Source organism: Anolis sagrei, chromosome 3, assembly GCF_037176765.1.
Source record: "Anolis sagrei isolate rAnoSag1 chromosome 3, rAnoSag1.mat, whole genome shotgun sequence".
Classification (NCBI taxonomy): domain Eukaryota; kingdom Metazoa; phylum Chordata; class Lepidosauria; order Squamata; family Dactyloidae; genus Anolis; species Anolis sagrei.
The window spans coordinates 35784597-35928775 of record NC_090023.1 but is presented as its reverse complement, the minus strand read 5'-3'; the positions used below and the strand labels follow the sequence as shown (position 1 = coordinate 35928775).

The following is a 144179-nucleotide window of genomic DNA, read 5'->3' as shown; positions in this document are numbered from 1 at the left end:
TCTTCCCCCATCATATGGTGGGGACAGGACAAGGTACATTGCCAAGTTACCCTTTCCTATATCATATGGATAAAGGGCATAAAAATTGGGTAGCTCAATCAGAGCCACCCAAAACACACTTTCCTCTCCATTGCGATGCTTCCCCTCCACTTCAGGAGGAATGGAGGTGGGGACAAGCCAGCATCATTTGATGGGGCTCAGCAGGCCCCACCCAGAAGAAGGAAAGGGGGCCATAAAACCCCCCAATGTGATCACAAGTCTAAACACTAAATTATATGTCACATATCCCTTAGACACATCGTTTTTACAATATTTTACATAATTTTGTGCTTGACACACATACTAGTTAATGTGCTTCCATACTGAAGCTGATTGTTGTCTGAATTTGCTTTAAGTGGCTTCCTTGCTTCACTGTGAAATTTTTCAGCTGCTTTTAAAAAACTGCTAACCCAATGCACAAGACTAAGTGCAATTTTGATTACCAAAAGTTCTTAGGCAGGCTGACAAGTCAAAGGAAACATTTTCATTTCATTTCATTTCCCCAGCCTTCCTATAGCCAACTCACTGAAACCACATGAATCATTAGTAGTAAAGTAGATGTATGTTTTCTTAATTTTCTTTTTTGCATTAGAGGGAAAAGAGACTGGACTGCAGTACTCAATATATAACATGAGCAGCATGTGTCCCTCATCTTAAAAAAGTCAAATGCCACAAATATTTATCATTAGCCAAGATCAAGCTTAGTGCTATCTGGATATGTTATACGCTTCTGAAAATTTCCCTTGGGTGCATCTACACTGTAGAATTAATGCAGTTTGACATCATTTTAATTGTCAGGGCCCAGTGGTATAGACTCATGGGAGTTTTCATTTTACAACATCTTTAGCCATCCCTGGCAAAGAGTACTGGTATTATTTATTTATTTATCTATTCTCTCTCTCTCTCTCTCTCTCTCTCTCTCTCTCTCTCTATATATATATATATATATATATATATATATATAATTTCTCTCACCCCTGAGGGGACTCAAAACAGTTCACAAAAATAATGGCAAAATTCAATGTGTAACATACATAAACCCAATAATTAATCAAACAACATATAACTAAGCATAAATTCAATAGGACAATTCACCCTAAGATAAGAGCGCATTTAAATGTGAAAAATAAAAATTAGAAACACCTAATAAGAACATTAAAATCACGTGATCCAAAACTCGTAGACTGACCATTCCAAATGTCGATAGCACATATTCCATATTTACTTCTTGTACTCCATATTTACTCTTGTACTACGTTACTGGTATCTCAACTCCCAGAATGCCATAGCATTGAACTATATCAATTGAAATGGTGTCAAACTGCATTAATTCTACAGCATATATACACCCTTGAACAATAATTGATTTTCTTTTACCATGGGCAACTAGACAGTACATATCATGGCACCTTGAAGATTGAGCAGCAAATTACATGTCTTGTCTACACATGTGGTGGTGCTCAAAGCTGGGCAGTCTTGACACATCAAGCATGGAATTCTTGGCACTAAAAATACAATAATACAAAATTACCAATGCGTGCTTTTTAATAACATTCAAAATCTCCTGCCTGGGGCAGCCACTTCACCTTTTCTAATAGAATTGTATTTACTGTGATGTGAGCTTTTGAGGGCTAAAACTTGTTTGTATCTGATTAAATTTGCCTTAGACCAGGAAATGTTATGATATTATAAAAATGTTCAATGTTCCCCAAGATGCTGTGTGTGTGTGTGTTAGTTGTTGCAGGTATTGCTTGAGCTTTCCAAAGGACTGAGCCAGCCAATACTCTAATCGCATTTATTAGTTGGGTTGTTGTAGGTTTTTTCAGGCTGTATGGCCATGTCCTAGAAGCATTCTCTCCTGACATCTCGCCGGCATCTATGGCAGGCATCCTCAGAGGTTGTGAGGTCTCTTATTGGTTGTAAAAAAATATTATTCATTCTGTCTGTCTGTTCATATGTCTTGTTTGCCACAGATTTATTGGACACTTTGATTTGGGATCTCTTTTTTTCCCCAGAAAAAAAAATCAACAGCAAGATACATTCTTGATGGTCCCAGTTGCTACAAATGGTTTAGGGGATACTCAGTGCAAAATATATTATTCTTCTTAGGTTTACTGATGGGAGTATATCTCTAAGACTTGCAGAAATAATAATTTTCTAATTGTCATGTCACTATGTATCTATCAAGATAACTTTCATAGAATAATAGAATTGGAAGAAGCCACAAGAATAATCCTGTTGAACCACATTTTGTAATGCAGAAATAAACAATCAAAGCACTCCTGACAGATGGCTATCCAGCATCTATTTAAAAACCTCCAAAGAAGGAGACTTTACCACACTCTGAGGATTCCAGGTGAGATCTGACCAAAACAGAATAGATTGGTACTATTACTTCCTTTGATCTAGACACTATATGCCTATTGATGGAGCCTCAAATTACATTGGCTTTTTAAGCTGCCTTATCACTTTAAACCAGTGGTTCCCAACCCTTTTTTGACCATGAACCACTTGACCAGGGACCACTTTGACCAGGGACCACTCTCCAACATTAGTAGAAAAAGGGTTACAAAGCAGTTTTTGGTCAACTTTAGATTCGATTTGGTTATTTGGGGTGGTGATTCAGAAAACTGCATTGAATAGACCACATCAGCTCTAGTTTCTGATACAGAACATCCAGTAGTTGCCATCTGCTCACCCACAGGAAACCATATTTAATAATTTAGAGCTGATGTGGTAGTAGTAATCTTTTTCGAGTAATCAGCCTCTCACCTCACAACATTCCCATTGCCTCAGCATTATAAGAGGGTTTCACGAGACCAGTCACTCTAGTTTCTGCATGGTTTCGAGGCAACAGTGTAGTAATGGTGAGACCACAAACCATATTTTTGTTCTTGCAGACCACTGGTGATCCATGGACCACATGTTGGGAACCACTGCTTTAAACTGACCACTTAAAAGATCCAGTGTGTAAACATCTCTGCTCATCTACCAGTTCAGCAGGATCAAACACTAGCACAGCTAATACCAGTATAATTGATGTTTCTCTTTTCAGAATATTATGCTGCACTATATTGGGTAACTTGAGTGAGAACCTTCAGTTGAGAAATGTGTTGGCTTCAAGGGTTTGATTGCTTTCCAGCATAACAGAAAAGAGCCCCGTCATTTGGATCTCTCCAGGCAACATAGATTTTTCAAAAATGCCTGTGGTGGTTTGAAGCTGCTGCCCCATTTTTTATTTTGGGACTGAAATGGAGAACCTAAAAGTAGTTTGCGCCCACAGCTTGTTTCCAGGTTTGGGCTGCCAATCAAGAAGTGAAGTCCTTTATAGTGTCTTTCCTCTGAGTCAGGTGAATAAATCTGTTGCTTCGTTTTCCTTCATTTCTGAATGTATCCATATATTCCTTGGACTTGAAGATGCACAACAACCACAATTATCCATTTGAGTAAGAACTTAGTGACAAAAATCACACTTTTAGTTCAAGGTTCGTATAGATGCATGTTGTTTGTTACATTACTTGTGCATGTGTGTGGACAGGAATGCATGATAGTACTTTCCACTCATGTGAATTTTCATTGTAATTCCTTAGTTTTTCTGTTAATTTGTATGCAAAATAGCTTTTCTTGGTGAGGGTCCCCCCCCCCCCCTGTTTTGTGTTGCCAATTGGTCTCTTCTTCCTAGTGAGAAGATGTAAGAGGTTGATGTGAGGACAGGGAATTGTCCAATATTCATATATTTGCTGAAACATGTGAGAGAGCTGCTTTGAATCCAGATGTGAACCTGGCAAAGAACTCCTATCCATGCCTTGAATACAGAAGAGAAATCCACTTTACAATTAAATTTGACAATTGCACTTCTTAAAGGTGATCAGATTGGATAGAAACCTAGAGTCTGATTACAACGCATAAAAATTAGGACTGAGGTCACATGAAGCAAGGATGCTTTTAGGTCATATTTTAGCAGAAGCTTACTTGCTCATCCTTTGCCAAAGCGACAGACCGCAGAAACGGCTGCCAACATCTACCACAGACTGTCTCCCCCGGAGGCAATATCATTTGATGCATTTAGTTCATTTACTGCAAAGCCTCATTGCATGGGAATGTGAGCCCAATTCATATCCATGAGGCTTTGGAAAAGTACAAGGGTCCCCTCCCCAAGCCAGAAAAGTGTTGGCTGATTCTTTGTGCTGCATTCCAGATGTGAGAGGCTGTTCTTAAAATCACCAATGCCACGTTCTCCACTGTTTGTTCCAATTGCTGTGGATTGCTAGCAAAAGATCCATTTATTTATTTATATAGGTTATTTTGAGCATTTGTACCTTCAGTCAGAAAAAAGGCTTTTAAGAACAGATTACGTAAGATAATGAAACAATACAACCCCTCACTGTCAATCTAAAAGATGCAGTATAAAAGGAAGGGGGAGAGTTGACGATGACATGCAAGGGCAGACGCTAAAGTGACATAAGAGCCAGACTATCATTAGACAGACAGAAGGAACTGCCTGAGGCAGCCGATGCTAGGGAGGGGCAGCAATGTCAGTCCATTAGCCATTCCTCCATATTCACTTGGTAAATTCCCTCGGCAGAGGTCAAAGCTGTGTGTGCCACATAACCTTCCCTTCACCCTTCAAACTAGCCTACTGCCCTCAAAGGCATATTACAAGTCATTGATATCAGACTAGATCAGGTGAGAGGCCACAATGTACAGTATAGAGAAAAAATGGCAATGGTTCAGGACCCTGGACAATACCGTGGATATTGGTGTTGAGACTTTTCTTGATTTGGGGTCCCCTTTACATTACCCAGTTATAACACTAGGATTCCCCTTTAACAACCATGGGATCATGGGATTTGCAGTCTAGGGGTTGCATTCCTCGACCAGAGAGACTTAGTGCCTCACCAACCCTAGAATTCTAACTACAAACCTCAGGATTCGATAGGATGTTGCCATGGCAATTAAAGTGTGGTCGTAATGCTATAGCTTTGCAGTGTGAAAGGATCATTGAATTCAGGAGGGTAACTAGCAATCTCTAGTGAGGATTGGAAGGAGGGCACAGCCCTGTCTCACAAGTCTGAACTGGGCTCAGAGAAGAGTTGCTTGGCTTGAAATGCATTTTTAGTAGCCAGAAGAATACGCTCTGCACACACTCAGAAGCATTTTCAATGGTCGCTTCAGACAGTCTGTATATAATTTCCAAGGAAGCCCAATTCCAGTTAAGCCCTGGTCCCTCTACTGCAAACTGTCTGCCAGTTCCTGTCCTTCCACCACCTCCAATTTGCATTTTCCTGCCTTCCAGCCCAGTTATCTTTGTTGTGTACTGAGCTTGTAATTTGGCATGTCAAACACATCCTCCTTTCAGACAAACCAATCTGATGGCTAATTGCAAGTCTGGTAATTGAGGTTTTTACTGTTTTAGTGGTTTTATTTAAAGCAGAGCAAGAGGTTCTTCATGGCTCATTGCCAGGTCACTCATCTTTGTACTCAGAATGGAGTCAAGTCACCATGAGCAGAAACCTCTTCCCTGTAACTTTGGAGAGGCAGGGGCACTTCAAGGAAATAGTTACCCACATGCAACTCTTCCCTCCTACACAGCTGGTCCACTCCCTTCCACAGATGTGATGGACTGCAACACCTAGAGTCCCTAGTGAGTTGTCTGGGAGATGTAGTTTGAGGGTACAACCCAGTTGGACTACTAGTTAAAAATAAAGCTCTACCAGTATGCTTACATTTTGGTCCTGAAAGCCAAAGGTGAACCTTTTTCATTCTGCAGTCCTATCTGCACCTCTTTCTGAGAAACTAAGGAGCCAAGGGGATAAGGTGAACATCGTCTGGGCTCTGAGGTGAGGGGAGAAGAGGACAGTTTGAATCCCTTTACATGTGGAATGGCTGTGTCTCATTCCCCAGATGTGCAACCAGCTCAATGCAGTCTGAATTCAGCGAAACAGTAGGGGAGGCAAGGTGCATCTGGAAATATGAGGATACAATTGCACAACCAGGGCAAATGCATTGTTCAGGCGGGTTCAAAAGTACCCAGAATTACAATAATAATAATAATAATAATAATAATAATAATACCCCGCTTTATCTCCCCAAAGGGGACTCAAAGTGCCTAACATAAATCACCAACAGGATTCTGGTCCAAAACATCTGGAAAGCCTCAGTTTTGTGAAGGCTGTTTACATGTGTGACATCCTTTTCCCAGCTTCATCCCAAGCTGAATGTCAGCCATGCAGAAAGAACCTGCTTTGTATCAAGGAGGAAACAGAGGCTTCATTCAGAATTGTTATTGAGGATTGTGTCATGATGAGATGTCGCAAAGCATACATAACCAGACTGCAAGATTACTCTTGTGCTCTCATGCTAGGATTTTGAGAGGCAGCAAAACAACCCCAGCTATGATTACAATGGAAAAGGGGGGAAGCAAGACAAGACTCTGTAATTCAGAGGGGAAAGGCAACCAGGAGAGGTTTCATCCACCTGCGCAGCTGTGGAAGAAAACCCTTTGAAGGAGGGCTTTTTCGCCACATAATAGTTGCACCCCCCTTTTAAAACAAAAAAAGTGGGGGAAAGTGTGACTATTATGTGATAGAATACACTATTCACAAATATATATGGTACAACTATTTCTTTCTTTCCTGGAAATACTAGTTGGAACATCAACCATTAGTTTGTGGAACAAGACTAGTCCAGAGACCAGTATTTTTAGTAGTTCTGGGTTAAAGCACTGGGCAGGGATTTGCCAAACAGATTATTCCGTTTGCATTCCACAGTCCTTCTCTTGCTGTTTCATTTAGCCCTGTAAATGATAACAATCTTCTGATGGATGGCATCTCATATTTATTATTGCACAGGAAGGGTGACACCTCCCCCACCATTTGAACCAACTGTAATACAAAGATGTGTCGGCCTTTTATTGCAGTAGTCTTCCCTTTCCCATTCCCTTCTGGCAAAAAAAATGAGAAGAAAGTGGGAAATACAATTATGTGTACAGTCAGCAAATCACATCCACCACCCTCCACTAGGAGTCCCTGAACTTGCACAATAGCAGCTTTTTCACCAGGCTTGTGTGGGGAAGATCCTTAATCCTGGAGAGGTCCAGTGAGAGCTGAATTGTAAATTTCAACAGCCTACATACAGTGGCTTTTTTGGTCCCGAGAAGAGGTCATTGGCAGGACAGCCTCAGAAGATGAAGACTGCGAGTCAGGAACTAAGATGATTGAGCCACCCTGTGGTTTTGGTCAGATTTTCTTATTTCAGCTGCTAAGAAACAACACAGGGCATAATAAATGGGAAAGGAAGGGAAGGGGGAGAAGTGGTTGCTGGTGGAGAATAGCCTCCTTAAAGCAATTTTCTCAAATGACTGATAGCCAGTGCATGAGATATGCTGTGAGTTGACCTGATCCCTAAGAACACATTCATGGCGGCACACATCAGAAGTTCTTAGTGGTTCTTAGTTTGCCTGCCTTTGTAAAATTTAGGATATATAGCAGGCATGGGCAAACTTTGGCCCTCCAGGTGTTTTGGACTTCAACTCCCACAATTCCTAACAACTGGTGAGATAGCTGAGAGTTGAAGTCCAAAACACCTGGAGGGCAAGCATTGGCCCTCCAGGTGTTTTGGACTTCAACTCTCAGCTATCTCACCAGTTGTTAGGAATTGTGGGAGTTGAAGTCCAAAACACCTGATATATAATGTTTTTGTGCCATTTCCTCTTTGTGCTTCATCCTCTCTGTTTCAGATACTCCACAGTTAGTCTGAATTTGTCCTTTCTCCATCTTGTAGTTTGTAGTCTTTTCTCTGTTTGAAGGCATGTTACACAGCCTCTCACCAAGAGATTTCATTAAACCTATAGTACAGTATTTTTAAGTAAATTTAAGCCTGCTCTATTTCTGTGTTATATAGGACTGTTTGTTGTTCACCTTCTGTTTTCAAACATTAATTATTCTGTTTGCAATATACTAATATCTCACATATTTTTCAAACATACTGTCCACAAATCAGTGGAAAGAGAAGGGCATAGTCATGCTGCACTCATAATACCTTAAATATTATGCCACTTCTTGGTGAAATATAAGATGTCAGGAGTAACAACTTGCAGAATCACCCAGCTATTATAGCAAAGGACATATTGTCATTCCAAAGCATAATTTCCTTACTCTTATTGAAATTTGCTCTGGTTCACTACTTGTGAATTGAGAGGAACCTTGCTGATCACTGAAAATGACTCAGAAATCTACTGATAGTTGCTGATTTATCTTCCTCCCACTCTCAATAGGGCAAGTACTAGAGGTAGGAACAAATGCACTTTCTCACTTTACTTCTTTAGTTGAAATTCTTTATGCTGGAGTTTCCAAAATGTACTTCAGTATATATGTACTTATCTAACAACAAATTAATGTAATAGCCAAACTGCAATAAAACATGTATGCTGTTCCTCTGAAGGCATTGTCTGGAAACTGGTAAATTTATAACTGTATCACTGATAGATCCTTCATTATAAAACATTCTCCATTGTCTTTGGCGTTAGCAACTATTGATGCAGCAGCAGTACAGCTGGAACAGCTAGACTGTTCTTTAACTTAGCTTTCCTAGTAACCCCTTCACTGAGGCCCCATCTAAACTGCCATTGTAATACAGATTGAAGTGCATTACATAGTCAGTGTAGACTCATATAATCCAGTTCAATGCAGTTGAACTGCAATATTTGAGTCTACACTTACCATATAATACAGTTGAATGTGCATTATATGTAATGCCGGTTAGATGGCCCTGTCAGTGCTATGCTGGCTGGTTGTTTCCAAAGTTTCAGCTACACTGTAGAATTAATGCAGTTTGAACCACTTTAACTACCATTGCTCAGTGCTATAGAATCATGAGAATTGTAGTTTTACAAGAGCTTTAGCCTTCTCTGCCAAACAGTGTTGGTGCCTCACCCCACCCATGATTCTATAGCAATTGAAGTCAAAGTGGTGTCAAACTGCATTGATTACACTCAAAGTCAGTGAATCCATTTCAAGCTTTATTCAGTGTTAAAGGCACTATTTAAAGTACTGAACCCTGTCTCCAAATAGACTTGGATGAGCCCTTTCAAGTTTATACAAAAACATGGAGCAGATTCACTATGGGAGTCACTTGCGACCACTGTAATGGACTAATAAATTGAGTGTGACAAACGTCAAAATGATCTCCTGCAACATCCCAAACAACTAGAGTACAAATTCCAAAAGCCAACATAATTTGGGGCTTGTTAAAATGTCTATCCGATGGTTGCATTTAATTCCTGCTATATGCTTCATCTATAATAATTAGTGACATTTATTTTCCACCTTTTCTCTGATGATGTTAAAGCTGTGTGCATAGCTCTTCATTTTCCCATAATGTCAAGTTTCATGGCTTGAACCACTTTTGAATGTGTTTCTGTTAATAACCTTTTTATGCTGTCAAGAGTCTCTGATGTAAAGATGTATGGAGCATAATGACTTGCAAGATCCAATTAAATCAGTGGTTCTTAACCTGTGGGCCACAAACCTGGTCCGCAAGCCTCCTTCCTCTTTATTTGTTTTATTTTATTTTATTTCTGCTCCTTTTGCATCACCTGCCAGTCCTTCCCTGTTGCTGATCATGGCATATGTTGTATATTAGAAACGAGAGCTGATGTGGTCTATCCAATGCAATTTTCTGAGTCAGCACCCCAAATCAATTCTAAAGTTGACCACAAACTGATTCGTAACCTTTTTGGTACTAATGTTGGAAAGTGGTCCCTGGTCAAAGTGGTCCCTGGTCAAAAAAAGGTTGGGAATCACTGATTTAAATGTAAAGTACCACTCACAGAACTTAAGAAGTAAGAAGACAGTGAGTCTCCAGAAGATCTTGGAAAATGTACAATGTGGGACTACACCTCCCAGAATGCCAACAGGGTGATTCTGAAAAGTAATTTTCCTGAACTGCAAGAATCACAGAAAAACAGAAAAGATGTGAGAGGGTTTTCATTTTGGACTCCAAAACATTCATTCCCACCACTTCCAATTACCAACTTTCATGGCTTCAGGCATCAGAGAAATAAGAATCACATGCACACTCTCTGGGACAGACAAAGTGCAACTTTTGTGACCCCAATTTATGGCACTTGAAATCCCAAAACCCCTAGAAGATTTTTTAAAATGTTTGAATGATTTTTTGTACCCCGAAAGATCATCCAAAAGCACCAGAATTGACTTAAAACTGCTGCAAAACACAGCATTCCCCTTCCTCACAATTTTCTAATTCCCCTACCTACCCTGAAATCATTATGGCCCCTTCCTCTCTGAAAAAAAAGCTGAAAATTGGCCAAAAATAAAAATAGGAATGATGTGATATAATATTCCATCTGAATAAACTGGATGTTTGAGATGCACCCAGTTTGTTTATTTATCTCAATTCCCTTTTCTTTTTATGCGGTGCCTTTTAGATTGCAATGATCTTTTCCCTTTCTAATGTTTCAGAGGATTGTAAAAGTGGGAAGTGGGCTGAAAGTATGTGTAATAACACATATCAATCAAGAAACTCCATCACAATTATTAGATGGATAACCAAGAATTGTATTAATTCAACCATTGGCTGTGACCTTTCCATGGAATGCCCCACCACCCAGATCCAAATGGAAACGAAGAGACCTCTGAGTCTACATGAATCATGGATGGAGATTTTGTTTCCAATACACAGCAGTGCTGTATAATGGCAGTTTCGGCCTTTGCATGCACATCCATTTGACCCTTCAGTCTATTCATTTCCAGCACACAAAAAGCAGTCTTGTTTAAATTCATTTTGATGAAAGTCAGTGAGCAGAAAGGAGCTGGGGAATACAAGCTACTTTCTCAAATCTCAGTGTAGCCGGGTGACAAGTGCCCTCTGTTTGGATCCTTCCCCTTCTCACCTCCCCTTCTGAGCTACACAAAGAATGCAGCCTTTTTTTTTTCCTTTTTGAATTGGTGCGAGAGAAAAATCTGGTGTCTGTGTATGCAAAATTATGCATGAAAAGCAGCTTAGTTCCCAAAATTGCATATATCAAATTAATATTTCCTTTAATAGTTGCTGTGACAGCAATCTGCATAGATTTGATCTGTCAGCAGCTAACATGACCTACAGCGAGGGAATAGATGAATCTGTCAAAGTTTGGTTCCTCTCAATTTCTCCCATCTTAGATCTGTTTCATTTCACAATAGTTTGTGATTTTAAAAAGATCTGCACAAACATTTGTGTGCCTTTTGTTCAAGATTTTTCCTGCATACTCATGTTAAAAACTGTTCTTTTCCCTAATAAGCACTTTTTTTGCAAGCAGTTTCTCTGAGTACAATACCTTTTAACATTTAATTTTTAATAAGCATATCTATGGTCCACTAACATACATGTTGTGATACATTTTTTGTGAAGAATTGCTTTGAAAAATTCAGAACCATGAGTTTTGCTCCTTGATTGTTTGGGAGAATGATGAACTGAAGTCCATGTCACTATTTCTGTAATTGACCTACTTCCATCTGGTTAGGAGGCATACCTCCCAAAATTTTACAGATTGAAATGGGAATGTATGTAGTCAAGCAACATGAGAATGGAATCCAAATGGCAAATTTTACTAATGAATTTATTTATTTTTCGTATCAGAAGTGAACCAATGGTACAGTTGTAATGTGTTTTAAAAAAACACAAAATTTTAAAACTTGGCATTTTATTAAATGTCATTTGACCAGTAGCTGGCCACTTGGAGTGCCTCTGGTGTTGCTATAAGGAGGCCCTCCATTGTGCATGTGGCACGGCTCAGGCTGCATTGTAAAAGATGGTCTGTGGTTTGCTCTTCTCCACACTCGCATGTCATGGACTCCACTTTGTGGTCTGATTTCTTAAGGTTGACTTTGTATCTTGTGGCACCAGAGTACAGTCTGTTCAGCACCTTCCGAGTCACCCAGTCTTTTGTGTGCCCAGGGGGAGTCTTTCATTCAGTTTATTTATTTTATTTATTTGGTACACTTGTATACCGCTAATATCTCAGCCTATGCGGCGACTCATTGCAGTTTCAGCCATGGCTTGAGGTTCCAGGCTTTTGCCTGACACTTTTGGACCCTCACTTGCTGAGGTGTTCCTGCAAGTATCTCTGTAGACCTTAGAAAACTATTTCTTGATTTAACACATTGGCATGCTGGTTGATATCCAAACAGAGGATAGGCCGGAGATGTCACTGCCTTGGTCCTTTCATTATTGGCTGCTACTTCCCGGTGGGTGTCAGGTGGTGCAATACCACTAAACAGTATAATTTCTCCAGTGGTGTAGGGCATAGACATCCTGTGATAGTGCGGCATGTCTCATTAAGAGCCATATCCTCTGTTTTAGCATGATGAAATGTGTTCCGCATTGGGTATGCATTAGTTAGATGTGCTGTCTTGGTGGTGGGTCAGTAGGTGGCTGTGGGGCCCTATTCTTGATCCACATGTTCTTCTGCAGTGAGGACATCAGTTTCCAGATGGAAGGCAGTCCCGGTCAGGGTTGGCTTGACGTGCCTTCCTCTTGGCACGTTTCTCCCTTTCGCCCTCCATTCATGCCTCTTATTTCTCTTGGAAGACGCTTGTGCATGAGTTTTTTTAATGTGTGGACATCAGTGCACAGCTGATTAAGACACAGTCTTCACAGAGTGAGGTCCCATCTAGTGGCATGGCTAACACAACAACCGTGGCTTCTCATTCTGTTGCAGCCTTCTTCCGCTTTCACAGCCGTTGTACCGTGTTGTCCTCTGCTTGCTCTGCTGTTGAGGTCTTTGGGTCTTCAGATTATGCTTGGTCTGGAACCTCCCCTGTGGCCACTCCTGGGAGTGTATGACTCCAGTGGTTGTGCTTCCTCACCACAACAAGGTGATAATCTATCGAGGGGGTATGCGCACTCAACAGCAAAATAGCAAAGTGTAAGGGCAGATGTCTTCATTGTATCAGGTTGTGATCCTCAGGTTGTGCCAGTCAGCTTTTGTATAATATTGTTTCTAGCAGTGCTTCTTGTAGGCCAGAGCACAGTCCAGGGTAACTCCCAGATATCTGGCCATGCTGCACTGCTCCAGTGGGATTCCTTCCATGATATTAAGAATAACACAGTGACCGGGAGAGGTTGCAGCAGTTTGCTTTTGCCTAAGTCTACTGAGAAGGAAAAGATTATGCATCTCCTTTTTTCTTCCATTACTGCTTAGCTAATTAAGTACAAATTACATTTGTACTTTGAAATATTTTTTTCAGCAGCTGAAGTAAGCTGTTGCCCTGTTCTACAGCCTGAAGAGTTGGGGTATTGTAAGGCAGAGAGTTGTCAGATAGTCAATCAAGTCCAAGGGTGTATGTACACTGTAGAATTAATGCACCCTAACTACCATGGCTCAATGCTATGGGGTCCTGAGAGTTGTAGTTTTACAAGGTCTTTAACCTCTGTCAAAGAGTGCTAGTGCCTCACCAAACTACAACTCCCAGAATTCCATAGCATTCAGCCATAGCAGTTAAAGTGCCGTCAAAATGCATCGATTTTACAGTGCAAACACACCTCAAGTCAATCACAGCAAGATGAAGGAAAGAACAAAAGCAAAGTCTAATAGTCCTCACATCAAGCCGGTAATCCAAACAAATGAAACCAACAGAGAATAAGATAGAGTCATCAATCATATCTAGTCCAAAGTCAAGAGCACCCAACCATCAAGAGGATTGGCAATCACCAAGAAAGAATAGCTACAAGCAATAAAGCCACTATGGAGCTGCTGAGAGATTTATAGCCAGCTGTCTGTGGACATCTGGGGCTTCATGAGTCAACATGTTCTATTTAACAGATGCTGGGACCTATAAAGTCTCTCCTTATCAGTTCTGCAATCTTCAAAGGAAGGTGATGTGTCCTCAGTAGACCCCCAAACTGCATCAATCCTCATCTCCTCAGACTCAAAAAGAACACCATTGTGTGGAATTATAAACTCTTGGCACTCCGTGTCCAAGTCTTCCGAATCCAGAGGGTCAGCTATGACAGACAAGGGCAATAAGGGAATATAAGAGAAGAGGAAAATTGTATATGTGAAAATAATCTGAAAAAGTTGGATTAGAAAGTATTTAGTTCAACTGTCCTACCAAATCAGGATCGTTCAAGGGTATGCAGAAGGGTGAGGTTCTAGTTGACCCAAACTCCAAAAAGGCAGCACTTACCACTGAATGCTATCTAGCAATGAAGCTTGCTAGAATGGGACCTTATGCCATTGTCTGGCCCACTCCCTCCTAGGTCCATGAAAGCAGAGTCTTGACTGATTCTGGCTACAAAGATGACTTCTGCTTCAGCTGAAGATACCTATAGATATCATGGAGCAATACCTAGCTTTGTACAAAGTATATTGGCTTTCATCTTACTTCTAGTCCCCTTTTATAGATCCACTGCATTAGTGAGATTTACATAGTTGTTTACTCATCTTTCAATAACCAATTCAATGGGACTAACTCCAAAATCAACCTCTGTACATGGCATTCATTGACCTTGCCAAGGCATTTGACACAGTGAATCATAGCGCTCTCTGGACCATCCTCCAAAAAATCAGATGCCCTGACAAATTTATGAACATCCTGTACCTCCTCCAGGATGATATGACAGCAACAGTCTTGGACAGCAATGGCTCCCAAAGTGACCCATTTAAGGTGGAAGCAGGTGTCAAACAGGGATGTGTTATTGTTCCAACCTTATTTTCCATCTTCATTGCCATGATACTTCATCTTGTTGATGGGAAGCTTCCCACCAGGGTGGAAATCATCTATTGGACAGATGGCAAGTTACTTAACTTCAGCAGACTGAAAGCGAAAACAAAGGTCACAACAACATCTGTTATAGAATTCCAATATGCTGATGATAACGTGGTCTGTGTGCATGCAGAAGAAGACCCACAAGCCACTCTAAACACCTTTGCAGAAGTATATGAGAAGCTCAGCCTCTCATTGAACATCAAGAAAACCTAAGTGCTCTTCCAGCAGGCACCAGTCAATCTCTCTGCAATGCTAGAAATTCAGCTCAATTGTACAATGTTAGAAAACCTTGACCGTTTCCACTATCTTGGCAGCCACCTCTCCGCAAAACTCAATATTGTGAAATACAACACTACCTGAGCTCTGTGAATGCAGCATTTTTCCAAACAAAGCAGAGAGTGTTTTAGGGTTGGCACATCTGTTGAGGTAACAAGGTGCTTGGTTTATAAAACCATTGTCCTCCCAACCCTGTTATATGGCTGCAAAACTGGACTGTCTACAGACATCACACTCCTGGAATGATTCCATCAACATTGCCTCCAGAAAATCCTGCAAATCTCTTGGGAAGACAGGTGGACCAATGTCAGCATGCTAGAAGAAGCAAAGACCACTAGCATTGAAGCGATGCTCCTATGCCATCAACTCTGCTGGACTGCCACATTGTCCAAATGCTAGATTACTCTGCCAAAGCAGTTACTATACTTTCAACTCAAGAATGGAAAACAGATGGCCATCCAACCTCTTCTTAAAATCCTCAAGAGACAGAGATTCCACCATACTCATAGACAGTATATTTTACTGTATTTTGAATCCATTGCTCCATGTCCTAGTCTCCAGAGCAGCAGTAAACAAGCTTGCCCCCTCCTCATCCTTCCTAATGCCGCAACCCCTTAATACAGTTCCTCATGTTGTGGTGACCTCCAACCATAAAATTATTTTTGTTGCTACTCCACAACTACAATTTTGCTACTATTATGAATCATAATGTAAATATCTGATATGCAGGATGTATTTTCATTCACTGGACACAAATACCCAATACACCCAAATTTGAATACTGGTGGGGATGGGGGGGGATTGATGTTGTAATTTGGTGATTGTAGTTGCTGGGATTTATAGTTAACTTACAATCAAAAACATTCTGAACTCTACCAATGATGGAATTGAATCAAACTTGGCACACAGAACTCCCATGACCAACAGAAAATACTGGAAGGTTTTGGTGGGCATTGACCTTGAGTTTTGGACTTGTAGTTCAACTACACCCAGAAAGCACCATGGACTACAACAATGATGGATGAGAACCAAACTTGGCACAAATACTCAGTATGACTAAATGTTAACACTAATAGAGTTTGGGAAGATAGACCTTGACATTTGGGAGTTGTAGTTGCTAGGATGTATAGTTTATCTACAATCAGCAAGCATTTTGAACCCACCAATGAAAGAATTGGGCCAAACTTCCCACACAGAATCCCCATGACCAACAGAAAATTCTGTGTTTTCTGATGGTCTTTGGCAACCCCTCTAAAAAACCCTCACACCGCCCAAGGGTCCTGATCCCTAGATTGAGAAACACTGTTCTAAGTCATCTCCCTATTTCCCAAACCAACACATGAAATAAAATGCCGACATTTTTGAAACTCAAAAAGCTTGTAGCAACTATTGGTAGAAGTAGTATTGAGTACAAAAACAATTACCAGTTACTGTACTTCAATATCATATACAGGTCAAGATTTAAATCATTACACAAACAAAGCAAACACCTCTCAGCAATTAATATGCACTCATGTTAGTCTTGTTAATGTATTACAATGGTGCAAATACACCAGAGTATGTGGTGAGGGCAAAGTGAAGGTGGTACAGTTATGTAGGAATAAAGGCATTGGAAAAATAGGCTGCTTGGAGTCAGCAGAACTGTTGCTGCCTTCCATCATCAAAGTTGTGTGATTCTGAGAGCATAATGCATAGGGTTCCCAGATCAAAAAGCCTTTTGTCTCAGGACTTGGCTCCTCCAGTCCTTAGCAATGAAATGGAGGAAACAGAGTGTATACATGTTTTCCTAATTTGTTAGGTTTGTGATTTTTGTTGTTGTTTTTGTTTGAATTGCACGCCCTGTGCAAATGTGAGTGATGCTGAATATGTCCAATGGTTCTCCAGGGGTTGCTCTTTGTCACTTCACCAGTGTCTGCCTCCAGCATCATCATAAGGAATCACCCCTAAGTTTTGGTGGAAGGCGGCTCTGGTCAGTGTTGGCTTGACACACCTTCCTCTTGGCACGTTTTCCCCTTTCACCCTCCATTTGTGCTTCTTAAGATTCCACAGCATTGCTGGTCACAACTGACCTCCAGGTAGAGCACTCAGGGGCCAGGGCTTCCCAGTTTTCAGTGTCTTGATTCTATGTTCTTTCATGGCAGAGGGTTGGAATAGATGACCCTTGTGGTCTCTTTCAGCTCTATGATTCTACAGCTTGTTATTTTTTCTGATAAACAAGACTCAGAATCCTTGGCATAGGTGTAAATTGTGGTATCAATGTAGAGTGATTTTTTTGGTGGAACTGATGGTGGTGGGAGCAGAGCTCCATTGCACATGTGTAATAATACAGCTAATGTACTGTGTCTATGCTCATTGTGTATTTGCACTTCTCCTCAGCACATTGTACAGTGAGGTGTCAGCTATTCACATCCAACTTTTCTCACATGTTGGTCGATGGTGATAATAACAACCCCATTGTCAGGTATTTATACTATGCTGTGTGAATATAGGTTCTTGGTCAAGGATATCCTATAATGTGGGATGAAAGACAACAGTGCTATCACAACAATGCATTTCCAAAGTCACTCCAGAAACATTCAGGAAGTCTTTTCATCCTAAAAGAAATTGAAGTACGGCATTTCCTGACGTCCTCTTGGAATGTGTAGGACTGCCAGGAACAGAAGGGGGACCAGTGCAGAGACTGTGCCTCCATTTATGGTGCCTGCCTAAGTCTGGAAATGCATCAAAATGCACATTCCAAAGCTTTTGAAAACTTCCATTGAACAGCTGGTTGTGTGTGTTTTTTAAAAAAAACAGCGCCTAGTAATGATTCTCTGTATTGAAAAGTTCTTTAGGATTTAATAGGGATGAATCTGGCAGAGGCGGTGACAGATGCTATCATCTCCTGAAAATTATTTTAAACATCCATTGTTTTAAAATTTTTATTCCTGAAGATTCTATGCTGAGATATAATTCTCTGCTGAACGTAGATATATGCCAGGTTTCTAGCCTAAGGAAAGGAATATTAATAAGACCCCATCACTGCTTTTCGTCAACCACCTACTCTGAAGAAGCTACTTATGAGAGCTGTAATACACATACTAACGGAAAATCTTGGATCACACCACTGTGCATCCATGCATTGAATCACTGGTGCACATCTCCATGAAACTATACATTTTACAAGAAGAAGTCCTGACTAATTCTATCACATTAAGCAAAACAAGATTTGATGCAATTCCAGCAACGTAATACCAACCTCCTGGATGCAACATGCAATAGGAAGGGGAAACTATCACCAATCGGCATACAAAATTTAGTCACCACTACAAAATGCAACAAGCTGTTACTAAATCTTCTAAATCGGAAGGACAGTTTTTTCCAAAATGGCTTTATTTCCATTAGCAAAATTCCATGATCAAACCATGCTTGAGAAAAGAAAAAATGTCTAATCTATAGACATCTTCATGCTGTAGAGTACCTCTAGGGCAGTGGTTCCCAACCTGTGGTCCATGTCCACAAAAACAAAAATATGGTCCGCAACCTTACCATTACTACACCGGGTGCTTCGAAACCACACAGCAACAAAAGTGACTAGTCTCACAACACCCTCTTATAGTGCTGAGGCAACAGGCATGTCAGGAGAGGAGAGGCTGACAACCCACAAAAAGAGAACTACTTCCACATCAACTGTAGATTATTAAATATGGTTTTATGGGGGGGGAACAGATAGCGACTACTGGATGGCATATGTTCTGCATCAGAAACTAGAGCTGATGTGGTCTACCCAATGCAATTTTCTGAATCAGAACCCCAATAACCAAACCAAAGCTAAAGTTGATCAAAACCCGATTTGTAACCCTTTCGGTACTAATGTTGGAGAGTGGTCCCTGGTCAAAGTGGTCCCTGGTCAAAAAAAGGTTGGAAACCACTGCTCTAGGGCAATATTACTCTTATCTCCTCTGAATCCCATGCCTCAACCCTAAAAAAAATCTAAAATTGCCACAGCATCCTTGTTTTTCTCCCATTCCCATGGACATCACCAAGAAAAAATGAAACTTCTGATGCTTGTTATTAATATCTGTTTTTATTATATAAACTTGAGTGTTATTGTCTCCTTCTGCCCAGGGCATCATCCTCACACTTCTCAATTATGGATGGTTTCAACTTGTCATTACATTGATTCTTCTACAGGTTAACTTCCTAAGTTTTACTTGTTTGAAGCAATGTAAAATAATCTGTGAGGCACTTCGTTTAGTACCCTTCCCCCTATTTTAAAGTGTGATGAAGCTCTTGTCATCCTTCCAGTACCCCGCTATATATCTAGTTCTTTAACAGCAGAGCAGAACAGGAACTTGGCAATAGATGACTAGGAATGGCAACTCCTGCCCCTGTCAGGGGGAGAGGAAGAGAGAAACATGATTTGCAGGGTGCTATATAGTAGCTTGAAGAATCCTGTGGAATAGCAGACAGATGCTGTGGTGCTAAAGGCCAGGTGCAAAGATAGCTCAGCAGAGAAACAAACTATGGGTGAAAATACACACACATATGTATACAGAGCTGAAGGGGGGTGGGGAGAAAGTTTTCTCACACTTCTTCTATCTCAGCTTCATATTTTTTTTCCATTAAATAGCAATAGCTTGAAATATAGTAGCACCAGAAAAAGAATAAGGACATTTTTTAAAAAAATCATTATTATATGGAGTTGACCCAAGCAAAGGGCAAAATTTCCCTTCCTCTGCTGCATATGTATATATATATAGAAGACTGGATGGGCAGATGAAACTTCCATCAGCCCTAGTAATGTCAACAAGATTATTTAGGGGCACCAAGCAGGTAAATAAGAATATATAAAGGAAAATTAGAATGGCTTGGAGAATGGCTGTAGGGTGCCACAATAGAACTCATCTTTTTACATTTCTGTCTGGGATGATTGCCTCATTCTGCCCAAAAGCAGGTCTGTCCCTCATAGCATCCAACAATTGTATTCAATAAATGGGAAGCTTTCCTGTCATGAAGCACTCACCATAATAATTCAATAACATCAGTCCCCCACATTTGTAGATTTAGCTTTTAAGGATTTGATTAATATATTCTCTCTAGGGATCTCTGGGTCTTAGGCATGGGCAATCCATGGTTCAAAAGTACTTACAAAACTAGAGGGAGCTGGTGCTTTGCTTCTACAGTGTTGCTAAAGTTCTTGTGAAAATTTCAGAACTTTAATTTTGAAAACTTTCAAAATTTTGTTATAAATGTCAGTTCCCAGTTGGTTCTGTCATAAAAATCACCAATAATGAAATAATAATGGAATTTTGAAAGTTTTGTTAAAGTTCTGAAATTTTCACCACCAGAACTTTAGCAACACTCTAGAAGCAAAGAACCAGCACCCTCTAGTTTTGTATGTACTTTAGAACCATTTAGAACCATGGATTGCCCATGCCTACTGGGTCATCCTGAATTACTCTATGATCTATCAAGATTCAAAAAACAAACATTTTTATAGGTGTGTGTAGCTCCTCCAGAAGAAAATACAGGATCTGGCATTCTTTAACATGTCCCTATCTGAGGTGACACACTTACCTTTCCCCATGTCTAAAAGTGTAAGCACAACACAGTTTTATCAGTTTCACATCACTTTAATCAGTGCAGTTCCATCCTAATGATACCAGAGATTTGTAATTTTGGTGAGACCATTTCAATTATCTGATAGAGCACCAGTGCATTCCAATGAACTACAGTTTCCACGGTGCTGTGACTGTCTGTCTACACTTACAAAATCTGTATAGCTTTAATGATAATACCTTCTTGTCAGGATATTTATTTATTTACACCATGTATATCCTGCCCTTCTCAACCCTGAAGGGGACTCAGAACGGCCTTACAACTTAGGCAACAAGTTGATGCCAGAAGAAAACATGTAATAAAACAAACATTTACATTAGAACCAACCATTAAAACATCACAATTTAAAACTAATTATTAAAATCACGCCATCTAAAATCATAATCCAAAGCCATTCCATTTGTCAGTACACTATTCATTATTATCTTACTGCATTAAAACTTGTTATCTGAAAGCTTGGTTACATAACCACGTTTTTACTTTCTTCCTGAAAGTAGGAGGAAGTGGGGCTGCTCTAATTTCACTAGGGAGGGAGTTCCACAGATGAGGGGCCACCACTAACAAGGCCCTGTCTCTTGTCCCCACCAGCCACACTTGCGAAAGAGGTGAGACCGAGAGCAGGGCCACCCCAGACAATCTTATTCTCTGGGTGGATCATAGAGGGAGATACTTTCAGACATGTAAGCTGGGCCAGAATCATTTAAGATTTTATAGGCTAAAGCTACCAATTTGAATTGTGCTTGGTAGCAGACTGGCAGCCAGTGGAGACATAGCAAAAGGGTTGTATGCTTCCTATATGCTGCCCCAGTGAGGAATATGGCTGCCACCCGTTGGACCACTTGAAGCTTCCAAACAGACTTCAAAGGCAACCCCACGTAGACCATGTTGTAGTAATCTATCCTTGATGTAACAAGAGTGTGGACCACTGTGGCCAAATCTGACTTCTCAGATATGAGTGCAACTGGTGCACAAGTTTTAATTGTGCAAAAGCTCCCATGGCCACCACCATGACCTGGGATTCTAGGCTCAACAATGAATCCAGGATCACTTCCAAGCTGCGAACCTGCATTTCAGAGGGAGTGTAACCCCAAGGTACCTCTGCCTTGGGTACCTTGGTATCTTCTAAATGTGGCATCAAACTAGAAAAATCAGGATTCTTTGGGCTGAGGCGTGATAATTAAAATAATATGAAACTTATATAACTGTGCAATGCAGATACATATTTCAACTTAGAGATAAATTATTTGTTTTTCTATCTGTTGATGAATTTCAAAACACATAAATACAAGTCCCCACCACTGGCAGTATTTATAGAATATACTGAAGCAGTAATTGCTACTCTTCCTAAACTTGTAAACACAAAATTAAGTGAAAACCTTGATTTCTTACTTCTGCTCCTGTAGCTAGGTCTATATGAGCTAAATAATTCCTTTATTTAGTCCTGCTGCAAAGGGATAACTAACTTCCAAAAGGATGACAGTGTAGGCCTAAATCTAATTGCTGTTCCTAAACAACTTTATTGAGTCAATGGATCTTACATAAATGTTGACTTACCAAGTCCCCATTGATTAAATAAGGCTACTCCAATTTGAACTAGCAACTTGATTTCTCTTGCTCTGCATTTTCAAAGGGCATCTTGGAGTTCTAGTGAACTATCTGTTACTGCAAATAACCAGACTCAAATAATCCTGTGTTACTATTACAGCTAACAAATTTATTGTGGCATAATGCTGTGTAGGCAAGAGTCTCCTTCACTGAATATATAGCAAATCTCCATGTCTTTAGCTGAAGTAGGAGCCCAAGGTTTAATGACTTACAAGTCACCATTGGCTTGATTTGTGCCAGAAGTGAATTGGTTTGAACAAATTATAAAGTACAAGCCCAACTAGTAGCATGCCATCTCAGATGAGTATCATTGTTGGATAGTGTATGTACTACACAGTTTTAACAGTTTCACATCACTTTAATCAGTGCAGTTCCCTCTGAAGACACAGGTTCACAGTTTGGGAGGGATCCTGTATTCATCACTGAGCCTGGAATCCCAGGTTTCGGGGGTGGCTTGGGGAGCTTTTGCACAATTAAAACGTATGTGCCAGTTGTGTCTGTACCTTCAGAAGCCGGACTTGGTCACAATGGTCTACACTCTTGTTACATACCGAGTAGACTACTGCAGTGTGTGCTACATGACGTTGCCTTTGAAGACTGTTCAGAAGTTTCAAATAGTCCAACAGGTGGCAGATTACTCACCAGAGTGGGGTACAGGGAGCACACAACCCCCCCATTGCGCCAGCTCCACAGGCAGCTAGTTGGCTACTGAGAAGAATTCAAAGTGCTGGCTTTAGCCTATAAAGCCCTAAACCGTTACACCCCACCTTACCTGTCCAAACACATCTCCCTCTATGATCTATAGCAAAGGTTAAGATCTGCTCTCAGTCCTACCTCCTTTGCAGGTGTGGTTGCTGGGGACGAGAGATGGGGCCTTCTCAGTGGTGGCCTCTTGACTATGGAACTCCCTCCCCAGAGAAATCAGACCAGCTCCCTCCCTCCTGAACTTCAGGAAGAAAGTAAAAATGTGGTTATGGAACCAAGCCTTTGGACAATAATCTTTTGGTGCAATAAGTAAATACGGAATAGTGCAATGATGACTGGAATTGCCTTGGATTATGAGTTTGGACTGCGTGGTTTTAACAATTGTTTTTAATATTGATATGTTTTAAATTTTTATTTTAATGTATATGTTTATTTTATTATATGTATGGTTACAGCTTCAAATTGCTGCCTATCTGTGAGGTTGCTCCGAGTCTCCTTTGGGGTGAGAAGGTTAGGATACAAATGTAGTAATTAATTAATTAATTAATTAATTAATTAACTTGGCTCTCTTTGGTACTTTTTACAGTCACTAATAGCTATAGTTTTAAAAACCTTTAGCTTTCTCTGCCTACAGCGTGCTTATGCCTCACCAAACTACAACTGCCAGGATTCCATAGCTTTGAGCCATGGCAATTAAAGTGGTGTCAGACTGCATTAATTCTATAATGTAGATGCACAGTTTGTGATTTTTGTAGTTAAGCATATTTGGCTTCAGCACCTATTTTTCAAGATCCTCCTGCCTTTTGTCCCTCTGACAGCCACTTTTTGGCTGGTAGCAACCGTCTGAGTATGGGAAGAATGCCTTTAATTCCAAGAATCTGAGCTCCGCATTCTTCCTCAGATGTTTGTCTTCTGCCAAAACACCAAGGGGCATCCCAAGGTTTGTAAGCAGAGGTTGTTCAAAACAGGATATCCTGTGTAAGTCATAATAAACCCAAACAATACATCCCATTTTCCCCCAGCATGTTTATATGGTGGGGAGAAAGATGATGGATAAAAATGATAGAGAGACAGTGTTTTTTCAGAAAGCAGCAGCTTTGCATCTTTATTCTCACCCTGACTTGATAACTTCAATTTCAGATTTCAGATGAGCACAATTGGTTTTGTAGACAAATGGGGGGAAAGCCATGCAGAAGAGGGGCCCATCAACAAGATCAAAAAAAAAAAAAAAAAACCAAGGCCCCTTCTACACTGCCATAAAATCCAAATAATCAAAGCAGATAATCCACATTATCTACTTTGGATTATATGAGTCTACACTGCCATATAATCCAGTTCAAAGCAGATAATCTGGATTTTATATGGCAATGTATAAGAGGCCCAAGAGCCTTGCGGTGGCACAGAAAGAGAATACCTCCATTTGCAAAATGAAAACCCTAAGACTTAATGAGAACTAAGCATCTCAAAGACTCTAGGATGCTGACTGGCCATAGAATTGTAGGTTCTCCAGTCCAACTCTCTGGCATGCAGGTTTTGAAATGCTGCTATTTGTTGTTTTGTGAGGTGTTTCCTTGTAATCCAATATAATATTTCTGTGACCAAGAGAAAACATTAACATAATCAACTCCCAAACATTCCACACTCCTGGGAAAACTAATCTCATCAGTGAATTTCCTAGCTGGTTTTGGACTGAAACCACATATTTTTATAACTATATATGTCCCTGAAATTATGGATTGGGTATCCTTTATCCAAAATGTTTTGGGCCAGATGTGCTTTAGATATTGGGTTTTTAATTGTTATTTTGGAATTTGCATATTTATACATAATTAAACATCTTGGCAATAGGAACCAAGTCTAAACACAAAATTCATTTATGTTTCACATATCTCTTATTTATGTAGTTTGAAAGTAATTTTACACACAATGTTTTTTAAAATAATTTTGTGAATGAAATCATGTTTGTATACAGTACAGTGAAAGCAACCATGTGGCAATCACAGTCACTGATCTAGACATTTTGGATTCTAGAGTATTTCAGATTTCAAAATTCCATATAAGGAAGGCTCAACTAGTGTTACATATTTTCTTACAGTACTGCCTATGGGTGGTTGTGTAGTACATACTGGTTGAGAGTATATTACCATTTGCTTATTTGTTGTTTGTAATATCTATATAATTGTCATGTATTCCTAAATTGTGACACACAGTATTTCTGGAATATGTAAAACTATTACAACAGCAAGACAAACATTTAACAAAGTTTTAAAAAATAAAACACACAGAGGTGCTTTAATGATGGATTCCCATTGTGAATATGGAGGGGACTAGTTGGCCTTTTGTGTCCCAACCGTATGATTCTAATTTCACCTCAAAACCTACAAGCAGTAAAACCAGCCAGAAGAGCCAATCCTGACTTTAAGGAGAAAAGGCCATAGTCTTCACAAGCCATAAAAATGCATGCCCTCAGACCCTTTCTACAGTGCTATATAATCCAGATTATCAAAGTAGTTAATCACATTATCTGCTTTGAACTGGATTATATGAGTTTACATTGCTATATAAAGTGAAGAAGTGCCAGAGTGAAGAAGGGAAGCCAGGAAGACATAGTTCCACATGTCTCCTGGGTCATCAGTTGGGAGCCCTTCCCCCAGCAACAATATACTAATATATAATACTAATATTGTGCTGTGCTAATATTATATATTGTATATACATATAATAGTGATAATAAAATTATAATGTAATACAACATAATACTGATAGTAATTCAATATAATAATTATATATATATATATATATATATATTACATGTAATATTACTAATAATATTACAGTATAGTAGCATAGTACAATATAGTAATATAGAATACTAATATTGTGCTGTGCTAATATTATATATTGTATATATTGTATACACATATAATATTGATAATAATATTATAATGTAATACAATATAATAGTAATACTAATACAATATAATAATTATATATTTATATTACATGTAATATTACTAATACTATTATAGTATAGTGGCATAGTACAATATAGTAATATATAATACAAATATTGTGCTGTGCTAATAATATAATATATTGTATACATAATTGATAATATTATATGTAATACAATATAATACTAATATTAATGCATTATAATAATTGTATATCACATGTAATATTACTAATAATATTACAGTATAGTGGTATAGTACAATATAGTAATATATAATACAAATATTGTGCTATACTAATAATATAATATGTTGTCTATACATTTAGCCTGTAAGCCTCTCTGAGTCCTCTTTGGGGTGAGAAGGGTGGCATATAAATGTCATAAATAAATAAATAAAATCCCGTTCAAAGCAGATAATTTGGATTTTATATGGCAGTGCAGAAAGGACCCCAGGAAGGAGGAAATCCACTTTTGCTAAAGATCTAGTCCACACATTTCATCTAAATATCACTAAGCAGCCTGTATTAAGTGGGAACTTGGTGCTTGTTCCCCTTTGGAAGCTTATTTATTTATTTCATATCAAAAGCATTGCATAAATTAGTATAAAACTGATAAAAATAGAAGGAGCGCAGTTGGCTAAATATCTTTTGACCAGTGGCGCAGTGAGTTAAACCCCTGTGCCAGCAGGACTGAAGACCAACAGGTCACAGGTTCAAATCTGGGAGAGGCAGATGAGCTCCCTCTATCAGCTTCAGCTCCTTATACGGGGACATGAGAGAAGCTTCCCACAAGGATGATAAAAACATAAAATCATCTGGCCGTCCCCATGGCAACGTCCTTGAAGATGGCCAATTCTCTCACATCAGAAGCGTCTTGCAGTTTCTCAAGTCGCAGCTGACACACAAAAAAAAAATCTTTTGACCAAAAACGGGCAACAGCAATGGCATTGTCTGTAGCCTCCAACAATTCTTCCTCTGTACATGAGGCAGGACATAGTGGACAAGCATACAGATGCAGAATTGTCTGTTCTGCTCCACAGTCACACAAGATGTGGGATTCTTTGTTTGGAATCTTTGGAAGCTTAACTATAACCTGTTTCATCTTTTAGACATTGTTTAGTTAATTTAGTTTATTTTAAATGTTTTCTGTACAACCTTGTATTCTAATATTACTTGAAGTTATTTGCAGAAAATAAAAGGGTTTCTAGTCCTGGAATTCTTAGGGGCTCACATATTGTCAAGCGATTTCTAGGGGTCCAGATTTAAGAGCCATTGTTTCTGTCTGCCCTAACTTCGTAATTCTGAAGGCTATTCTGCTCACTACAATCTTGTACGATGTGATCTTTTGGAGCTGTGAGGTTTTAAGGTTTTTACTCACAGGAAGTTCCTTCTCTCTTCTTTTAAACAAACCATGGAAGGTTAATTTAACACCCACCATTCTGGAAATATTGCGCACACTGTCAAAAATATAAAAGTGGATTTTATAGGCAAAATGACATTTATGAAGCTGTAACATATAGGGATAACGAGAAATTGGCAAAGCAAAAAAAAGTGATTCAGTTTTCCATCGACTGCTGATGCACACAGGTTACTTGGCATGTTAGGGCCGTCTTTCACATCCCACATCGACATTTTCAGACTTCCTTCCACATATTTACTCAATCCAAAACCCCAGTCATCCTGGTTCTCTGACAAATGCATCTGTATGATTAATTTTATCATTATTTCCTTTCTAAGTTGGCTTTGACTTATAGTCATCTATCCCTTTGCAGTACTTTTGCTTCTTCGACTGAGTCAATCCACCTGTAAAATTGACTTCCTCTTTTCCGACTGTCTTCCATTTTACTGAGCAATGTTGTTGTTTTCAGTGAGTCATTTCATCTCACACTGTGTCCAAAGTACAATAGCCTCTGAGTATTTATATATTTATTGATTTTGGGCATTTATACCTTGTCCTTCTCACCCGGGAGGGGGACTCAGGGCAGCTTACAACAGGCAACCGTTAGATGCCAACAAATATGCAATTAAAATATTACAATTAAAACAGAAATTAAACAATTATGAACATTCAATTTAAAAACAATCCACCAGTTCAGAATCATGGTCCAGGTCAGTCCATTGCCGGTCACTTAAAAACAATCTCTTCCTAGTTGCTACATCTAGTGCTCAAATGCTTGATCCCATAGTCAGGTTTTGAGTTTTTTACGAAAGTCCAGGAGGGAGGGGGCAGATCTAATTTCACTGGGGAGGGTATTCTACAGCTGAGGGGCCACTACAGAGAAGGCCCTGTCTCTCATCCCCACCGGTTGTGCCTGTGAAGAAGGTGAGACTGAGAGCAGGGCCTCCCCAGATGATCTTGACGTCATTGGTGGTTCTCAACCTGTAGAGTTCTGGTATTATAAGGTCCCATCTACACTGCCATATAATAATCCAATTTCTGAATCCAGATTATCTGCTTTGAACTGGATTTCATGGTAGTGTAGACTCACATAATCCAGTTAAAAGCAGACAATCTGGATTCAGAAACTGGATTATTATATGACAGTGTAAATCCAACCTGAGAAAGAGGGAGAATAATTGACTTTCTACATCCATGCTGTCGTGGTCAGGTTTTCTCACTTCATGCTTTTTTGTGGGATTGGAAGAGTTATTATGCAAGGATGTTATATCATACAGTTGAGAACTGCAGCAAAGTGTTACTCTGTGAAAACAAACAGAAAATGTTAAGTAACTCTTACACCCAGACCATTCTTTTAAGAAGAGTTTGACTAAACATTATGAAGAATATCTTGGCAGAAAAAGAGTTGTTCAAAAAAACTCCATGCAATTGTCAAAAATATTGGGGTACAAAATAACAGAAGCCTGTGAGTAATAATAATAATAATACACTTTATTTACATTCCGCTTTATCTCCCCAGAAGGACTCAGAGTGGTTTATAGCACACATGTAAGGCAAACATTCAATCCCTTTTTTTACACAACAAACAACGACATACAATACACAGATAAGGTGAGGGCCTTCTTCTTTTCATCTCTGGCATCTGGAGGCGATGCTCAATTCTGGCCATGGGGGGAGGGAGCTCTTGTCCCATTTTCCATGCCAAGAAGTCTGATGTCTGTAGACATTTCCAGTCTTTTTGCCAGCATGTCTGCTTGGGGCACCCTTTTATCTTCCTGCTGAGGCGGTACCTACTGATCTACTTGCATTGAATGCTTTCGAACTGCTAGGTTGGCAGTATTTCTGACAAAGAGTGCTGGTGCCACACCAGTCTAAAAATCTCAAAGTTCTGTAACATTGAGTCATGGTAGTTAAAGCAGTATTCAGTGTTATTTTACTCATCATTTCAGAAGCAAATTGAAAATACAGTTATAATTTAAACAAAATTAAAAACTTGGCATTGCACTAATTTTCCTTTGACCAGAAGCTGGCCATTTGGAGTGCCTCTAGTGTGGCTGTAAGGAGGTCCTCCATTGTGCATGTGGCAGTTATCAGACTGCATTGTAGTAAGTGGTCTGTGGTTTGCTCTTCTCCACATTCACATGCCGTGGACTCCACTTTGTAGCCCCATTTCTTAAGGTTGGCTTTGCATCTCATGGTGCCAGAGTGCGGTCCGTTCAGCACCTTCCAAGTTGCCAAGTCTTCTGTGTGTCCAGGAGGGAGTTTCTCATCTGGTATCAGCCACTGATTGAGGTTCCGGGTTTTAACCTGCCACTTTTGTTCTCTTGCTTGCTGAGGTGATCCTGTGAGTATCTTTGTAGATCTATTTCTGGATTTAAGGCATTGGCTCCAAGCTGAGGATGGACCAGGGATGTCAATGCCTTGGTCCTTTCATTACAGGCTGCTACTTCCTGAAGGATGTCAGGTGGTGCAATACCAGCTAAACAATATAATTTTTCTAGTGGTATAGGATGTAGACATCCTGTGATAATGTTGCATGTCTCATTAAGAGCCACATCCACTGTGTTAACATGGTGAGATGTATCCACACTGGGCATATGTATTCAGCAGCAGAGTAGCAAAGTGCAAGGGCAGATGTCTTCACTCTGTCTGGTTGTGATCCTCAGGATCACTCACAGTCTTGCAGCATTCTACAGTGTTTATGCATCAATTTGTCTTTTAGGGAGAGTTCAGGATTAATTTGCTCTGGGACCTATTTCATTTTTTGTCATTCCTTGGTACATGTTGAATTATGTGACATCACATTTCAAATATGCCCATTTTCTTGTCAGCTTTCTTCACTCTCCATCTTTCACATTCATACAAAGAGATCATACAACAATGCATGGATTATTTTGATTTTAGACACATACACATATGATGGGACATTTCCCTTTTGTGTTGCTGAAGCTGGACAGTGTTCCTCACACTGTCAATCAACAGAACAAGGCCAGAGGTTTGAGACGGGACCCTGCCTTTCATTATACCATACAGCTGCGGCTTGGGAGAGGATGGATGAGGATGTCTAAAATGTTTGGCCTGTGATCCATTTTAGAGCTGCTTTCTCCATGCAGCTTCACCCAAGTAAAAACGAAGAAGGCAAAGGGAAAAGACATGCTTCAATTCTAAGAACCCAACCACAAAAATATCAGAAGGGGGGCAGGACAGAGCTAAACCAAGCAGCTTTTCCTCTGTGCATCCTTTGTGCCGAGAGAAATGCCAGCACGTAAGACAGATGCTTTGAAAAGGATCAATTTCTGCAGGTGTTCTTCTGCAACTGGGATTTCATATCAATTAACCGCTCACAATTGCAGCAGGATGCAAAGTCTTAAGGAACTGATTAAACCCAGGGACCAACGAAACCAGAACTGATAAGTGTGTTATCTCGTTGCAAGAGCTGTAATGTTTAACCTATTTCGGATATTCAACAATTGGAAAGCAGAATAAAAATGGAAATAAATGATAAATAATTCAGTGATCAGATTGGCCAAACTCACCATTTATTTGAGGCAATGTGTGTATATTTGTGTGCATGTTTACTTCAAAGGGAAAATATTTATATTCATTCCATATTCAAAAGAAGTGAAGGAACGATAAATGCTCAATTTGTTGATAAGCAAAGAATATGCTCATGTTAAAATGGTTGTCAAATATGTGCAAGTTCTTGACATCCTCCAAGGTAACATGAACTGAAGATTAATTTACAAACAGATGGTTCTCAACAGGGTTTTCTTTCCCCCAAAATCTCTTTCTTTCTATCTGCCTTTCTCTTTCTTTCCTCCTCCTACTTCTCTTTTCTTTCTTTCTTTTTGCAAACACAACAAAGAAAAAAGAGTGAAGAAGAGGAGTAAAAATAAAAAAGAAACAAATAAATTCCACTGATGAGCATCAAACAACCATCAGTTAAATACAGTTTAATGGAGGCATTCCACATGCCTAAAATACCCAGATGGAAAAGTCTATAAGATATGTATTTAGATTCAGACACAGCACTGGGATCATTCAGACCAGTGAGTGATAGATGGCGAATGTTTATCTTTCCTACCAAAGACAGCAATTTTAAAAATGAAATAAATCACTATCTTTCTTTTAATGGCATACTTTTCAAGCTCTCACAATGAGCTTTTGCTTCATTTAAAAGCTAACAGAGTGTCACAAAGAGAGTGTTAAAAATGGTCTCAGCTGGAAAGGACCCCAAATGTAGTAGAAAAGGCTGGGCAAAAATGCCAAATCTTTGCCCTGTCCAGAATGACTGGGAGATACATCTTAAAAAATTGTGGTACCATGTTATTCTTTTTATAGGGATAAGGATTTTGTGAATTTTCTAAGTACATGACATGCCTTTTGCTTCCAGAGTATTTAGTTAATGATGGGCAAATGCATTCCAGTTTCATCAATCAATAATTTAAGATCTTTCATTAGGAAGCATTTTTTGCTCTTGCATGTCTTTTGTGTTTCCAAAGAAGTATTCCCCTCTAGCACTACTGGCCAGAAAATGGGGACAGTGGAATACTTGTGAAGAGATACTGCCTAGCACGCTAGTACTGTGCAATTTAAGTTCAGTTAGTAATCTCTTTGGACTACAACATCTTGTATTTATGTATTTCAATGACTTTCTGTTGCTCCATGTGAATACTTGCAGATGTAGGGAACTTATACAATAACCTTACCTACAATTTCATATATACTGAAAGTACAGTATAGTCCCTGTTTCTGTGGGACTGAGATCTGCAGTTTCATTTATTGCTGGGTGCATCTACTGTTGGAAATGGCAACCTTCTCAAGCCTCCACTGGTTATTAGTTATGTATATAATTACTTACTGTATTTATACATGTGTATATTGGTTTGCAGTTTTCTTTAACTTCATTGTTGTGGGAGGGGCTGCAAACCATATGATCAGATCTGGGCATGTTCAGGACTCAGACTCCATTTTAGAAATACTTTTGCTTTGGGAAGCTAGTAGGAACAGTATGCTGTGCATGAGCCATTAGACTCCATTGTACTTTCAAACTAGGCAGAGGCCCTATTAAACTCTCAAAACAAAGAGATGCTTTGGACTATGGACTATTGATTCTAATAATGATGCCCAGTGATTCATAAGCAAAGTACCTGTATGCTGAATACATGAAGTTTATGAGTAAACCAACTATGTTATTTTTTAAAGAAGTCTGCTTATTTTTGTCTCTTGAGAACATTATTTAAAAGAAAATATATTTTAAGAGAGAGTAGATGTAGATGGGCTGCAGTGGTGAAGTGGGTCAAACCACTGAGATGCAGAACTTGCTGACCAAAAGGTCAGTGATTCAAATCCAGGGAGCGGGGGGGTAAGCTCCCATCATAAGTCCCAGCTTCCACCAACCTAGCAGTTTGAAAACATGGAAATGTGAGTAGATCAATAAGTACCTCTTCAGCAGGAAGGTAATGGCAATCCATGCAGTCATGCTGGCCTTGGAGGTGTCCATGGACAATGCTGGCTCTTCTGCTTAGAAATGGAAATGAGCAACAATCCCAAGAGTTGGACTTGACTAGACTTAAAGGCAAGGAGAAACCTTTATATTTAGTTTACCTAGATGTTTTTAGGGCAACTAAAAGGAACACTTCTGAAACTCTGCTGCATATATTTTCAAAGATCCTAAAATCTCCGAAACATTAATGCAGTTTGATATCACTCTAATGATCATGCTTCGATGTTATAGTTATTGTTTTATGAGGCCTCAAGCCTTTTCTGCCAAAGAGTGATGGTGCTTCACCAAAGTACAACTCCAGTATTCTATAACATAGAGCCATGGCAGTTAAAGTGGTATCGAGCTGCATTAATTCTACAGTGCAGATGTGCCATCTGACAAAATATATCATCTCTAAGCATTTTCAAGGTCTAACACAGTGGTTCTCAACCTGTGGGTCCCCAGATGTTTCAGCCTTCAACTCCCAGAAATCCTAACAGCTGGTAAACTGGCTGGGATTTCTGGGAGTTGTAGGCCAAAACACCTGGGGACCCACAGGTTGAGAACCACTGCTCTAGCACAATTCCAGTATTCTCAATCAGAAGTCGGGTTCACCATTATCCGTAGTTTCACATATCCACGCAAAGTTTAGGACTGCATCTCCCACAAATATGGAGGTCATACAGAACAAACCTTTTGTCTACACATCTTAGTAGCAAGCTGATGCCTCTGTTGCATGTAAAATAACACTACATCAGGTGCATACTGAGTGAGCATCACTTAGTGAGGATGAATGGAGTGTGGATTCACAGGCAGCTGTGGGCATTTGTACATGTCTCCCTCCCTCCTCCCAGTGTAGCTGTGCACACGCAAATGGCTTCTCACTGCAGTTTGGAAAGCTCAAGTAATGCAGTTGATTTGACTGAGGACTATCAAAAAGATAGTATGAACTCTGTTCCATTAATTGATTCAATGGCATGCATTTGCATATGAATCGGCAATACAGGGGGAAAGCAACATGCCATGGTTTTCTAGATGAGGCAAAGGCTAGGGCAGGCATGGGCAAACTTGGGCCCTCCGGGTGTTTTGGACTCCAATTTCCCACCATTCCTAACAGCATCAGGCCCTCTCCTTAGGCAGCTGAGGGGGGAAAGGAAGGGGCCCGAGGCTGTTAGGAATGGTGGGAGTTGGAGTCCAAAACATCTAGAGAGCCCAAGTTTGCCCATGTCTGCTGTAAAACCACAGCTCCTGGGATCCCATGCTATTGAGCAATGGCAGTTAAAACAGGGTTAATCTCCCTTCATAGTTTAATGTGTTGTCGAAGGCTTTCATGGCCGGAATCACTGGGTTGCTGTGAGTTTTCTGAGCTGTATGGCCATGTTCCAGAAGCATTCTCTCCTGATGTTCCGCTCACATCTATAGCAGGCATCCTCAGAGTTTGTGAGGTCTGTTGGAAAACAAAAATGGGGTTTATATATCTGTGGAGTATCCAGACTGGGAGAAAGAACTCTTGTCTGCTGGAGCTAGGTGTGAATGTTTCAACTGGCCAACTTTCTTAGCACTAAATGGCCTAGCAGTTTCAAGGTCTGGCTTCTTACTGCCTGGGGGAATCCTTTGTTTGGAGGTGATTAGCTGACCTGGATTGTGTCTGGAATTTCCCTGTTTTTGAGTGTTGTTCTTTACTTACTGTTATGATTTTAGAGTTTTTTTTAATACTGGTAGCCAGATTTGGTTCATTTTCATGGTTGCATTGTTCCTTTCAGTCGGTTTTTGCAACGCATCTCATGAGAATAGAAGAAGGATGGACAGGAGGATAATAAAGGGGAAGATTTCCAAACTCTCCCTGCGATGTCCCAACCAAACATTAAGAGGAACTTCCTGACAGTGAGAGATGTTGGGCAGTGGAAGATGCGACATGCCTTGCCTGGGAGCCTGGTGGAGTCTTTCTCTAAGACGGCAGAGGCTGGATGAAGGGTGAGAGGCATGATCATCAAGTTTGCAGATGACACCAAATTGGGAGGGATAGCCAATACTCCAGAAGACAGGAGCAGAATTCAAAACGATCTTGACAGATTAGAGAGATGGGCCAAAACTAACAAAATGAAATTCAACAGTGACAAATGCAAGATACTCCACTTAGGCAGCAAAAACGAAATGCAAAGATACAGAATGGGGGACAATGCCTGGCTCGAGAGCAGTACCTGTGAAAAAGATCTTGGAGTCCTCGTGGACAACAAGTTAAACATGAGCCAACAATGTGATGCGGTGACAAAAAAAGCCAATGGGATTTTGGCCTGCATCAATAGGAGCATAGTGTCTAGATTTAGGGAAGTCATGCTACCCCTCTATTCTGCCTTGGTCAAACCACCCCTGGAATATTGTATCAAATTCTGGACACCACAATTGAAGAGAGATATCGACAAGCTGGAATGTGTCTAGAGGAGGGTGACTAAAATGATCAGGGGTCTGGAGAACAAGCCCTATGAGGAATGGCTTAAAGAGCTGGGTATGTTTAGCCTGAAGAAGAGAAGGCTGAGAGGGGACATGATAGCCATGTATAAATATGTGAGAGGAAGTCATAGGGAGGAGGGAGCAAGCTTGTTTTCTGCTTCCCTGGAGACTAGGATGTGGAACAATGGCTTCAAACTACAGCAAAGGAGATTCCACCTGAACATGAGGAAGAACTTCCTGACTGTGAGAGCAGTTCAGCAGTGGAACTCTCTGCCCAGGTGCGTGGTGAGGCTCCTTCTTTGGAGGCTTTTAAACAGAGGCTGGTTGGGCATCTGTCAGGGTTGCTTTGAATGCAATATTCCTCCTTCTTGGCAGGAGGTTGGACTGGATGGCCCATGAGGTCTCTTCCAACTCTTTGATTCTATGATTCTATGATAGGGAGGAGGGAGCAAGCTTGTTTCTGCTGCCCTGGAGACTAGGATGTGGAACAATGGCTTCAAACTACAAGAGAGGAGATTCCATCTGAACATTAGGAAGAACTTCCTGACTGTGCGGGGGGGGGGGGGGGGGCTAGGGGTTCAGCAGTGGAACTCTCCGCCCCGGAGTGTGGTGGAGGCTCCTTCTTTGGGAGCTTTTAAACAGAGGCTGGTTGGGCATCTGTCGGGGTTGCTTTGAATGCAATATTCCTCCTTCTTGGCAGGAGGTTGGACTGGATGGCCCATGAGGTCTCTTCCAACTCTTTGGTTCTATGAATCTATGGATGGCCTTGCAACTTCAAAGCCTGGCTGGTTGCTGCCTAGGGGAATCCTTTGTTGGGAGGTGTTAGCTGGCCCTGACTGATTCCTGTCTGGAATTCCCCTGTTTTCTGAGTGTTCTTTATTTACTGTCCTGATTTTAGAGTTTCTTAACGCTGATCTCTAGGAGTCTAAGATGCTATGAAAGGAGGGAGGGAGGGGTGGGCATCCTTCCTTGCCCGCATCCTGCACCAGAAAAGCGAGGGCTCCTCTCACTCTCTCCCTCCCTCCTTCCCTCCCTCCTTTCTCCCGCCTCTTCCCCTCTTAAGGTGGCGCGGCGGGATGCGGCATGGCCTGGGCCGTTCCTCCCGCGGGGTGGCCTTAAACCCAAGCCCCCCCCCCCTTAGCCCCCTTTGGCCAGAGGCGGCGCGGCTCCTTTAAGGAGGCTCCCGCAGCCCGAGCCCAGCCGGAGCGCGCGCGTCCCGCAGCCGGCCGAAAGCCCGAGCCGCTCCTCCTTCCCTTCCTCCGGCTGCCTGGGTGGACTTTCCCCGCGCGCGCGGCGTGGATGCTCCGCAGGTGAAGATCCAAGCATCCCCGCCAAGCCCTCCGCTCTTCTGGATGGAGGTGAGACCCCTTTCTCTGGCCCAAGAAGAGGCGACCTTGGGCATTGGCTCTCTCCTCTTTGGAGACTGTCAGGTCTCGTTTTAATTCCTCACCCATCAAGGGCGAGCTTTGTTTTCTCCTCTTTCCAGAGAGAGACCAAATGGGTTTCAAACTGCAGGGAAAGAAAGAGGGTCCACCTCCAAACTTGCCGGTGCGCGAGACAGGGAGATGGAGTGTGATATCCACTCTCTGGAGGCTGCGTGGCTATCTGTCGGGAGGGCTTCACTTTGGCGTTTTAGTCTAGCAGAATGGGGTTGGACTGGATGGCTCTTGGGATCTGTTCCAACTCTAGGGACCCTTCCACACAGCCAGAATATCAAGGCAGAAAATCCCGCATGATCTGAGTGTGGACTCAGATAACCCAGTTCAAAGCAGATATTATCGGATTTTCTGCCTATCGAGGGCTGTGTGGATTCTGTGAACTCTTCCAGGTTCTGTCATGCCGTCATTTCAGCATTTTAGGGATCAGAAGAAGTCATACTTGGTTGCAGGCTGTGTTCCAGAAGCATTCTCTCCTGACGTTTCACCCAACCCAGTTATGGGATTTTCTGCTTATTGAGGGCTGTGTGGATTCTGTGAACTCTTCCAGGTTCTGTCATGCCGTCATTTTAGGGATCAGAAGAAGTCATACTTGGTTGCGGTGAGTTTTCCAGGCTGTGTTCCAGAAGCATTCTCTCCTGACGTTTCACCCACATCTATGGCAGGCATCCTCAGAGGTTGAAAGGTCTGTTGGAAACTAGGCAAGTGAGGTTTATATATCCGTGGAATGTCCAGGGTGGTGGAAAGAACTCTTCTCTGTTTGAGGCAGGTGTGAATGCTGCAATGGGCCACCTTGATTAGCATTGGATAGCCTTGCAGCTTCAAAGCCTGGTTGCTTCCGTTCTGGGGGGAATCCTTTGTTGGGATGTGTTAACTGGACCCGATTGTTTTATACTTGTATTGCCCTCATTTCTGCCTTAAGAAGAGACGGGATATCATTACAATATGACAGCCAGTGTGGGGTAGGTTGCTTGACTCTGGGGACCAGGGCTCAGTTTTGCATTGTGTGACAACAGTTATGTGCATACTGCATACATCTTTTTCATCACACTGAGACTGGGTGGCCCTTGGAGTCTTTTCCAACTTTATGATTCAATGACCATTTTTTCCCATGTCAGGAATGACTTGAGAAACTGCAAGTCGCTTCTGTTGTGAGAGAATTGGCAGTCTGCAAGGATGTGTTACCATCCTGTGGAAGGATTCTCTCATGTCCCTACATTGGAAGCTGGAGCTAACAGACAGAAGCTCACCCTCCTATTCAAATTTGAACCACCGACCTTTGGGTCAGCAGTCTTGCCAGTGGTTAATGCTGAGATGTTTTACCATCCTGTGAGAGGCTTATCTCATGTCCCCACATGAGAAGCTGGAGCTGACAGATGGGAGCTCACCCTGCTCCCCGGATGTGAACTGCCGGCCTTTTGGTCAGCAGTTCTGCTGGTGGTTAATGCCAAGATGTTTCACCATCCTGTGGGAGACTTCTCTCATGTCCCTGCATGAGAAGCTGGAGCTGACAGACGGGAGCTCACTCCACTCCCTGGATGTCAGCTGCCAGCCTTTCAATCAGCAGTCCTGTCGATGGTTAATGCCTGGATGTTTTCCCACACTGTGGGAAGCTTCTCTCATTTCCTCACAGGAGAAGCTGGAGCTGACAGATAGGAGCTCACCCTGGATTCGAACTGCCAACCTTTCGGTTAATAGTCCTGCCAGCACTAGGGTTTAACCTATTGCACTATTGAAGGCTCTCATTCTTATGACCATAATGACCCTTTTCACTCACCCACCCTAGACCCTCTTTCTTTCTTTCTTTCTTTCTTTCTTTCGTTCTTTGGCCAAATCTTCATGCACTGTCAACTTGAAAAGGTGTTAGGCTTTGGGGATTGTGAGTTTTCCCCTTGTTTAGTTTGGAACTGTTAGAGCAGAATGCCCTCCTCTTCTTCCTCTCATTTCCTCTTCTTCCTCAACCAAACATCCCTCCTCCAGCCAGGTAGGAGTTCTCTCCCTTCCTCAGCAAGACTGTGCCAACACAGAGCTGTGGAAGTCTCTTGGCAGCGGTGGAATGTGTTCCTTTTGTTGTCTGCATAGCGCTCCAGTGGCAGAATATTATCTAATGATCCATTGTTTAACCATCTTTTTTTTTTCAAAAACGAAATGTCACCTGTCTGCAACACAAAAGGGGAAGAGGGGATGGAGGGGAAGAAGAAGGAGAAGATGCAAGAGGCATATTAGCTGGGCAGCCTCCTTGCATTGATAACGAGAAAGGAGGACTCACACGTCAATAATTCCAATTTGGTGTTGATTAACCAAAAGGAATCACAACCAAGGTGGGGAGAGATGTCACAGTCTTTACAAAGAGAGGATCCCAAGAGTCACGTCAACAAAAAAGTCTCATTATGACAACTTGACAAAATGTAATTACCTGAAATTCTGGAAAAGTACACAAGAGGGGATGTTTTGAATGTGTTGCCAAGCAAAGGAAGCATTCTTGATTCCCTTTGCCCATATCATGCTTATGTTGTTATATATTTCTTAAAGACAGCATATTTCTCTCAGTTTTGTTTGGAGATGAATTTGACGAAGGCAATAAGAGCTTCACTTCTCTTGCTATTCTACACCACTGAAATCAGAACTGTGCGATAAGGTGGGGAGGGGGATGCTATCAGCAATCGCAAATGGGTTTTAATTTCCAAAATGAGAGGGTTAGAGGCAGTCTCACTTGCCGTTTTCATTTTCTGATCTGAAAGACCTTATCCGATGCAACCAATCCAATGGGAGAAGTCAAGGTCCGGTCGTAGTTGCATGTTAGCGAGGGGAAAGTGCTCAAGACGTGTCTCAAGGCATCTGCATGTTCCTGGGGCTGAATCATTGAAGACAGATTCCAGAGCAAAGTCCCTGCAGACCTGCAGCTCAATTAAATCTCTGTGCAAATCAGGCTATGGCACTGAAAATCTACAATGTTTAAGCTCAATACAGGTTCAGTGTAGCAGCAAGAAAAAGGTTGAATTGATGCTCCGAATGTAAGCATCCTGGATCTGCATGCAGCTCAGATATAACATCGGGGGATAAATATTGGCCTGCCACCTCCAGATTCACTTGAATGGTCCCTCTGTGTTTTGAAAACCTGCCTGAAGTTCTGCAGATTCAAGTTCAGGGTTGCAGTCATACCTAAGAAGCCATATCTGCTGGAGATCTCCCTGCTCCCACACAGTTCTTCAAAGCAGAGACCATGTTTGATCCAGATGTGGTTATCTATCTGATAATTGGGATCTTGCACGGCAAGTGAAAGATCACAAATGACAGTTTCAGATCCTTTTTTTCTTTAGTAACAAATAGGGGAGATTTCCTCGTGCACAAAGTGCGAGAAGCATGCAGGGTTGAGTACCTTTTTGCATAGTTTGTGTCTGATCTATTTCAGCCAAAAAAGATTTAGCAATGTAGCATTGCTAGATCCTCTCAGTCATGCATCCCATCAAAAGAGGGCCTAGATCAGTGTTTCTCAACCTGGGAGTTGAGACCCCCCTGGTGGGGTGGTGGGGTGGTGAGGGAGTGTCAGAAGGGTCACCAAAGACCATCAGAAAGCACAGTATTTTCTGTTGGTCATGGGGGTTCTGTGTGAGAAGTTAAGCCCAATTCAAACATTGGTGGGGTTTAGGATGCTCTTGCATTGTAGGTGAACTATAAATCCCGGAAACAAAAACTCCCAAATGTCAAGGTCTATTTTCCCAAACCCCATCACTATTCAAATTTGGGCATATTTGTTCCAAATTTGGTCCAGTGAATGAAAATACATCCTGCATATCAGATATTTACATTACGATTCATAACAGTAGCAAAATTACAGTTATGAAGTAGCAACGAAAATAATTTTATGGTTGGGAGTCACCACAGCATCAGGAACGATATGAAGGGGTCACAGCATTGGGAAGGTTGAGAACCACTGGCCCAGATTAACCTATTCAAGAGGACAAGTGCCTTTTGCAGGTTGTATTGGTCGAAAAATCAAATGCCAACCAATCACATCTTATGTGGCTGTTGAAATTCAGAACTGAGGCATGTTCAGCAGAAGCTGCGGGTTGCTAGCCTGTATTCTCTGAGCTGTTAAAGAAGCAACTGGCAGTTCACTTGAGAATTATCCTGACCTCCGGCACTTTAGTTGACCCCTTTCCTGTACTTATTACACTTTAATGGCCAAGGGCATTACCCTGTCAACCCAGCCTTTTGACTATTGCCCTTTCTCTCAGCTCTCCCAAGGAATCATTGCACTTACTCTGAGCCCAAACCCAGTTTCAAATTGACCAGCCAGGGTATTGGTTTTATGATGTTAATTGATTTTAATGTTTTTTATTATTTGTTGTTATTGGTTGTTTTTACTGTATCTGTTTTATTTGTAATCCTTGGGCTTGTCCCTCTGTAAGCCACCCAGAGTCCCTTCGGGGAGATGGAGGCGGGGTATAAAAATAAATACTATGGGAATGCTGTGCAGGCTGGAACCAACAGAACGGGAAATGACCAGTCAGACCGAAGGGGAAAGAGACAGAACTGAGATAGGGAACTAAGGACAAGAGATAATAAATAGCTGAAAACTAATGGACATGGGATAATCTCTTTAAATGGAGCCCCCAAAATATGGCTACCAGGTCACCAAGGGCACCTGTTCATTTGATTTAGGTGACCAGCAGGGCAAGTTTCCGGCACACTCTGACAAAGGGATAACACATTAAAAAACCTGCCAGAAATACATGGAGACACAGAAAATGTCCTTTGAAACCATGCCTTTCAGAAGGGTGCCAGACTGTCTCATGCTGGAAGCCTAAGTACTATCGGTTGGAAGCACTTTCTATACATGCCAATTACCACTCTTACTCTATGAAGTTCCCTTGCCAGGTAAGGAATATAGAAGGGACATATTTCACTTCCCCAGAGCAGGAAATGAAAAACCAAGCATCTCCGACTGCTAAAGAAAAGGTTGCTCAGTCTAAGATAGTCAGAATTCATCAGTTCTGTGCCTGTTTTTATATGTGATGTCTGTAAAAGGCACCCATAAACATTTAAAGATGATGGTGCCATGCAAAGGTTTTGAAATGCCAGCATTATCAGAGGATTATGAGATCTGTGCCGGGCATGCAAACCCATAACTGTTACTATATGATGTGTGAATTGGCTCAAAGGCAAGGCACATTGGAGGGTAATAGTTTAATGAAGTTGTTTCCAGAAAACTCCCAAAGTACGTGACAGAAATCAGTACCATTGGTAAAGCACAGCAAGGGTGAAACAGGTCTTAAATGATAAAAAATAACATTTGTATAATCTTTTATTGGTTCCCAACTGTTTACATAATATGCCTCTACTATGTAGGAGACTCCTGGCTCTTGCACAGATGTGTTACTTCACAAACAGTTGCTTCAAATTTTGGTGCTAAAGTGGGGAACCTTTCTGGGGATTCAAACCCAACTAGACATCATACCAAAATTAGACAGCTCTGTAATAATTTTTTTACAAAAATACCGTAGCTGATTTTAATGTGTTTTGAGGTTTCCAAGTTTGAAAAAGGAAATAAAAATGTTATGCCCCTCACAGTTCTTTCACAAATTCAATATTTTATCCATTCAGCTGTTGCTCCATTTTGGATAAGTGCAGATTTTTCCATCAGCAAATTAAAGAGTTTTGAGCATCTCTTATAAAATGTTAACTCCTTTCTTACAGTTTACTCCCCAAAGAATACTTAGTCACGTATTACAAAATAAAATATTAAAGAAAGATTTTTCAAAACCCTTCACTTGATGGAGCAAATCTAATAACATTTTTGGATTTAGAATCGCAAATTTCTATAAAACAAGAATTTTGTTGTTTATTTGTTCAGTCGCTTCCAACTCTTTGTGACCTCATGGACCATCCCACACCAGAGCACCGTGTCAGCTGTCAACACCCTCAGATCCTTCAGAGTCAAGCCAACAAGAATACATTTTTTAAAAAGTGTTTATGCCCCCCCCCCCCATTTTGTAAGTCTGTAACCTGGTGTTAAAGTGGGTTAAACTGCTGAGCTGCTGAACTTGCTGACAAAAAGGTTGGCAGCTAGAATCTGGAGAGCGGGTGAGCTTCTGCTATTAGCACCAGCTTCTGCCAATTTAGCAGTTCAAAAGCATGCAAATGTGAGTAGATCAATAGGTATCGCTTCTGCAGGAAGGTAATGGTGCTCCATGCCATGCTGACCACATGATTTTGGAGGTGTGTACAGACAACGCCAGCTCTTTGGCTTAGAAATTGAGATGAGCACCAACCTCCAGAGTCGGACACAAATACAATGTCAGGGGAAACCTTTATCTTTACCTTTTATTAGTTAATACCTAGGGGATCAGAATTGAAATAGCCATTTCCTAGCAAGGCCAGGGTTGATAATTTTGAGGAGAATTACTGAGTTGGTGTGGAGAAGGATTTTAATCCATTCCTGGTCTGCTGCAGTCTTGACAAAAATAGCTTTCCAGAAGTTGCTTTTTATATTGGCAGGAGAGATTCCCTCATTAGCATTTTAGCTTCAGTGAAGGTGGGATTTCCTTCTAGTGAAAATAGCCAATTCTGTGGGATGGTTTGCTGTAGAATTTAGAAAAAAAAATACATTCTGTCCTCTTTCCCCATCTTTACCAAGTCGCCACATCTTATTGATTTATTCATTTATTTAAATATGTATATCCCACGCTATATCCAAAGAGCTCAGGGAAGCATGCAATAAAATAACATCTTTAAAATATTAGATTAGTAAAAGAGAATGCATGACAAAACATGTTAAACAACATAACAGTTTGAAACAGGAGCCATGGTGGGACAATGGGTTAAACCCGTGTCCTGGCTGAACTGCTGACCTGAAGGTCAGTGGTTCAAATCCGTAACACAGAGTAAACTCCCATCTGTCAACTCCAGCTTCCCTTGTGGGGACATAAGAGAAGTCTCCCACAGAATGGTAACACATCTGGGCATCCCCTGATTAATGTCTCTGCAGACGGCCAGTTCTCTCACACCAGAAGCGACTTGCATTTTCTCAACAAAAAAAAAAGTTTGAAACACATCCAAACTCGTAATTAAATTGTGCTAACTTCGTAAATTTTTGATTGGAAAATACTGAATTGATTATGATTAACACTGCAGATTTGTGAAGAGAATACCCAAGGCATTTGTAAAGGATTCTGAATAGTTGACCAAGGATTCTAACCCTCAAGACAATATAGTAGGCCTTCGATACCCACAGGCTCTGCATCTACAGATTCAACCAACTATGGCTCAAAATATTCTGAAAAAAAGCAAATATTTATTTTGCCATTCACCAAGTACTACACTGATGTGTAAGAACATCCTGTTGTTGCCACCTGCCTATTTACAGATCCTCAGGTTCCCTCTGGCACATTGAGTTGTTCATGGTTTTATATACAGGATGTTATTTTACAAGGCTATTGTATATAACATGCTATAAGTGTCCACAGGTGTTGATATCCATGGGAGGGTCCTGGAATCACACTCTGGGACCTAGCATAGATTGCACCTTATGTGTACCCAAATAAGTGGAAGAGCAATTTGTGTGGAGAGAGAGGAGAGATGGAAGGGAGCCTTTACAGAAATTTTTACTGCATCTCCAGGAGAAGAATAGTAAATAAATAAGCCTTGTGGTGCATGTTTTGTAAAGGTTTGCTTTAGATTTTCAAATTTTCATGGTTTACCTCCATTTAATCTTTGTGCACATCAGACAATGGTATTGAAAATGAACAGTGTTTAAGCTTCTTCTTTTTTTGTGTGTTGGGCGACTTCAGAAAGTGGAGGTCGCTTCTGGTGTGACAGAATTGGCCTTCTGCAAGGATGTTGCCCAGGAGACACCCAGATGTTTTACCATCCTATAAGATCAATACAAGTTCGGGGTTATAGTCATATGTAAGAAGCCATATCTGCTGGAGATCTCCCTGCTCCCACATGGTTCTTCAAAACAGAGACCATGTTTGATCTAGATGTGACTATCTGATCATTGGAATCTTGCACAGCAAGTGAAAGATCACAATTGACAATTTCAGAACATTTTTCCTTTGATAGTAGATGGGGGAGATTTCTCTGCGCACAAAGTATGAGAAGCCTGCAGGGTTGACTGCCTCATAGCATAATTTGCATCTATTTCAGCCAGAAGAGATTTAGCAATGAAGCATTTCCTCTCAATCGTGTATCTCATCAAAAGACGGCCAAAAAAATCAAATGCCAAACAATTACATCTGCAATCGTACCTCGTGAAGTCAGATTTGGAGATGGTGGTCCATGCCTTAGTTACCTCTAGATTGGACTATTGCAATGCGTTCTATGTAGTGCTGCCCTTGAAGACGGCCCGGAAATTCCAGCTGGTCCAATGAGCAGCAGCCAGACTACTAACTGGTGCAAGTTACAGGGAGTGGTCAACCCCCCTGGCTGCCATTTATTTTCTGGTCCCAATTCAAGGTGCAGGTTCTGACCTACAAAGCCCTGAATGGTTTGGGACCAACCTACTTGCACGATCGCATTTCCGTCTACGAACCCACGCGACCTCTTCGATCCTCCAGAGAAGCCCTTCTCTCACTCCCGCCTTCTGCGCAAGTGTGACTTGCGGGGACAAGAGAAAGGGCCTTCTCTGTGGTGGCCCCCTGGCTCTGGAATTCGCTCCCCAGAGATATTAGGCAAGCCCCCACCCTGGCAATCTTCAGGAGGAGCCTGAAAACTTGGCTGTTCCAATGTGCCTTCAATGATTGAATGTATGACGATCCCTGACCAAACTGTGCACAAAAATGCCCTCAGAAGCACTTTATTTCCTGGTTTGTGCAATTGAATCCTACCTTATCCCCCGGATACCCTTCCTGATATATAACACTGCCTTATCTCCCAGTGTTTTAAAATTTTAATATTGAATCTGGCCCTACCCATTGTGATCATTTTAGTGTTTAATGTTTTGATTTTACATTGCTGTGTTGTTTATTTATATTGGTTTTGTATTTTATGTTATTTTATTTTCTGATTTTCTGTATTGTTTCTTGTGTTATATTGTGTAATTGTATTGATGGGCGTGGCCTCATGTAAGCCGCCCCGAGTCCTCTTGGGGAGATGGTGGCAGGCTATAAATAAAGATTATTATTATTATTATTATTATTATTATTATTATTATTATTATCTTATGTAGCTGTTGAAATTCAGGACTGAGGCATGCTCCATGGAAGTTGGGGGTTACTAGCCTGTTTTCTCTGAGCTGTTAAAGAAGCAACTGGAAATACTATAGGAATGCTGTGCTGGCTGGAACCAACAGTACGAGGAATAACCAATCAGACAGAAGGGAAAAGAGACAGAGTTGAGGTAGGGAGCTGAGGACAAGGAGATAATGAATAGCTGAAAACTAGTGGACATGGGATAATCTCTTTAAATGGGACCCCCCAAAATATGACTACCAGGTCATCAAGGGCACCTGTTCATTTGATTTAGGTGACCAACAGGGCAAGTTTCCAGCATACTCTGGCAAAGGGATAACACATTAAAAAACCTGCCAGAAATACACGGAAACACAGACAATGCCCTTTGAAACCATGCCTTTCGGAAGGGTGCCAGACTGTCTCATGCTGAAAACCTCAGTAGTATCGGTTGGAAGCACTTTCTACACATGCCACTTACCACTCCTATTCTGTAAAGTTCCCTTGCTAGGCAGGGGATATAGAAGGGACATATTTCACTTCCTCAGAGCAGGAAATGAAAAATCAAGCAGCTCTGACTGCAACAGAAAAGGATATTTTTCATCAGTTCTGAGGATATTTTTATATGTGATGCCTGTAAAGATACACTCAAACATTTAAGGTTGATGGTGCCATACAAAGGTTTGGAAATGCCAGTATTATCAGAGGATTATGAGATCTGTGCTGGGCATGCTAACTCATAACTGTTGCTATATGATGTGTGAATTAGCTCAAAGGTAAGGCACACTGAAGAGTAATAGATTCATGTAATTGTTTTCAGAAAACTCCCAAAGTATGTGACAGAAGTAACTACTATTGCTAAAGCACAGCAAGGGAGAAACAGATCTTAAATTACAAATAACATTTGTATAAACTTTTATTGATATGCGCTTGTTTGCACAATATCTCTATACTATGTAGGAGACTCTTGGCTCATGCGCAGGTGTGCTCTTTCCCCTGAGACAGAATATAAAACAAGTGTTACTTCACAAACAGTTGCCTCAATTTTTGGTGCTCAAGGGCTTTCCAGCACTTCAAACCCAACTATATGTTACTAAAATTAGTCAATGAAAAAATGGGAAAAAAACATTTTTCAATACTATACTTGATTTTAATGTTTAGAGTAGCTTCACTGATATGTCCAAAGAAAGTTAAATGGTGGCTGGTTTCTGGGATGGCTTTCAAGATTTGCAAACTAGCGACTATGCAAAAAGGGCTTTTTTTCTTGCAGATTATGAAGTCCATTTTTCTGGTTACTACATGACATCTAGTCACTCCCATATCAGTGAGGTGATGGACCTGCTTTGCAGATAGGGTTCAGCACCTTGGATAGCGCCTTTCAATTCTCATGAATTCTTCTGCCCTCTGAGATGAGAGCCATCAACACTCCAGGGTCTACAAAGGATCTTAGAGGTCACTGCAGATCAGTGGAGGCTCTTCACACTTAGCACTGAATTATAAAATATACCTAAATGGCAACATGCAGATGTTTTCAGAACATCTGCCTCATTCAGATGCTCTTCTTGGAGCTCTGAACACTACTTGAAACTTGCAGTTTGAAGTTGAATGTCAAACTTTTTTGTTTACTATGTAGGTAGGGAAGAAAAGGCGTCTGAAGGATCATAAATAGAATACTTTAAAAAGCAGTTCTTAAAACCCCAGAGCTTCATAAGGCAGGCAGTTCCTATGTTTTTGCTGTTCTGGTATTACATAGTCATGATCCAGCATAATTGTATAAAAGACAAATGCACAGCAAGTGCAGTTATTGCAAGAATCAAAGAACCAATGCACACTGCCATAATGCCTGCCATTTCTCTTGCTACCCATGGTGAAGTTTGCTGACAATGCCCTCATTTGAGCCATGCATGGAAGGCATGCATCAATGATGATCAATAGGTGCATGATGAGGATGTCTCCTCACAACCCCAAGAAATTAGGATTCTGCCAAATGCCTCTCTTATCAGAGCCTTCTATATCTCTAGGTTGGCCAGCTGTAGGCAATGTAGGGCTAGTGGCAATCAAGGTGTCCTGTAATGTAATGTAATGACTCTGCTTGGTTTGCTTCTGACTGTCTTTCCTTTTGCCCAGCTCACATCTTCCTATTTTTTTAAAAAATGTTCAGTGTATTACCGTATGTTACTAGACATAATCCAAGTATTTGAAGAATGTTATTGTAAGATTCCTTACATAGAGTGGCTGTCTATTTTTGTCTATTCAAAGTTAGCATGCCTGAACATCTGTCTCACTGTCTACTTGTTTGTCCCATTGAAGAGGCATTACTGTAATTACAGTCTTGTTTAAAGATTTAGATATGTAATTTGATAAATTGATTGGGTGTTTGATCAGTTTTCTCCTAGTAGGCAAACTTCCCAATATTTCTGGCCAGTTTTGCTGGTCGATCAGCACTGCTAAATAGGAGATATTGCTGTGATGACAAATGAAATTGCTTAGAAGAACAATCTTCCACCTATTGAATGTTTAGCCTTACTTGTTATTTGAACTGTGTTATTGTTTTAGTTTGTTTCTCTTGTAGTTCACTTTGTAATGTCATTTAGCTATACAAAAATAATGTATGTTGGCATGGTCTTCGCAACCTGTCCTATCTCCTTCATGTTATTGTTTCAAATATCTTCCATGCTTAGACATTGACCATAATGGTTATGTTATCAACTCAACTCTGAGTTGTTGGATTAAGAGATTGAAATATTGCTTGTCGAACTACAACTCCCAGAATCACCCAGTCAGCATGGTGTAAAATATAACTGAAGTGAAAACATAACCTTGCATTGGTCAGTGAAATCTTCTGAAAGCCACTTGCAAGGTGCCTGGGGCTCTGTAAAGAGAGAGGAAATAAGATTCAAATAAATCTACTTTGAGAATATCCGTAACATGCTGGTAGAACCAGAATTTGGAAATGATGATCCAGAAACAACAAATATAGACAGCACTGACAGAAAACATTAATTTTATGTTTTCTAACAACATCTATTTTCTAAAATATTTCCACACCTCACCTCTCAGCATGAGTAGTTTCTGTAAGGAATCTTCAAAAAGAGTAACTGAAAAGGATGTGAAATCATGCTATTATCCATTTGTTTTTAGCCTTGCCTGTTAAATGACTTAAATGCTCTTCCATCAAATTCCATGTTGCCTGAGCAGAGCTCTGAAAAAATGACTTTTTGGATGACAGCTCATAGAAGCTCCAGTCATTATTACCTGTAATAATAATAATAATAATAATAATAATAATAATAATGTATTTCCAGACCACCCCCTCTCCCCTGAAGGACTCTAGAGTGATTTACACATAAAAAGGCAAACATTCAATGCCTCAAAATAGATACAGACACATCAAATAATACAGAATAATGAAGAGTAACAACAGAAAACTTACAACAAAGAAATTAAGCATCAACATAAAATAAAAGCAAAAACAATCCATTAAGACATAGATATGATCACTGGAAGAACTGTTGTCCAAAAAAGAATGTTTCCAAATGTTGTACATTTCCCCTCATTGGACCACACATTTTTAGACATGAGCATGGAGTGGCATACCATTGTGTCTTAATAGATGGCATCTATGATGCTGTATTGTTGTCTACATAGAGAAACTAGATGGATCATTTTGTTACTTGTCACATTAATTTCCACATAATCTGCACTTGGAGAAGAAAAAAGTTATAATGTTTCACCTTGCATTTTTGTGTGTATTTGTGTATGAATTTTAATCTAGAATAGAACTTTCTACACAGATTTGGGTACATTTTTTGAAATAAGAGCAATTTTGCAACTTGCAGAGGTTTGCAGAAACTGCAAGTTATTGCATTCTAAACTCCATATTAGAAGTAAGGAAAAAAATTGGATTACTTTGATGAAAAATGAATATTGAATTAAAAACGTAAAACATTTTTAGGTTTGTTGTGCCCATGGTATTCCACTTTGTTCCCTTAAGTAAGGACGACTCTAATCTTCTTGGCAGGGGGTTGGACTGGACGGCCCACAAGGTCTCTTCCAACTCTAGGATTCTATGTAGCTGGGGCAGTGAAAAGAGAAGATGGGGAGGCATTTATGTTACATTTATGGTAATTAAAATGCAGTCTTTGGGTTTGGTTAAGTCAATGCAAAATGCTGTGCCTTTTATAAACTGGCAAAGTCAATCTTTGCTTGTTGGATTAAAAATAAATTCAAGCCATGTATAGTTGAATCCATGAATGTGGAATCTGTACATATAGAGAGCCAAACATACTCCAATACAAGTGCTTTTACTTGTTCCGCTTCTTGCCACAATGCAGAGTTTGAAAAGTTACTTCTTTTGACTGCAGTTTCTGGTAGCCCCAGCTATGCAGTAGCAATTCTAGCTGTGGTATCCTGAAAGCAGTGATCTAAGAAAGTAACTTCTCTATGCTCTAGTGTAATGTTATATCTGTCAGATAGGATTAAGGGTAACGCTATGTCAGCATAAATGCATTTTGCCAGTAGACTGTACCCCCCTGTAAGTGCAAAGGGAATTTATTCATGATCCCGCATTCAGATAACTGTTACGGCTCAAAGACAGCATTTTGCACTATTAAAGTTGATGCTCTCCACTTAAATGCTGCTTTTTGAGTGAAGGCTCTGGTCCCTCTGGAAAGGGTTGTGTGTGTGTGTGTAGCAGCAGCCGCAGCGACTGTGATTGCCATCCGTTTCTTGTGTTCACAGCAGCTGCCACTTAGCATCACTTTCAATGCACTTAACTCTGCGCTGAATAAAGGGCTAGTGGGAGTAGCGGGAGGGAAACCTGCGGCAATTAAAACTCGATATTGCGTGTTTTGAAAGTCTATTGATATTGAATTAGAGCATGCTGTATGCCAAAGCCAATCAAAAGTACCAACAAGCGGAATATCCATTAATGAATCATTTCCACTTTTTGAACAGACGCTGGACTGAAAGTATGATTCAAAGGGTTGGTAGAGGGGGAAGAGGAGAGCCCAGCTGGAACAAAATACAGCCCCCTCTGCTATGAAGGGAATTAGGTGTCCGTGTAGTGTGTGTGAACCTAAATGGCACCTTAGGTAGTCAGTAATGACTCTGGTATAAATGCACAAGAGAGGAGGCGGGCAATAAAAAGATATTTTATATTGAAACGAAGCAGGAATGCAATGCATTATGCAGAAGTATTGTTTGAAAAGCTGAGGTCCCCTAAGTCTGATTATTATTCCTGGTTTCACTGTCTTTCAGCTGCTACTCCTGGAATTTTGAACCATCAGTGATTGACATTCAGTCAAGCATCTAGGAATCAGTTGTTGTTGTTGTTGTTAAATTCCCTTCAGTTTGGTGATATGCACATTCTTTTCCATGTAGCTGATACAAACAATCCCCCACATGCATACTCACTAAAATAGAAAAGAAAGTCATAGTTTGAAATTCAGAAACTCTAGTGTTCCTGGTAAGGTAAATGGTAGCCAGCAAAGAATAAATGCACTCTACATCCTATAAGCATTTGAATGCTACTAGAACATGGCCATACAACCCGAAAAACTTACAACAACCCAGTGATTCTGCCCATGAAAGCATTTGACAATACTTTTGAATGCTGTTTTCCCCTGGGAAAGTTTTCACTGCGGGTTACATGTGTCCCCTTGGAGCAATGCTTTTTGACCTCTGAAGCTCCCCAAGGTGAGCCAGTGCTCTCAGTGGCTCTCTTTCTACTTTATTTAACTTGAAAAATTAGCCATAATAATTGCAAATGCCACATGACTTGGCATTCCCCAGCTCTCTATTATTATTTCAAGCTCTACAAAAACCACTACCACCCCACCACCCAGCCGTATTCAAATTGTCCCTGGAATTGGCACCTGACTGTCCTACTTTGGCAGGTACAGCCTTCCCACTTCTCTAGCTATTTCCAATGTGTTCCAGTTGCTATCTTCTTCTTTCATTCTCTCTCATTGCTCTCAGCTTACTGCAGTTGCTGCAAACTGAATTTAAAATGCAAAACTAATTTGCACTTACTTAATTAAGCCAAGAGGAGAATATCATTGGGAGAATCTTTTATTTTCCTTTAAAGGTGAAGGTAAAGTTTTCCCCTTGACATTAAGTCTAGTTGTGTCCAGCTCTGGGGGGGGGGGGGGGGGGGCATCTCCATTTCTAGGCTGAAGAACTGGCGTTGTCTGTAGATGTCTCCAAGGTCATGTGGCCAGCATGACTGCATAGAACACCGTTACCTTCCCATAGAAGTGGGACCTATTGATTTACTCACATTTGCATGTTTTCAAGCTGCTAGTTTGGCAGAAACTGGGGCTAACAGCAGGAGTTCACCCTGCTTCCCGGATTCAAACCACCGACCTTTCAATCAGCAAGTTCAGCACCTCAGTGGTTTAACCCATATTGACGCCCACTTCCCTTTAAGCTCAGGCAAAAACAAATTGGTGTAACCTCTCCTAGCTTGACTGTACTTTCTCATTATGAACCTTTGCAATCTTGACCATACTTTGAGGTTTCTGGACCAAAAATATCCCAGTTTTCATCACTGAAATATGGGGGGATATGTCATATCACTTTCAATCTCTCCAGGAGCAGCCATGTAGTCATCAGATAGTCCATGGAAAAAAATGGTCCCTTTGCCCTTGTTGAATGCAGATCAGGATTCCATTTCCAGAGAACTTGATATCCATATTAGGTTCTTAGTTGCTGTGCCAAAAAATATTTCTGTCAGTCTTTGAGATCCCCAATGCTGATGTGTCAGTTGCATAAGGGAGGCAGAAGGAAATGGAACCTCACTTGTAGTCGATTCTGGTGGAAGGGCTCCTTCTTTGGAGGCTTTTAAACAGAGCCTGGATGGCCATCTGTTGGGGATGCTTTTAATGCGATTTCCCTGCTTCTTGGTAGGGGGTTGGACAGGATGGTCCATGAGGTCTCTTCCAACTCTCTGAGTCTATGATTCTGTGAGTGTGGAAAGAGAAGGCAAATTACACTGAAGTTGATTGGGGGTTGGGCTTCACTTGTAATATGGTGGGAGGGAGTCTTTTAGTGCAGTGTTAGAAAAAAACCCAATTCTGAGCATCAGCACAGTCTCTAATTATGACTGAAACATAGTTGTGTTTTTATGAGGAACACAACGTCACTATAGGCAGCCTTCTAAATTGTTCCTTTCTCTGGCTGAATGACACGGTATTGTAATTTATAATGGGCACAGTCAACCAAAAATGTCTCTGGTGCAGGTGCCCCTAAACTAAATGGGAATAAACAAGAGCACAACTGTGCTCTCATCCAACACCCCTCAGCTCCCCATAGTCTGTGTGGGAGATATTCTCTGGGGATTCTGCCCAACTACTGCTTAATAACAGCAATTACCCTGTGGGCTTAGTGGGAAAGTGGGTACTTTCTGTACTCATAGCTGATCTTGTTTATAATTATTTATTTTTTACCAATATGGAAAGAAATGTCCTTTTTCTCCTCCCCTTCCCATGAATCTTTATTGGGATTCCAGATTCTAGGTATATTTGCATTTGTGGCTGTCTACAAATGGATCTCCCTCATGCATTCATTTTTCATAGCTGTTTTATATCTGTTTGCTTTGTAACAGAGTCCACCGCGAGTTTCTGTGTGTGTGTGTGCGCACGCGCGTGTGTGCGTGTGTGCTTTTATGCCCCCCCCCCCCCCCCCCCCCCGCTTTAGAATGATTGCATGGAAACAAAACAGACATCATGTTGCATATTTAGTTTAAAAGTACGGACTGAAGAAGATTCTCTCTGCATGGCAGCTTTTCGTGTTTATTAAAATACAGAGGTGGTGGTAATGTTGTTATTGTTGACGATCATAGAATGAGAGTTGTAAGAAACCTCATGAAGCAGGAAAATCTCATTCAAAGCACCCCCAACAGATGGCCATCTGTTTAAAAGCCTCCAAGGAAGGAGCTTCCACCACACTCCAGGGCAAAGAGTTCCACTGCTGAACAGCTCTCACAGTTAAGAAGTTCTTCCTCACGTTCAGGTGGAATTTCCTTTCCTGTAGTTTGAAGCCATTGTTGCATTGAAGCCAGGGCAGCAGAAAACAAGCTTGCTCCCTCCTCCCTATGAATTCCCCTCACATATTTATACATGGCCATCATGTCTCTTCTCAGCCTTCTCTTCTGCAGGCTAAACATGTCCAGCTCTTTAAGCCGCTCCTCATAGGGCTTGTTATCCAGACCCTTGATCATTTTAGTCACCCTTCTCTGGATACATTCCAGCTTGTCAACATCTCCCTTCAATTGCGGTGCCCAGAATTTGACACATTATTCCAGGTGTGGTGTGATCAAGGCAGAATAGAGGGGTAGCATGACTTCCCTGGATCTAGACACTATGCTCCTATTTATGCAGGCCAAAATCCCATTATTATTTTTTTGCCACTGCATGACATTGATGATGAATACATGTTCTTTATAATTCGTGCAATCAACCAAGACAGTGGAAGGGATACACCAAACCTTTCACCTGAACTTTAACATCTCTGTTCTCCTATTCTACTATTTTACTCTGTATATAAATTGGTAATAACAAATTTACTGTAGTAAAATTGGAACTCAAAATATTTCTTTACCATCATGTGAATCTTCAGACCAGTTAGATTACACACAACGTATTTATTTGATAAAAATTTTAAAATACATATAAAATGATATATTTACCAAATATTTTATAATATAGGGTGTTTCTAATTGATGGACCCAATTTTAAAGCAGTATATTTCACTATGGCAATATGTTACAAAAAGTTACAAACAGTTTTAAAAGTTATCAAGTTTTACTAACCATTTTGATCCAGAAACAGCTCTTTAGAAAGTTCCACAAATGGAGAATATCTCAATAGGCCTCATGTTGTTGGGTCCACCATCTTGCAAGTTAGGGAGACTAGGGACTGTTTGTGTGCTGGAAGAAGCATTAAACGGTAGTCATTTCAAACTCTATGCCCCACCCTTTCAAGTGGTAAGAGTTTCATTCATGAGTGGTTTGTGGTTGCAGAGATCTAACAATTTTGAATCAAGTCCATCTTTTTGATAGACCCTGTATTATGTATTATTTTGAAGCCAGGTTTGGAATCGGTACATTTCTACTGGCTCCAACTCCTACTCTACTCAAATTTGCTTCCAATTCCACAACTCTAGTTCCAAATCCTTAGTTAACATCATATGAAAAGTGGATCATATCTTCCTGGAATCCTCCACAAAATTCCTGTCTGAGTTGTGAAAAAAGCCACAGGAGAGCCCAGGGGCAAAGGCTAAGAATTACCTTCTTCCTTATCAAACCCTTGTAAATGCACACATATTCGATCCATTACATCCGTGCAGTGAATACCATGTTTAGTTTGACTTAATGGCCAATGCATTTGGAGACTTTCTTAAGATACTTTTTCAATTGCCAGACTTCCTTACCAATAATAGACACAAATTGTACGATATGGGGGAAGGGTGCTCTTTCTTATGAAAGGAATGTATAAGCAAATGTTTCAGCAATGAGACTAAATGTGATTTTTCTGATCATCAGGTAAAAATATGGTTATGTGATGCAGTCTTAAATCATACAGTTATTGCAATTGCCTTAGGGAAAGATGCTTGTCTGAAAGAAAAGATTGTCAAGTTCAAAATTAAATACAAATCATAGCTGAATAATAATAGGGCTATTTATTAGAATAAGAAATGGGATGATTACAAAATGACTAAATTATAATGATGTGACTGTGCCTTTTTTTGGCTGCACACAACTGGAGCGACCGCAAAGAGCCATTCTTTATAAAGCATGTACTAGAATGCCCAGGAGAGGGGCGGCTTTTTTCTGTGTCTGCACATGCTCACGGGAAACCCCATGTACATTAAATATAGGGATGTACAGGGAAATGAATCTAGGGCAGTGTTTCTCAACCTGTAGGCTGGGACCCTAGGGGGATCATGAGGAGGTTTCAGAGGGGTCACCAAAGACCATCAGAAAACACATATTTCTTCAGCCTTTTGCAGAGAAGGCTGAAGATCTCTCTACCTGTCTTTCTCTTCATTTTTGGAAACAGACGGCAAATCCTTCCGCCAAAAGCACTCCACCTTCTGTGATTGGCCTGTCTCTCAGCTGGCCTCTCAGCCAAGAGAAGGGTTGCTTCTGAGACTCCAAGGAGAGCAGGCATGCTCAGTGCATGGCAGCCTGATGCGCATGCGAGGGAGAGAGTGCAAGGATGGAGGGAGACTCATGCCAGCAAGGCCTTTCAAGGCAGGGAGAAAAGCGTCTGTTTAACATGGGTCTGACATCATTGATGCGGTTCAAGGAGCTCTCCAATTGTGGCTGAATTATAAATCCCAGCAACTACAACTCCCAAATGTCAAGGTCTATTTTTCCCAAACTCTACCAGTCTTCACATTTGGGCATTTTGAATATTTCTGTCAAGTTTGGTCCAGATACATCATTGTTTGAGTCCACAGTGCTCTCTGCATGTAGGTGAACTACAACTCCAAAAACTCAATTCTATCATTGGTGGAGTTCAGAATGCTCTTTGATTGTAGGTTAACTATAAATCCTAGCAACTATAACTCCCAAATGACAAATCAGTCCCCCCCCCCCCCAACCCCGCCAGTATCCAACTTTGGGCGTATTGGGTATTTGTGTCAAATTTGGTCCAGTGAATGAAAATAATTCCTGCATATCAGCTATTTACATTACAGTTCATACATAATTACAGTTTTGAAGTAGCAATGAAAATAATTCTATGGCTAGGAGTCACCACAACATGAGGAACTGTATTGAAGGGTTGCAGCATTACGAAGGTTCATATCCACTGATCTAGTGAATGTTTAATAGATTACCATAGCCTCTTTCTCTCCACCACCTGTGGCAATGACTACAACCATTTCTTTAATCCATTTTTCTTAACTTCCAAGGCATTCAGGGGAGCATTTCAGTCTCATCCTTCTGTTCCGTCTTTCAAACAACTCTATCAGAACCATGAGCCATAGTCCCTTAATGTGCCATAGTCGTGTCCATTGCTTGCAATTGTATCTTTCATTCCTGCAAATGTGCCAGGAAACAGTAATCAAAGACTCATGGACCATCACCAGTTTATGAACCTCACTTTGAATAGTATTGCTGTAAAGTAATAGCATTGCTGTAAAGTATTGCTGAGGGTGGTGACTGGGTCAATGTGACCTTCGTGGAATTGCTTGGGTTTCAGGTAGAATCGTGAGGGTGTCAGTCCAAGAAATGCTCTACAGTTTGGCACTGGGACTTTTTGTCATTTCATTAATCATTGAGCCTGTTTCTTTAAGTGAAATGTGGGGTCAGTCCAGTCTAGTGGTTGGAGGACTTGGATTAATGGCCGGCTATTGCAGTGCGGTGAATTGTGTTAGTGGGAAAAATTAAAACACCCTCTCCCTTTCCTTTCCTTGCTTATAAAATATGATGGGTCTTTAGCTAACATTTCCTACAAATTTATAACTGCTTTCCCCAGCTGAATAGTCTAGCTCTATCATATGTATGCTGATCATCATCTTATATCAAGTGGCATTTTCAGTGTCTATCATTTTGCACTAGATACAGTTTCACTGAAGTCCTATCCCATTTCTAAAATGTCAAGAAGTACTTTCCTTCCAGATTATTTGATGAGTTCATATTGAATGCTTCCATTCATTTGTGAAAATCTTTCTGTCTTATTTCTTCAACTTATGTTCCAATTTGTTTTTGATTGCCATCTGAATACTTAAGGACTGATAAGATATACTCACAATAGAAATGACCATGAAGGATCACCTAAAGCAGTGGTACTCAACCTCCCCAATGCTGTGACCCCTTAATATAGTTCCTCATGTTGTGGTGACCCCCAACCATAAAGTTATTTTTGTTGCTACTTTCATAACTGTAATTTTGCTACTGTTTTGAATCATAATGTAAATATATGATATGCAGGATGCATTTTCATTCACTGGACCAAATTAGGCACAAATTTGAATACTGGTGGGGTTGGGGGGGGGGGCGGACTGATTTTGTCATTTGGGAGGTGTAGTTGCTGGGATTTATAGTTAACCTTTAATCAAAAAGCATTCTGAATTACACTAACAATGGAATTGAACCAAATTTGGCACACACAACTCCCAAGACTAACAGAAAATACTGGAACGGTTTGGTGGGCATTGACTTTGAGTTTTGGAGTTGTACTACACTTACATCCAGAGAGCACTGTGGACTCAAACAATGATGGATCTGGACCAAACTTGGCACAAATACTCAATATACCCAAATGTGAAATTTGGGCATATGGTGGAGTTTGGGGAAAATAGATTTGACATTTGGGAGTTGTAGTTGTTGGGATTTATAGTTCACCTACCATCAAAGAGTTTTCTGAACTCCACCAACAATAGAATTGGGCCAAACTTCCCACACAGAACCCCCACGACCAACAGAAAATACTGTGTTTTCAGATGCCCTTGGGCAACCCATTTGACGCCCCCTTGCGGCCCCCAGGGGTCCCGACTCCCAGGTTGGGAAATGCTGATCTAAATGCAGAGTGCTCATTCATTGTAGTTCTTTCTAGTAGTTGTCAGCTTGGACAATATCTCAGTGGCTTACCACATCCACCTTAGACATGCATCAATGGTATTGTGTGCTTTCTGGTGGTTACCTAAGGCAACCCTAACCTATGGCAACCCTAAGTTGATCCTGCAATTGGTTTTTCTTGGCAGGATTTGCTCAGAGGGGGTTTCCTGTTGCCTTCTCTGAGGCTAAGAGCATGTGATTTATTTAAGGTCAATCAGTGGGTCTTCATGGCTGAGCAGGGATTCAGCCCTGGTCTTGAAGAGTCTTGGTCCAACCACTAGATCAATTTGTTTCTCATACATCAATGGTTAGCTCCATATTGTGCACAGGTTTCCATACTGTATCTCAATTTCATTTTGAAACAAATGGAATTTAAAAGTTATAGGAAGGAAAAAATCACATGTTGTGTTCTTTATTGTAATTGAGAATAGATACTTTAGGTATATCTAGAACCAGTGTTGTGTAGTGCTTTGAGCATTGGACTACAATCCTGGAGACCAGGCTTTGAATTCTCACTAAGCCATGGTGATCATGGACAAATCACATTCTCTCAGCCTCAGAGGGAAGCAAAGCAATCCTTCTGAACTAATCTTGCCAAGAAAACTATGTGATAGGTTTACTTTAGGGTCCCCATAAGTTGGAAACAACTTAAAGGAACACACAACACACACACAAATATGTGCCTAGGACACAATGAGGAATATTTGCAAGATGATTGCTGAAAAAAGACCTATTAATTTATGAGAGTGTGATTTTATGAATATGCTGCATCCAATGTGTATACTAGAGCCCAGAATCCAAAGAGAAAACATGGTTTATGAGAGGATGATTGAAAGTGGAAGGACACTATGATACTTAATCCTCTGTCCACCAACCTTTCTTACTATTTTCCTCACTCTAAATTTCACTTCCTCCCCAATGGCTAAGTCTCATCCAACTGCTATTTCCCCTCATGCTAAATTGCACCCCCCCCCACACACACACACACACACTTAATGGTGCTTTGCTGAGCTCAGAATCCATTTGCACACCTTTGAAACCTTGCGAGAGGAAAAGATGTTTGTGAGGCACTTTGGCACAGGGAAATGGCAGGCAGACAAAGGGCCATGTCTACGTGTTCCCTCTTCTCCACTCTTAATCTTATCCTTAGGGTTTAATACATGGATTTTCATTACCGTATGCATTTACTTCCCTACTGTCATGAACCATCAAGCATCTTTGTGGAGCTACACTATAAACAGTTCTCTCATTCCAAAGTGCAGACAGTGCAGAAAGCTGATTGTGAGAATTGACCCCAGCAGTGCAATCCTCTATGTGTCTTAGTGCTTGTCAGCAGTAAGTCTGATTGAGTTCACTAAAAACAATCTCCCAGGTATAAATGTATATGAAAAGGAACCAAAATGCATCAAGAGGTTTCTTTAAAATGATTAGGACAATTAGCCCCCCACATGCATGGATTCTGTAGCCATAGATTCCACCACCCACAACTTCAAAAATAATTAATTCTTAAAAGCGAAAACAGTTTTACCATTTTCTATAAGGATATCATTTTACTGGGTTGCTGTGAGTTTTCCGAGCTGTATGTTCATGTTCCAGAAGCATTCATAGACTCATAGAGTTGAAAGAGACCTCGTGGGCCATCCAGTCCAACCTCCCCCCCCCCCACCCGCCAAGAAGCAGGAAAACATTCAAATCATCCCTGACAGATGCCCATCCAGCCTTTGCTTAAAGCTTCCAAAGAAGGAGCTTCCACCACACTCTGGGGCAGAGAGTTCCACTGCTGAACTGCTCTCACAGTCAGGACTGGAAAACACTGAACAGACTGCTCTCTGGCACCACGAGATGCAGAGCCAACTTTAAGAAGTGGGGCTACAAAGTGGAATCCGTGACATGCGAGTGTGGAGAAGAGCAAACCACAGACCACCTGCTGCAATGCAACCTGAGCCCTGCCACATGCACAATGGAGGACCTTCTTGCAGCAACACCAGAGGCACTCCAAGTGGCCAGCTACTGGTCAAAGGACATTTAATCAACTACCAAGCTTGCAAACTTTGTGTTTTGTTTGTCTGTTTGTCTGTTTGGTTAAAAAATGCAATGCAATTGTTTGGTCTGCCCCAGACACGATAAATAAATACTCACATCTATGGCAGGCATCCTCAGAGGCTGTGAGGCATTTTACTCTGCAATTGGATTCAATCAGGCTTGAGTCTCCTTGGGTGTTAGTATTCACATGGGTCCTGAAACTTGACCCTGGCCGATACCAAGAGTGCACTGTATAATAACTCTTCAGATTGTATCTCACTGATTTAGAATAGATTACTAAAATCTGCTGATTTAATTGGCTTAGCAAGCAATAAAATCAGTAAAAGGAAGCTTTTACAATTATTTTTAAAGAAAAATATCAGTTTTGTATATATATATATGTGGAACCATGTCATTTGAAAAACAAGTGTTACAATTAGATGTAATTTATTCAGGAAGGCAAATCCCGTTGTAGCATTGACTGGACTGGATGGACTTTGTGGTCTTTTCCACCCCTATGATTCTATGAAAGGGAATAAAAATCAGCAGGACCATGAAATTGATGCAGGTTAAAATATTTTGTGTGGCCCCTTGTTGATTCCATGCAGAAATGAAGCACAATTTATTTAAAATGTTGTTCTCCAAACACTAAGAATCAGAATAGGGTTTTTTGGCGGGGTTTTTTGTTGCTCGAGATTCAGCTGAAACTGGTCACAAAGCAAAAGAGGCAATTTACGCTGGCCATTGCCTATTTGAAAGCAGACTGTAATCAGCTGTGAACCCTATTTGAGGCACTGTTTCATAAACCACACTGGAATACAAAGGCCAGCCACATGTTTTCAAATTGATTTTTTGAAAAGTTATCCAGATATTTTCTCCCATGGCTGTTCCAATTGCTCCCCATGCTCAGTGAATAAATTTAATGGAAAGGGGCAAATGCACATTCATAACATTTAAATACTTGGTGCAGATCCAAAATGTCACAATGACCGAGAGCTCTTGAAGCTTTATATTACCAGAATATAAAGAAAGCAAAATCAGTTTTGTTTGGAAGTGAGAAGTACTGGAAATCAAACATATTAGAATACAACTGTGGAGTGAGCAAACAATGAGACATATCTTCTTTATGGTGTCAAATATGTACATAGTTTATTACTATAATTAAGAGATCCTGAAAGTCACTTTCACATTAAACCTCCTAAAATTTCCAGCCAGCATGTAGAGGATACTATACAGTGGGCACTTGGTATGTGTTGGGGTTTGCTTCCTGCATGCCCCGCGGATAGTATGCAGTGACCTAGTAAATAGGTGCCCCTTATATAAAATGGCAAGAATCGTCCGGGGGGGCCCTTCTCTCGGTCCCGCCTGCCTCACAGGCACGTCTGGCGGGGACGAGAGAGCGGGCCTTCTCGGTGGTGGCCCCCCGGCTGTGGAACACCCTCCCTGTTGAAGTTAGACAGGCGCCCTCCTTGATGGCCTTTCGTAGGGGCCTGAAGACATGGCTCTTCGAGCAGGCCTTCAACTGAGTGTATCTTGAACGACACTGGAACGAACTAGGACTATGAATTTTGGCTATGACCCCAGGACTTGACGAAGCGGATTTTTAGTATAAGTATATGTTATGTGTGTATTGTCTGGTTTGTATTGTCTTGTTTTATTGTACACTGTCCTTTTTTGTTGTTGTTCACCGCCCCGAGTCGCCCTCGGGCTGAGAGGGGCGGTCAATAAATGCAAAAAATAAATAAATAAATAAATAAATAAGAATCGAGGTTTTGTTCTGTAAATTTATTTTTTAAAATATTTTCAAGCCATCAGCACTGGAATCCATGAATGTAGAATATCTGGATATGGGGGGCTGACTATATTAACACAACGGCAGGGGAGAGGGGGAGAAATAAAAGCAACAAAAATAACTGGGGGGGGGGGGAGAAAGTAAATAGCAAAGAAGAGGAAAAGAATATTTTACATTTAACTTCTGACTTCCCTAACAATTTATTTATTTAATTTATATACCACTTTTCTCCCCCTCAGGGAACTCAAAGCAGTTTCTAACATTATAAAGGCAAAATTCAGTGCCATACATACATGTGAATCCTAAAGATAATAGCAAGACAATAATATATAATTATAAATTAACATAACCAAATTAAAACATAACATGTAGACATAAAGCATAAACAATTAAACAGCAAAAATACAATGACATTTTTATTAAAACCCACTGATAAACATGATTTAAAAACAGTTCTTAAAATCGTGCCATCCAAAATCAAGTCCGTAGCTGTTCCATTGGTTTGTTGACTATTCCTTATTATCTTATTGCACTACGAGCTTTGCTGTCCAGAAGCTTGGGCACATAACCACATCTTTACTTTCTTCCTGAATGTTAGGATGGAGGAAGCTGCTCTAATTTCACTGGGGAGGAGTTCCGTAGTCAAGGGGCCACCACTGAGAAGGCCCTGTCTCTTGTCCCTACCAGTCGCGCTTGTGAGGAAGGTGGGATCGAGAGCAGGGTCTCCCCAGCAGATGTTAACAATGGTTGTATATATCTTACTACATATAATATACTCTCCAATTTTGATTATTATTTCTCCAATGTCACAACAATTGGAAAATATCTTAACGTAACTAATTTACAGTTAATATATTATACTTTTTTCACTACATAAAGATAACCAAGAGTTCCCAGTTTAACAACAAAGGAAAAAGCTCAGGGTCTTTCCATACAGCCAAGTAACCCAGAATATCAAGGCAGATAATCCACAATATCTGCTTTGAACTGGATTATCTGAGTCCACACTGCCATATAATTCAATTCAATGTGGATTTTATACAGCTGTGTGGAAGGGGCCTCAGATAATAATAAGTCTTTATTTCTTTATAATGATACCATATTTTCCAGAACATATCACGAGCTATATCTTGTCTACTTATTGGCTCTCCAACCTAGATATGAACTAAATATCTATATAAAAACCAGTTTCAACCACATGCACATATATATGCCTAACTCATGTAGTTTATGTGAAGATATTATCTATATCTACTGTATATACCTTATCATTTATAACATGTATCCAACCTTCTCTTTAAATATGGTGCAACCCACAATTATCCTTATATGAACCAGACGTCCCACTTCAAATGATATGTCTAAGGGCCAATGATATCTTTAAGGGGCTTTCCACACAGCCGTATAATCCAGAATATCAAGGCAAATAATCCACAATATTTGCTTTGAACTGGATTATCTGAGTCCACAGTGCCATATAATCCAGTTCAATGTGGATTTTATACAGCTGTGTGGAAGGGGCCTAAGCCAAATGATTCCAGTTTTTTTTATTACCTAAAACATTTCTATTTAACGTGTGGTGTTCTGTGAATTTTCAACTGTGGTAAAAATTGGCAGAACTAATGCAAAGTAAATAAACCCATAATTAGTACACCATTGTGAAACACTTGTAAAATTTCCGCTTCTGTTCTCTGAGCGGAACAACCTCTGCCACAATTTCATTTATTCTTTTACAGTTTTGTCCTTCACACCTTTATTGTCAATAAAACCAACCACATCCACCATTTGTTCTCTGCTATGAAATTCCTTCCTCATAACAAGTTTCTCCCAATCAATCTTACTCTGTCTTTCACCATTTTCTTTCCAACTTGAGCTTCCCTATTTGCCTCAATAGAGGGAGGAAAGCTGCATTCTCCATCATGTTGTGTAGGCCCCTTGGCTATATGAACTTCCATTCCACTCAGGATTCTTTCCCAAACTTTACTCAACCTTCTTATTTCAGCCCAAATATCTTGCTCCTCTGGGCATTGCATATCTCCTTTGGTTCATGGAATCATAGATTCCTAAAATCTTAGAATCCTTGAGTTGGAAGAGACCTTGTGGGCCATCCAGTCCAACCCCATTCTGCCAAGAAGCAGGAAAAACACATTCAAAGCACCCCTGACAGATGGCCATCCAGCATATGTTTAAAAGCCTCCAAAGAAGGAGTCTCCACCACACTCCGGGAGAGAGAATTCCACTGATGAACAGCTCTCACAGTCAGGAAGCTCTTCCTCATGTTCAGGTGGGATCTCCTTTCCTGTAGTTTGAAGCCATTGTTTCACATCCTAGTCTCCAGGACAGCAGAAAACAAGCTTGCTCCCTCCTCCCTATGACTTCTCCTCACATATTTAAACATGACCATCATGTCTCCTCTCGGCCTTATCTTCTTCAGGCTAAACATGCCCAGCTCTTTAAGACACTCCTCATAAGGCTTGTTCTTCAGACCTTTAAACATTTTAGTCATCCTCCTCTGGAAACATTCCAGCTTGTCAACAATTCAGTTGGGTGTCCAGAATTGGACACAGTATTCCAGGTCTGGTCTGACCAAGGCAGAATAGAGGGATAGCATGACTTATTTTTTCTATCACTAGATGATATAAAGCCCTTTGTAGAGAGGCATTATTCATCAGCCTAGGCCTGTCCCTCAAGGATATTCAACTCTAAAGTACAGTTGCAGGCAGGCATGTAGCCCGGGGGGGGGGGGGGGGCTGAAGGGCTTCACCCCCCCCTCCCAAATTTTCAGGGTGGTCCATGAGAAAGCCTTGCTGGTACATTATTCAAACTGTTATGTTTATTCAAACTCAGCACATCCTGGCTACAGGCCTGGTTGCATAGGAATACCAATACAAAAAAACAAACAAACACACAACTGGTTTTTGGCAATGATTGCCAAATTCCAAAGTGCCACCATTTTGGTAGGGAATATCCTGCTGCCACTACTGAGTCTAGATAATTGTCGCTACAAGACTTTATGCATCACTTAAGTACAGCTTTCCATAAGTGTTCATTAGTAATACTCCTCAAAGAAAGCTTTCTCATTCCGCCTGCTCAAGTCCTAGTTTCATGGGTTGCAGACACTGTTAGTGATGTTCCAAGCATATTTAAATGTGGTCCTGTATCTATTAATGATATATTACTAAATGGAGGCCTTAGCAAATCTGGCTTCATTTATTTATTTATATTATCTGTTTATTATTTATTCATTTTATTCATGCCCTTCCTTTCCCCTGATTAACTCAAGGCAGTGTGCATTTTTGTAATGAAGAGCTTGGAAAGGTTACCTTTTTGGAGCCAGCCTTCTCCAAATTCTCCTACAACTATGTGGAGAATTCTTCTCTTCTTTGTTGATATCCTGTAAGATAGATGAGACACTATGCCTGGGTCATGGCTTAGAGGAGGCATCATGTGTATCTTACAGGTCTCAGTTCAACATTTCTACCAATATTTATTTACTTACTTACTTACTCATTTAAAGTACTTCTGCACTGCCTCTGAGCTCACAAGGGCTCCTAATGCATTAAACAAACCAATTAAGATAACACAAAAATAGAACATGTTAAAAACACATTAAGATCTCCTAAAAGCAGTCTAAACATAATCACATACCTCACTGGATCTCTCTGTGTGTGTATGTGTGTGTGTGTATGTGTTTGTGTGTATTTCTTCCATGGGAGAACAGTAGTCTATTATTAAAACAGTATTACTCTCACTGGTACTGTTGCCGTTGACATTTCCTACATGTAAGCCCCTTGAGGTCAGTGGACGTGTGCAACAGCCTGTCTAAATATGTACATGCAAATTACGAGGGTTCAGCAAAAGTTTGATCTGGGCTCCAATGATAGGTATCCCTTTCTTGCTTCAAACACTTTCTCCATATTTATTTTCACAGAGCATAAGGCAGAAAGGATTCCTGTTCCTGATATACTGTTCTGCATGCTCTCCCCTATCGCGCTTTGGACGAGGTCCCAACTACAGACTCCCCCAGCTTGGCAGTCTTCCTAGGATGAAACTTCACAATTGCTGGCTACTTCAAGCCAGAAATCAATCAGCCAGGAAATTCCTTCTGTCTGGCACTCAGAGAATCAGAAGCCTGTTTCTAACAGACTTCAAGGCAGCAGCATGATGAGTTTGGGGGCTGTGCAGAAATTGGGGAAGAACCTCAGTTAAAGCAAGTGATAATTCAGAAATGTCACTGGGAAACAAATGTTCTTGTACTCTGAGTATAATTCCTGCCTTCTCCCACATACCTTGCCTTTCAATGAGTATCCAAACATACAGCAGTTCTTTACAGTGATAGGCCTTGGATTACATCATAGGTAAACATAATGTTCCTCTTTGGAGCCAGCCAACCTTACCCATGAAACTAAGTGGGGCACCTCAGGACTAGGAGGGCAGCAGTAGCAGTTTCCCAGCAGTTGTTAATGAGCTCTGGACTGTCATTTTTGAACGACAACTTCCAAAATCCCCCAGCCAGCTGTAACCATGCTGAGTGGGGAAGATCAGCATACTGACCAATCCCAAAAAGCAACTTTGCCAAGCTCTGACTTTTCCAGAACTTCATAGTTTTCACTCTTGAAGAGAGAGAGAGCTATGTATGCCCCATTTCTACACACCATACACTAACTCTCTAATCTTTGGTGTGATGGAGCATTCTGTTCCAGAATTTCTATCTGAAGTAAATTCTAGCAAACAGTCCAGTCAGCTTCTGTATGTAGAATGAAAAAAGGTAGAAAGGTTATGGTTTTATTCTTTGCCTTGGGCTGCAAAATGCCTTGGGCCAGCTTTGACGTTGTTGTGCTCGTGGTCTTCATTATACAGCTTTCTCCTCTCAGACACAATCCTTGTAAATTCCATGCAATGTTTAAAAAAGGAAAAGAAAACTTCACATATGGGAGAAGAATTTGGGTTTACAGGAGTCACATCTAGGCATCTCTCTGCCTGGCTATAGGGAAATTCCATGTGTTTTGCTGAGACAAACCATCAAGTATCAAAGGATCATCAATGCAAAAATAATTAGAACAGCAAGCAAACCCAATCACGTTTGCAGCAAAAGTTGCACTAAAATCAGCAGAAAGGGGAGAAACTCACATGGAAGGCTCTTGTATACACGAGGCTACAGTAGACTTTGTTGACAGCACAAACTTTGCCATTATAAATGCACCTGTCTGGTTTTTTGAACCAAGTAAGCAGTGTCCAGTTTGATTATCACTTGGATGGCAGACCACCAAGGTATCAAATCTTTGCCAGATAAAGCTTGAGTCATATGTTCCTTGAAACCATGGAGATCTGTTTCACAAATAGTGTGACTCAATAGGAGGCAGTTGCCTTTGCTCCAATAACTGTGGTTGAAAAGTCAACCATGAAATGGCTACTGTCCCAGGTGTTAGCTGTAAAACTTAGGTACCACTGAATAAAATCTATCCTGGTGAAACCATGCACAGGTGAAAGGGAAATATTTATTTTATTTTATTTTACTTTATTTGCAGCATTTAAATTCTGCCTTTCTCACCCTGAAGGAGACTCAGGGCAGTTCACAATGCACACATATATGGCAAAAATTCAGTGCCATTTTCTAGACATACAGACAGATAAAGGTATTTTTGGCATTTCCACTTCAGTACCTGGAGGGTATGCTTGATTCTGGCCATAGGGGGAGCTGTCTCTTCATCCACTATTATGCCAGGTCATTTTGATCATATTTCCTCCTTGCTCTTTGACTACTGGCATTTTTATGGTGTCGTAGAATACCTCCCCACTTTAAGCAGTCCCTAATTTCTCTACTCACAGCTCAGCTGTTTTCAAACTGCTTAGGTAGACAGTAAGCTAGGCTTAACAGTTGAGTGCTCAATCTGACTCAGGCTTTGAACCTGTCACCTTCCAGTCAGCAGTGATCTATTGCAGTGATCTATTGATCTGGTGATTAACCAGCTGTGCTACAGCCCAGCCCTATGATGGCCCTCAAGCTACACCCAAGAAAGGAGGGCCATGGAGTATAGAACCAGGACTAATAGTTTGAAGTTACATGAGACTAGATTTCAATTGAACTTTAGAAGGAACATATTGCCAGTAAGAATGGATCAGCAATAGAACCAATTGTGTAAGATAGTAGTTGAGTCTCATTGTCTGGACCTTTACAAAAATATGCTGGACAGCTACCTGCTGGGCAGGCATTAACTGGAGATCCTGCATTGACCAGGGGACCATGAAATCTCTTCCAATTCTATGATTTCATGAAGGTATCTGAGAAAGATCTTATGTGGGATTCCCTGCTCAGCCATGGAAACCTACTGGCTGACCTTGTGCAAGTTATACACCCTCAGCCCTAGAAAAACCTGTAATGTTTGAGTGCCGTCGCACGCTGGGCCTGAAATAATGTCTGTTTACAGGACGTGCCTTCTGTATGCCCAACGGGATGCCAGGGTGCCTCAGCTGAAGGGCCCCTTAGATTTCCCAACACAAAGTTCTATTGAGGCTCAAAATAAGTTCCACAAAGTTCTTTATTTGGGCTTAAATTTTCAAACAAGTGAATTAAATGCTTTATAACCTTGGAAACCGGTAGCTTCCTCAATCTGCTATCAAGGGCAGGCAACTGGTGGTAAACTGTTTCTTTCTTCCTTAAGGAAATCTTCTTACCCCTCCCTGGACAATCTTTCTTTACCTTGCTGGTACCTTATGGATAGCCCGAGTGGTCCCTTACCAGACAATGGTCGCTGCCAAGCCGAAAGGTGTCCTTTAGTTTTACTCCACGAAGGCTGTAGGAACTGCTCTGTTGCCCCAGCAAAGGCTGGTTGTATTCCCCCAGCAAAAGCTGTGGGACTATCCCTTTACTCCCTCTGGCAGAGCTGTGAGAAGTGAAGCCTTTGTGCAGGTGGGATAGAGAAACCCACACATCCTGCTGTTAGGCTTCAAACAGTGAGACTGAACAAAAGTCCTCCTTTGCCTCCAAAACCCCGGGAAAAGGAGTGGATCTAAAGACTCTAACGATGATTGCCAGGTTGCTGACCCTATGACTGCAATCTGGGGAAGCTACCTGATTGCAAAATGTGTGGCTAAATAAATTCATGCAAACTAGCAGTGCAAGAAAAAGAAATTCAAATCTCCTGGCATTACCGTGCCAGCACAGTTTGTCTTAGGATTACTATAAGTCAGAAATGACTTGAAGACACAAAGCAACCACAACACTTAATAGAGTCTAGCAATCTGTAGTATTTTGCTCACTTGATGAGAAAAATGGTCATCTTCTCTTTTTCTTTGCCAGTGGTCAAAGGAGCAAAAAGGTCATACAATAGTGACACTGATTAATAGGGATGCCGGAACTCTCTGGGTCACTGAAAATGTTGACTCCAGCATTTCATGGTGTACGTGTTGTTGATTCAGATTAATGGAAGATTTGGCCTCAGGAAAAGAATATTAGCTATCTAAAAGAGAACCAAAGGAACTCGCTATACCAATTCTTACACATATGGATTTTTTTTCCAGAGTAAAGGACTTAAGTGCCAACATTCTTCCTCAAACAGCTTGTCTTGACATTTTGAGGTCTGACTGATCTTGTTTTCCTCTGTGCCCCTTCTTGTTGCTTTTTATCTCCATGGGTTTTTTTAAAAATAAAATAAATAAATAATGCATTCTCTCTCTCTCTTTCTGTCTTTGTCTCAATCCCACCCTTCTCTCCAATCTACACAAAGGTGAAAAGAAGCCAGGAATGTGGCACAGGATGGTTCTCCTGTATCTGCTGTTTCTTTCCCCACCTCTGACATGAATAGGGCCCTTCATACACAGCTCGAAACAGAAACACAGATGCTTTTGTTTGGAGGGCTTGTAGGATAGGATGGAATTAATAAATCAAAGAGCTGAGATTGTGCTGCTACATTCTTGCAATTTAAGGCAAGATCATGAAAGGCAAGCAAGGCAGGGGTTGCACTCGGTTTTTTTTAGGAAACTGCAAGTGGTTCCCCTTGTTAGATATTCTGAGTTGTTCATCTTTATTTGTTTGTTTTTGTTTTGTCTCCCTTATGCGGCTATGCCATGTTATGTTTCAAGTCTTTTGCCAACGTCTTCTGTTTTCTTCTTCATGCCACTTTTTGATTCTCTTTCCTCAACAGCCAAAAATTACCTCAAAGCAATGTAATGCATATCAGAGCAGCAATGGGAAAAGCAATGTTTGGGGAAATGGGTAAATATGGATATAGATGGGGAATCGTGTCTGTTTTTATCTTCTCAGAAGCCGTTCTGATAATCATGGAGCAATTTGGCACTGCTGTGTCTGATTTACAAGTTGCTTGTCAATCAAGCCAGGAACAAGGTTTGACACTACAAATGCTATCAACCTGGGATCATGGTTAGGGAGGCTTTTGAGCTAGACGCAGCAGAAGTATACAGAAGGCAGCCTGGGATCTCTGAGTGATTGACAGGAGATCGGCAAGATTTTTTGACTGTTCATTATTTGACAACAATGATGAATGAATGTGCGTATGCATAAACATAATCTACGCATGTATCCAAGAGTGATTATTGTGTTATGTAGAAAGAGTGTGTTGTGCAAACATGTAGCGGAGCACAATGAAAGTGAAATGAACTCAAGATGGGAGAAAGATAACAGCATTTTCTTGAATCAGTTGTCCCCATACAGAATATTCATGGAAAAGAACTAGAGAATGAGACTTCAAAGGCTAGGAATGCCACCCCAACCCTTTGAACTCATGCATTGGTTTCTGTGTATAGGGCTGTATTTTTAAAGGTATCATTTGTAACATGTACAGTACTTGCAACTCACATCCAAGCTCCCCAGAATGACCCAGCTGAGGGATACTGTCTGTGGGAATCACAATTCAAAAAGTAACAAAAAGACCAATGGGATTTTGACCAGCATAAATAGGAGTATCATGTCTAGACCCAGGGAAGTCGTGCTCCCCTTCTATTCTGCCTTGGTCAGACCACACCTGGAATAATGTGTCCAATTCTGAGCACTGCAATTGAAGGGAGATGTTGACAAGCTGGAATGTGTCCAGAGGAGGACGACTAAAATGATCAAGGGTCTGGAGAACAAGCCCTATGAGGAGTGGCTTAAAGAGCTGGGCTTGTTTAGTCTGCAGAAGAGAAGACTGAGAGGAGACATGATGGCCATGTATAAATATGTGAGAAGAAGTCATAGGGAAGAAGGAGCAAGCTTGTTTTCTACTACCCTGGAGAGAAGTATGTGGAACAATGGCTTCAAACTACAGGATAGGAGATGCCACCTGAACATGAGGAAGAACTTCCTAACTCTGAGAGCAGTGGAACTCACTGCCCCGGAGTGTGGTGGAGGCTCCTTCTTTGGAGGGGGTGCTTTGAATGCGATTTTTCCTGCTTCTTGGCAGGGGGTTAGACTGGATCTCCCATGTGGTCTCTTCTAACTCTATGATTCTATGATTCCACCTTTTCCAATCCTGCAATATGATAACTGTCACAAAAGATTTCCTCCCTTAATGGCATCAGCAAAGAACTGTATTTTCCCAGGCACTGAAAGTCTCTGTGTACTACTTTTAATCTTTGTGGCTGTTCCTGTGAACTGGTTTTATGCTACTCTTTTCAATTGGGCTGAGTTAATGGTTTGTTTGTTTTTTTCATTTTAAATAATTTACAATGCAATTTCAATTTTTCATAGAGCTGGCCTGGGAATATAGTTAAAGTTAAAGCTTCCTAGTAAATCTGAAAGGCAGAAAAGTCTCTGTAATACCTATTTTACCGATGGGGAAAAATGAGAATTAGCGAATCGTCCAGAGAAGAGCTGTTCAGAAGCTTTTTCAGAAAAGTTCATTGTAGGGCTGGAGTTTGAATCAAGGTTATAACACCCATAACATATTTGGGGGGGGGGGGGAGAGGTTTGATATTCCCTAAGTGCATTTGCAGTAAATGCTCTTCACTGTGCTATTAAGTTTTCCCAATCACAATTCCTACATTATCTTTTGGTGCTGAACTGTGGGAGCTTTTTGATGCAAGGCAGTTTAGTAAATCTGTTTTGAAACTGGAAAAAAAGCTGGGGAACGTTCTGGCTGTTCCCTTCCTCCATGTATGCCATTTCTCTCTGTTCTTGTTAGCGGAATAGGGTCCTGCCACCTTCAGTTTCCAGACTGGCAGAGGTCCTACTACTTGAGAATAACAACAAAAAAATATATTCAGGCTTTCCCTTAAGCCTGATTTTGTTCAAACAGAAGAGTAGCAAATAACACCATATGTTTGCACGGCTGTGATGCAGAGCTGGGATAAGGGTTTGAAAAGAATTGGCTCCATTTCAGCACCAAATTAAGAAGCAGTTTGACTTTTGTGCCTTTGACGGTTTTAGCAACTTAACTTATTTTAATTTGTTAGTGACTTTAATATCTTGTGAGATTGCACCTAATTATCTTTTACCGTTTCACATTTTCAATTGTTTGAATTGTTTACAGTGATTTTATTGCATGCCACCCTGAGTTCTCTGGCTTTCTTTCTATTATGCATCTTCAAGTCAATTCCAATTTACAGCAATTCTAAGGCAAACCTATATGGGATTTTCTTGGCAAGGATTTGTTTAGAGGAGAGATGCTCTCAGAGGTTGAGAGAATGTGACTTGGCCAAGGTCACCCAGTGAGTTTGCATGGCTGAGAAGGGATTCAAACTTCTTCTCCCAGAATCTTAGTTCAATACCCAAACCACTACATTGGGCTTCATGAGCTTTGGCTAGGGAATGGGATATAATTATTCCAGTTAAAATACCAATGTGTCCCCTTGTGGTGCAGCGGGTTAAACCAATGAGCTGCTGAACTGAAAGGCCGGTCATTCGAATCCAGGGAGTGGAGTGAGCTCCCACTGTTAGCCCCATCTTCTGCCAACCTAGCAGTTCGAAAACATACAAATGTAAGTAGATCAATAGGTACCACTTCTGCAAGAAGATAATGCCATTCCATGCAGTCATGCTGGCCACATGACCTAGGAGGTGTCTACGGATAACGCTGGCTGCTCGGCTTAAAAATGGAGATGAGCACCACCCCCCAGAGACGGACAAACTATACTTAATGTTGAGGGGAAACCTTTACCTTTACTTTATGTACTTTCTAATATAGTCTTCCCTAAACTAGCATCTCTATTATGTCAGGTTATGGTTCCCATCATGCCCAACCATCATAGCCATGGTATGATGTAGTAAAAATCAAAGAGCAGCAGACCAGCAAAGGCTGCTTTATGGGATACTGTTCAAAGAAAAAGACTTGCTATATCCTCTCTTATTGATTTTTTAAAAAAATGGCTTTCAGTTCAATTTTGCTCTAATATTACCCTGTGTCATGTTTTTAATATTAAATTGCTATATTCTTGAATATGTCCTTTTAAAAAAATATCTTGTTCCGATCCATCTTGAGCTCTAGGTTGTGAGAAAAGGTGTGATATAAACCAAAACTAATTTAGAAAAACGAAAAGAGGCCTGCAATTATTTTCAAAATTGTAGCTCTTTTTAATGTATTTCTTGGTGCCATATTAAAAAAAAACACAATAGGAATATCATAACCCACAGTTGTTTCACGATTTTCAGTACTAATTTCAATACTAATTTAACCCAGTCACATGTTACAACACACAATGTCAGAGCAACTTGTGAAAAGTCAGTACATGATTGGTTCAAATCTGAGGTCATTTTTGAAGTTAGATCAGGAAATTCCCATCAAACCAGCATCAGGGTTTTTTATTACCCTTAGCCAGCATGACCACTGAGAGGTGTAATCTTAAAAGGTAACTTTCTGTCCTGTAAGCATAGGTGGGTATGGCCTTTCCACTAGATGGCTGCATAGGACAGCTCTTTTATTGGGTGCAACACTAAACCATCTCAATGGTGCAAAGAAATGGTAGTAAGAAGGCACAAAATGAATGAACATCATAGAAGGCTATGACTGTTTCCTGGAAAGTTCCACTGAAACCCAGGAAGGTGACTCCTAGAGAAGTGTGCATATTTATTATAAATGTGTTTTTTTAAGGGTATAAAGATTTCACCTAGTATAAGACAAGAGCCCTAGCAGAACTTAAAATTTTGAGAGTTCCATTAAAAATAAAGGTGCTAAGTTAAACATTTATAAGATGCCTTGACAACTAGAATAAGAAAAGAGCGTTTAGCTTTCTCCTCCAGCATTGGAGGCTGTCGCTTTTGCAAGTTATGGTCATGGTACAATAAAAAAATCAAGCCAATTCATTAGTGCTCACTTCTGAGAACTAATGTACAGTAGCAAAGCTGATGGCAAGTTTTTTATCATGTAGATATTACATACACATCCAGTCTACTACTGAGGCTTGACACCATGCACTAAACCACCAGGAAAGAAATTTCTCAGGAAAGTGTAGCAATAAATTGGAATGGCTCTTATAGTTCACCTTTCTGAAAGCATTGTTTAGGATTTCCACACAAAGAAGAAAAAGCCCTGCAGTTAAGTAGAGTTGAGAGAATCTTGTTAGGTAGTGAGATGCAGAATTGTTGTCATTGTTGTTATTGTGTGCCTTCAAATTTATAGCATCCCTTAGAGGACTATGTCATGTGGTTTTCTAGCACTTACTGTGTGTGAGTAATCTAAGGTCATCTCTAGGTTTCCTGAATTGAATCCTGGTCTCCAAAATCATGGTCCAACTACACCACACTGGTTGTCTCATTGTCTCATTACAAGGGGACAAACTTAATGTGAACGAGTCTTTGATTATGACAATGATAACAATGATTTACTGTGGTGTTTCTAATGCACGATTATACTTCAATTCTGTATCAAGATGGCAAGGACAGTGATAGGTAGTCATCTGAAGGTGGGATTTTGTGCTTCACTTCAGACTTTAGATTCCTATCCCATGCTGCTTACTTGCCAGGAACCCTTTTCAAACCTTACAAATTTTTGAAATTTCAAGAATATGTCCACATGTATTACTCAGTTCACATGTATTATAAAAGTTTCTGCTACTGATGGATGCTTACTGGTTGTAATCCATGTAAGTATTTGTATTTGTGTAGGGTTTCTAACATTTTGGGATGCATGTCACCATGGACACTGTGTCAAGGTAGGGTTTAAATATGCAAATCACCCACCATTCCCTTTGTTCTCAAACCTGTACAAGTTCTAGGAGTATGATAGTCTTCTGTTTTTTTTTTTTTTAAATTTTTTGTAACTTTTTTTTTATTGATTTATCACAATTATTACATACTGTTGCATTTTATACATCAACCTCTTTAACATATTGTTTTGTTGTTTTGCTTTGACATTTCCTCCCCTTTTCTCTTTTTTTTCCCCTTTTTTCACCTCTGTGCTCCCCTCCACCCGTCTCAAGCCACATTTTTTACATTTCATCTGTCCAAAATTTCATTTCTTCTTGTGACGGTAATTTTCCTTCCTTATTTTTTAATCCATTTACCACAAATTTACCCCATATAGCATCAAAATCACTTTGTTTCCATATACCTTTTTTAACCTTTAATATACATGTCAGTTTATCATTTAATGCCATTTTCCATGCTTCCTTGTACCACTCCTCTATTCGTATATTCATTTCTTTTTTCCAATTCCTTGCTATGAGCAGTCTTGCTATAGTTAGTAAGTTTGTTATCGCTTCTTTATCCTCCTTTTTCAGTTGCTTATTGGTATATAATGATAATAAGGCTATACTAGGACTTTTGTCTATTTTCATATTCATTATGCTTTCTATTTCTCTAAATACTTTCTCCCAAAAATTATTTACATATTTACATTGCCACCACATATGTATATATGTTCCTGGTTCTTTACATCCTCTCCAACAATTTGTTGAATTGTTTTTATTCATATATGCTATTCTTACCGGTGTTAAGTACCACTTCCATATTAACTTGTAATAATTTTCTTTAACACGTATCGATAGGTTTTTTAAATGTCTTTGTCCCCATAACTGTTGCCACTCTATTTCACTTATTTTTATCCCTAAATCCTCTTCCCAAATCTCCTTAAGGGTACTCTTTTTCGTTTTCCCATCCTTCATTTCAATTAGTATCTTATAGATTTTGCTAATTATACCTCTCAAGTTTTCGTGCTCTTCTACTGCCCTTCCCTTCTGTATTATTTGTTCAAATTGATTGAGTTGGTTTCCGTTTCTATTATTTTTTTTCCAGTTTATTAACCATTGTTCTAGTTGTATACAATGAAACCATGATAATTTTATTTCTTTAAACTCTTCCAACATCCTTTCCCTCTTTATTTCCACCTTCATCCAATCCCCTATTCTATCTATTCTCTATTGATAGAGAATATGATAGTCTTCTCTATGCACTTCACTACTGTTTTAAATATGAAGGTTTTGTTTTCTCCCATTAGCATACCAATAACATATTGGAGAGTTGTGGCGCCGTATAGATAATGCAGGTCAAGTGTGCATTCATGCAAAGTTGTGTTTGACCTATTCCTAACACACCAGAAGGTGTCAAAATCAGCATGCTAAAATTGATAGTCCAAGTGAAAATATCATGGTCAAGAGTCCCTCACATAACAATGGAAGTACCAAAAAAGCTATGCTGTGGTTTATACAAGTGATGTTCTTCTTGGTTCTTTGTTGTTCTGGTGCTTAAAATCATGTGTGCCTGATGACCAACTATTGTAGCATACACCGTTGTAGTCATCACATCACAAAAATACATACTTGGAACTGGAAAGCTGGAGAAAAATGGATCACAAATCTGTAGGAAAATTACAACATTGGTGATTGCTTACCTTAGAAAAAAGCAAAGAAGAGGGCCTTGGTGTGATGTATAAAATTATGCATGGTATGGCAGAATAGGGATTTTATTACTATTCGTTGTATGACTAGAGACTTTTATCACATGACGGAGGGGGGCGGCCATCTTTGCAGCTGGTCTCTATAAAATGATACCATGTACATTCTGCTATTGGCTTGCGTTCTCCTTCAGTGATTCTCCTAAACCTGGCTATTGATCAGTAAAACCTGTCCATTGCTCTCCATTCCCACTACCTTCCATAGTGCAGTTAGTCCCTTCCATTTCTGTGCTGCAATATTTTATAGATATCTTTTCCCTTTTTTTGTTTTTAAACTACAATTACACTAACAAATAAAAATAATGGAGCTGTAGCACACAAAGGCAAGGTTATGAGGATGTGCAGAAATATTATTGCAGATCCATAGATTGGCAAGTCAGTGCAAATGCGCTACCGAAGAAAGGTGAAATATTGAAAGTGCCCAACACAGTATGCATCCGTATGCTAATGTGACTAGCAGAATAACGGGTTGTTGTGATAAATTCCTAGAACACCTAGTTCTCGTTCAGTGATACTTTATGTTGGAAAATTTAGGGGAGATAAAAATATGTACTTCTTCACTAAGGTTTGGAATTCATTACTACAAGATGTAGCGATGAGTGTCAAGTTAAATAAGTAACACCATCATGAGTATTTCGCATTGCACATATCACTGACTTGTTACATTAATCTTTCTCATCATGTGATTAATATTTCTGCCCCTGTCTATCTCAATGGCATTTACTAGTGGAGGAAAGAAATTCACTAAATGGTGTGTGGGGTTCTTATGAATTTTGTTTAATTGTATGGCTAGTGTTCCCAGGGTGATGTACATAGAATTATGGAAACAAACAAAGTATGATGTTTCATATTTATTATACCAAAGAGACATAAAGATCACCAAACCAGTAAATTGAAAGAAAGCACTTTACATCAGCCTGATATCTCTGACAAACTGTGTCAAACTGGAATATCTTTAACAGAAAGTGGTGGATTATAAATACCTCTGTGCACTTGGTAGGTGAGAAACTGATTTGCCTGAGGCCAAAAATGGACTTGTGATAGTCCAATCTTATATAAACAGACAGTTATAGCTCTACAAGTATGTTACTTTACACACAAAAAAATTTTTTTTACTTGTATAAGAAATACCTGAGCTAGTCACGGGAAATGAGTATGCCTCTTGTTTCAGGTTTGGAAAAGTTACTTTTTTGAATTATAGCTTCTAGCATCCGCCATGCTGGGTGGGGGATTCTGTGAGCTCTGGTGCAAAGAAATAACCTTTCTTGAGCACTTCTTTCAGTACACAAAGAAACATCCTCTTATTTACCTCGGTATTTGCAGCAGGGACATGAGGTGGGAAAGGATTCTGCTGAACATTTCTGTGGAGCCCACTATTTGACACCACATCGCAGCACCGGACGCAGTTCTGAGGGAAATGAGGGGGAGGCTCAAGCAACAGAAACTTGCTACCAATTTCAGGGAGCAGTGAAAACAGCTGCTGAGAACACTGCAGACACCAGAGTTGTCATGATTTATGCATTGCTTGTTTAAAGAGAGGTCAGCCTCATCAATAATGGAAGGAAGGCTCCCTGCTCTGCCTTCTGCTTGCATCTTCCAACACCAGCAGCGACTCATCAAATCTGCATGGACTTCCTCAAGGTGTTTGAAGGGCTGCAGAATGGGAGGCAGGCTGAGCTGAGCTGCGGCAAATTCCAGTGCATAGTTTTTACCGGCGCTGAAAGAGCGAAAGGTTGATTTGCACTCATCTGATTAGAGATACTGCTGGGCTCAAGGCCACATGTACATATCTAGTCTCCGGACCTAAATTTGTGTATCAATTGCTAAGTTTCTCACTGGTGCAAATTTTAAAATCAGAACCATCTTTGTAAATCAGGAGATGGGGTGGAATTGGAAGTATTTTTTCTAAACTGTCCAGTGGTTTCATTTTTCCTAATTAAGGATGAAGTAGAACAGAGAAGGACATTCATCCACCATTGTTGTTTTGTTAATTAACATAGAGACCGTATGCAGAATATTTCCACACTGAAACATATCAAGAGAATGGCATCCAAAATGGTAAAAGATCTGGAAACCAAGCACTATCAGAAACAGTTTGCAGAGTTGGGTATCTTAGATTGAGAGACAACAGAGAGGTAAATGATATTCATATTAAAAATAAGAAGGGATATCATATAAAAGATGGAGTCAGCTTGCTTTCTGTTGCCCCAGAAACTAGGGTATGAACCAATGGATTCAAGCAGCAAGAAAAGAGATCCTTGCTAAGCATTAGGAAGAATGTCCTGGCAGTAAGAGCTGTTTGACAGTGGAACAGACTAGATTGCCTTGGCATGTGGTGGAGTCCTTTTCTCTGGAGGCTTTTGAACAGAGGTTACATGGCCATTTTCAGGAGTGCTTTACCAATTTATTCCTGCATGGTAGTGGGTTGGGCTAGATGACTCTTGGGGTCCATTTAAATTCCATGATTCTGTGGCTGGGCTGCATAGGTGGTTGGCTAGGGTAAAATTTAGTCCCGAATGACTTCTTGTTCAGTAGTAAACCTGAGAGTCAGTGCTGGATTTCATAGATAGATAGATAGATAGATAGATAGATAGATAGATAGATAGATAGATAGATAGATCAAAGAGCAATTGATCAAAATCAGAATCTGGATAGGTTCCTTTTTTGAACTCTAAAGTCCAATGGCCATCCTGCCAGGGAGATTCTGAGAGTTTTAGTCCCCAGAAGTAACTTTTTCAAACTCTAATCAGGACGAGACAGAAGACTATGATATTGATATCCACAGCCTTAACCAATTCTGACTTTATGTTGTGTCCCAGTCACAAAGGTTGCATCGTTCTGACACCGTAACAATCCTAAACCTCAGCTTGGCTAAATTCTAGTCTGGTTCAGTTTCGAGAGCGCTTCACATAGTGGTGCATTTCTCACCTGCTGAAAATAGTTTTGCCTCAGTGGCCCAATTGTGTAAAGGTTTCTACAGTTGTAAAAAAGAGAGAGAGATGTTGTACACCAGAGCAGGAATACCTCTGACCTTAAACACCACACCATCTTGGTAAAATCCGCAAGTGGTTTATTGAAGAATCTATGTAGGCAAAGCAGTAAAGAGTAGCAAAAACTGTAAAGGTCCAATGCAAGTAAAATAGTCCATAAACCTCAAAGGAAAACAAGATCTAAAAGTACATACACATTCATAAAACTAGGCACTTGAATCCATGAAACTAAACAGCAGAAGCTTGGCAAGAACTTGGTACATAAAACTAAGAACACTTGAAAACAAGACTATGGTCAATTTCCAACATTGACCCAAATGAGGCAACTCTTTCCCATGCATCAATACAAGGCTTTTCCAGGTTCCAAAACTGAAAGGAAAGCATTTCTCTGGACCTTGCTACCAGGTAACAGTTTGTTATCTTTCTTTTGCTGTAAGCGAACTGACCATCTGAGTCTTTGCAGACTCTATCTCTGTTTACAGAAACTTTGTTTTCTGTCTAAGCTCTCATTATAAGCTTTCTCTGAGCTCTTAGTTTCTGCACCTGACAAATCATCTTTAGACAGTTGTTCTGAGAAAGGCTGAGAAGGGCCCCTCTCAAGAATGCGGCTTTGGGACTCTTCCTCTTCCTGAAATAGCTCAGGCCTCTTGTCTGAGCTTAACTCAGGCCCAAGCAAACTCTCATCCCCAAAGCCACCGTCAGGAACATCATCCCCATCCCCACCATTAACATGAACCTCAGACACAATCACAGTCTGACAACAGGAGGGGGAAGATGAGCAAATTTCTTTCAAGTAAATTTGGAGGCAGCAAAGTTTATTCAGTTGCTATGTGTTCATTTTCGGCAATCTGCCAGGTAGATTGGACAAAAGTATATCAATAATGGAGGATAACATCAACATACATAACAACTCAGTAAGTGTATGCCAATGATGGTCAACTCAATATGTATCAGCACTTGAAAAATCCAGATTCTGGAATGTACAATTCCCAAAGCCAACATTTCCAAATTTCTTTGAAAGTAAAAAACGAACATAAATAGCACCATAGCCATATGCAGCAATAATAATAACATTCCTTTTTTTAAAAAAAATCTCATCCTTGTATAACTGAAGTATTTCTGAACATTTTCATGCATGTAATGTAAAGTCACCTCTGAGCTCTACTATTTATATGAGTGTTCGTTAAGTATGAATGCAGAGCCCAAAGCAGAAGAGATTTGTAAACAACAAATACATTCAACATGCAAACAATTTTAAAGTGAAAATAACTTGAAATGCTTCACCTTTTGAAAAACGAATGGAAGCAGCCCTTATGCTATTGAAAGGTCTCTGGGGGAGTACAGTTTCACTGTTCGCTAATGGTATTTGTACCACTTTTGTTGGTGTTCTTCATGAAAATGATAAAACTTCCTGATGCATTTATCAAAACACTTCTTTGTCTTTCTCTTTTTTTATGTCCACTAGTTTATAGGGATATAAGAAAATAAGAAAGGCTGGCCTTGAACATATTCCTGGATAGCAGTTCCATTCCTGTTAAAGGTAATCTAAGGATGCCTTATATCAGTGTTCCTCAACCTGGGGGGGGGGGGGGGGCAGTGCCAAAGACCATCAGAAAACACATATTCTGGTGTTCTTAGAAGCCCCTTTGGTAGAGAAGTCTGAAGATCTCTCCACCTATCCTTCTCTTCCCTTGTGTAAGGAGACGGTGAATTTTCCACTTCCTCTTCCTGCTGTGATTGGCTGGCTTCTCAGCCAAGGAGAGGGCTGTTTGTGAGACTCAACGCAGGGAGGGGAGAGCAGGCATGTTCTCTCCTAAATCACTGTCAGTTCCTGCCAAATCCCTCAGTATTTTCTATTGATCATGGGGGTATCTGTGTGGGAAGTTTGGCTCACTTCTATCACTGGTGGGGTTCAGAATGCTCTTTGATTGTAGGTGAACTATAAATCCCAGCAACTACAACTCCCAAATGTCATAGTCTATTTTCCACAAACTACACTGGGTATCTTGAGTACTCTTGCCAAGTTTAGTCCAGGTCCATCATTGTCTGAGTCCACAGTGCTCTCTGGATGTAGGTGAACAGCAACTCCAAAATTCAAGGTCAGTGCCCACTAAATCTTCCAGTATTTTCTGTTGGTCATGGGAGTTCTGTGTGCCAAGTTTGGTTCAATTCCATTGTTGGTGGAGTTCGGAATGCTCTTTGATTGTAGATGAACTGTAAATCCCATCAACTACAACTCCCAAAAGACAAAATCAATCTCCCCTCCCCCCCCCCCCCGCTCTGAAATTGTGCCAAATTTGGTCCAGTGAGTGAAGATACATCCTGCATGTCAGATATTCACATTACAGTTCCTAACAGTAGCAACATCACAGTTATGAAGTAACAATGAAAATAATTTTATGACTGGGGGGTCACCACAAGATGTAGAACTGTATTAAGGCGTTGCGCCATTAGGAAGGTTGAGAACCACTGCTTTATATGCATCCAAGCACCTGCTAATTTTGATTTTCCCTCATCATGCTCATTGACTATGTCAGGTGTAGCCAACAGCAGAGAGGTCATGGGTCTCCATCTCTCTGCCCCACCTACACTTGCCTGACAGTTTTTAGTGGTACATCTCAATATACTGGAATTCTCATGACATAATGTTACTTCTGGTCACCAGAAGTAAGAATTCAGCTGTTTTGGATGGCAATTAAAGACATTAGGGTGTTTTGTGGAGCCAAGGGAAGCAATTCATTGCATTTGTGGATAAGTTGGTGGGTTTTAAGCTACTTTTGGATAGTGTTGGCTAGTTATGGCATGAAATAATGAGCAAAATACAGCCCAACTGGTATTTGGCATCTTGAGAGATCTTCATGAAAGAGCTTCACGGGCCACATCTAAGGGCCAGATGTGACCCACAGACTACACTTTGCCCATCCCAGGCTATATCAAAAGAGCGTTCTGGAGCTTTAGTTTATTTATTTATTTATTTACTTTACTTTACTTGTATACCGCAGTTTCTCAGCCCAACAGGCGACTCAACGCGGTTTACAGCAAGGATAAGAATCAATCAACGATATACAATTTAAAACCATAAAAGCATAATATACAATATTGACACAACAATAGACAACACAATGCATCTCATAACTAGAGTCGTGATCCAATCCGTCGTCCAATTTCCATTCCTGTAATCATCACATTCATTGCACTGTTTAACCGAATGCCCGTTCAAACATCCAAGTTTTTAATCTTCTTCAGAACAACATTAGCGAGGGGGCTGATCTTACTTCCATAGGAAGGGCGTTCCACAGCCGGGGGGCCACCACAGAAAAGGCCCTGTCTCTCATCCCCGCCAGCCGCACCTGTGAAGCAGGCGGGATAGAGAGCAGGGCCTCCCCAGAAGATCTTAGGGTCCTGGCGGGCTGATAGGCAGAGATATGTTCGGATAGGTAACTTGGGCCAGAACCGTTTAGGGCTTTATAGGCCAACGCCAGCACTTTGAATTGAGCCCAGTAGCAAATCGGCAGCCAGTGGAGCTGGTGCAGCAGAGGAGTTGTATGCTCCCTGCGCTCCGCTCCTGTTAGTATCATGGCTGCCGAGCGTTGGACTAGCTGGAGCTTCCGAGCCGTCTTCAAAGGCAACCCCACGTAGAGAAGGTTGCAGTAGTCTAGACGGGATGTAACCAGAGTGTGGACTACCGTGGCCAAGTCAGACTTCCCAAGGTACGGGCGCAGTTGGCGCACAAGTTTTAACTGTGCAAATGCTCCCCTGGTCACCGCCGAAACCTGAGGTTCCAGGCTCAGCGATGAGTCCAGGATCACACCCAAACTGCAAACCTGCGTCTTCAGGGGGAGTGCGACCCCATCCAACACAGGCTGTAACCCTATACCATGTTCGGCCTTACGACTAACCAGGAGTACCTCTGTCTTGTCTGGATTCAATTTCAATTTGTTCGCCCTCATCCAGACCATCACAGCGGCCAAGCACCGGTTCAGGACCTCGACAGCCTTCTTAGTAGCAGGTGGGAAGGAGTGACAGAGTTGGACATCATCCGCGTACAGATGAGGCAACATGGAGGCAGCAGCAGAACTCTGAGCTCCAAGCTCAGGGGACTGATTCTTCCCCCAATAAGGGGTCTGGAGAGTATAGAAATCTCCCCAACCGCGGCAGAAGTAGTCGGGTTGGCAACCCACCTTCAGTCGCACTCCGAAACTCTGGATGATCTCTCCCAGCGGCTTCATGTAGATGTTAAACAACATAGTTTAAAAGTGTAACTTTTACTAAATCTGCTTTGCTGGTAAATATCTTTGATCCAGAAGCAGAGATGGGATCTTATTTAAGATTCAAATCTGATGTAACCACAAACTTAAAGTAACAAACTAAAAGCAATTAGTCACTGCTTTTAAATAGGAATATTAAAGTAAAAGGCAGATGCCAAAGAGCTATTGAGATTGGACTTGGAGGAAGCAATAGAAGGATGTAATCCTCTGCCTGTCCCAGTGGCCCCAACTTGGATTGTATTGCCTGCACCTGTTATTTTGTAATTTGCACTGAAAGGAAAATTTTCCAGCGGAACTTCTCCTGAAGCAAAATGCCGATAGGGCCTCCATCTCTAACTGATGCATCTGGTTGTGTTGGCCACAAGAGCACTTAAGTTAAAATGAGGTTTCTGTTATAAGGCTGAAGCCCAAACTTTTAATTATGAGCCTCTGCTTTAGATAGATCTCTATAAAAGGAAAACGCAAGATGGATGGTTGAAATTAAATAGAGACGTGTATAATTGGAAATCAGCCCAAGAATCTTACAGGCAGCATATTGAAGGCATCCATCATGTGGCCAGTGAATGTTATTATAAGTGTTTAGCAGTGAAGTCTGAAGCTAGAAGTAGCGAATTACGGGAGTGGAAGAGAATAAAACTCAAAAGAAAAGAAAGGCATTGACAAGGAACCAAAATAAAAGATTATTCCATTCTAATTCTACCTTTAGGGGTATCTCCCTGTATTTAGCCTCTGCCACCTCTTCTCCCTGGTGCTACTTCAATCCACCTTCTGCGTTTCTTGGTAAAAACTTTTTTGGTCACACTCACTAAGTTTATTTTGGAGAATGGCTATTTAGCTCATTCCTGAAATTTTGGTATTAAGGCACCTTTTTGAAGCACATGTCCTGGTTGGTGACAAGTGCAAAGCACTTCTGACTAACACACTAGAGCAAACCCATTTTCACCAATGACCACATCAGCTTTATGTTTGCCTTCAAAGGGCCAGTTGTAACTGTAAGACTTTGGTTGAGGTGCCATAAAGTTGCCAGTATTCAGCTCTTTTTCTTCTTTTCATCTGAAACATGTATTTTATTTATTTATCATGTCAGAAGTGAACCAAAAATACTTAGGATATTTAAAAACACAAACAAAGTTTTAAAACTTGGCATTATATTAAATGTCCTTTGACCAGTAGCTGGCCAATTGGAGTGCCTCTGGTGTTGCTATAAGAAGATCTTCCATTGTGCATGTGGCAAAGCTCAGACTACATTGTAATAGGCGGTCTGTGGTTTGCTCTTCTCCACATTCGCTTGTCATGGACACCACTTTGTGGTCCCATTTCTTAAGGCTGGCTCTGCATCTTGTGGTGCCAGAGTGCAGTCTGTTCAGTGGCTTCCAAGTCATCCAGTCTACTGTGTGCCAAGGAGGGAGTCTCCGATTTGGTATCGGCCATGAGGTTCCAGGTTTTAGCCTGCCACTTTTGGACTCTCACTTACTGAGGTGTTCCTGTGAGTATCTCTGTAGATATCAGAAAACTATTTCTTCATTTAAAGCATTGGCATGCTGACTGATATCCAAAGAGAGGATGGGCCAGAGATGTCACTGTCTTGGTCCTTTCATTGTTGGCGGCTACTTCCTGGCAGATGTCAGGTGGTGCAATATTGACTAAACAGTATAATTTCTCCAGTGGTGTCGGGCGTAGACACCCTGAACCCAGGTTTATCACTGTGTACATTCACTCAGCAGATGCCTGCAATCAATCTTGGTTTCTTGGAAAAATATACTTTTATAATACACGCATTTTCACCTATGGATCAGTCATATACTTCCTTATAATAGGTTGAGTCCTGAAGCTGCACACTGCTATTTTGGATTCCTTCAGAGTTCTAGAAAAGCATATCACCCAATTATGGACACCACTGCAGTGTATTTTGTCACTTTTGGCCACCCCAAAGTAAAAATCAGACTGGAAATGTGAGCCCCCAAAACAGCTTAGAAAGATGTAAAATAGTCCCAACAAGTTGAGGTTTGGACAAATATTTTATCAGCCATAGCATGAGGGATAAGAGGCCACTAGTGAACCATCAGAAAGCTGCATGTGGTCCACAGGTTGCACAGTTTCCACAAATGTTTTATGGCCTGTACACGTATACAAAAATATGTAAAGTCTCTTATTGTTAGCCAGAGCAAACTAACTGGAGTAGACCCTTGATTAGTAGAACTTACCTAAAGTTGATTTTTCAACCAAGCTGTCATTGTTTTAAGGCCGCGTTTCTCAACCGAGGAGTTGGGACTCCTAGGGGGGGGGGGGGTCTCGAGAGGGTGTCAGAAGAGTCACCAAAAACCATCAGCAAACACAGTATTTTTTGTTAGTCATGGGGGTTCTGTGTGGGAAGTTTGGCCCAATTTTATCGTTGGTGGAGTTCAGAATGCTCTTTGATTGTAGATGAAATATAAGTCTCAGCAACTACAACTCCCAAATGACAAATCCCTCCCAACCTCACCAATATGCAGATTTGAGCATATTGTGTATTTGTGTCAAATTTGGTGCAGTGAATGAAAATACATCCTGCATATCAGGTATTTACATTACAATTCATAACAGTAGCAAAATGATAGTTATGAAGTAGCAATGAAAATAATGTTACGGTTGGGTGTCACCACAACATGTGGAACAGTATTAAGGGGTCATGGCATTAGGAAGGTTGAGAACCACCATTTTAAGGCATCAACCCAATTGTTCTCCCGAGGTTTGGGTGGGAAATATTTTAATGCGGAATAGGGGTGGGTACCCGATTCCTCTCTGTTAAATATAGGCTGCATCTACACCAAGCAAAATAAGAGTAAATGTCCTTTACTGTCATATCTGTAAAACATATTTCATTTTCTTTTTTAAAGGGGGAATTAAGTTCTCATGAATTCCACCATGTTCAAACCTTCATAGTACAATGATTTCTCTTGTTATTTTTTACCATCATGAAAGGGAACATTTCTCTTTTACTACTTCAAGCATGGGCTTATAACCTAGAACTGAACTCATTTTTAAAGCAAATGGAACAATTCTCTTCCAAGTACTAGCAACTTTCCATCCCGTCTCTATAAGGAAGGATGAACATACTGTATATATAATTTACTTTCAACAGAGGAAATGAACCTGCTCATAAATGCCCAAAGATAGTTAAAGGAAGGAAATGTATAACTAGTGCCATTTAGGATTGGGCAGTGTATCTCACTACGAGAGGAAATGACTAGGTAGCTTATATGAGACTCTCTTTTAAAACTTCATCAATAAAGAAACCACCTATGGCAGGTGCTACAATTCCAAGACATTCTGAATATGAGAATGTCATTGTATTCTTTTTTCTATAAAATTATACAGAAAAGTGAAGGCTGCTCTTCTTGGCTTATCTCTTCCCTATAGTCATTATGCTCCCAGAGGCATTTGTGTTCATTCAGTGGTGATTTTTTAATTAATTAATTAATTAATTAAAAACATTTATAGTCCATATATAGGCAGGGCGGAGCACAGCATATATACGGCAAGCATTCCATGCTGGAACATAAAATAGCTATAAATATACACAAACACTAAAAACAGTTACATCTACGTTAAATCAGTTGGTTAAAGCCATCTCAAAACACCATACTGGCTCTGGGCAGCGGAGTAGATTTACTATTATTGCCTCATTGCTCTGCCCCGAAGGCTTGATCCCACAGCCAGGTTTTTACCATCTTTCTGAAGGTAATCTCCTCTAATCTCGCCAGGAAGGGAGTTCCATAGCCAGGAGGCAATCACTGAGAATACTCTCTCTCTCGTCCCCACCAAATACACCTGTAATGGTGATGGGACTGAGAGCAGGGCCTCCCCAGAAGATCTTAGTGATTTGTAAAGGGAGATGTATCTGAACAGGTAAACTGGGCCAGGGCCATTTATGGCTTTATAGGCCAAAGCCAACACTTTGAATTGTGTCCAGTAGCAAACAGGCAAACAGTGGAGTTGACGTAATATGGGAGTTGTGTGCCACCCCGGTTATTAATCTGGTCATGCTTGGAAGCAAGATGGCATATAAATTAAATAAATTGATCCCATGATAGCTTTGCCTTAGGGTCACGATGGGTGAGAAATGAATTGAAGGCACACTAGAACCATAGAATCATAGACTTGGGAGATACCACATGGGGTATCCAGTTCAACCCCCTGCCTGGCAGAAAAACACAATCAAAGCACCTGACAGATGACCATCCAGTTTCTGTTTAAAAGCCTCCACCACACCCTGAGGCAGTGGGTTCCACTGTTGGACAGCTTTCATGGTCAGGAAGTTCTTCCTAATGTTCAGGTGGAATCTCCTTTCCTGTAATTTGAACCCGTTGCTCCAAGTCCGAGTCTAGGACAGCAGAAAACAACCCTGCCCTCTCTACCTTATGACACCCATTCACATACTTATCCATCGTTATCATGTCTCCTCTCAACCTTCTCTTCTGCAGGCTAAACATACCCAGTCCTTTAAGCCACTCCTCATAGGGTATGCTTTCCAGACCTTTGATCATTTTAGTCACCCTCTTGTGTATATGTTCCAGCTTATTTTTCTTGAGTACCCAGGTAAACCTGTGACCCATCCCAGGATATTGGACAGTGTAGAAGGGCCCAAAAAGTGAAGGTAGGAAGTTAAGAGAGAAATTGGGATATTTTGAATGCAGTTGGAAAAGTGGGTCATTAATTGAGACTGTCCTTGCCAAATCAGCACAGTTGGAGGGTATGCAGTGATTTATTAGCATTAGCAACTGACTATCCAGAAACACTCTCAAAAATTAAAGATAAATCTTTCCTACGAAGATAGATTTAATGGACCTGCATGTGTTTACCCTAAAGGAATGATAAGGTTGCAATTTTTTATTGTTTTCTGATGCTATAATAGGCAATGGTGAGGTATGATTTTGAAACAATATAAAAAAAATTCAGGACAAAAATTTTTGGGATGCAGAAAACGTTTACTTAGTGCTTAAAAGAAATTATAACCAACTAATTTATAAATGCAATTTTAAAGTGGAATAAATACAGATACTCATGAAAAAAATTCAGTTGCCAAATGCAGAAACACAGAACCAGCGTCTAAGCATTATAATTATGTGGACTGGATACTGAAAGAGATGAAAAATATCGTCTTATTATGGATAACGAACATATTCATTTCCTGAGAGTATTTTTTTTTAGTAAAGGTGAACACTTGTCATTTGCAAGATGCATTTCAACTGCGTAGGCTACTTTAAGATATAGATTTAGAACATCAGCAAGGCGGGCGGGTGTCTCACAAGTGTGTGAATCAGCTTGAGAGCTTGCCGCTTCTAAATGAAATATCCATAACTGTTTATGTTGTGTTCACAAGGCTTGAAATCATATTTTTCTAGTCTTATTCCAGGGTTCATTGAGACTTATGGAGAGCCTTTGTAGTGTATGATGGCCGGATTGGACTAGGAGTTATAGATGCAGCATCTAGTCCCCCTCAGCCATAAAACATATAGGATGATTTTGGACCATTTGCTCTTCCTCAACCTGGTGTATCTCATAGGTTAGCATTTGTTCAAAATAAAGTGAGGAAGAAGAGAGGTATCTACGTATTCTTCTTGTGTCTATTGGTGGAAAGCTGGGATATAAATGCAAGTAACAGAGACTAGAACCCTGTAATCTTATGGGGAACTCTAGCCCAACATTAAAACCACTCAAACATTGTGCCCCTTTTAAATCATGGTTTAAGTGGTTTTAATTCACATTATGAATGCCATTTTTCCAAAATGCATGTGTCTCTCTTCAGGTCTCCTGAGGAAACACCACCACAACTTGACAGACAGGAATGTGGAAGGAGGCGTGCAAACAAAGGTTCCAGACATCCAAAAAGAGGCTTGGGAGCACCAATCTCCAAAAGATCCCAATATTACCAAAAAGTTGAAAACCTGCCTTTTGTATTGGTATCAAAGCATGTTCCCTGCTATGACAGAAAACTGGTAAGTTCTTGGCAGCAGGGACTGATCTTGGGAGGAATAGCAATGGAAAGGTTATTCTATAGCAGGGGTCCCCAAACTAAGGCCCATGGGCTGGATACGGCCCTCCAAGGTCATTACCCGGCCCTTGCTCAGAGTCCACCTAAGTCTGAAATGACTTGAAAGCACACAACAACAATCCTATCTCATCAGCCAAAAGCAGGCCCACACTTCCCACTGACATACTAATAAGTTTGTATTTGTTCAAATTGTTCTTCTTTTTAATTATTGTATTGTTTTAAAGTGTTTTTTGCACTACAAATAAGATAGGTGCACTGTGCATAGGGATTCATTCATGTTTTTTCAAATTATAATCCGGCCCTCCAACAGTTTGAGGGACTGTGACCTGACCCTCTGTTTAAAAACTTTGAGGACCCCTGTTCTATAGTATGAATTACTTGTTTGCACAAGGAGTTAAATATTCTTTTTTAAAGAAAAACTTGTTAGGGTTCCTGTTTATTCACCGTTATACTTCAGTTAATAAAGGTGTGTTCCTGGACATGGTTTCTGTAAGAGAACACTTAGTTCATGAGGCAGAAATAACATGGAAAGAATGAGGATACTTCCTACACTATTAAAAGGAGATTTCAATGTGTTTTATTTAGAGTTAAAACATGCACATATGAAATGAAACAATCAATAAGTCTTACATATGTAAACAAAAAAAAATCTGAACCTTTTCGAGACCATTTGAAGTCTTCTAAATGCAGGGATCACCTTTTTCTTTTATCTGTCTTCACTTTTTCTTGCTGTTTCCATTTTTTTAGCCAAACTCAAGCCCCATCTACACTACCATATAACATCCACATTATTTGCTTTGAACTGGATTATATGGCAGTGTGGACTCCTATAATCTAATAATGTGGATTATCTGCTTTGATAATCTGGATTATATGGCAGTGCAGAAAAGGCCTTAGAGCTCTATACAATGGGTCTTTGATATCTGCTGGGGTTTGGTTCCCAGACCCCCTGTGGATACCAAATTCCATGGATGCTGAAGTCCCATTATATAAAATGGAGCAGTAAAATGGTGTCCCTTATTTAAAATGGTAATCTCAAGGTTAGCTTTTGGATGTATTAAATGTTTTATTTTTCAAGCTATGGGTGCTTGAATCTGTAGATATAGAGGGCTGACCATATTCTTTAAAAACATATTGGTAGTAGGTAGTGAGACACACATTTTCTTTTTTCTCCTTTCGTGCATGCTCAGTCAGAGATTATGGAGGCAGCTGTCATTTACTTTGCCTATTATAGGTATCCCAGTCAACTACAATTGTATCCTGCTGTTTTTCAGGTTAATAATAACTTTAACTTGATTCTTATATCCCACCACCATCTCCCCGAAGGGACTCGGGGCTGCTTACATGGGGACAAGTCCCAGCATAAACAAGAGTTACAAATTAACACACTTAAAACATATAAAAATAAAATATAATTAAAAACAATAAAAACCAAAACAAGAAAAACATCTATAAAAGACTGCAACTGACATCGTGACCAGTAGCCAAGAAAAGTGGGCATGTTAGGATTAATAGGGCTTGTGCAAATGCAAAACTGTAGGGCCGAGCTGGAAGTAAAGAGCTGGAAAATCAAAACCAAAAGTTAGGGTTGGTCAGTACTAATCAGGCCCTAAACCATTATTCAAAGGCACATAACCTGTAGCCAGGAAAAGTGGGCATGTTCAGATTTGAAAGGATAGGGCGAGGGCTTGTGCAAACGCAAAACTGTAGGGCCGGAAGTAAAGTGCTGGGAAATCAAAACCATAAATTATCAATTGGACAGTCCTAATTAGGTGCTAAACCATATTCAAAGGCACATTGAAACCTTTAAGTCTTTCCAGAAGGTTGGCAGAGTGTGGGCTAATCTAATCTCCCTGGGGGGAGAGTTCCAGAGCCGGGGGGGGGGGGGGCACCACTGAGAAGGCCCTCTCCCTCGTCCCCACCAACCATGCTTGTGACAGAGGTGGGAGCAAGAAAAGGGCCTCCCTGGCAGATCTTAGAGCCCATGCTCATTTATAGAGGGAGATACAATCACGGAAATAAGGAGGATAAGCTTTTTTTGTTCATAGAATCCTAGAGTCGGAAGAGACCACAAGGGCCTTCCAGTCCAACCTCAGTAACACACAATTAAAGTACCCCCAACAGATGGTCATCCAGACTTTGTTTAAAGACTTTCAGAGAAGGAGACTCCACCATACTTCCAGGCAGCATATTCCACTGCTCAACAGTGTTTGTCATCAGGACACCTAATATTCAGATGGAATCTCTTTTCCAGCAGTTTTAATCTATTGCTTTGTATCCTAGTCTGTAGAGCAGTCTAAAACAAGTTTTCAACTTTCCTAAAATATTGAAAACATGTCTATATCAGACACACTGCTGCAACTTAACACTGTTTCTGTGTTTTTCTATTCTTTTCTCATCCTTCCAGTACTGAAGCTGCTTAGAAAAAACCTTACACCTCGAATATGAGAAAGAAAAGTGATCTGGAAATTCTTAAGACCCCATCACATAGCCCTTTTGAGCAATTGCTGGCAAAAAGGAAGGCGTGCGGGGCAGCTTGTGGTGCCCCGCGTGCCCTCTCTCCTTCCCTCATCACTTGGATGCTTCATCAGATGGTAGAAAGGGCTGCAACACACATTCCCCTGCCACCCTTTCTCCCATTATTTATTTATTTATTTATTTACAGCATTACATGTGTATTTGGAAAGGAAAGTGTGGGTAGCTCAGTCAGAGCTATCCAAACAACACTTTCCTCTACATGGTGGAGGACAAAGCGCCTTTTGGTGCTTTGCCTCCACTTTGGGAGAAAATTGGGTAGGACCTGCTGTGCATCATGTGATGGTGCACGAGAGGCCCCATCCAAACCATGAAATAAAGCAAAAAACTGGGGCATTTTTGCCCTGTGTGAACAGGTCCTGAAAAGGGGCTTCACAGTCAAACGCTGTGCTGAATGCCTGATTTTCTAACATGGACTGGGACATGTTTTCCAGTTGACTTATAACTCCCATATGGCCAGTGATAAAAGGTATGGGGAATTGTAGTTTAAAATATCTAGAGAGCCAAAGGCTCTCCCTTTCCTATCTGAATGCTTGTCCTAGCAGCTGAAATACCATAGTGGATCACTTCCTTGTGCAAGAATTTAGTTATGGGGGAAGCTGTACCTGCTGAACTTTGCCTATTTTTAGCAGATGTTGGGCATAGAACATGGAAAAGGTACCTTGTGCACAACAGTGTTTACATTTTGCTGTTCATTTTTCTGGAAGTTGACCATAGAGTCACACTGGAAAACCTAGAAATTCCTTAAAAGAACATTTTAATAAAAACCAAAAAGTCAAATTTGCAAACACAGAAAGCTGGTTGCAGTTTGTTTATTTCTGATGGAAGTAAAGGAAGGAAGGAGTTGTAATCTCACACTAACCAATTCTAAAACAAATTTTATTCCTTTTCCTTGCTGCTTCTGTTGTTTGGCCTTGTATCTATTTTGGGTTTTTTTTATTTCTCATTCATACATCCCCATAAATATATTATTGCTATCCATGAGCACTGGAATTATGTTAGGTAAGTGTGCACTTGGCATACACATAGCTACATATTATACATAGTAGAGGTGCTGAGAAATCCCTTTATGAACTGCAAACGTGCATGAAAGGCTACCAGCAAGAGTGCCCCATCTGCATTGGTGTGCAATACACTAATGCACAACAGAACTAATGTAATGGGAGCCCTCTAATTCATGCAAATGTAAATCCACTTACAAAGATAGAAGGCCCCAACAGAATTCCGACCAAGACTGGCTCTATCATATCTGTTAATTGCTTATAATAATCAGCAGTGGCTAATTGGGTTAATTTGTAGGAAAGCTTGTTAAATCCTTCGGGGTCTGGGCATTCAAACTCTTCAATTGCTGGGGATATTTTTGAAAAAAATCTTATTTCCTTTTATTGGATGCTACTTATGAGAGATAATAGCACACAGCTTCTCCCTTTCCAATTCATTCTTAGATTTGATTCCTGTGGTCAGTGTATTAATTACTAATTGCCTATAATGTAATTGTTCTGCCCTCTCAATGAATTTATAAATTGACTCCGTCTACATTACATTTTTAGTTAATTACTTGAGTAATATTTGATCATCCCCTTACTGATTACTTCACCTTTCTTCAACCCATTGATAAATATATCATTAATTATCTCCACCCATGGATTCTTGTTATCAGCACTACACTTTCTAAAGAACCATTACAGCACTCTGTTATATATATACACATACATACATACACACATACACACACACACACACACACACACACATTATTATTATTATTATTATTATTATTATTATTATTATTATTATATTGGGAACAATTTCTGGAATGTCACCCCCTTTTGTGAATTAATGTTTTTTAATTTAGATATTCATAAAAAGTAATTAAACAAATCTGTATACATGTATATATGCATGAACCAATACAATACTTCCTAACATCTATAAATTATTTGTATTTGGATGGGAGGGTATAACCAAATATGAATGTTACCCTCTTTTTGAACAGATGGAGACCAGCTCAGTTAAGATAGTTTCCTTAAGCTGGTTTTTGCAGAGAGATGTGCTGAATTCCTTGCATATGCATCTGAAAATAACTTCAGTAAAACCTAAGACAAGAAGGCAAAACTTTAGTTGTATAGTTGATGTTCATTTTTTAAATTATAGTTATGTGTTTTTAATTGATGTTCATGTATTTAACTGCATTGTGGGTCTCTTTGTTGCCCTGTTTCAATTTGTGGCTCTCTGGTGACATTTACTAGTTGCATTAACCATACACTTTAAGCATACATCCATGTTGCCTAAGTCTTAACCCGCTAAGAGAAATTTTAGGGTAACGGGGGAGTCCCGTCAAGCTGTGACTCACAAGCTAGAACGAGAAAAGAGCTCTTTCTATGACTACAGACACCTGAGAGTTTCTGGCACCACATAGACTGGTTGCCTAGTTATATTGATTGTCAAATGCCCATTCATTACTGTCTATATCTGTGCAAAGAGGATGGATTGAGAGGCAGAAATAGAACAGAGACATACAGGATAGCTTGTACAGAGTAAAGACCCCATTGCACTAATAGCTAAGTAAGATTGTGTGTGAAGAGAATGGTTGATTGGAGAAGTATTTCACCACTTGTATTCTGTGCCTGTCTCACTTTCATAACTCATTTTTCTTTCTCCTGGAAGGTAGGGAGATGCCCAACCACCAGAAGCTCTCTGCAGCATGCTAAGGAGACGTAACCTTCTCACTACACTTCTGATTGCCTTGCCATGGGGCCTTCTATTGACTTTGTGGCATCAGTACCCAACCACCCGCTACCTCAGCCTTCTGAGAAGTAAGTTACAAAACCAGAGCTGGGAAAGTTACTTTTAAGAGGAATGAATGTAAGGACACACTGAAGTAACTAAGTAGTAGGAGTGTGCAATTCAGCAAAAATCTGTGCCATTTTTGGTGCTCGGTTTTTGGCTGTTCCATTTTTAGGGAACTTCCCGAATTCGGGAGGGGTGTCTGTTTTCATTCCAGAAAGATTTGATCCATTACCACCAATGGGGAAACTTCCAAGGCTCATTTCTCCATCATTTTTAGGCCTATCAACATGAAACCTGTCTTACTTGTAGGTGATATTTACTACTGCAAGCCTTCCAAGTTTCCGAACGTTTTACAACTCTCCTAATTGTTTGGAATTTTAAAAAAGTTTTTACCATAACATGTCTTTAAACCCACAAGAGGGGGTTGTGGGAATTGAAGTCTCAAGTGTATGTCACAAGGGATGTCTGATTGGATCAGAAAGAAAGTGAGAAACACACACAGAGAAAAACCTCAACTCCCATCATGCCCTGGGAGGGAGCACAAGGCTCCTTCTATGCTTGCGCCATCCAAGGTGCTGCTGGGAAAGTGCCTTCCCATTTGCCTCAAGTGGGTGTCGGGGGAAGGGTCTTCAGGAAGGAATGGAAGAAAACAAAGGAACAGCCACAGCTTTCCCGATTTGCAAGGCCCACATGCTGCTGCTGCCTCAGGTAGAGTACCTCTCAGCCCCTTTGGTCCCTTTGGTCCCCATTAGCCACCATTATCCGGAAAGATCTGGCTGTTGTGATCTGTATTATTTATTTATTTATTTATTTACTACATTTGTAGACCGCCCTTCTCAGCCCTAGGGCGACTCACGGCGGTGTACAACATATAAAAACCAGGTACAATTTCAACAAAGCAATTACACATCAACAATAAACAACAGCACTATCAATAATACAGTTACACTAAATCATTCGCCACGTCTCATCGTTGAATGATAATCCAAATCTCATTATCCATGTTCCGTTCTAATCGTCATTGCCAATTGTTGCAGCACTTACACAAACTCCTTCTCAAAGAACCACGTCTTTAGTCTCTTGCGGAATGTCATAAGGGAGGGCGCCACTCTGATGTCCACAGGGAGGGTGTTCCACAGTCGGGGGGCCACCACCGAGAAGGCCCTATCCCTAGTCCCCGCCAGGCGTGCCTGAGAGGCGGGCGGGATAGAGAGAAGGGCCTCCCCGGACGATCTCAAAGTCCTCGTGGGCTCATAGGCCGAGATGCGGTCAGACAGGTATTTTGGGCCGGAACCGTTTAGGGCTTTGTAGGCCAACACCAGCACCTTGAATTGGGCCCGGTAGCAAATCGGCAGCCAGTGGAGCTGGTACAGCGTTGTGTGCTCCCTGCGTCCCGCTCCCGTTAGTAACATGGCTGCTGAGCGCTGGACTAGCTGGAGCTTCCGGGCCATCTTCAAGGGCAGCCCCACGTAGAGAGCATTGCAGTAGTCCAGGCGGGATGTGACCAGAGCGTGTACTACTGTGGCCAAGTCAGACTTCCCAAGGTACGGGCGCAGCTGGCGCACGAGCCTAAGCTGTGCAAATGCTCCCCTGGTCACCGCTGAAACCTGGGGATCCAGGCTCAACGATGAATCCAGGATCACACCCAAGCTGCGAACCTGCGCCTTCAAGGGGAGTGTGACCCCATCCAGCACAGGCTGTAACCCTATACCCTGTTTGGCCTTGCGACTGACCAGGAGTGCCTCTGTCTTGTCTGGATTCAATTTCAATTTGTTCGCCCTCATCCAGACCGTTACAGCGGTTCAGGACCTCGACAGCCTCCTTAGTAGCAGGTGGGAAGGAGTGACAGAGTTGGACATCATCTGCGTACATATGACACCGCACGCCGAAACTCCGAATGATCTCACCCAGCGGCTTCATGTAGATATTAAACAGCATGGGGGACAGTATAGAGCCCTGTGGAACCCCACACGTCAAAGGCTGTGGCGTTGAACAGGTGTCCCCCAATAACACCTTCTGGGTGCGACCCTCCAGAAATGACCGGAGCCACTGTAGAACAGTGCCCCCGAGGCCCATCTCCGCAAGACGCCCCAGAAGGATACCGTGGTCAACGGTATCGAAGGCCGCTGAGAGGTCCAGGAGCACCAACAGGGACACACTCCCCCTGTCTAGCTCCCGGCGCAGATCATCCACTAAGGCGACCAAGACCGTCTCAGTACCATGTCCCGGTCTGAAACCAGACTGTGCCGAATCCAGATAATCCGTGTCTCTCAAGAATACCTGGAGTTGTGAGGCCACTACGCTTTCCATGACTTTGCCCAAAAAGGGGAGATTGGAAACTGGCCGAAAGTTGTCAAGTCTAGTGGGATCCAGTGATGGTTTTTTCAACAGCAGTTTTATGATAGCTTGTTTTAAGCTCGCTGGAATCTTGCCTTCCCGAAGGGAGGCGTTAACCACCACCGTTACCCACTCAGCCAATCCCCCTCTGGCCTCCTTCAGAAGCCAGGATGGGCAGGGGTCTAGGATGGACATAGTAGGCCTCATTCCTCCAAGTATCTTGTCCACATCCTCGGGCTTCACCAATTGAAACGAATCCATCAAAATAGGACAAGCAGGTGCTCGTGTCACATCCTCGGAGACTGCATTTAATATGGTGTCCAGACCGGAACGGATCAAAGCGACTTTGTCTGCAAAGAACCGAGCAAATGCTTCACAGCGCGCGGCCGAATTGTCAGGGCTCCCGCCTGAGGTGGCGGGAGTTAAAAGACCTCTGACAATCCGGAACAACTCCGCCGGACGGTTCCTTGCAGACGCAATAGTAGCCGCAAAGAAAGTTTTCTTTGCGGCTTTTATTGCCGCGGCATATGCCCTTAAAAAGGACACAAACCGTGCTCGATTTGACTCGCTCGGATCCGAACGCCACATGCTCTCTAGTTCCCTCTTCCTTCGCTTCATCACTGCCAACTCCTCAGTAAACCAAGGAGCTGGTTTAGCTCGGCTACTTGAGAGGGGACGTTCCGGAGCGATCGTGTCAATTGCCCTGGTCATCTCTCCATTCCAGAGAGCGACCAAGGCATCGACAGGGTCACCTACCGAGGTGGCGGGAAAATCCCCAAGAGCCATCAGGAATCCATCCGGATCCATAAGCCTCCTGGGGCGGACCAACTTAATGGGTCCTCCACCTTTGCAGAGGTTGGGGGGCGCAGTGAGCCTAAATCTGACCAGGAAATGGTTGGTCCATGGCAACGGAGAGATGGTCAACTCCTCAACACCGCCACCTTGCTCCCATCCCTGGCAGAAAACCAAGTCCAATGATCTGTACTGGCTAAGGTTTTGGCTGCCCTGTGCCAGCTCATTGTCATAGATTCGGCAACCGAATCCACTGAACCATCCGAATCCAGTACACAAAAACAAAATCGTGTACACCCCTACTGAGTAGTGGTAGGTCTCAAAGCATGATTTCATATTTCTCAATAGTAGATGGTTCCAGCTTCTTGTTATACTTGTTCTTTTTCTAAATTTCTAAATTCTGATCAGGCATTACAAAAGTCTCTATAACTTTATCTCATATCCATGTTTCTCTGATAAAAATAAATAGCAGTGGTATCAGATAGAAGATACAAACATTGCTGTATTCTAGTGTTTCTCCACTGAATGTATTAAATAAGAGTGCGGCATATTTTCCTCCCATCAAAGATGGCATGTACTCAAGAACCCTCTTTCATCCTTTCCACAGGAACAACTTTACTTAAGAGACATACTTATGTTAAAATGCTTTACAGATTCTAATTGCAGTAATAGCAGAAATGGTTTCATCTAGCTAATTGGACATTTGAATATACTGGGAGTTTGCATACTACGATTAGAGATTTGCCTTGCTATGGCTTATGCATAATCTTTTTCCATTATGGTCTATATTATAATAAAGATATATTTACACCTAAAAAAAATCCACCATCTTTCTGAAGCCGTGTGGCAGCCCAGCCTATAAACCAACAATAAATAGGGTTACATCCATGGTGGGCTGATTGGTTACAGAAAGGTTTTTAAATTCAACCAAGGGTTATTTAGGACTCTAGATCAGCAGGTTACCAGGCCTGCTATATAATTTTTACCAGGTGTTGAAGTGAAAGACAGAGAAACAGTCAACCATCATATAAATCCTGCTGTAGGGGAAGATGGAAGCTGTATTTGCTTTAGAAGGTAGTGGTGAAATGAACCTTTGGACCTAGGGGAAAAACTAGATGGGAGAGACACAGGTAATAACATCAATCATAGAAGTAGAATTGTTGAAAGTAACAGAGTCCCTTGGTTACATCCTGGAAGCACTAGATCTTTGTAACTCACGTACTCTCAAAATGCTGTTTCTTTTCTATACAAAATAATCCCTGTGACAATTCATTTACTGAAGAGGAATTGACAACTCATATTCAGAGGCATTAATACTGAACACTCTGGTGGTATTTGCATGTATTTGCTTGATATTTGCAAAATCCTAAAAGGAATATTATTTTTCAAAAGATATTTGCATTTGATATGAACATCACTTCCAACATCTTCGGCTTTTTTATGTTTTAATTAGCTTGTTGTTTCTTTGGTGGTGTTTGAAAAAGCTTCAGTAACAACAATCAGTCAAAACTTGTCTGCCTAGAGGAAAGAGAATTAGAATTCAAAGTGTAATGTGGAAAGGTCAGAATAAAAAACCTACAGCAAAGTGTTGGAGGGCTGTTTTATTCCTTATTCTCTTTCTTCTTCTTGCCTTAGAGGAAACAGATGAAAACGTGACAGCCAAATCCCTCTTCAACAGCACATCCCTAGCGAGGGAGGATGGGCTCCCGTCTTGTGCTCGGCAACCAGCCATTGGGACTGCTCCCAAAATAATTCGGAGCTTTGTATACTCCAGGCCTCCCCCATGGTCAGACACACTGCCTGCCATATTTGTGATCACACCAACATACACCAGGCCCGTGCAGAAGGCTGAGCTGACCCGACTGGCCAACACCTTTCTCCATGTGCAGAACCTCTACTGGATAGTGGTGGAGGACTCACCCAGAAGGACCAACCTGGTTTCTAATTTGTTGGAGAAGGCAGGGATCAACTTTACTCACCTGAACATTGAGACTCCTAAGAGCCTAAAAGTGGGTGTGTCCTGGATCCCATCTCATACCCCACGAGGCACGTTCCAGAGAAATCTTGGACTCCATTGGTTGAGGCAAAGCTTCAGCACCATATCACCACCGGAGGGTGTAGTGTACTTTGCTGATGATGATAATACCTATAGCTTGGAGCTGTTTGAAGAGGTGTGAGACTCAAGGTTGTGGGGATAACATATATTTGGTCTATGATTTAGATGCATTTGGCGACTGTATTATTCTGTTCATATAACATATATATTTTGCTGTACACCAAGTAATTTTTGTGGGTAGATGGAGATGCCAGCTAATATTATGACAAATCAGAAGGGTGAAAAAACTGTAGATTAAATCTTTGGCATCTCTAGTTAGATCTGGAGAAAAATCTGTCCTGAAACCCTGCAAATCTTCCACCAGACAGCGGAGAGCAGGCAGGTCAGCTTATGACCCTTTAAAAGTAACTACAGTACAGCTTTTATCCTTTACCATTGACTGTGCTGACTAATGCTAATTCTGTTGCAAGCCATTATGTGTGAGAACACACGGTGCTCAGATGTGTTGTAGAGCTTACTGAATGCGATTTATTTCAGATATAAGAGAGCTTTCTATATTTTAGACTTAAATTGTGCAGAAGAGTACTAGTAGGAACCAAAGGACAGCAGAACATTGGCAGAAGAACGTGAAAACGACGACAGGGAATAAAGGGATGTTTTTGAGACAATGATGTAAACATTTGCTTTGCCAAATTCGGAGCTTTTCCCTGACTCCTCCTGTGCCTGGCTGTCATCGGGTGAGGGGATTCTTGGTAGGAGTGTCCAAAGAGTAGCTTCTTCAATCTGTGTCCCTGCCTGTCAAAGCTTGGCAGGGACAAAGATACAACGCATCATTGCAATAGCTATAGTGATGTGAGTACAGAACAGTAAGATAGAAAGCAAAGCAGAGAGTTTGGCACATTCAGAAAAGAAAGAATGGAAGCAGAGCTAGAAAAGTGCTATGGTATGTTGGTGGTTGTCAAGAAAACAAGAAGCCATAGTTTGGGACAACTGGAGTGGTTTGTATAGAGGGAAAGTTAGACAAATACCAAGAAATGCTTGTAGTGTATAGAAAAGGAATTTGTAATACTCATGTTATTGTTTTGTTTTCTTTCTGACAAGCAGATGCGCTATACAAAGAAGGTCTCTGTGTGGCCGGTTGCCTTTGTTGGAGGCCTGAGGTATGAGTCTCCTAAAGTGAGTCCAGCTGGCAAAGTGGTGGGCTGGACAACTGTGTTTGACCCAAACCGTCCCTTTGCCATTGACATGGCTGGCTTTGCCATCAACATCAGATTGATCCTGGAGAAACCGCAAGCCAATTTTAAACTGGATGGAGTTAAAGGAGGCTACCAAGAAACTAGTTTACTGAAGGACCTGGTGACAATGGATGGATTGGAGCCTAAAGCTGCCAACTGCACAAAGGTTAAACATTTGGGGAAGTGTTGGGGAAGCTTTTGGGAACTGCTGGGAGGCTTCACTATGCCGATTCCTGATCCAAAAAGTGGCATCCAATCATGGGTCCCCCAGATTTTGCTTCCATCACCTTATACCACCCTTTATAATTGGATGTGCTGGAAGCTTCTTTTCTGTCATAATTTGGCATGTTGCACATACATATAAAACAATTTTGATGTGGCTGGAAGCCACCCATTTAATATCTTGTGTCAAGTCACCATTGCCATTATCTATTTCTCTCCCTTTTTCTTTATATAAAAGAAGTGAATAAATGATGGCACTGGATAATAAAATCCATATATAAAATGAGGCAAATCTCTAGATAATTCACCTCCTAGTTAAGACTGGGGAAGTTGCCTTCAAATAGTTATGTGAAGAATACTTGTTAAAATTACCATCTGCGATGGGCAAAAAGATGTCTCAATCTTTGAGATACTCCTCTGAGGCAAATGAGAACAGCTTGATATTATTTGCACTTTGGGGCTTCCCTTGGGAAAAATTACAGGCAACACATGTGGTTTTTCTGTGTAGAAAAGGCATTTTGCAGCAGAAACATGGGGTTTTTTTTGTTGTTGTTTTTTTTGCAAAAGCCAGTGTTTCTATTCAGAAGACAATGAGCAACATCCTGTTAATAACATGTTCATGAATAAGTATGGCTTACACATGCATATGTCATTTCTTGAATGGCAAAGAGGGGGCTATTCTCTAGCCCAGTGGTTCTCAACCTGTGGGTCCCCAGGTGTTTTGACCTACAACTCCCAGAAATCCCAGCCAGTTTACCAGAGAACCACTGCTCTAGCCCTTTGTGCTCCATCCCAAACCTCCAGCAGCTGTCTGCTCTTGGAAAGATCCACTGATGGTTGGGTTGCTGCCATTTATTGGTTGGAAAGAAAGAAAGAGAGAATGAATGAAATGATAAATATGTGCTTGTTTGTGCTTAGAGGAAAAGGAAAAATGCAAACTGTGACTGCACACTCCTTTCTTCCCCTCTTCAAAGGGAAGAAATGCAAACTGCTTCTTCATTATGTGAATAGCTTCTCTCATACCTTCCCTTCCCACCAGTAAGCAGCAGCAGAGTGTCCCAGGGCAGGACAGCTTTCAGGGATGGAGGAAAGATATGGAACTGCAAGGATGAAGTAGTACATACCAATCCAATTTGATGTTGTCTTTTGTGCAGAGCATGATTTCCTACAGAGAAATGTTTAATTTTGGACAGGAAGCATGTTGAATTCCACAAACACATTTTCTGCATGTAATTCTTTGGCGAAACAATTTTTCCCCAAACATCTTTTTAAAACACAAATAGTTCTTGAAAGTTGCAAAGAAATCTTATTCTTTCAGAATGCATAAGACATCACTGATATTATTTGGTTTACCATGCAAAAATGGAAAATATATTCGTGTACCTCACACATTACAGGAATTTTTTAGATCGCATATGTATATATGTCTCTCTCTCTCTCTCTCTCTCTCTCTCTCTCTCTCTATATATATATATATATATATATATGATGTTATCTTCAGACTCAGCTATGAAATTCTTATGAAATTCACCTTCTCTTGTTAGGTCTTAGTCTGGCACACAAGGACGGAAAGGCCAACGCTAGTTAATGAAGGCAAACATGGATTCACTGATCTAAGGGTGGAGGTGTAGAGAAACTGTCTTAACTTTGTAAGTATCTGTGTTTTTCCAGAATCTATTGTGGCCTTGGAAATATGTTTTCAAACATCTTACATTTTGTATTAAGTACTTTAAATATGTCAGCATTCCAGCTTTGCACTTCAGTCTTCTAAGTACAAGCTTCTAGACTACCTATGATTTCCCTTTCTTGAAGCAAAAGTGCAAATTTGTGAGCTCAGATTGTCAATCTCGTGCCTGTTGTTCTACATGGGTAATAATGATATGCAACTCTGTGCCTGGCATTCCATAGTGATGGTGGTGGTCTTAACCAACACAGATTAATCAAAATAGTGATAAAGAAGTCCTATGTGTTGGCAACTAGGCATGCATAGCTTAACCATATTGTGCTGACTTATCTGTAGCCCTAATGGAGACCACATGTTTTGAACACAAAATCCAAGTGTAGTCCTTGACATTGGTACAGTCCTTGTAAAGCTGTTTTCGAAGACTTTGCTAGCTCTTTTGCCTGTCAAAAATAGATGTTGCCGAGCTAAAGGGGATAGCGTTTTGATGCAGTATACGGTAGCTCATAGTTTCCTGTGTCTATGTGACATACATCATAGAAAAGTATCTGTGAATTCTTGTCATCACGCCTAAATAATGGCAGATTGTGTTGGCATGGAAACTCTCCATGTAGTAGAAGCATAGCTGGAAAGTTAAACTTTTAACATAGTGCTTGTAACCCCTATTATCTGTTGATTTTGCCAAGTCAGATCACTTCTGAAAAAGATCTTCAGTGGGTGGCAAAGAAGACAATATGGGAAGAATTTTTTGTGAGCTGTTTTAGGGGTCTAAGCCTAATTCGACTGAAACATTCTTTTTCCCAGTAGCAACTCATACCAGCATTCCACCAAACAGTTCATTGGATGAAAAAGAAAATGCCAGACAGGATGTATATGAAGTCAAAACAGTTTCCAGGGCAAACATCAAGGCTAGGGAAATGTATGGCTTTGGAACAGGTTGCGAACTGTCAGTGGTGCTCAACCTGTGAGCCACGGCACAACAGAGAGGCATGAGAACGAAAACCTGGTCCATGAACCTCCTTCCTCTTTGTTTTATTTTATTTTATTTCTGCTCCTTTCTGCAGAGCTGACCACCCCTTTTGCTACTAATGTTTGAGAGTGGTCCCCAGTCAAGTGGGCCCTGGTCAAGTGGGCCCTAGTCAAGTGGGCTCTGCTTGAATTAGAAGCTTCTCACATTCTTAATACAAAAAATCCACAAGTTATAAACAAGATAGGTTCCATAGGCTTTTTCTTAAATTGAATTTGTATGTAAGTCAGAACAGGTGCATTTTTAAAGTATAACTCCAGCTATATATATATATACACACACACACACACACACACTTTGGGTAGCATAGGGAAGTGTTAGCGCTCATGTGGTGTTCTTTTTGCCATCTGTGCCCCTGTTCAAAAGATTTCACCTCACTTTCTGACTGTGAAAATTGGATTTTGAAAGAAAATGATTTGTTGTAGAAACAAAGATTGGTGATAAAGCTTCACTTGAGACAGCTTTTCTCCATGATAACTCTTTCAGGAGTGATTTTCCCTTCCTAGGGGTAGATTTTTCTTGCTTCCTGTTGTCTCACCCCCGTTCTTAACTATGAGTAGTTTGGAAGTAGGATGTTTGTATCATGGGGACTCCTTGTATAAGAAAATAAAAAACATTTTTTAAAAAAACCAAAAATGGCCAATTCTGGGGGTGAGGGTATAACATTTTTCCAAAAACGATTTATGATTTCCAATATATATAATAAAATAATATCAATAGATAAAGAAAAAGAAAAAGAATAGAAAAAGAGTAAAAGAGAGATAGATACAAATATATAAAAAGAAAAATATAAAAGGGGCTTCCAATAATCTCTACAGCAATTATTAAATCAAAACAAACTGTAAGAGCCATCAGTACCTCTCTGACACAGTGATTCCTCACCTACTTTCTATAAGATACAATTGGTGGTTGTCTAAATCAAATTTTATATCCTTATACCTATGTTCCCTGCATAAGATCAATCCATTATTAATATACAATATGTCCCCAGTATTTTTGAGGGAAGCAAAACTGAGGATTAAAAAAAACTATTGAAATTAAGGACTTCTGGCTCAGGAATACCATAGAATTATGCTGAAGGATCTAGAAAAGGCCTAATAATTATCATGCTTTTCTAATTCTGTTCTTTTATCCATTTAAGAAGTTTAATTTTGTTCTTTCATCACACAGTATGTTAGACTTTCTAATTTCAATCTTAAAACCCTTTAAAGATAATCCTCATGATTTCCCACATTAATATAACCAGCAGGAAACTCACTAGGTATTGATGAAACCCCTGATCCAAAAATTTCTATTTATCCAATACATCTGATTGTTATCAGATTAAGAAAAAAGAGTACTTTTTGCCAGCTTCAGTGCTCATTAAAATTTGCATGCAGAAGGGTGAGCTGATGTAGTTCATTCCGTGATCTCCCCGACTTTGGTCACGGTTGACAGTCACTTAGAGCTTGGTAGGATTCTCAGATTATTGTAGGCTATCTCCTTGATATCCCTTTGTCTAGAGCAGTGGTTCTCAACCTTCCTAATGCTGTGACTCCTTAATATAGTTCCTCATGTTGTGGTGATCCCAGCTATAACATTATTATAGTTGGGTTGTTGTAGGTTTTTTCCGGGCTATATGGCCGTGGTCTAGAGGCATTCTCTCCTGACGTTTTGCCTGCATCTATGGCAAGCATCCTCAGAGGTAGAGAGGATGCTTGCCATAGATGCAGGCGAAACATCAGGAGAGAATGCCTCTAGACCATGGCCATATAGCCCAAAATAACCTACAACAACCCAGTGATTCCGGCCATGAAAGCCTTCGACAATACGTTATTATAGTTGCTACTTCATAACTGTAATTTTGCTTCTGTTATGAATAGTAATGTAAATATCCTATATGCAGGATGTATTTTCATTCGTTGGACCAAATTAGGGACAAATACCTAATACGCCCAAATTTGAATAGCAGTTGGGTTGGGGGGTGGGGGGTTGATTTTGTCATTTGGGAGTTGTAGTTGCTGTGATTTATAGTTCACCTACAATCAAAGAGCATTCTGAACTCCACCAACGATGGAATTGAACCAAACTACCGAATATGCCCAAATGTGAACACTGGTGGACTTTGGGGAAAATAGATCTTGACATTTGGGAGTTGTAGTTGCTGGGATTTATAGTTCACCTACAATCAAAGAGCATTCTGAACCCCACCAATGATAGAATTGGGCTGAATTTCCCACACAGAACTCCCATGACCAACAGAAAAGACTGTGCTTTCTGATAGTCTTTGGCAATCCCTCTGACACCCCCTCACATACCCCCCCCCCCAGGTGTGCCAACCCCCGGGTTGAGAAACACTGGTCTAGAGATACATCACCAGTCAGAACCTGCTTGCAAACCAGTATAAGAGGTATCAATTAGCCATTTCCATCTTCAGAAATCTGTGTAGAGTATTATTTTTCCCAATCTGTGTTGGCCTTGGAAGTGTCACCCTGCAGAGCTACCATAGCTGCCCACCTCTACTATTCATAATAATTTAACTGCCTTTGCAGGTAAGGTGCTCACAAAGTTTTCTGTTATCCACATCAATTGCATATATTCATTTCAAGCCACAAGCAATCATTAAGTGAGCGGTTGGGGGGGGGGGGGGGAGAGACTCTAAAGCAGTGGTTCTCAACTTGGGGTCCCCAGATGTTTTTGGCCTTCAACTCCCAGAAATCCTAACGGTTGGCAAACTGGCTGGGATCTCTGGGAGCTGTAGGCCAAAAACATCTGGGGACCCCTGGTTGAGAACCACTGCTCTAAAGACAAAGATGGAAAATGCTTTATTTCCCTTAATAGTCAAACTCGCCCAAAGGCATGAATCTAAAATTCCCTATATGCATTGATTCCGTATAAACTGATCGTTTATTCACCATAATAAGTGTTTGTTTGTTTACTTGCTTGCTTCTTTTTAAGTGAAAGAGGAAAAGGAGAGAAAAGATTGATGGTTTGTGTAGGAAGAAAAATAATCCGTTTTTATGGTCTTTGTAAGCCGAAAAAGTCCAGGCCTATTTGCCTGGACACTTCACAATTATGGGAGTCTCGAGAGTTAATGTGCCATTGTGCTAGAGAGCTCTAGTGCACATCCCTGAACTCCAGCACTAAAGCTTTCCAGCAGAGAGTTCTCAGGACCTCATCAGATTAAAATTCTGAAGAGTCTATAGATAGAACATTAAAGTGGTATTAATGTGCTATAACCCTCTAGTGTGAAAACACTCCTGGACTGTGCACCAGTCTCAAAGAAGTCTATGTTGTGCGCAAGGAATTAAAATCTGCTAACAATTCCAAAGCTTAACAGGGCTGCCAGCACAGCTTTATGAGACAGAACCTTCTGTTCCAGTTAACTCCAGTGGGACTTAATGCAATTAATGTTCCTCAGAGAATGTGCCCTAAATTTGTGCGCAAAAGAAACTGGGCTGCCTGAATCAGCTTGATTTGGGTAGTATATTAGAAGAAATGAAGGAAGTCTGACTATGTATTCAAAGTGATGCTAAATGTGGATTATGGAAAATAGCTGTAGTTTGCTTATTCAGTCAGACCCGAATTTATGTTCCAAGGAACATGTAGCTGTCCAACATGGCGGTGGCGTCCATCAGTCTTAACTACCATCAGCAGTGGTGGGGGAGTGAGTTTGAACAACATATGCAGGGTCACATTTTTAAACATAACTGGCACTACTAGAGATTGTACCTGAATCTTCTGCGTAGGAAATGTGCCATCAACCACCAACACTCTAAACTCTCCAAGATGTTTTTATTCTGCACCCACAATTCCGTCTTTTTCATCGTGTTGTTCAGCTGTGCCGAAGACCATCACCGCAGACATTAATTCTGGTTTCCCGGAAGGTTTAAGACCAAGAACATCCATCTACTGATCTGCGTTGTCGTCCACTGTACTGTAATTATATGCTATAATAATAACTTTACCAACATTTTGAACGGTGCTGCTAAATTCCAATTCCAGCACTTTAATTTACCAGCACTTTAGCTCATTTGCACTGAATCTGGTCTTCCAACTTGCCTTACCTCAGCACTTTAACTTAGGGATTGATCCTTTAGTACTTGAAGAAGTAGTTCCTCCATGACGCACTTTATTTTGGCACTTTAGAATCAGTGTGTTAAGCCTATTGCACTTTAATAACCTTCTTGCCACCTGTAAGGTTGATATAACTATATGCTTGCACTTTAAGAACGTTGGGCAAAGTTGATTGACAGTGTTTCATTGGCAGTTTTTAACATCGATCACCCATGCTGCTACCCATTCCCTGGTATTGGTATTTGTTAACCCTTCTGCTAACCAATTGTGTTATAGAAAGGGAGTGGAGTGGACTAGAGAGTCCCGGAAATAATATAGTCGGGGTTAGAAATGAATGGAAGGGAAAACCATGGCGAATTGATCCTGCTATAAATCAGATAATCAGCAGTGAAGCATGGGTTGAAGCTATGGATGTAGATTGCATCATGGAGGAGGGAGGGTGTTCTATCGGCCGGGGAGCCCCCATAGAAGTCGTGGTGGGGTGGGGGAGATACGGGAAAGGGAGACCTTTAATTCGGCCTAGGGAACGTGGATCAACATTAGTAATTCCAAATCGGTCTCCTGATGTGGTAAGTTGGTGTAACCAGGATGGCGGTCCCTCCGGATTGAAGGTGGTGCTGTTGAACGCCAGATCTGTCAATGGTAAAACAGCTTTCATCCAGGATTTAATCCTGGATGAACGGGAAGATCTGGCGTGCATCACGGAGACCTGGTTGGATGAAGCTGGAGGAGTGAACTTGACCCAGCTTTGCCCACCAGATTTCTCTGTGCAGCACCAACCGAGATCCGGAGGGCGGGGAGGCGGGGTTGCAGTGGTCTATAGAGATTCCATTTTTCTGATCAGGGACCCCATCCCGCAGTCAACAAATTTTGAATGCGTCCACCTGAGGGTGGGTGACCGGGACAGATTAGGGATTCTGTTAGTGTACCGTCCACCTCGCTGCACTACAGTCTCCCTGCCTGAGCTAGCGGGGGTGGTCTCGGACCTGGCATTGGAGTCCCAACGGCTACTTGTGCTGGGGGACTTCAATGTCCACACCGAGGCCGCCTTGTCGGGAGCGGCTCAGGACTTCATGTCTGCCATGGCAACCATGGGGCTGTCCCAACAGGTATCTGGCCCCACCCACAGTGCAGGACACACATTGGACTTGGTTTTCTGTCAGGGATGGGAGGAAGGTGGCGGTGTTGAGGAGTTGTCCATCTCTCCGTTGCCATGGACCGACCACCACTTGGTCAGCTTTAGACTCACTGCACCCCCTAACCTCTGCAGAGGTGGAGGACCCATTAAGTTGGTCCGCCCCAGGAGGCTTATGGATCCGGATGGATTCCTGATGGCTCTTGGGGAGTTTCCCGCCACCTCAGTTGGTGATCCTGTTGATGCCTTGGTCGCTCTCTGGAATGGAGAGATGGCTAGGGCAATAGACACGATCGCTCCAGAACGTCCCCTCTCAAGTAGCCGAGCTAAACCAGCTCCTTAGTTCACTGAGGAGCTGGCAGCGTTGAAGCGAAGGAAGAGGGAACTAGAGAGCATGTGGCGTTTGGATCCGAGCGAGCCAAATCGAACACGGTTTGTGTCCTTTCTAAGGGCATATGCCGCAGCAATAAAAGCTGCAAAGAAGACTTTCTTTGCGGCCACTATTGCGTCTGCAAAGAACCGTCCGGCTGAACTGTTCCTAGTTGTCAGAGGCTTTTAAAACCCACCACGCAGGATCGGTGCCCTGATGACTCGGCAGCTCACTGTGAAGCCTTTGCTCAGTTCTTTGCAGACAAAGTCGCTTTGATCCGCTCTGGTCTGGATACCATATTAACGGCAGTCTCTGAGGATGTAACACAAGCATCTGCTTGTCCGGTTTTGATGGATTCATTTCAATTGGTGCAACCCGAGGATGTGGACAAGGTGCTTGGAGGAATGAGAGCTACCACATGCATCCTAGACCCTTGCCCATCCTGGCTTCTGAAGCAGGCCAGAGGGGGATTGGCCGAGTGGGTGAAGGTGGTGGTTAATGCCTCCCTTCGGGAAGGCAAAATTCCAGCCAGCTTAAAGCAAACTGTAATAAAACCGCTGTTGAAAAAACCATCACTGGACCCCACTCAATTCGTGAACTATCAGCCTGTTTCCAATCTCCCCTTTTTGGGCAAAGTCCTGGAACGTGTGGTGGCCTCACAACTCCAGGCATTCTTGGTAGACACAGATTATCTGGATCCGGCACAGTCTGGCTTTAGGCCGGGACATGGTACCGAGACAGCCTTGGTCGCCTTAGTGGATGATCTGCGCTGGGAGCTCGACAGGGGGAGTGTGTCCCTGTTGGTGCTGCTGGACCTCTCAGCGGCCTTCGATACCGTCGACCACGGTATCCTTCTGGGACGCCTCGCGGGGATGGGTCTTGGAGGTACTGTTTTACAGTGGCTCCGCTCATTCCTTGAGGGTCGGTCTCAGAAGGTGTTACTGGGAGACTCCTGTTCAACCCCACAACCTTTGTGTTGTGGGGTTCCTCAGGGTTCAATACTGTCTCCCATGTTGTTTAACATCTACATGAAGCCGCTGGGAGAGATCAACCGGAGTTTTGGAGTGCGATGTCATCTGTACGCGGATGATGTCCAACTCTGTCACTCCTTTCCACCTGCTACTAAGGAGGCTGTCGAGGTCCTGAACCGGTGCTTGGCCACTGTGACGGTCTGGATGAGGGCGAACAAATTGAAATTGAATCCAGACAAGACAGAGGTACTCCTGGTTAGTCGTAAGGCCGAACAGGGTATAGGGTTACAGCCTGTGTTGGATGGGGTCGCACTCCCCCTGAAGACGCAGGTTCGCAGTTTGGGTGTGATCCTGGACTCATCGCTGAGCCTGGAACCCCAGGTTTCGGCGGTGACCAGGGGAGCATTCGCACAGTTAAAACTCGTGCGCCAACTGCGCCCGTACCTTGGGAAGTCTGACTTGGCCACGGTAGTCCATGCTCTGGTTACATCCTGTTTAGACTACTGCAACGCCCTCTACCTGGGGTTGCCTTTGAAGACGGCTCGGAAGCTTCAATTAGTCCAATGGTCGGCAGCCATGATACTAACAGGAGCGGAGCGCAGGGAGCATACAACTCCTCTGCTGCACCAGCTCCACTGGCTGCCGATTTGCTACTGGGCTCAATTCAAAGTGCTGGCGTTGGCCTTTAAAGCCCTAAACGGTTCTGGCCCAACCTACCTATCTGAACGTATCTCGGCCTATCAGCCCACCAGGACCCTAAGATCTTCTGGGGAGGCCCTGCTCTCTATCCCGCCTGCTTCACAGGTGTGGCTGGTGGGGACGAGAGACAGGGCCTTTTCTGTGGTGGCCCCTTGACTGTGGAACGCCCTTCCCATGGAGGTAAGATCAGCCCCCTCGCTGATGGTGTTCCGAAGAAGATTAAAAACCTGGATGTTCGAACAGGCATTTGGTTAATCAGTGCAATGAAGGTGACGATTACAGGAATGGTAATATGGACGACGAAACTGGATCACAACTTTAGTCATGAGATGCATTGGATTGTTATTGTAGTGTTAATATTGTGTATTACGCTCTGATGATTTTAAATTGTATATCATGTATTGTTTTACCCTTGTTGTAAACCGCGTTGAGTTGCCTGTTAGGCTGAGAAACTGCGGTATACAAGCAAAGTAAATAAATAAATAAATAAATAAATAAATTTTGTAAAGTAATGTGTTAAATCCATATTTAGTCATAATTATATTAGTAATTGATATAATTTAGTGTTAAAGTAGAGTCTCATCTTCTATTACAGGTGAATCTTATACACATTTTCCTTTGAAAAACTGGTAGGAGAACAATGGTGCAAGAAATCTGGGAGGGCCCCAGAGGCTAGATCATTTAAGTTTGTAAAGCAGTGTTTCTTAACCTGGGTGTCAGGACACCTGAGGGAAGTCACAAGGAAGTTTTAGAGGGGTCACCAAAGCCCATCAGAAAACACAGTATTTTCTGTTGGTCATGGGGGTTCTGTGTGGGAAGTTTGGCCCAATTCTATCATTGGTGGGGTTCAAGGGGCTCTTTAATTGTAGGTGAACTATAAACCCCAGCAACTACAACTCCCAAATATCAAGGTCTATTTTCCCCAAACTCCAACAGTATTTGGGCATATTGGGCATATTGAGTATTTATGCCAAGTTTGATCCAGATTCATCATTGTTTGAGTCAACAGTACTCTCTGGATGCATGTGAATTACAACTCCAAAACTCAAGGTCAGTGCCCACCAAATTCTTCCAGTATTTTCTGTTGGTCATGGGAGTTCTGTGTGCCAAGTTTGGTTCAATTCCATCATTGGTGGAGTTCAGAATGCTCTTTTATTTTAGGTCAACCATAAATCCCAGCAACTGCAACTCCCAAATGAAAAAATCAATCCCTGCCCAACTCCACCAGGATTCAAACTTGGGCGTATCAGGTGTTTGTGCCAAATTCAGTCCAGTGAATGAAAATACATCTTGCATATCAGATATTTACATGACAATTCATAACAGTAGCAAAATTACAGTTATGAAGTAGCAACGAAAATAATTTCATGGTTGGAGGTCATCACAACATGAGGAACTATATTAAGGGGTCACGGCGTTAGAAAGGTTGAGAACCACTGTTGTAGAGTTACAGGTGACCTACAGTTCCCATGATTTCCCCCTTGGTGTACTGATGAATTTTCTTTCATATGTTGATGTCATGACATTCTACTTTAATTCCTATCTCACTTTACATAATTCTCTGGAGGTCATTTATGGATTGGAAAAAACAAAGGAAGACTATCCCAAAACCAGGTCACAACTAAGTTCAAGGGAACTAGGAGAGCACAGGTTTCAGCGTCCTAGTTCCTAGTATTTCCCAAAAGAGTCTGTACATAATTAAAGTCCCTTGTTCGGCATTGATAATAAATGGTGGGGGTGCAAGGGGGAGGTGCATTTTTGATTCCCTACACTACCTGGCAGATGAAATTGCACTGTGACATGGAAAAGTTTATTTAGCCTGGCAACTATTTGCATCTTGCTAGGCAGATCTGCCTTATATTTGGGGAAGCCTGGGGCTAAATGGACCATTTGCAAGATGTTCTTAACTACAGGATTGAAAATACTCATTTGCAGGGATTTGTTTTTGTTTTTTGCAGCTCCCAAAATGCCCTCCAGAAGAACGGAAAGATGAATGCAGTTCCTGTTTTATGATTATATAATAAGTGCTCCCCACTCCCCAAAAGGAGGGGAAAAGGCTTCTCCCTCCCTTCTTTCCTGTTATTTTATGCAGCTGCTGTGTCTCCATTCTACATTGCTGGAACAAAATGCAGCAGGCGTATGTCTGAGGTGCCTTTGAGTTCCCAGCGAATATCCTTTGTCTCTCTTCTGGGAGAGGATATTGATTGGAAGCTCTGCTTGAATAACTGCCCTTAACCATGGAAGTGAAACTTGGTTGTTTCCCATGATTATAATATAAATTTTCTAGTCTGTGGAGAAAATGTTCAAGAATTGTTATTCCATTAAGAATTGTACTCCATTAATTTCTTCAAGCCAGTAGCCACGGGCTGTTATAGATTTGAAATCATGCTTAAACTTATTGGAAGCAATACATTTACCAGCAACTAACCATGTCAACTCAGTGACACTCAGTGAGCTGTGGCCTAAAAAGTAACTTGCCTAAAGAAAACAAATAGACTTGGATCCACTTGATGTTGCCCTAGATCAGTGGTTCTCAACATGTGGGTCTCCAGATTTTTTGGCCTTCAGCTCCCAGAAATCCTAACAGCTGGCAAGCTGGCTGGGATTTCTGGAAGTTGTAGGCCAAAACACCTGGGGATCCACAGGTTGAGTACCACTGTCCTAGATTGTCTTAGGAGACACGAATGCTCTGGAAAATGATGTAAAGAGAGTGAATGGAGGGTTCAATTCTTCATTCAGTTTTTAGGCATCTTGTTTCAGAGTCAGTGCTGAAGTGAGTACAGAACTGGCAATGCAAGAGATCTAGGTTCATGTGACTGTCCACCGGGACACTACCTGGCTGTCCAGGAGTCTGCTTCCATTGCAGGAGGAGAGCATGAAAACACTTCCACGTAATCCGAGGCCAATTGGAAGCAGGAGTACTTTGAACCAGCCCCGGATTTAGGTGTCTATGTAGATAGGCCCCTTGTAATATTACCTGGAAAAGTCCCAACATACAGGAGGCTGTATCAATTCATAATCTCTACCATGAGCAAATACTTTGAAACAAAATAGGTCAACATTGTCCATTCCAGATCAAGCTATTACACCTCCCAGACATTTTAGTTCACAACCCTTATACCTTATAACCATACATAGTTGCTGTAAATGTTAATATTCTGGCAAAAAAATTGCAGTTAAGTTAAAAAAAAAAACCCAGAAAAGTCCAAAGGCTATGGCATAAGATTTAATCACCTTATCTAATCAAAAAAACCTCCCAAAGCTTCAACCCTACAAGTCCTGTTTCCATTACATCACTGGTTGCAAACCTGTACCTATCTTTTCAAAGCTCTTTTTGTATTTATTTTGCAGGTGGTCACTTTTCACCGCTCTACAATTGCTCAGCAAGGCACTGATGCAGCAATCAGAAACAAATTCCTCCTTGTGATCATATCTTCTAGCTTCCAATTCTCCTTAAGCCATGAAAGAAAGAAGCAAAATGAATGTCATGCCCAAGTTCTTTTGCTTTGTATTCTGACTATTCATCATAGAACAACAAAGAAGAAAAAAAGAAACATGTTTCTGAAGTTGTATTTATTTCTTGGATGATATTTTAAAGACCAGAGCCAGTTCTCACTCGTACAACATCTTGGAGAATGCAAGAAGAGCTAGGTTTGCACAGAAAACAGAACTCTCTTTGCTTAATCCACATATCCGATAAGATTTTGAAGTCCTGTTTTGAGAAGTAATAAGATATATGCTTCTACATATTTTTATAACACATGGCACTTCAAAACTAGGGCATCCCTATTGTATTAGCAGTGAAATATTACTGCATCATGTTAAAATAAGAGATGCTCTCAAAATGGCTCTTTTAATCTGAGGATTCCTCACTATCACCCCAAGGATAGGATTGGGCAGTTCTACGTGTGATTAATACTTTAGTAATTAATTGAGTTCTCCACCAATTCCTCTGTTACAATCCAAAATTCAGCACAAGGTCTCGATCACCACCAGTTATTCTTGGATCCAAATACCAACTGAGCCAGAAAGTATGAGCCATAAAAATCATGAATTTCTGTCAGCAAGAAATTATCATCTGCTGTATTCTTTAGATCAACCCATTCTCACAGGGAATGCTGAATTAGCCTTTGTCAGTAGGAGGAATGATACCTTGGACAATAGCTAAGTTATGGTTTCCTGGATCCAGAGGCACAGCTTTGGCATCCATTGGGAAACAATTACTGCGCGAGATGGATTTTTAATCTGATACAGCAGGACTTTTTGTGTTCATGTAGTGTTGTAGATCTCTTATACATTCTTAAATGATTTCTGTACATGCATGATCAATTTCCGTTCATTACCTGGCTGGACTGCTATGAGCTTTGATGAAGCAACAGGTTCGGAATGAGCAAAGAATGCTCAGTCATAGAGAATAACGGATACGAAGTTTAATACAAGGAACAACGAAAATACAAATGTAGAAGGAAGTGGCTCCTATATGCCCTGGTTGCTGAGGACAGAAGTAATAATGCAACATGAAGCAAAATGGAAAATTAACAGTTTGCAATTGTGTTTGTATTTAGAGATGTACTGTCTGGACATCAGCATAGTTGGGACAAGAGGGATTCATGGGCAAAAGAACTGGACTATAATGAATTGTAAGAATTTAATGATAGCACAATTGTTTGTCTCTGTGGTGAGCTCTGCTCACTTAAAAAAGAAAAAAGCACACCCTTGGGGTCTTCTGTAAGAAATTCTCACAATTAACAGAACTGAAAAGGACTTTCTCAGTTTCTGAGCCAGCCCTGAGAAAGTAGCAGGGTGTCAATTTGTTTCATAGTTTATTTATAATATAGGACTTTTCTGCCTATTCCAGTTATATTCATCTGGCATGTTTGTGAAGATCTTTTTTTCCTTCCCATGGTCTTCACATATATTTCATGCTCACTGCATTCATACGGGAGGGACCCACTGTTTTAAATTAGTTGAATAATTAGAAGCACAATAATGAGGAAAGTGTGCAATTTTAAAAAAGAATGAGTCTATGTGGGAGTTTAGGTTGGCAGAAAAGGATTGTCAAATTTCTCAGTTCCTTTACCAGCTGTTTCTGTGAGGGAAACCATGGAGATCACCTTATAATAGAATGAACACTCAGCACATTTAAGGATATTCCTGGGTACATTTTCTTTCTCTTTATTATTAATGCAGATATGCGATCTAGGGTCTTATGCCCGCTATTGCAGGAAGGGGCAAGTTATGGCTGCATTGCAACGTACGTTGTCCCTGTTCTGGCTAGGATTAGAGGAATTTAAATCCAACATTTGTAGGGAAAATTGCATTGGTGCCAGTAGGAAGTCACCTTTATCCTTTTCGGATTCTATCAGATAGGTAAAGGAAATATTTAATATCATGTTGCTCTCATTTCCACTACCAGTAGCAGGTCTGCTGTACTTTGGAGAACCAAACACAGCTTTTCTGTTCACTACGTGCTTGCTGGTATGGCTATAAAGTGATTGGGGGGGGGGGGGGAATTCAGCAAAAGTAGCATCTGTAGGGGGAAAAACTAAGGCCCCTTCCACACAGCTGAATAAAACTCCACACTATCTGCTCTGAACTGGGATATATGGCTGTGTGGACTCGGAGAGTTATTCTGACTTGATATTCAGGGTTATATGGATGACTGGAAGGGTCCTAAGTAATCAAGCAGCCCTGAAGACATTAGGCTAAACCCAGGGCCCTTCCACACAGTCCTATATCCCACAATATCAAGGCAGAAAATCCCACATTAACTGAGTGTGGTCTCAGATAACTCAGTTCAAAACAGAAATTGTGGGATGTTCTGCCTTGATATTCTGGGATATAGGGCTGTGTGGAAGGGCCCCTGGATGCCCTTACAGTTGGGAAGGTGTCTAAAATAGCTCATTGAAATTAAATCCTATCGCTTCTGGGCACATGAGGTGAAACACATCAGCTTTTACCTGAGGCTGCATGGTTTTTCTAGCCCTGAACACCACATTCACTGTTGGTTAACAGGGGACTAAGGCCATAAGGATGAAAACAATATTTGTCAATTTTAATATCCCTGGCCCCTGGTTACACAGCAGGTTAAACCACTGAGCTACTGACTTTGCTAACTGAAAGGTTGGCGGTTCAGATCCAGAGAGTGTGATGAGCTCCCAGTGTTAGTCCCAGCTTCTGCCAACCTTGCAGTTCAAAAACATGCAAATGTGAGTAGATCAATAGGTACTGCTCCGGTGGGAAAGTAATGGCACTCCATGAAGTCATGCTGGCCACATGACCTTGGAGATGTCTATGGACAATACTGGCTCTTTGGCTTAGAAATGGAGATGAGCACGGACACGACTAGACTTAATGTCAGGGGAAACCATTACCTTTACTATTAATATCCCAAGTGAAAAGAGATTTTTTTCCAAATTGTATTTTCTGTGTAGAAATTGAATTTTCAATACAAAAAATATTTTATGTGCAGCACAAAAAGTTACTGAGCAGAAAATGCAGTTTTCTGGTGGAAAAAAAAGGTGTTAATTTTTTTCTCGGAAGAAATCTTGAACTCCAAATATCTTTCAAACACTGCCAGGGACACATCAAGAAAAGTGATTAGATTGTGTTCTTGCCCATGAGAATGAAATTTATGAAGATTTGCACCTCTCTCCCTTCGGCCACTCATGACCCCGGCCCCTACATGTTTGCGCAACGCCACCCTATTGAGATTGCTGTTTACCTCTTGATACTAACAACAGGTAAGGAAAGGCCTTGGAAGCAGGGAACGGGTTTTTTTCTTTTTCATTATTTGGGAATATGGCCAGGTATGCAATTATCAGCCACGGCCTCAGGGCTGCAGATTGTACCCGTTCTATACAATACAATACAAATAAATCTTAACTGCGACAGAGTACAGGAATGACCTCTTTTCCCCCATCTTATGATAGAATAATACGACTCAGTGAGGAGGAGACCCACAGGCCAGCTGAGGTGGATGAAGGAAGACGAAACACACTTAAGCTCAGATGGCTGGAGAATTTAAAAAAGAGAGCCTAGTGAGAGAAACCGAGTTGCTCGAAAAGAGCAGTACAAAAAGGGCTTTGTGGAATCTCCTTGGGGCCAGTGTTCTAGTCCTTGAATTTCATGAATACTATTAACTTTCTGTATTGCTTTTTTTTAAAAAAAAATGCATTGTTAACGAGAAAAAGACAGAATGTCAATGAAGTCATTTCTGATGCTTATTTATAATGGTGGATGCTCAGTTATTATTAAACATCGTATAGAAATAGCACAGCTCATTCCTCTGAGGAAAACGCAGCTAAGTGGTGAATGATAGAACATATTCACCATTTCCAAATGGTGAGGACATATAGGAGATCTGAGGGAGGGGGGTGTTGGAGCCCTAAAGATATTTGTTTAGTGTCCACATGTATTTCATAAGAGTACATTACAAAATTTCCAGATTGACCAACTTAACCATCAAAACTCAAGTTTGCATCACAGATTGAGCCCTATCCATCTCACTCCCCACATAGATGTTCTCATATCTCCTTTTTCTGCTTTTAATTATATGTTAATCTGATACCTTTTTTGCTGTCTATTTTTCTGCCTCTTTCTATTAGCTATGATGGTAGTGCTTTTTCTAGAGTGTGTTTCAAAAGATGGACTGACATTCTCAACTTTTGGAAGACCATCTCCTCAGATCCCTTCAATGAAACATCAAGGGCTAGTAGACAGCAGTTGGCCTAAAAGATGCATGGGGTAAACCAGATAAAGAGTTGCCTTCTGTTCTCAAGGCCTTCCTTATTTTCTAGTTTTTAAAAAAGATTCTCCAAATGCACAGCTACCTCCTTCTAGGCATACCAAGTGCTAGAAAGGCACCTTTTCCTTACTATTTCTTGTGTCCTAAAATTTTAAAAACATAAAGGGATGACTGAATGAATGAATATGCTTCCTCTCCAAGGCTGAAGATTGGCGAATCACATTTGTCTACCCTAATTTATTCCAGGAAAACAAATTCATAGAATCATAGAGTTGGAAGAGACCTTGTGGGCTATCCAGTCCAACCCCCTGCCAAGAAGCAGGAAAATCGCATCCAAAGCACCCCCAACAAATGGCCATCCATCTTCTGTTTAAAAGCCTCCAAAGAAGGAGCCTCCACCACACTCCGGGGCAGGGAGTTCCACTGCCAAAAAGCTCTCACAGCTAGGAAGGTCTTCCTAATGTTCAGGTAGAATCTCCTTTCCTGTAGTTTGAAGCTATTGTTCCGCATCCTAGTTTCCAAGGCAGCAGAAAACTCCAAGGCAGCAGAAGATTTCTCCTTCCTCCTTATGACTTCCCCTCACATACTTTTACATGGTGATCCTGTCTCCTCTCAAGCCTTCTCTTCTTCAGGCTAAACATGCCCATTTCTTTAAGCCACTCCTCATAGGGCTTGTTCTCCAGACCTTTGAGCATTTTAGCCACCCTCCTCTGGACACATTTCCGCTTGTTGACATCTCCCTTAAATTGTAGGGCCCATATATGAACACACTGTGATTCCATGTGTAGTCTGACCAAGGCAGAACAAGGGGTAGCACGACTTCCCTGGATTTAGACACTATACTATTTATGCAGGCCAAAACCCCATCAGCTTTTTAGCCATCGCATGACATTGTTGGCTCATGTTTAACTTGTTGTCCACGAGGACTCCAAGATCTTTTTCACATGTACTGCTGTCGAGCCATGAATGTAAATGCCTGTATCTGCAAAGATACAGAATAGGCATCCCCTATTCTGTATTTTGCAAAAACAGACATTTACATTCATTTTTCCAGAATAGGTATAGCAAATGGGCAATGCTTCCAAAAGGACACAAGCCATCTTCCTTTGTTCCAGAACTCGATTTCTCCATCCAATATATTTTTGGTGTGCATAGATGGCTAACTGTGGGTTACATAAAAAGATATATAATCAAAGGTTCAAACACTCTCCTCTGTGGACTTTTACACAATGTTTATTTAATGAAGTTTAGTCAATACAGATGAAGTTCATTACCTTTTTTATTTGCATATTTGAATCCTCAGGGAGCAAGGAGAGCATACAAGTTGAAGGTAAAATGGAATAGAAGTGGTCAGCTTACAAGATGGATTGTACAGGCGCCAGAGTTTCTTACAATTTGTATCTAAAATGGATTATCTTTATGTCCACCACACAGCCTCCAGGCAGCTGTTCTGAAAGAGGTGAAGAACAAAAGATGGGAATGAAAAAAATTGCACATTACCACTATTGTAAAATTACAGAACAGAGACAAGGTCTGCTGAAAATTACTAAGACATCATGTACAAAAACATAACAGAAAGAACTATAGGTTGCTCACCTGTAACCATGGTTTCCTGAGTAGTCACCTGTGAATTCGCACATGTGATATCTCAGCGCTTGCGCAATAGCTCTCGGAACCTTCTAGAATATAAGAAAAAACACTTGACTCCCGGTTGGCCCCACCCACCTCGCCCCGAGTATAAGTAGCCCGTGGGAGGGGCCAGCCGTCAGTTCTTTTCCGCCGTAATGCAGAGAGAACGCGGGCATGACACTCGAGGGGAGGACGGGTGGGGATGTGCGAATTCACAGGTGACTACTCAGGAAACCATGGTTACAGGTGAGCAACCTATAGTTTCCTGTCGTAGTCCCTGTGAATCGCACATGTGATAGATTAGCGAGCTCTTCACCTTGGATGGTGGGCATCATGCCACCGCGGAAAACAAGACAGCTCTGCCGAACTGCGCATCCCTTCTGGATAAAACATCCATCTTGTAATGGGTAACGAAGGAAAGGGGGGACGACCACAGGGCCGCCCTGCAGACTGCATCCAGTGGGACGCCCTTCCAGTGTGCTGTGGAAGCCGAGACGGACCTCGTGGAATGACCTCTCACTGGGAGAGGCAAAGGGGTACGGGACATGCGGTAAGCCAGTTGGATAGTGGAAACAATCCACGAAGACAGTCGTTGAGAGGAAACAGGGCTACCGAGAACATCAGGGCGATACTTGATGAAAAGTCTAGTGGTTTTCCTGATGGGGGCAGTCCTGTCCACATAAAAAGCCAGTGCCCTGCGGACGTCCAGAAAGTGGAGATTCTGTTCCAGAGGAGTAGTAGGGCTCTGGAAAAAGGAGGGCAAAATCAAGTCCTGGGAGAGGTGAAAGGATGTAGCAACTTTAGGAAGGAAGGCTATATCGGTCCTCAGGACGACTTTATCGGCATGGAATTTCAAATACGGAGGGTCCGCTCTAAGGGCGCAGAGCTCACTAGCCCGTCGAGCCGACGTGACTGCCACCAAAAACGCAGTCTTCCACGAAAGGTAGGACAGGCTAATAGTAGCCAACGGTTCAAATGGAGGTCTCATCAGTGCTTTAAGCACCAAATCCAAGCTCCATGAGGGAACTACAGGGGTGGTGGGGGGTCTGATGTTTAAGATCCCCCTCAAAAACGACTTCACCAATGGGTCTGCAAAGCAAGAGGGCATACCCGATTTCCTGCGGAACCATGAGATGGCGGCCAGGTAGCATTTAATGGAGGGGTGAGAAAGGCCCGCGTCCAAAAGGGACGCCAAAAAGTCCAACATGACTGGGATCGGTGCCGTATTAGGATCCGAACCGCGAGACCTAGAGAAGGATGTAAATTTGGACCATTTATACAGATAGGAGCGTTTAGTGGAGGGCCTATGGGCCGCCTCGATAATCCGAAGTACGGGGTCGGGGAGATTGGAGAAGGGAGTTAGGTGACGGGCAGGATCCGCCATGCCGTGAGCCTCAGTCTGTGTACCTCTGGGTACAGTACTTGGTCTTGCTGGCATGTCAGCAGATCGGGTCTGGAGGGGAGGCGCGTGAATATCCCCTGTGCCAAGTGGCGGAGGGGGGAGAACCAAGGTTGTCTCGGCCACCAAGGCGTCACTAGGATGCAGCAGGTGGCGTCTCTCTGAATCTTGGCTACGGTGCGGAGGAGCAGCGGGAAGGGGGGAAAGGCGTATGTTGTCCAGTCCGACCAAGTGTGCAGGAATGCGTCCCCCAGACACCCCTCCTCCGTGGAGGCGTGGGTCCTCGCACAGTAAAGCGGGCACTTCGCGTTGAACTTCGACGCGAAGAGGTCGACGTCCGGAGTCCCCCACGCTCGGAAGAGTCTGTGGACTTCCTCCCCGTTCAAGGACCACTCGTGGTGTGCAAGGGGGTTGCGGCTGAGGGAGTCCGCCAACACGTTTTGCTCCCCGGGTACGTATGTCGCTAAGAGATGAATCCCCCTGTCTATACACCACTCCCAAATCTGGGTGGACAACGCCAGTAGGTTCGGGGAGTGGGTGCCGCCCTGCTTGTTCAGGTAGTACATTACCGTCGTATTGTCGGTAAGCAGCTGTACTACCTGACCGGTGACTACCTTTTCGAAGGATTTTAACGCCCTGTCGACGGCCATGAGCTCCAGCATGTTTATGTGGAGGTCGTTTTCTTGGCCTGACCACACGCCGTGAGCCACCAGACCGTGAGAGTGTGCACCCCACCCCATTAGTGAGGAGTCCGTGGTGACAGTTCTGGTAGCAGGAGGGATGTGGAAGGACAGGCCCGAGCAGGCCCAAATAGGGTCCAACCAGCATCGGAGTGACGAGCGAACCCAGGGAGGTGGCGATAGTGTAGTCGACGGGCTGTCCAACAGGGGATTGAAGACGGACAGGAACCAGGATTGCAGCGGGCGCATGCGAAGTCTGGCATACAGGATGGCTGAAGTTGTCGACGCCATATGGCCTAGTAACACCTGCAACTGCTTGGCCGTCACGTGAGGCGCGGCGAGAACTCGTTCGACCAGGTCTGCGATGGCGGTGAAACGCTCTTCCGGGAGGTAGGCCTTCTCATGGACGGAGTCCAGGAGCACCCCGATGAACCGGATCTGCTGCGTTGGTACCAGGACGGACTTCTCTCGGTTCAGGACGAGACCTAGGGACTGGAGGAGAGACAAGACCATGGAGACATGTGTTTGGAGTTTAAGGTAAGTGTCTGCCACAATCAACCAGTCGTCAATGTAAGGGTAGACCGTGACCCCCCTGGTCCTTAGGTGAGCCATCACTACGGCCATACACTTGGTGAAGACCCTCGGGGCCGTAGAAAGACCAAATGGGAGGACATTAAAACAGTAGGACTGGCCCTTAATCCTGAAGGAAAGGAATCGTCGGTGGTGCGGGGCGATAGAAATGTGAAAATACGCGTCCCTGAGGTCAACGGTGGCGAACCAGGCGCGTTTGGGAATAAGTGAGGTTATAGAGGCAAGGGTCACCATGCGAAACCTTTTCGGTTTGATGTGTTTATTGAGCTCTCGCAAATCCAGAATAGGACGCAGCCCACCACCTTTTTTAGTCACCAGGAAATAACGGGAATAAAAACAGAAGGGAGCAGAAGCAGGGTCAACCATAGAAACAGCCCCTTTATTCATCAGCATTTCAATCTCTTGCATAAGTTGCATAGAAAATGGGGTGTCACGGAACAAACCAACTCTAGGGGTATCAAAAAACTCTATAGCATAACCTCCTGAAACAATAGCTAGTACCCAACGGTCTGAGGTAATCTCCCACTCGGAGTAGAACCCGGAGAGGCGGTCAGTGAAAAAGGGCAACGGCCCTGAAGGGGTTTCCTGGATCTCAACATTTAAACAGAGGGGAAAGGGCAACTTGGGGGTAACTGGGGTCGTGTCAGACCTGGAGATGGGTGGAGAGGCGTCAAAGACGCTTCTTTGAGGCACCAGGAGCTTTGGCCTTTCCCTGGAAGGGTTGTGGCCTTGGTTTCTGGGAGTAAGGGGTTCGCCTCCCCCCCTGGAATCTAGGCTGGCCCCCAAATCTGCCTCTGAGGGGTGTGGAGTAGGAGTTACCAAATGACCTCCGGTAGGAGGGGGTACTCGATTGCCACCTCGCCTTTTGTTGGGAGTAGGGCTGCCACGTGTAGCCGAACTTCGATGCGGACTGCCTCACATCTTGCTTCTGTTTGAGCCGGTCATCGGTATTAGGATTGAACAGCCCCTCCTTGTGGAAGGGGAGGTCCTCAGCGAGGGCCTTCCCTTCCTCCGAGAGGTTGGCAGCCCGCAGCCAAGCGTGGCGCCTGATGGAGGTGGCGGTGGCGAACAAATTGCCAGAGGCCTCCGCCATGTGCTTCGCGAAGTCCTTTTGGAGCTTAGCGAGGGACAGAGCTTCGGTTTGCAGAGCTCTAGTAAAACGCTGGTCATCAGGTGGCAGGACCTCTATGTAGGGTAGCAACCGATTCCAAAGGAGGGTCTGATACCCTGACATATAGGTCGCATAGTGGGCCATTCGTGTGAAGAGGCCCGCGGAGAGGTAGGCTTTCTTCCCTAGCGTATCGAGCTTCCTGCCCTCCCTGTCGGGAGGGGCAGTTTGGGAAGGCTTAGAGCGTTTCGGCTTTGACACCTCTGCCACTACTGTGTTAGCCTTGGGAGGCGCCAAGACCCATTTAGCAGTGGTATCTATTTTATACATAGAGTCTAGGCGTCTAGGCACAGCTGGTACTGACGAGGGGGGCACATCAATTATTTTAGCTAACTTCAGAAGGTAGGGGAGATGGGGGAGAGTGGAGGACACAACCACGTTCTGTTCCTCCGAAGGGAACATGGGGTCCTCCACGTGCTCCGGCGGTTTCGGGGCTGGAATCTCCAGGGCCTTAATCATACGTTCCACTAAGGCAGCGAATTTGTTAAAGTCTGCAGGCAAGACATTGTCCTCACCCCCCTGCAGCTGAGGGGCCTCAAGAGGCTCAGCATCTGAGTCAGTGTCTGGTAGTTCCCCTTCGTCATGGGTCGCTGGATCAGGCGGATCCGCGCCGGAGGCCATTGGTGGGGTGTTGGTGGCCTGTGGTGCGGGTAAAGGCACAATAAGAGGCACAGCAGATTGTTGGACCAGGGCCAGTGCGCCCGCAGGGGCGGACCCGTTCATCCTTCCCAAGTCCGCACGAGTGCAGTCTGCAGATGAACCAGCCCCAGCCGGGGCTGGATTGGGGCCCGAAGCCCCGATCCCGGGGGTAGGGTCTATTGGAGGCATGGAGGCTACAGGCCTGGCAGGTGTAGCGGGAACCATCCCGGTTATCAGGGCAGCAGGAGTGTGCTGAGGCGCCGCTGGAGGCGGGGGAGGCAGCGTAAGCTGTGGGGGCATCGGTACGTAGACAAGTTGTCCTGTCGGGCCCAGTTGCCAGCACCCCAGCGGTGGAACATGGGCCGGTGCGAAGGCCCCCGGGCGGCAGGAAGAGGAGCGGGAGAACCTTGAGCCGCGGCGGCGTCTTCTTCGCGGGGGTGAGGAGGAGGAAGTGGAGGAGGAGGAGGATGACGACGAGGAGGAGCGGTGTCGACGGCGTCGAGACCCTCCACTCCGTCGGGAGGGTGATCGAGAACGACGCCTGCGCCTGCTGGAGTGGCGCGCAGATCGGCTCGACCTGATCGACCTCGCCTCGGGTGAGGGGGGGGCAGGAGGCGGCGGCGGCATGGTGGGCTCATATCCCCCCGTCGGCGGTGCCAAGCCGCCCGGCACTGCCCCCGTCCCGGGGCTCGTTCTTCTCGGCGCCGGGACGCTCGAGCCCTGTGTGCGCGTGGCTCCGGCAGCCGCGCGCTGCATGGGCGGGGTGTCCCTGCCAACTTCCTGTGTGGGCGGAGCTTGCTGCTCAGGGCTCGCGACGGTGGCTGACGAGCCCTGGGTCCCAGCCGGGACCGAGATAGCAGTCGGGCCCGGGGAGAGAGTAGCAGGCATGAGGGGCGTCCCTCCTAGAGCTGGAGGGAAGGCCGTTTCAGGAGGCAGGAGCACGGGCATCGGCCCAGGCGAGGCAAGTTCTCCCATGCCATCGATGTTGGAAGGCGCTGCGGCGGGGGAGCCTGCAATGGCATTGGTGGCCGGTAGGGGCCGCTGGAGGCTTGGCAAGGCCCTCTCAGAGAGGGAGGGGAGAGCGGGGGCCTTATCCGCGGTTCCCGCTCTTTTAGGAGCCGTTTTCTTCGCTAAGGCAGAGCGGCCGCCATCTTGAAGGCCTTTTTCCTTAGGTTTCTTGGCCTTCTTCTTGGCCCTGGGATCGTCTTGAAGGGAAAAAGGTAAGTTGGGGCCAGAGGAGGGTCCTGCATGGCCAGAGGGAGGCGGAGGAAGGAGGGCCTTTTCATATAAAGCAGCTTTAAGACGCACCTCCCTATTCTTTCTGGTCTGCGCGGTAAAAGCCAAGCAGACCGCACAGGATTGGGCGAGATGACCTTCGCCCAGGCAGGCTAGGCACAGTGAGTGACCGTCCGTATCAGGGAAGGTATTGGGGCAAGAGGGGTTAGAGCACCTCTTGAAGGAAGTAGTAGACATAGCGGGTTGTCGAGAGGCGGCCGGATCAAGGGTTGGAGAGGTGAGGATGTCAGGCAGTCCGAGTCAAAACCGATAAAATGGGCAGTCCAATCGCCAGCCAATACCGTCGTCAAATCAAGCCAAGCCAAGTCCGTTAGGAGATAATCAGTCTGATAGAGAGTCAAGCTAAGCAACAAGGGTTCCCAAGCTATCCGTGGAGCGCGGAAAAGAGAACTGACGGCTGGCCCCTCCCACGGGCTACTTATACTCGGGGCGAGGTGGGTGGGGCCAACCGGGAGTCAAGTGTTTTTTCTTATATTCTAGAAGGTTCCGAGAGCTATTGCGCAAGCGCTGAGATATCACATGTGCGATTCACAGGGACTACGACAGGAAAATAACTTTCATATTGGCAAATAGATACACAATTTTCTTGTAAAGCTGTTTGTGAGTATATATGTCTTCATAAAAAGCAAGTAAAAAAAAATAGAATCCAATCCCGAGCATGCAAACATTCATGGAATCAAAGTCTCTTCATGAATAACCAATTCAGTTCTTGCTCTGTCTTATCCCCAAAATATCCAAACTGAAACAGTGATGCATTGAGAATGGCTTTGTATATCAAAAGTTCATAGACCCTTCTGATGCCTGAAAATGTACTCAGAAAGCTATTCCAGCAGACTCATTTTCACATAATCACAGGTGCGAAGGATGTTTGAAAGAAACCATTTCAAAGGCAGCATATTTGTTCATGTAGTCATAGCGGCTACAACAAAGCCTTTGGTAAAAGTGAATATCCCACCTATCTCTCAAAGTAGAATTCTCTTGTGAGATAAATGGGATAAACAGATAAGGGTCAGTGAGATGTCAACAATGATGGATGTATATATTTATTAGAAAGCACTAACCTTGTGCAATTGTGCAGCTTATTAATCTTAGACACTGAACATAAAGGTCTTACATGCTCTTGTAAGTTCCACATGTATTATTTCAACTAAAACCCACCTTTCTGGTCTTGTCCCTCATTTGCCCAAGACCTTTCGTTACAGCTGCTACAACAAACTTGACATATTAGATCAAAAACCCAACAGCCAATCCTGATTTAAAATAGGAAAAAAATATTATGAGCATGTCCAATTTCACATTTCAAACATACTTAAATCCTAGCGCCATCATCACTATGGAGAGAAGACACAATTTTCTTCTGCTGACCCAGTGTTAAGCATTATTTTTGGATTCGTTTCTGTAAGGTAAGGCACTGCTTTTCAAAGGAAAAATATGACCTTTGGTAAACATTCATTTTGCTTCCCCTTAATGATAAGGATGCTACAGCAACCAGTATGAAGTCTGATGGGATCCAACATACCCATGCAAGGACTTACATAAAACCTCTGCTGACCCTATTACTTACCATTCAATGGTTCTGTGAAATAGGACCCAATCAATCTCTGTATCTCAGCCCCTAAGCAAGGAACCCCCGTGGCGCAACGGGTTAAACCCTTGTACCAGCAGGACTGAAGACCAACAAGTCACAGGTTCAAATCCAGGGAGAGCGCAGATGAGCTTCCTCTGTCAGCTCCAGCTCCCCATGCGGTGACATGAAAGAAGCCTCCCATAAGGATGGTAAAACATCAAAACATCCAGGCATCTCCTGGACAACATCCTTGCAGACAGCCAATACTCTCACACCAGAAACAACTTGCTATTTCTCAAGTCACTCCTGACATGAAAAAAAGCCCCTAAGCTTTACAGGTGCTCGGGAATAACAGAAGTTGAGAGATCGCTCTTCACAACATGGAATAAGGTAGGGAAGAATACATAGAACTGAACAGGAATATTATTTATCTTCCAATAAATGTTCAAATCATTCCAAAGCAAATTGCCTGTAAAAAAGAAAGTCTTCCCTGCTTCTTCAATACTAATGTAATTCACTGAGCCACAGAAGTATAAGCTTTTCATAAAACGGATAAGTGAGGCTTTGCAATAGATTATTGCAATGTATTCCCATCTTCTGTCAGGCTTGTGGGAAAAGAAAAAATGGAAAGGGGAAAAGACAGCTAATTTACATTGAATGTTGAGTTGTTTTAAACTGTCTCTAGGTTCAGCTGCCATCAACATTCTGAAAGTCTTAGAAGCACAAAGGACTTGTCATAAATGTTGTTTTCATTTCTCACTTTCAATTTACTAAGCTACATATACTGGAACTCTACCGGCAGCACAAAATTTTGGGTGATCTAGTCAAGTTTCACTTCCAAAATCATCATATTTAAATTCAGTATGATGATTTGCTAACTCCTAAATGGATTTGTGATTGCAATTTTTATACACAGACACACACACATACATATACACAAGCAATACCAGGACATAATTGGACTACAACTATGGAGACCTTCAAATCCCCAGTTGGAAAACAACTCGGTGACCTTAAGAATGTCACATTTTCTCAGAAAGATGCAAAGGCAAAATTTTGACCAAATATTGCCAAGAAAACCCCTGATAGGATCTCTTCAGAGTTGCCATAATTTGAAAATGACTTGAATATTCAAAACAACAAATATATGCCCACTCAGAAGTGTATGACTCAATCCAATTGCTAATTTCAAGTAAAGTAACTTAAATGATACCGCAAAACAAACTCTAGTTGGTTAAATAGTTGGATTTCAGCCTCCTTCCAATCTTCATCAACACTTATCTTGATATCCCCTAGCATGCTATTGCTATAGTTCTCTTTACTGGTTTTAGTGATGATTCAATTAGTTACTAATGATTAGTATGACACAGGTAATAAGAAACAACATTCAGTCCCCGAACATTTTTCAATTGCATTGATACTAAACTTGACTCAGGCAGTTAATCAACTGCTTCAGAGAATAAGGTGGATGATTGATAGATTTTCCAAAAAAATAAACACGAAAGGTAAGAAGAAATACAAAAAGTACTTTATTGATATACATTTAATACCATTATAACTGATTTGGTTTGATTCTATAGCCCAGGGGCCCTCAAACTTTTTAAACAGAGGGCCAGATCACAGTCCCTCAAACTGTTGGAGGGCCAGATTATAACTTGAAAAAAAACATGAATTCCTATGCACGCTGCACATATCATATTTGTAGTACAAAAGGCACACAAAAACAATACCATAATTAAAATGAAGAACATTTTTAACAAATATAAACTCATTAGTATTTCAATGGGAAGTGTGGGCCTACTTTTGGCTGATGAGATCGGATTGTTGTTGTTATTGTGTGGTTTCATGTCATTTCAGACTTAGGTTGACCCAGAGCGAGGGCCGGGTAAATGACCTTGGAGGGCCACATCCGGCCCCCGGGCCTTAGTTTGAGGACCCCTGCTATAGCCTGTCTAGATCTAGGGTCCTCAACATTTTAAGCCGAGGGCCAGTTCACGGTCCTTCAGACTGTTGGGAGGCTGGACTATAGTTTGAAAAATCACATGAACAAATTCCCATGCATACTGCAGATATCTTATTTGTAGTACAAAAAAGAACCCATGAAAGAACAATATTTAAAACAAATGACAATTTTAAACAAAGAACAATTTTAAACAACATAAATACATACCAGTATTTCAATGGGAAGCGTGAGCCTGCTTTGGGCTGCAGAGATAGTCAAGTTAATTAGGATTGTTATTGTGTGCCTTCAAGTTGTTTCAGACTTAGGGCGACTTTAAATTTAAAGTTTAGGGCAGGGCTGGGTAAAAGACCTTGGAGGCCTGCATCCATCCCATAGGCTTTAGTTTGGGAACCACTGGTTTAGATCAAGAGAAGTAATGGTGCCCCTCTATTTCACTTTGGCTAAACCTCACCTGGAATACTCTGGGCACCACAATTCAAGAGATATTGACAATCTGGAATGTGTCCACAGGAGGGCGACTAAAATTATCAAATGTCTAGAGATTATGCTCTATGAGCAGCAGCTTAAATTGCTGGGTATGTTTAGCCTGCAGAAGAGAAGGTTTAAAGGAGACGTGATAACCATGTTCCTTATGAAATGATGTCATCTGGAAGAGGGAGCAAGATTGTTTTATTCTGCCCTAGAGGCAGAATAAAACAATCTCAGAGTAATGAGTTCAAATTACCCGAAAGGAGATTCCACTTAAACATTAGGAAGAACTGTTCAACAGCTGTTCAATAGTAGAACTCATTGCTTCAGAATATGCTGGAGGCTCCTTCTTTGGATACTTTTAAACAGAAGCCGGATGGCCATCTACACTGTATATGCTTTGCGTTTTTCCTGCATGGTCCTGTGGGTGGTATTTTAAGTACTCAGGACTTTTTTGTTTATAGATATAGAACATTATACCTGTGGTAGAGAATTCTACATATTTTACTAATCCAGAAATCTCAGGATCCTGGAGCCATGACATTTGAAGTGGTATACAACAAACAATTGTCTAGCGTAGAAACATCCTAAAACTGAAAGGAAGTCAAGCTCAGATACATTAATTGTATATATCCAAACAATCTCCTTTATTGGGAAGCATTCATCCATGTGGTCCTCCTCTAATGATCTGAAATAAAACAGTCCAACAACAGCTTATCTGAGTAAAGCAGGCTTTATTTGGTTATCTATTTGGGGTCCCACTGAATTGTTCAGATTGCAAAGGGTCAATCTTGTTTGCCTTCTCGCTTTATCTGTGTTTATAATACATCTACCAGGGCTAGACGCATGTAATAGAGAATCTTGTTGACAAAGAGCTTTTTCCTCCAGAATATACTACCCCGTATGGAAGCCAGAGGGTCTTTCCAGATGTTTTGCTCTGCGCAGATGTTACTTAGATCTCAAAACATTGTTCCTTATGGAATTCATTCTGTTGCAGAGATATTGTTATGCCCCCAAGCTGAAACATTACATAAGGGCAGGATATTTTGTTACATCACTGGTGTTGTATTAGAGGCTAATGCTAATAAACAGCTAAAAATAAAGTCTTTTTAAAAATCATTGTCTGGAAAAGTTCATGAACTTTGTGCTTTGATTTTGTTTTGCTTCTCTCTCAACCCTTGTATTGCATAGCTATATGGTCCTGAACAGCCACTTCATAGCGCTTGTTTGTATATCTACAAAATACCCAAATACAGTAGTATCAATGTCCTACATTGCTAAATTTTAGGAGTGTTCAGAGGAAAAAAAGATAGTCTGTTGCACTACAAGCTCCTGTTTATCTCTTTTAATCATTATGATGATTAACCATTATTTCTCCAAGATGTGGGATATGATATCCAGAATACTTTTAGAGTGCTAGAATTCAGAAATGTGACCGAGGGCCCTTCCACACAGCCCTATATCCCAGAGTATCAAGGTGGAAAACCCCACAATATCTGCTTTGAACTGGGTTATTTGAGTCCACACTCAGATAGTGTGGGATTTTCTGCCTTGATATTCTGGGATATAGGGCTGTATGGAAGGGCCCTGAGATTACAATTCTCAGACTAGCCCAAAATAGCATTTCCAAGATCTGTTTAGGACTGGTATAGCTAACAGTTCAGATTAGAGACCATCAGGAAGAAGAGATGCTTTGGATTGAGCAGACCGAAAGCCAGGATATCTCATTATATGGCTTTTTCTCTGTTATTGCCAGCAGCAAAATTTACTGTCAGTTTCATGCCCACCTTGGTGCAGAAGGAGCTTGCACATGAACCGACAAACAGATCACTACGTTGGAAGGATCTCTCAGAAAAGCACCAATGTGCCATCCTAAAACCCTCCATTTGTCAACCTGCTACAATGTTAGTCTTGTTTCTTTGCTCAAGTTCAAGGTTGATTCAAAGAGAAATTACATTTCAAGGGTGTATGCGCAGGAGAGCTGACCCCTCCCTCAAATATCCACAATCCCTTGCACAAACTTAATTTCAAGCTCTGTTGAAGAGCATATTTAGCTGCACTTTTAAAAACTCATCAGTTTAATTTCAAAAGCCACTGCATAAAACCGAGACGGACGGACCTTTGGCTGAGAAGAAAGCTGCACGTTTCGAGTTTAAAAATTCAGCTCACACTGCCCTGCACTTTCCTAAGATGTGCAGGTGAGCTCTAGCAATGCGCCAAACAGCAACTCTACCTCTACCATGTTTCAGTGGAGATATGTTAATTCCTTCCCCTAGCTATCCAGTTCACTTTTTATTCGAGAAAACCAAAGTTCATGAAATAATATGATCATGCTGAAATAAGTTGCTAGATCTTTAATGGGCAAGATTTCATAATTCATTTTGTAAGTTGAACCTAAACATTATATAGCTAAGTTTGGAATATCTCCTTTTTGTCCAAACCAATAATTCAGTTTCTCTATTTGCCAGTTTGAATTTCAAGGCAAACTTGGGTAAAGACGTATTGGTAATCTCTGTCCTCTTGTACTGCAGAGCTATCTTGGGAAGATTTGTTCAGAGAATGTTTGTCATTGCCTTCCTTTGAGGCAGTTTAACTTGTCCAAGGTTACCTAGTGGATTTCTATGGCCAAGAAGGGGATTTGAACCCTGTTCGCAGAATTCAAACCCAGCACCCAAACTACTACACTACACTGGTTCCTTTGCTTTAACTTCCCCTGGCTCTGACATTTTGATTCTCTAACTGCACATGATGCTATACTAATAATATACTTGCGTTCCCAATTCATATGGAAATGCACAAATATCAGAGACATCCATAATGATTCCAGCCATCACCCATCATTTTTTCATATGCACGATTAAAAAAACAATTTAAATTGATTTCAAATGCAGTCACCTCTTTGGAGATTGACTTTTTGACCTGCCAGAGCTAATATAAATTGGCCCTCTTTGCTTTGTTTGCAAAAAAGATCAGAAAGGGAGAGCTAGATAAAATTGCCATCAACTGCTACAGAGATTCAAAGAGCTCATTTGACCCTTCCCCATAATGTATCTGTAACCATTGATGATTCACATTGTTTTTGCTCTTTGTGTGAGCATGATGATTTGTTATCTTTTGCTTCCTGTTTGCTTCGAGAGTACTATTCTGTGCACCCTGTACTTGTACTTTTTTGTAATGGCCTTAGGCTTGTACAATAAATTATTTTGGGGGGAGGGAATAATCTTCTCTTATGAATTTCTGTATCTCACAACAATCCTGAAAAAAAAATTAGGCTGGGAAATTGTGAATAATAGTAATAGTTATAACTTTATTTTTGCAGCCCATCTCCATCTCCCCAAAGGGACTGGAGGCGGCTTACATGGGGCCAAGTCTGATCAACACAGTTAAAAACGTAACATAGTAAAATTCAATATGAAATAAAACAACAAACATAATATATAAGAAGAGGCATCAAAACCAACAACTAATAATGAAATTCATTTCTTGTCATGGGTTGTTTGGTGTAACAGCAGTTTAGAAAATAGGGCTAGTGAATAAAGTACAAAGGACATATGGCAGTAAGGATAGGGCAATGTAAAATAAGTCATTATAACTTTGGGTACAGAACAATAGTAAAGTGCGTGGACAGATTTAGGGTCATCGCTGGAGCCAGCTGTGTAGAGAATTGTCTAGTCAAAGGCACGGCGGATACACATGAACTTAAAGAAGCTAAACTCTAAACAGTGTATTTTAGTATGCCCATAACGTGGTAAGGATGATACATCGCTCAGATCCCATTTATTAGTTGGCGACAGATTAATGGTTGAGTTCCATATGGAGGAGAACAGTGACTTGCCTCAGGAAGCAAAATACCTTCAGTCAGACTTGAAGGTGAGGTTGAAACCTAACCCTCATCATTCCACAGCAACCAGGTGCATAAATTCTACAGTGCAGATAAACCCATTGGTAGTTTACAGGAGATATGCCACCCATTCTAGATACTTTCATCTTAACTTTCTAATGTAAAGACCTAAAGCAGTGTTTCTCAACCTAGGGTTCAGGACCCCTGGGGGGGGGGGGTTGCAAGGGGGTGACAGAGAGGTTACCTAACACCATCAAAAAACGCAGTATTTTCTATTGGTCATGGGGGTTTTGTGTGGAAAGTTTGGCCCAATTCCATCGTTTGTAGGGTTCAGAATGTTTGTTGATTGTAGGTGAACTATAAATCCCAGTAACTACAGCTCCCAAATGTCAAGGTCTATTTTTCCCAAACTCCACCAGTGTTCACATTTGGGCATATTGAGTATCTGTGCCAAGATCCATCATTGTTTTGAGTCCACAGTGTTCTCTGAATGTAGGTGAACTACAACTCCAAAACTCAAGGTCAATGCCCACCAAACATTCCAGTATTTTCTGTTGGTCACGGGAGTTCTGTGTGCCAAGTCTGGTTCAATTCCATCGTTGGTGAAGTTCAGAATGCTCTTTGATTGTAGGTTAGCTATAAATTCCAGCAACTACAACTCCCAAATGACAAAATCAATCCCCACCAGAATTCAAATTTGGTTATATCTGGTATTTGTGCCAAAGTTGGTCCAGTGAATGAAAACACATCTTGCATATCAGATATTTGCATTATAATTAGCAAAATTACAGTTAAAGTAGCAATGAAAATAATTTTATGGTTGGGGGTCACCACAACATGGGGAACTGTATTAAGGAGTCACAGCATTAGGAAGGTTGAGAACCACTGACCTAAAGCAAATGTCATGCTTATCCAGACTTCTGATTAAAATATGGCTATATACTGCTTTTTGTATAACCGTGTCACTTCTGGGGATCCTATGCAGCTTTTTATAACAGGTTTCTTGGACTAATAACTACTGATAGTCTTGTCTCCTGTAAATTTGTGTAAGACTGATGTAAGCCATTCTAGTTGGTATCTCTCATATCTTTTGCTAGTGAATTCCATAATTAAATTGCATACTTTGTTCTGTCCCGAATCTCTCTCTATACATTTTCAATCCAATAATCTCCAGATATACTATGAGTCAGAATAAATAGCTTTCCTCCCACTTGGTATAGCTATATCATGCTTGCGTACTTGTCTTCTTTTCTCCCTAAGAAAAAAAGCCTCAAGTAATCTATCTTTTCAAAAAGTAAGAAGTTGCTCTAGCCTCCCAAGTCATTTTGATTCATTTTTTCTTCACCTACTGCACTCTTTTTCTGTTGGGGAAACTGGAGGAAAAATAGTAAGATTCTCAGCACTTTATGGCAGAAATGTCATTTGCTATATATCTTTGCATTAAAAGGTAAAGATGAAAGTGTCTAGAATAGGTGGCAGTTGGGAAGTGCTGGCAAAAATGTATGGCTGGCTAATGAATATGGGTGTCAGTTTCCATTTCATTTATCGTCAGACACTAAAAATGCTTTCAAAGCTTTATATTCATTTTCACCAGGAAGGAGAAGGGGATCTAAAAAGATTCACAAATAGGACAGATTCTGTATATCTAGAAATTAAGTTAATAAGGAAAGTGGTGTGTGCAAGTACTTATCAAATATTTTTATAACTCATTTTAATCATTAAGAGCAGCTTTAGCTTTATAACCTTTAAGCCATTTGGGTTGATTCTCATTTTCCACCTGATTTATTTCATTTTCAGAAATAAAATGAGTTTGTGATTTCTATAGAGCAAGAGGTCTATCTGTGTTATTCTACTGCAGCGATAATCATTAAGGGAGGGGGCCATTTACTCTGGTCCTCAAAATCTTGGTCATCATAAGGGTCTCCACATGCTGGGGTCAATATGAAAGCACACCACCGATTAAAATGAGACTATTAATCATTATAGTAACTATTAAACTACTATGCTAATAATATACTAATAATAAATATAATTTTATACATGTATGTATTTAAGTATGTTCTGCAAAGGCTCCTACATGGCTTAATGTATCTGGATCAAATTTGATATACATACCCTCCATTATCCAACTTAAAATACTATTGGGATATTAACAAAAAAAATCCACCCCATTTTGGGGTAGGGCCCCCAAAACAAATAAATATATCTGTATGCAGTGCCCATATGCAATCACAAGAGGGCAATATATGTATACCTCCCATTTACTAAAGTCTAATGTGCCATCATAGAATCATAGAATCAAAGAGTTGGAAGAGACCTCATGGGACATCCAGTCCAACCCCCTGCCAAGAAGCAGGAATATTGCACTCAAATCACCCGACAGATGGCCATCCAGCCTCTGTTTAAAAGCTTCCAAAGAAGGAGCCTTCATCAAATGCACCCATAATTTTCAAAACACTGAAACCAAAAAAAGTATTTGCTGGTTAATGTAATGCGCAGTAGCAAAAGGTACACTTTTTGTAATGTGCCCATTACTGTTGTTTCCTGCTTAGAATTCCTTCTTTAAAAACAATTGTGTTGGAACATCAAAGCTTTCAGCAATGGAAAAGAAACCTTGGGGTGCATCTATGTTGTAGAATAAATGCACTTTAACTGCCTTGGTTCAATGCTATGGAATCATGGAGGCTGTAGTTTTCCAAGGCCTTGAGCCTCCTCTGGTAAAGTGTGTGAGTGCCTGGCCAAACTACAAATCCCAGGATTACATAGCATTGAGCCACGACAATTAAATTACAGATGACATCCCAGAAATAGAAGCTCCAGGTGCTCGTACTGATTTTGGCAAGGTGATTTAGCCCAAAAAGGTGAGTGTTAGATTCGAGCAGATACAATATATAGAGAAAGGCTATCTCAAAGGGAGATATAACAAATGGAAGAGGGCTAGAACATCAGCAGGGAGATTAGGGCTCCTTCTACACTGCCATATAAAATCCAGATTATCAGTTTTAAACTGGATTATATGGCAGTGTGGACTCAGTGTGGCTTATCCGATCTGATAATCTGGATAATATGGCAGTGTAGAAGGGGCCCAGGAGGTCCTCTCCGACGACCTGCGCATGGCCATGGAGATGTTCTAAGGAAGGCCTTCTCAAATGACCAAGAAAAGATGGAGATGAACTACAGAAGGGATAACGTTTTGGAAAATGTGAATCTCCATGACCATTTGGAAATGGAATTCATAACCTTTTTTGGAAAACCACTGGTCAAGAAAAGCAAGACCTTGTTAGAAGTCACAACCCCTTGAAAAGCGATGTTCTCCAGCATTCATGCAAGGCAACTAGGTCTCCCAGCTGTTAAACTGATGTACCTAGGTATATCTTTGAATTGTCAGGGACACAGACATGCCAATGCACAAAAACATATATTCAGCAGAGTTTCAGAAGTGTTCCTTTAGTTGCCCAAAAAACATCTACTCTCCCTTAAAATATATTTGCCTTTAAATCATGTTCTCAAGAGACAAAATAACATCTTCTTTTAAAGTAACATAACTGATTTACAAACTCCATGTATTCATTCAGCATAAAAGTACATTTCTTATTGATCCAGTTACAATAGGGTTTTAGATAGTTTCTCTGTGTAGGTAACACAGGGCATCTTCCATAGAATCAATAGTCTATGGTTCAAAGCATACTTCTGTTTCATCTCTAAGCATACAGTTCCTGCATTGAAGTCTAAACTGTACTCACTGCTTCTGATGCGAACACACATTCATCTAAAAGCATACAGCCGGCTTCTACTCTCTCTAGAGCAGTGGTTCTCAATCTGGGGTTCCCAGATGTTTTTGGCCTTCAACTCCCAGAAATCCTAACAGCTGGCAAACTGGCTGGGATTTCTGGGAGTTGTAGGCCAAAAACATCTGGGGACCCCAAGTTGAGAACCACTGCTCTAGAGTCTAAAGCAGTGGCCCCCAACCTTTTCACCTCCAGATGTTCTGGACTTCAACTCCCTGGAGGCCCAAAGGTTGGGGAATCACTGGATAGGCTTCTATCTCCACTGAAGTCTAAAGCAAACATTGTTTGAAAATGGATGTTAAGTCCTGAACATGTCCAGACCTGATGACATGGTCTGTAGCCCCTCCCACATCAAAGAGGGTAGGTAAATTGCAAACCAACAGACACATTACAGTAAGAAATCTGAATTATATACATAACAAATAACTACTGGAGGCTTGAGAAGGTTGCTATTTCCAACAGAAAGGAGTCCTTATGATGATAAAACTCAGGTCATAATTCAGTTCTTAACAGAATCCTATATTGATCCTGGGCAATGCCATGGATCAATAAAATCAATTTTTTATTTCTCTGTTTGTATCTGTACTTGTTTTAAAAGCAAAAGAAAAACACAAAAGAAATGAAATAAAATCAAGGGGTGAAAAACACCATGCCTCCTTGATTTTCCATGCAGGGAGCCAAGTATAATGTTGGAAATGTTGAAGCATTTTGATACAAGGATTGCATCTATACTGTAGAATTAATGGAATCTGATGCCACTCTAACTGCCATGGCTGAATGCTATGGAATCCTGAGATTTGTAGTTTGGTGAGTCCCCAATATTATTTGGCAGAGGAATCATAGAATCATAGAGTTAGAAGAGACCTCGTGGGTCAACCGCCTGTCAAGAAGCAGGAAAATTGTATTCAAATACCCCCAACAGATGGCTACCCAGCCTCTGTTTAAAAGCCTCCAAAGAAGGAACCTCCACCACACTCCAGGGCAGAGAGTTCCATTGCTGAACAATTCTCACAGTTAGGAAGCTCTTCCTAATGTTCAAGTGGGATCTCCTTTCCTGTAGTTTGAAGCCATTGTTTCACATCCTAGTCTCCAGGACAGCAGAAAACAAGCTTGCTCCCTCCTCACTATGACTTCCCCTCACATATTTATACATGGCCATCATGTCTGCTCTCAGCCTTCCTTTCTTCATGCTAAACATGCCCAGCTCTTTAAGCCTCATAGGGCTTGTTCTCCAGACTCTTGATCATTTTAGTTACTCTCTTCTGGACACATTCCAGCTTTTCAACATCTCCCTTCAATTGACTTTGCAAAACTACAATTTGGTATCATTGGGGTAAAACAGTTAAAACAATGTCAAAGTGAACTAATTCTGCAGTCGGGATTTATCCAACAAAGATTATACTCAACACCATATGCTCCCTGGTATTCTTTAAATCCAAGAAGTCTATTTAATGGAAAGCTGCACAGGATCCACAGAACCAACTTAGTTATGCACAAAGCAATACATAGCCATAGTTTAATAAGGAGTCTAGACAAGCAAAGCGCACGTAGTTCTCATACGGCTTTCTTGAACCACCTTGCTTCAAATCACTTAAATACTGAAGCAAACTAGAACATGCATAGCAAGCTGTAGCTCTTTTTTATGGGTCTCATAGTAGCCTCTGTGAATACAGGATTGGAAAGTGAATTAATTATTCACTAAGTCAACACAGCGTACAGCCAACAGTTTAGTTTTTTGCTTTCGAGAAGAATGCACAACTGTTGTTGTTGCTGCAGAGCACTGTTATTGATGCCCCCTATTTCAAAACATTCAATTTCCATTCAGTAAATTGAATTTTAAAGCAAGGTTGCGCCCTCCACCTATTTTTGGCCTGCAGAGATCCATAATTTCTGACTTTGACATAACTGTGGTTTCTACATTCCACGGTGGTCCATGCTTTGGTTACATCCAGACATACCTTGGTTACATCCAGACTGGATTACTGCAATGCACTATACGTAGGGCTGTCTTTGAAGACGACCTGGAAACAGCAAAAAGTACAAAGATCAGCAGCCAGACTTGACGAGTGCAAGGACAGAGTTAAAATTGCTGGAAGAAACATTAACAATCTTAGATATGCAGATGATACCACTTTGATGGCCAAAAGCAAGGAGGACCTGAGGAGCCTTCTAATCAAGGTGAAAGAAGAAAGTGCAAAAGCTAGGTTGTAGTTCAACAACAAAAAAATCAAGATAATGGCAACCAGATGGATTGATAACTGGCAAATAGAGGGAGAAAACCTGGAGGCAGTGACAGACTTTGTATTTCTAGGTGCAAAAATTACTGCAGATGCAGACTGCAGCCAGGAAATCAGGAGACGCTTACTTCTTGGGAGGAGAGCAATGATCAATCTCGATAAAATGGTGAAGAGTAGAGACATCACACTGGCAACCAAGATCCACATAGTTAAAGCAATGGTATTCCCTGCAGTAACCTATGGATGTGAGAGCTGGACCATAAGGAAGGCTGAGTGAAGGAAGATATGCTTTTGAACTGTGGTGTTGGAGGGAAGTTCTGAGAGTGCTTTGGACCGCAAGAAGATCCAACCAGTCCATACTCCAGGAAATATAGCCCAACTGCTCACTGGAGGGAAGGATATTAGAGGCAAAGATCAAGTACTTTGGCCACATAATGAGAAGACAGAGAAGCTTAGAGAAGCAATGATGCTGGGGAAAATAGAAGGAAAAAAGAATAGGGGCTGACCAGGGGCAAGATGGATGGATGGCATCCTTGAAGTGGCTGGCTTGACCTTGAAGGAGCCTTGGTTTTATTTTGATGTAATATGTTGTTTGGGCTTGGCTCCATGTAAGCCACTCCGAGTCCCCATTGGGGAGATGGTGGCAGGGTATAAATAAAGATGATGATGATGATGATGATGATTGGTGACAGCCAACTGGGAGTTCTGACGTGGGTTGGTCCATAAGGTCACGAAGAGTCAGAAGCGACTGAACATATAGACAACATTATTACATTATAGAATGAATGCAGTTTGACACTAATTGCTATGGCTCAATCAATACTATCAAATTATAGAAATTGTAGTAATACACCACTAGCATTCTCTGCAGTGCCAGACCAAACTACAAATCTTAGGATTCCATAACATTCAGCCGTGGCAGATGAAGTGGTGATAAACTGCAAGTAAATCAGGCACAGGCCTCCAGGTGTTTTGGACTTAGAATCATAGAATCATAGAATCATAGAATCTAAGAGTTGGAAGAGACCTCATGGGCCATCCAGTCCAACCCCCTGCCAAGAAGCAGGAACATCGCATTCAAATAACCCCCAACAGATGGCCATCCAGCCTCTGTTTAAAAGCTTCCAAAGAAGGAGCCTCAACCACACTCTGGGGCAGAGAGTTCCACTGCTGAACGGCTCTCACAGTCAGGAAGTTCTTCCTCATGTTCAGATGGAATCTCCTCTCTTGTAGTTTGAAGCCATTGTTCCGCGTCCTAGTCTCCAGGGAAGCAGAAAACAAGCTTGCTCCCTCCTCCCTGTGGCTTCCTCTCACATATTTATACATGGCTATCATATCCCCTCTCAGCCTCTCAGCTCCCATACTTCAACTCCCATACTTCCTAACACCCGGTAGGCTGTTAGGAATTTTGGGAGTTAAAGTCCAAAACATCTGGAGGGCCAAAGTTTGCCTGTGTCTGATATAAATGTATATTATTATTATTATTATTATTATTATTATTATTATCTTTATACCCAGCAAAATCTCCTGAAGGACTCGATGCGGCTTACAAAGGCCGAGGCCGCCAACAACAACAACAACATACAATACACAGTAAAACTCATAAGCAAATAATAAAACATCAAGCAAAACGATAGAACAGTAAAACATCTACATGAAGCTGCTGGGAGAGATCATTCGGAGTTTCAGACTAAGATGTTATCTCTATGTAGATGATGTCCAAATCTGTCACTCCTTTCCACCTGTCACCAAGGAGGCTGTCCAGACCTTGAACCGGTGTTTAGCTGCTGTATCGGACTGGATGAGAGCTAACAAATTGAAATTGAATCCAGACAAGACAGAGGTCCTACTGGTCAGTCGCAAGGCCGAACAGGGTATAGGGTTACAGCCTGTGTTAGACGGGGTTACACTCCCCCTGAAGACGCAGGTTCGCAGCTTGGGAGTGATCCTGGACTCATCGTTGAGCCTGGAACCCCAGGTCTCAGCGGTGGCCGGGAGAGCTTTTGCGCAATTAAAACTTGTGCGCCAGTTGCGCCCGTACCTTGGGAAGTCTGATCTGGCCACAGTGGTCCACGCTCTTGTCACATCCCGGTTGGATTACTGCAACACACTCTACATGGGGTTGCCTTTGAAGACTGCTCGGAAACTTCAACTAGTCCAGCGAGAAGCAGCCAGATTGCTCACCGGAGCGGCGTACAGGGAGCATACCACCCCCCTGTTGCGTCAGCTCCACTGGCTGCCGATCCAATTCCGAGCATTTCAAAGTGCTGGTTTTGACCTACAAAACCCTATACGGTTCCGGCCCAGTGTATTTGTCCGAACGGATCTCCCTCTACGTCCCACCTCGAAGTTTAAGATCTTCTGGGGTGGCCCTGCTCTCGACCCCGCCACTCTCACAAGTGAGGTTGGCGGGGACGAGGAGCAGGGCCTTCTCAGTGGTGGCCCCCCACCTGTGGAACTCACTCCCTGGGGAGATTAGATCGGCGACCTCCCTTCTGGCATTCAGGAAAAAACTGAAGACCTGGGTTTTGGATCAAGCCTTTGGACACACTGGCAACTAAATTAAGGATCTGACGATAGACAAGGACAAATGGAATGGAATGGATACATGGACTCTGAACCCAAGCATGAGATTGTTTTAATATTTTATTATGCACTGATGTTTTAATTTTAACTGTTGAATTGCTTTTGTGGTATTTGTATTATTGTCAATTGATTTAGGCATTTAATTGTGCCTCCTCTGTAAGCCGCCCTGAGTCCCCCCCAGGGTGAGAAGGGCGGGGTATAAATAAATGAAATAAATAAATAAATAAATAAAACAATGACAACGTGACACAATTAAAAACCTAGGGCCGGGCCAAATGTAATGGA

General features: G+C 41.7%; 1 protein-coding gene across 2 annotated transcripts; it reads left to right on the top strand.

Annotated features, from left to right (window-relative positions):
• Window positions 1-36463: 36463 nt before the first annotated feature.
• On the top strand, window positions 36464-119864 carry LOC132772079 (galactosylgalactosylxylosylprotein 3-beta-glucuronosyltransferase 1-like). Of its 2 annotated transcripts, none has more exons than XM_060770801.2 (7): window positions 36464-36642; window positions 90144-90333; window positions 95596-95740; window positions 100479-101014; window positions 102004-102300; window positions 103901-104005; window positions 115647-119864. In XM_060770801.2, the coding sequence occupies exons 3-6, from the start codon at window positions 95629-95631 to the stop codon at window positions 103985-103987; spliced, it is 1032 nt and encodes a 343-aa protein (XP_060626784.2). In that variant the 5' UTR covers window positions 36464-36642; window positions 90144-90333; window positions 95596-95628; the 3' UTR covers window positions 103988-104005; window positions 115647-119864. The 2 variants fall into 2 exon arrangements, with proteins under 2 accessions (XP_060626784.2, XP_060626783.2); XM_060770800.2 differs by having other exon boundaries at window positions 95592-95740.
• Window positions 119865-144179: the final 24315 nt, after the last annotated feature.

Coding starts and splice junctions, on each gene's coding strand:
- LOC132772079 (XM_060770801.2), top strand. CDS start 95,629: ATGCTAAGGAGACGTAACCTTCTCACTACACTTCTGATTGCCTTGCCA. Junction 101,015..102,003: donor GCTTGGAGCTGTTTGAAGAG/GTGTGAGACTCA, acceptor TCTGACAAGCAG/ATGCGCTATACAAAGAAGGT. Junction 102,301..103,900: donor AAGCTGCCAACTGCACAAAG/GTTAAACATTTG, acceptor TTCTCTTGTTAG/GTCTTAGTCTGGCACACAAG.